Source organism: Pipistrellus hanaki, assembly GCF_964339955.1.
Source record: "Pipistrellus hanaki genome assembly, chromosome: 1".
In the NCBI taxonomy this organism is placed as follows: domain Eukaryota; kingdom Metazoa; phylum Chordata; class Mammalia; order Chiroptera; family Vespertilionidae; genus Pipistrellus; species Pipistrellus hanaki.
In genome coordinates this window covers 11,569,147-11,713,325 of record NC_140503.1, presented here as the reverse complement: position 1 = coordinate 11,713,325, position 144,179 = coordinate 11,569,147, and the positions used below count along the sequence as shown (strand labels likewise).

General features: G+C 41.9%; 2 protein-coding genes across 6 annotated transcripts; one reads left to right on the top strand and one right to left on the bottom strand.

The window, feature by feature from the left end:
* Positions 1 to 89,954: 89,954 nt before the first annotated feature.
* Positions 89,955 to 129,132, bottom strand: GALC (galactosylceramidase). Of its 2 annotated transcripts, none has more exons than XM_084884011.1 (17): positions 128,828 to 129,132; positions 122,504 to 122,572; positions 122,171 to 122,234; positions 120,842 to 120,955; positions 118,902 to 119,041; positions 116,474 to 116,512; positions 114,923 to 115,053; positions 112,256 to 112,411; positions 109,125 to 109,249; positions 108,366 to 108,493; positions 106,716 to 106,805; positions 105,083 to 105,169; positions 102,515 to 102,665; positions 100,060 to 100,240; positions 96,821 to 96,984; positions 95,306 to 95,382; positions 89,955 to 91,673 (listed from the first exon to the last, which is right to left on the bottom strand). In XM_084884011.1, the coding sequence occupies exons 1-17, from the start codon at positions 129,020 to 129,022 to the stop codon at positions 91,527 to 91,529; spliced, it is 2,058 nt and encodes a 685-aa protein (XP_084740137.1). In that variant the 5' UTR covers positions 129,023 to 129,132; the 3' UTR covers positions 89,955 to 91,526. The 2 variants fall into 2 exon arrangements, with proteins under 2 accessions (XP_084740137.1, XP_084740138.1); XM_084884012.1 differs by having other exon boundaries at positions 89,955 to 90,601.
* A 5,506-nt stretch (positions 129,133 to 134,638) lies between these two features.
* GPR65 (G protein-coupled receptor 65) lies at positions 134,639 to 142,813 on the top strand. Of its 4 annotated transcripts, none has more exons than XM_084901553.1 (3): positions 134,644 to 134,709; positions 139,737 to 139,800; positions 141,005 to 142,813. In XM_084901553.1, the coding sequence occupies exon 3, from the start codon at positions 141,428 to 141,430 to the stop codon at positions 142,430 to 142,432; it is 1,005 nt and encodes a 334-aa protein (XP_084757679.1). In that variant the 5' UTR covers positions 134,644 to 134,709; positions 139,737 to 139,800; positions 141,005 to 141,427; the 3' UTR covers positions 142,433 to 142,813. The 4 variants fall into 4 exon arrangements, with proteins under 4 accessions (XP_084757678.1, XP_084757679.1, XP_084757681.1 ...); XM_084901555.1 differs by having other exon boundaries at positions 134,676 to 134,709; positions 139,723 to 139,800; XM_084901554.1 differs by lacking the exon at positions 134,644 to 134,709 and adding an exon at positions 138,647 to 138,704.
* Positions 142,814 to 144,179: the final 1,366 nt, after the last annotated feature.

The following is a 144,179-nucleotide window of genomic DNA, read 5'->3' as shown; positions in this document are numbered from 1 at the left end:
TTCTAAGTGGGGACATTGAGACTAATAATTGGCAATGCTGAACATTTCTCCATCAGTCTGGCTTGAAATATATTGCCCATTCCAGTGGCTTGGAATACACTGTCTGCCTTCTGGCCAACTGGGATGGGTCAGTAAGAGAGCCCAGGAGCATAAGGAGAGGTCCAAAAGAGAGTTGGAATCTGTTTCACTTCTTCCTGGTATCAACCACTGTAATACCTTCTCAGAGAACAGGTTTGTTGTCTTTTGGTATATCAATCATTTCTAACCTAACACTAGGCCAAGACTTGTGTACTCTTGCAATGCAGCCAAATCTGGCAGTCCCAGCCTTAATATTTGCAGGGCCTGTGGCAGGGGTACACATAAAGGCCCATGCACCATATTTATAGACTTTTAGGTGTTATGAACTAAGTAAGCAAACTGTTCTATATAACACAGTCTGTTTTTCTGCCTTGACAAGCATGACATCATAATGACTGAGAAAGCCAGTTCAACTTGCCAGTCTCCAACTCTTTGGAGGTTCATGCAAGGACATGATGATAGTGTGGGGAAAGTTCTGGCCCTCAGACCAGAGCCCACCCACTTTTTCTACCCCCAGTTTGATTATACCATGAGGAGCCTCTTGAACACATGTGTGGATACCCCACCCATCATCTAAGCTGTGGCCACATCTCTACATCAGCCTCCCCTTGGCCACCCAGGGACCTGGGACTCCTACCTGTGATTGGTCTTCCCTGAGGAGGACAGACTCCAAGAGGAGATCATAGGAGTGGGGTTGGGCTATTTGGGCAGGGAATTCCAGACACCATGTAGGTTGTTGGAGCATGATGTAGAAGTGATGGATATGGATTCTGGGGAAGCATAGCCCCTTGCCTCTCAAACCCAGTGGAGAAGGCCCAGCAGGAAAAGATACAGAACAGGACCCTTGAAAGCAGGGGAACCTATGGCAGGGACCCCTTTCAGCCTAAAAACTCAAGATGATTTCCCGGAAAAACTGGCTGCAGCTCTCTTTCTCTCAGCTGCTACTGGATCTGGCACGCTTCGCCTGCCCTTCTTACTCACTGCCAATCCCCAGCCCATTAAGACAATGTATTGTTGCAATGTTCATTTTACAGGAGCATACACAGGCCTGAGTTCACAGTCACCACGTCTTAGTACACTTCCAAACAGCTATCGCCAGAGGAAATGGTCTGGTGGGATTTTGCACTGTAGTATTTATTGTGGCAATAAAATAGAGTGTCCCCAACAATTCACAGGCGCAAGTGCGTGTTCACACACACACACACACACACACACACGTTGCATCAGCTTTGTACCAGAATCCAATAAAAGGGAGCAACAAATAGAAAGAATATATTTGATTAAAGTTACTAAGTATAGGCTTTTCCTTTGAAAAAAGGAAAATAAATAAAAACCTAATTTGGTTACATGCTTTCATTTCTCTTCATCACAAGGCATAATTTTTCAATAAGATCTTAAAAGATTTAGGGGGGAAAAAAACAACATTGTAATTTTTCTAATTTCTCTGGGCTCCTTGAAATCTCAGGGGATTATTGATGATTCCTAATGTTCAAACTAGGCATTTTAGCCTTGAACATTATAACACCAGAATTTACATACCATTTTTAAGTTGGATGGATGAGTCTGATAGCTGTATTATGGGAAGTTGCTGGCCATCGCCCTGCAGACACTCATGATTCTCACACAGGGAGGTTGTGGGGCTCCTGACTCCTGTGTCTGTGTCCCATCAGGTAATTTTTCAACATTTTTTAATGATAAAAACTAGAGGCCTGGTGCATGAATTCGTGTACAGGTGGGGTCTGATCGATGGAGCCGATCAGACTGGGCTGGGCGGGTGGGGGTGGAGTGGGGGTAGTGAGGAGAGGGTAGGAGGGCAGAAGTAGAGGGGCCATGGGCAGTTGGTGGGCTGGCCTCACACCCTGGTCAAACTCTGGTGGAACTCCCGAAAAGGGGACAATTTGCATATTACCCTTTTATTGTATAGGATGTTATCTATTATATACTGATAGAGGAGCAACAAGACCCCTCCCAAAAAAAAATGGTACAAAAGCAGCCAAACCTAAGGTCAAAAATAAATCCTGTTTTGATTTCAAATGCATTATCTAGGTATTGCTATGTAGCTAACATTAAAAGAAGTAAGAATATATACATATATATTAAAAGTTTATTAAATTTTAATTAATACTACCAAATAATTCAAATTAATAGTGAACTTGTTCATAGTTCATAATTTTTGTGCATTTTTTAAATCTTTATTGTTAAAGTATTATATAGGTCCTATTTCCCCCCATTAACCTCTTATGGCCTGCTCCCATACTCCCTTACTACTCCCCCAGGCCCTCACTACTCCCTTGTCTGTATTTTCAATCTTTCACATCATCTTATCCGAATTATCTTTCGTTTTAACCCATGACAATTCTATCACATAGGGTAGTATCTTATTTTTTATTTTATAAGTTATGATACTTCTGTTGTAAATCATTTTCACTATTTTTTGTGGCATAAGATAAGCCACATATGGCATTTCAAGCCCTGCACATTAGGACATGCTCTGGGTGTGTTCTGGACACAGCAGACAACCTATCTCCTTACAAAAGTCACTCCCTTATTTTAAGTAAAACCAACTCGAATTAGAAGTATCCTAACTCATTCATGTCTGTAAATTATGCCTAGAAACACAAGGAGAAGAACCAATCATTCATTGGGTTAAATGAGTTGACCCCCATACCAGCCATATGTGGTTTTTCTTTGCTAACTCTCTAAGAATTAAAAACTAATTAATGCTTAATATGATTTCTGTAAATGAATTTTATTTCTTTGTGAAGTAGAATGGTGTAATGGAATACAATAGATCCCTTAAACATCAGGTGCACGTGTAACTTACACTATGACAGTGGGAGAAAAATCTACGCACCCAGAGAGCCTGCTTGGTCAGTAACTGGAGATAATTTCTACCTAACAAAGCTGTTTTAGGGGGAAAAAAAAAGTAATATGTACCCTGGTACAACAAGAGACATTTAATAAATGTTAGTTTCTTCCCTTCCCTGTGGATATAATTAGGTCAATGTACGGTAATCTCTCCTTTATCCATGGTTTCACTTTCTGAGGTTTCGATTATTTCCAAAAATATTATATGGAAAATTCCAGAAATAAACAATTCCTAAGTTTTAAATTATGTGCTGTTCTGAACAGTGTGATGGAACCTCATGCCATCCAGCTTTGTCCTACCCGGAGTCTATCTGTATACGAACCCACACGCTCGTCACTCAGTAGGCATCTCTGTTATCAGATCAACTGCGTGTGAGCTCAGGGCTTGTGTTCAAATAACTCTTATTTTACTTAATAATGCTGCATTCACATAGCTTTTATTGTAGTATACAATTATCACTGTATTACTTTATCAATTGTTAGAGTCTCTTACTTGCCTAATATATAAATTAAACTTCATAAAAGGTAGGTATATATAGGAAAAATCATAGTATCTATATGGTTCAGTACTATCCACAATTTCAGGCACCTTGGAACATATGTCCCATGGATAAGGGGGATTGCCTTCTACCAGTAACTATGATACAGGTGCTGCTGAAATTAGAAAGACCAAGGTTCAAATCCTGCCACTTTCCAGTCTTGGGCAAATGATTCACTGTCTCTGAGCCTGTCTCTCCATTTGTAAGAGGGCACCCACCTCAGAAGGCTAAGGTGAGAATACAGAGGCTCCCTTGGTACAGCTATGGACACAGAGTAAAGACTCAATAAATTGCAGTATAGCTGAGAACATAAAGTGAAGCAGATCACATTTCAGCTCTGACTCTATCACTTACCTACTGCATTACCTTGGGCAAATTAACCTCTTCAAGAGTCATTTTCTTGGTGGATATTCTTGAAATAATTATTCCTACCTCACTAGGTTTTTATGAGGTTTATATAAAATAATAAAAGAAAAGTGCCACCTTTAGAATATTCACATCTCAAGTGTTAATAAATAATAGCAGTCATTAATAAATGTATTTTAAAGGAGAGATTAAAAGCTACCAGGGGAAGAAAAGTATTAGATCACTATATTGCAGACATATGTGGCTAAATTGGGGGAAAATAGGCACAACTCAGAATCTAAAAATAGAGATGAGCTAGACAGCTGTTTCAGGAAACTTTCTCTGATAAAATATATACATACATATTTTATATCTATCAATATAAAAGGCTGTGTTCATCCCTCTGACAGGTAGCTATGGCACACATTGACCAGCAGGGGGAAGATGCTCAAAGCATGACGTGCACCGGCCATTTAAAAATAAATAGCACCACAGACCTGGCACCAACAAACCAACACTCAGCTTCTCCCAAGTGGGACACAGGCCCCATCACCACCCCATCAAATCTCAGCCAACACTGCCAAGACCCCATGGTGCAAAATGCAGCCCCAGCCCAGCCTGGAAATGGTCATTGTGGGCACCAGGTAATGTCGTCACATAGCAACACCTGGCTTCCTCTTCCTAGCAACTAGCCTCTTTAGAGTTTCTTCAGCCCAGGAATCCGACTCGCTTTATAGCCAGGACAGATTTTACATGTTTGTGAAGCATTTTCATGCATGTTGTTCATCTCATTTGATCCTCACAGAAGTCCTGGAGTAGGTAAATAGAAGACTCAGTAAAATCCTATTTTCTTTTCATTCGCAAGATGCAAATAGCGATATTAAAATATTAGTCCTAATTAATTTCCTTTCAATGTTCATGAATCTGTGCACTGGGACACTAGTGTGTGTGTGTGTGTGTGTGTGTGTGTGTGTGTGTATATAAATGTATACATAAACACATTATTTAATTATAAATTGTATATATAACTTTAACAATTATTCTCAGTCACTGATACTTTGCTATGCTACCTGTTACAGAACACTAAAGCCCTGGAATAATTGTTGATGTGCATTGAATGAATCCACTATTAAATTTCTCTATTAAGGTACCTATCACTCTGATAAAGTGAGAGCTGCTTAAGGTCAGACACTATATGCTTTATCCTTAGACTGGCACCCAAAACTACTCAGTAATTTTAAATAAAGCTTTCTGTCTCCATGGGCCTATATTCCCAGCAGAACATAAGCACTTGGAATGCATGGACTGTATATTTCATGTCTGTATCCCTTGCATCTGAAAGAGAACCAGGCACATAATGGGTGCTCCACGGGCTTGAACCATTAGTTAATTAATTAATTGACATCAATTAATTGGGCTGAATTAGTGAACCTGACAGAGAAGCATTTTGTGTGCCATTGGGCTCCTGGGAAGCCTGGGAATCTATCCACCATATATTCTTATCTGTACACCCATCAATCAAATGCTAAGCTGCTGGGCTGTAACACAGCCCTGTGATTGCTCTCTCCTCCTACTGTTCTAACAAGCATCTCCTAATGGGCCAGACCTTTCAGCAAGCTGCCCCATGCTGGGACCCCTCCAGATAAAGCAGAGGGGTAATGATGAGGCTGCTCTTGCAGAGACTGAGTCACAGGGACCCACCAAAGGAGGTGGGGATGTCAGAGGCAGGGATCTCCCAGGCAAGTCCTCAAAGGAGAAGCAGGAAGGAAGGCAGGTGCTGAATGAGGGGCCAGGAGAAACTGTCTGAAGTCAGAGAACGGCTTGTGGGTTAAGACTTGGGGTGAAGAAAGGCCAGGAACCAAGGGCAAGGCTTCTCCATTCAGCCTTGCAAATAACAAAGATAAAACTGTAATTTTTTAAAGTCAGCTTAATTTCTTTGAAAAGAAATATTCAATTTATGGTGCAGCCTTCCCTCTCTCACCCTCCCAAGACTGTGTGTGAGTTCTAGGGGACAAATGCAGGGTGAGATTATTGCTGTAAGTTCTAGAAGAGGCTCTCTGAACCTCGTTCAACTCCAACAAGTCTCCGGTCCTCGGTCCACGCCCGTCCTCAGTCCATCTCCTTGATGCATATTGCTCTTATTCCAGATTTCAAGGCCTCTCTGGGCCCTGCTCTCATTTTCCCTGCTTTTCTCTCAGAAGTGGGAGCCCTTGGCTGCCTCTAATCACCTTGGGGCCTAAGGGGTCTAGGTGAGGCCAGGAGCCTCTGCCTCTGATACCCTACTCTCGGGTGCTGGGGATGGCTCCATCAGTGCCTGCATGGTGGGCTTGGTGAGCTGGGTGAATGAGGGTGTGTCAAGAACACCTGCTGGACAGCCTGTGCAGCCATCTCTGCTCTAGAGCCTAACACCTCCCAAGTCTTTACCTGAGATGTGGACACCAACTAAGGGCTTTTTCTCTATCCTCAGCTCCTCGGGGGCTTATGTAACCCTTCCCTTCCCCCAGAGTGAGTCTCTTCCTCTCCTTCCACTTCCCCTCTACCCAGGACCCAGGACTGGGATGCTGGTCACTGATCTTTTGCTGCTGATTTTCCTCAAGCCCAAGATCTGAGACTCAGAGACAAAAACCCGGCTACTTTGTTCTGTCATTATCGTGCCATCCCTTCCAGAGGCCAGGAGTGCTGCTCCACAGGGCAGCTGCCCGCGGTGGGGATCACACAAGTAAAGGCAGAGACCTCTGCATCAGAGATCAGAATAGAAACCCTCCAGAGCGGCTCCAACGAGCCCTGGTGAGGGCACTGAACCCTCCCAAGCAACCTCCCCACCCCCACCCCCCACAGCTCTGCAGGCACACAGCTCTTCGGGCACATGCCTCATTTTCTTTGTTGCATGAAATTGCACATTACAGAGAGGGTCTAGCTGAAGAATGGCTCGAAATCAGGTCAGTGAAGCCCTGGCAGGTAGCTCAGTTGGTCAGAGTATCATCCTGATACACTAAGGTTGTGGGTTCCATCCTTGGTCCGGGCACCTACAAGAATCAACCAATGAATGCACAAATAAGTGGAACAACAAACTTTTTTTTTTTTTAATATCAGGTTAATAGAGGATGCAAGCAAGTAGGTGCCATGGAGGAGTTCTGAAGATGAGGCTGAGGCCAGACCGGAAGCTTAAATAAGGCACCAAGTCCCACCACTAGGTTGGGGGTCGGGGAAAGACTCCAGAAACCTGCTAAGCTGGGGAAAGCGGGTGGGGGAGAGAGGTCCGGTGGAGGCAGATTCCAAAAGCAAAGAGACTTAGAGCAGAGTTTAATATGGCGAAATGGAAATGATACAGAGTTCTGAGCCTGAATGATGCAGATGACCTGTAGGCTCTTTCTTTGTTCCGCTCTGGCCAGACACAACCTTGGCCTGAGCTGAGGCTTGGTAGCCTGGTAGCCATGGTTCAAGCCCCAGCTCTGCTCCAGCTAAACAGCTTGTTTCACCTCCTGCTGTGTTTCTGTTTCATCATTTCTAAAAGAAGGTGAACTCTCCCCCAAGCTTCAAGTTATTGGGGTGGTCACACATGGATTCACACACGCCCTATGCAAACAGGATAGGTCACGGCTTTGACTCTCCTCCTCCTCCCTGAGATCATCTCAACCCTTTCAAGGAAGATAAACTCTTTCTTTTACTCCCTGACAGGCTCAAGCCCACCGGAAAATTGAGTACTGAGGCTATAGATTTTACTTAGTGAGCTTTCCTAATTATCAGGGTGGTTGCAAACTCCACCTGGGCTCATGATCAATCTGGGGCCTGCACCAATCATCATAAAACACAACAGCCTGCAACCCAGATGCACAGCAATGCCCAGTGGAGGCCCGGGGGGGGGGGGGGGGTGATCAGTGCCTGATCATGCCCTTATCTTAGAAATTCAGGATGCTCTTTATTTATTTTCCTCTGCCCCCCTCCTATGAGGACCCAGGGCTAAGAAGCAGCATTAAGAATTGAACAAAGAGCGTGGAGTGGGGAAGGAGGAAGCAGGAGACCTGAGCATGGGGCCAGCTCTGCAGCCTTCAGCACTCATGCACTCTGTGCATGGATGGATTGGCTCAATGGTTCCAGTGACTAATCATCAGAATCATGACAACAAAGACTCCCGGGCTCTCCATCCATCTCAGACCTATCGTCAGAATTCCCAGGGCTGGTGCCCATGCATCTGCATTTTTTCAAAGCATTCCAGGAGATTCTTAAGATCTGTCAGGTCTGAGAACCACTGGGCTCAATAGATAAAGCCCAGGCCACTGCAGCTTTAATAACCACCTCCCAATACATTTACATTTGGGTCGCTGCCATGGTGAGATTCTGTTACAAGGGAACAGGGTCTGTCGGTATTTATAGCAGCAATCCCAGAGTCTGAAGGGTTCATCTTATAAGAAACAGCTTCACGTCACACTGGAGGAGTGCTGGGATGCTTCACAGAAACTTGGGGGTTTATTTGGAGCTCACATGTTCTCAAGAGGGATTCTATTGGCATTTTGAGCTTTGAACTTCACCTTTTAGGAAACTGCTCCATGCATTAGAGCATATAGCATATCTGGCTTCCATTCATTAAGTACCTATTACATCCTGGATTCACTGTGACTATCAAACACACTTCTCAGATGAGGAAACTGATGCCCAGCTTGTTTGTTTGTGTGTGTGTGTGTGTGTGTGTGTGTGTGACATAATTCCTTACTTACAGAAATATTTTGAAAATTCAATGAACAAATTCACATGAGGCACTTATTAGCACAATGCCTAGCACTAAGAAGTGTTAAATAAATATTAATTCATTATTATTATTATTATTATTATTATTATTATTAAGCCAGAAGCACAATGATTTTTCAAATAGATGAGTATGGCTCTATACATAAAATAGCAGTTGTAAACCAAGCAAACATTGATGTTGGCTCAATCTTCCAGGTTTGGTACAAAATAGGACCATAGTTACCCATTAATACAAAAGTCCTCTCTGCCTCACCCCACCCTCCTCATCTTTATGTTCTGCCATAATCTAATATAAAAGCATGTGTTTGTGTATGTATGGTAAATATGTTGCCCAGGCAACCACCTTAGTGATGTGGGTAGAAATGGAATTTCCAGTAAGCTCCCTCAGTATGTATTAATATCATATTTTAAACTAAATTGTCCTTACTACAATTTAGCCCCCCTCCTATTGCCTTTACCCTCCTTTATAATGAGGAAAATCTTCCTTCACCTTGTCCACTCCATCAGCACGCATATTTATAGTTATTTCTCCCCTAAGTCTTCTTGACACATGGCTGAACACGTTCAGTTCTCTTACCGCTTCCTCGGGGGTCTTATTTTGAAAACCCTGCATCATTTTTGTTGCTCCCCACTGAGCTTCCCTCGGTATGTCACTGTGAGGGAATTTATTCCAAATTGCATCCCTCATGGAAGAGAATTCCAGGAGAGAGAAAAAAATGTTAAGCCAACACTGAGTGCTCGCGTGGCTCTTCATACCTTCCGGGGTGTTGCTCTCATTAATGGATTGCTGTGGATGATTGTTTACAATTTTGCCTCCAAGGATCAAGAAGATAAAATTTAATAAGTAGTAAAATACTGTAAGAGGGAATCGGTGCATTTGGTTGCATTAGGCCAAGTATTTGATAGATCCATGCGGGATGAGGGAGAAATTGAAGGACATTATAGGAAGATTCCATTACAATCGTTGTAATCTGTTTTCCACATTTGCACGAGTGAAGGGTTGGCTCTCAAGTGCAAAATCAAAGGGAAAACAGTAAGAGATACTTGCTCAGAGCAAAAAGCAAATTTAATCATCAAAATCAAGGAGGTAACATAATGAATGAGGTTAATGGAAATACCTCAGGACTGAGGGTAAGGAGACTTTAACACTGTGTTTAACCTCCTAGAATGGCTTTATATTAGATATGTGGTTTTGGGTGGATTACTTAACCTTTCCGAGTATCAGTTACTTCATCTTTCAAAGAGGAGGTCAGAGGAGCAGCCTGAACTGGGTAGGGTTGTTTTAAGGATGGAATAACACAATAGATATAACATAATACTGCACACAGTAGGTATCAATAAATGGTCATTGTTATTATTGTTGTCATACTATTTTCTAGTCATGGGAAAGTGCATATCACAGTGTGAGGTATAGAGTAAGTGCTTGTATAAAGTCCTAAACTATGAAACCTCCATCTCTAGCCTTCACCAGTTTCATTTAACCTCTTTATCTATAATTGAAAAAGGCTAATAAATAAGAGAATATTTAAAAAGCAAGGTGTTTGAGAGGGGGTAGTCATAATGAATCTATACTAATCTTTTATATTCTCACTAGAGGCCTGCTGTATGAAATTCGAGCACGGAGGGCGGGGGAGGTGAGAGGAGAGCAGTGGTCCCTCAGCCCTGCCTGCACCCTCTCCAATCCAGGACTCCTCAGGGTATATCTGACTTCCAGTTTAGACCCAATCACTGTGCACCCTCTCACAATCTAGGACCACTAGCTCCTAACTGCTCACCTGCCTGCTAGCCTGATCACCATAACTGCTCTCCCTTGCTGGCCTGACCCCCTAACTGCTCTCCCCTGCTGGCCTAATCCCTAACTGCTCTTCTCTGCCAGCCTGATCCACCTAACTGCTCTTTCCTGCCAGCCTGATCCTCCTAGCTGATCTCCCCTGCCAACCTGATCCACCTAACTGCTCTCCACTTCTGGATGATCCCCCTAACTGCTCTCCTCTGCTGGTCTGATCACCCCTAACCACATCTGTCTCGGCCCCGCCATCTTGGCTTTGTCTGGAAGGATGTCCGGTCTAATTAGCATATTATCCTTTTATTAGTATAGATTTTGTCACCTTGACGTTCAATGACCACATGCTAAGAAAATGCTTCCAGCAGAAGAAACTGAACATCTCTCTTGTTTCATTTTGAGTCAGGACTTTATAGAGCTCTGTCCACAGTATCGGCCCTGCAGGATCTTATTATAAGATGACCTCATCTTTATCTTGCTTCCACAGACAACTCCTACCATGCTGTTTTCTGAAGCTCCAGAGTGTAATCTGTGCACTTCCTGCCTGCCAAGAAATTCAGCTCTTTCTTTCCTCCAGTTGCTCACTAACTAAATTGATTATTCTACTAAGTCAGGCAACACCTCCTCACTTTATTAGGGCCTGCTCTCTGATCACATGTCTTAACAGTATTGAAAAAGCCATTAGGCACTTACATTGGAAACCACACTGTCTCGTTTCATTCTACATTCTAAACACTCACACAAGCTTGAGCAGAAAGTAATGAGAAATGTAGGACTCAGGGGGTAAGCCTTTCCAAACATCTGAATCACTAGGACATTCTATTTAAAGCTCCTTCCTTTGTTTGCAATGAAAAACAAACATTTGATTTTTTTGTCATTTTACAAAAGCAATACTTGTTCTTAGTAGAAGAATAATTACAAATAAGCAAAAAGAAGGGGAAAAAGCACCCAATCTTACACAAATAGATTACCATGATCAACCCCTAGGTGGATTCATTGCTTATGTTTGCTGTATTTATCAAACGAGAGGGGGCGCTAAAGAGTAATGTTAGATAATGGCTATTTTTTCACTGGGGGAGGAGGCCAGGAGAGAGGTGAACTCTAAGGACCCCTGCCTAGGACAGATGCAAGTAAAGGGCAGTGCTACCGGACACGGCTCTGTCAGCTTTCCCTCTGTGATAGGTGTACTGAGGGTGAAAGTCTCCTGCACCCAGCAGCCTTGTATGGCTGGTGCCTGTGGGGGGCTGGGAGGGGGGAAGGAAAGTGGCCTTGGTCCCAACTGGCTCTCCCGCAAGGCAAGAAAGTGGTAAAGGCATCATAAACAACAAAGGTATTTGCCCCAGAGTTCCAGAGGTGACCAGCAAGGAGACACAGGCCCAGAGCAGCAAACAGCAGAAGATTCCTTCTCTAAAGGCCAGAAGAGAGCAGAGGTGCTGCATTGCTAAAGGAAACAAAACAAAAACATGGAAAGGAAGACACATTTGGAGGGTGTAAAGAGACTAAATCCTTCTTTGGCCTGAATAAGGCCCAGCCACAGACTATGGCCCCCGCCAGGTGGCCAATGCCAGAGTCCCACACACATTCTTAGAGTGAATTCAACAGCTCTCTGTGAAGTATGAGAGCACACGCTACAGTACTGCAGTAGGGTGCTCCGGAGATGGCCACGTTAGCCCCGCGTGTGCACCTGCTGCGTCACACCATCCAGAGGGAGTCCCCTCTCCCTGAATGTGGATGGCCTTGGGACTTGCCTCCACCAATTAACAGAATGCAGTGGAGGTGACACTGTGCCAGACAGCGATGCCAATGGCCTTTAAACAAATGCTATCTGGAGCACACCTGTGGTCGGGCAATGTTGGATTTATTGACCAGCTGCAATAAGGGGAGTGCCCAGGAGGGGGCAGCGTGGAGTGTCTCAATTAGCAGGTGTGAGAAAGGACTTACAGAGACTGCACTGTGGGAGGTGATTTTGGAGAGTTAGAGGTAGTGGGGCTTTTCTCAAGGTAGATGGTATCAGGAAAAGGGGTAACTCTATGCTTGGGTATCATAATAATTTTTATCTTGAAGCTAGAAGGCATGGATTAAGGCTGACATAATTAATAAGAAGCAGCACGCATTTGTATTAGCCACAATGTTTCTGCTTTTGTTTACATTTGAACGTGATTATGGCGTAGCCTTTGGGGGCAGGGGCAGGGGTGGGAGGGTCATGTAGAAGGGAACAGTCTTGCTTTATCTTGATCACAACATGAGCTTGTTTGATGTCAATCTTAAGTGAAATGATTGTTCAGTAGGAAAAACTACGGTCTAATGGTGAGTACAGGACAGCTCCTAGCAACACCAAGATTTAGCTGAGAGTTCCAGCCAGGCCCCTGATGTCAAGGATTGTTTCTCTCTTTCATGGGGACATAAACTTTAAGAGGACTGGCAGCTTCTGTCTTAGCTTAGAATAAGCCAGCTTCCATGTAAAGAAGTCCAACTTGCAAGGAGACCACCAGGCTATGGAAAAGCCCACCCTCATCACCTGGAGAAACCATGACACGGGCTGAAAACAAGAACTGCACCCCAACCATATGACTGCTCTCAAGCCACCCAGCCAGCCTGTTCTGAGGACTCTCCCCTGACCCAGGGGCAGAGATCAGATGAGCTTGCTATGATCTGATGGAATTCCTGGTCCATAGAATCCTGAGAAATAGAATGGCATTGTTTTAAGCAACTATGATTTGGGGGCAATTTGTTACCCAGCAATAAATAACTGAAACAAGTAGCAAGCAAGTTCATATTTCGCTGATAAGATAGCCCTGACTTTAGGCAACTGAAACTAAGGAGTTGGACACTGAGAAGATCATTATTAAAACTTTAAAACATTAATTACAAGTTGGTGCAAATAAGAATTCCTTCATCTTTATATGATAGGAGCAAATTTCAGTACATTGTATGTCCTTGATGTGTATAACTATCTAATAATAATCTTTTATACCTGTGAAAATGCTCGGTACACCATTGTGATAAAACCAAGCAAAAGAGAAAGCATCATCGCTGACATGTCAAAAATCGGCCACGCATATCCCAAACTGCAGAGACAAGGGTATATAGACAATCCCTGTAGGGAAGGGCAAGAGATTGGAGCCAATATTTAGACCCATTTCACACAGGCCTGTCACGATGGAGTCATTGCTAGGCTTAGCCCGACCTCCAGAGCCAATCTAGAAGTGGCAGCGTGAGCTGGGCCTGAGCCCCCTGGTCTTGACTCAGTCACCCAGAAAACATCCATCACATCAGAACCACAGCCCGCTACACAGTCCCTTTGGGGGACTGTGTGCTAAGCCCTCATTATTCTCAGCCCCAGGGCACCACGACAGCCAGCACAAAGTTAGGGGGTTTCCCGCTAACTATCAGCTGGTGTGTCAGCTGGATTGTGGTGGTGGCTGAGTTCTAAGTACAGCAGAAATGGAGGAGGAAAGCACAGGTATATTTTCCAAAACCGAGTTGTGTTTGCAACAGGGGAAGGTTGGGAGGGAGCGGTTACCTTTTGCCTATTAGACAAAGTAAGTGGTACCTGCAGGAAAAATGTGAAATACGAAAAATCTCTAGCACTTCTCTGTTGCCATCTCTTTGCTTCCCTTCTCGCTGGCTCGGTTCTATCACTGTTCCCTTCATAAGCATTGGCTCTTTAAGGACATGCTGCTCTCCATGCTTCAGTTCGCCATAGTCCCACAGGAACATAATCAAGCCATAAATGAGAACCACTATTGTAATTTTCAATATTATAAAATTAAAAGAGATAATATTGGTTTTAACTATATTTTTATTTAATTTAGTGTATCTTAAATTTTATCATTTCAACATGTAATCAATATAGAAACACTTAGATATATTCAATCTTTTTTGTTGTTGTTGCTGCTGCTATAAAAACCCAGCGCATCTCAGTTCAAACTAGCCATATTTCAAGTGCTCAACTGCCATATGTGGCTGTGGCTACCACTGGGACATTATATCTCTATTTAATTGAAACGTATCTACCTAGTATCCCATTCTCTAATGATTAGCTGATAACTTTGTCCAATAAATTAATCCAACTAAGAGACAGATGCACCTTCAATGCAATTACCTGGTATTTATAAAGGAATAGCCTGCCTTCAGAAACATTCCCAGGAAGATGGCAATCCATCCAATGGTCAACCTCTAAAATCCCTCATATCACGCAGGTGGGCTCCTGTATCTACACAGCACACAATCATAAGGAAAAATGAGAAGCCTCAGGAATATTTTTACCAAGCCCTGAACTGACCCCAATTTGGGCTAACTTTAAGATAATGTTTTTCTAGAAGAATTTGCAGAATAGGTAAATATATCCCTCAGAAATATCTTAGTCATGATGTACATTCTCACTTTTCTAAAATGTTATGTTGTCAGGGGGAAAAAATAGCAAGGCAGGGGGAAGAAAGCACAAAGCAGCAACATCAGTAGAAATTACACATTAAAAAAGACACATTTAGGTCAAGACCAAAATGGCATCATAGGCAAACACCTGTATTCACCATCTTCCACAAGCACATCAAAATTACAACTAAAATACAATCATCCTCCAAAACTGCCAGAAAGCTAGCTGAATGAAAGTCCTACAACCAGAGAAGTAAAGAAGAAAGCAAACTGAGACTGGTAGAAGGTGCAGAGTTTGGAACCGGCTGGTCTCACACCCACCTGTGCCGCTTTTTTAATGGGGAGAGAGATCATCTCTGCGGAGGCCGCCTGGAGGAGCAAGGAGAACTAGCCCCACACTAGACCCCCAGCCCAGGAACCCAGATCTGGGAAAAGAAGTCCCAGTAACTACAGGCTGTAAAGACCAGAGTGGATAGGTGCTCAGTGATAGGAGGCTGCTGGAGACCCAGCTGCTCGTCTTAAAAGGCCACACAAAAACTGAACTTACAAGGTCCTGCTTCCTCTAGCTTCCTCTGAGCTCCAGCGTCAGGGCCAGGCTTTGGGGGAAACAAACACATACAAGGAAGAATTGGGTTATCTGGCATCGGGGCTGGAGCACTCATGGGCTGCTTTCTCCCAGATGGAGGTGCTCCCAGGGATCATTGTTCTATGCTGGGATTTCCCAGGCCTCAGGTCTGACTGGCATCCATTTCTTTTTGCTCCACCCTGGTGATTCCCTAAAACCCCGCCTCATCCAATTTACAACCCCACCCAAGCTGTGTGTAGCAGCTTTTGCATATGAATGGCCTGTCCTTGTTCAAGGTAAAATCTGTCAAACAAGATGCAGCTGTGTCAGGGAGCCCCAAACCAATCAATAAAAGGCCCAAGATCTGGCACCAGCAGCAGCCTGCCTTGCTTCACAGCTGGGCCTCACCTGGGCACTTCTAAACCCAACACAAAGAGGAGGAATCTGCAAATCTCTTACCTGGATAACCAAGAGCCATTGTACCCAGTGGTCAGTGTCAGACCATACCAGATTACAACTCTACACATCCATAAGCAACACAATCAAGGGGCAGACACAGTGAGCATCAAAGCCCCAGTGAAATAAGTCCTGCTCCATAGGAGTGTTTCCTACAGAGCAGCTCTCCCACTATAGTCACAGCTGGTCCCCATAGCCAAAGAGCCTGGAGGTCAATTCCTCCCAGTGACACCAACAGCAATGAAGTCTCAACTACAAAAAGACTGTGCACAGAGCCCACAAAGGGATGCACCTAGAATGTCCACCTCAGGTGATTAGGGAGGCTGAATCACTGGGCTCTATATGACACCTACTACACAAGGCCACTCTATCAACTCAAGGAGACATAGCAGATCTACTGAATACATAGAAACAAACACAAGGAAACAGCCAAAATGTGGGGACAAAGAAAGATGCCACAAATGAAAGAAACAGAAGAAATCAAACTACTAGATATAGAGTTCAAAACCACAGTTATAAGGTTAATCAAGAATTTTCTAGAAACATCCAAGGGACTTAGTGAGACTTTCAAGGATCTTAGTGAGAATGCAAAAAAAAAAAAAAAAAAAAAAAAAAAAGGGAAAAGGACCAGTCAGAACTTAAGCATACATGGATTGAAATAAAGAATAATATACATGGATTCAACAGTTGACTCAGGATCCTGAGAATCAAATCAATGATTTGAAATATGAGAAAGCAAAAAACACCCAACCAAAAGAGCAAAAAGAAAAAAGAATCCAAAAATATGAAGATAGTTTAAGGAGCCTCTGGAACCCTTCAACATTCACTTTATGGAGGTGTCAGTAGACAGAGAGCAAGATATTGAAAACCTGTATGAAGAAATAATGACAGAAAACTTCCCTACCTGGTGAAAGAAATAGACTTACAAGTCCAGGAAGCACAGAGAGTCCCAAATAAAAGGAACTCAAAGAGGACCATACCAAGACACATTATAATTTAAAATGCCAAGGGCTAAAAACAAAGAGAAAATGTTTAAAGCAGCAAGAAAAAAGCAGTTAGTTACCTACAAGGGAGTGCCCATATGACTGTCAGCTACTTCTCAACAGAAACTATGCAGGCCAGAAGAGAGTGGCAAGAAATATTCAAAGTGATGAATAACAAGAACCTACAACCAAGATTACTCTACCCAGCAAAGCTATCATTTAGAATTGAAGATCAGATAAAGATCTTCACAGACAAGACAAAGCTAAAGGAGTTCATCACCACCAAATCAGTATTATGTGAAATGATGAAGGGTATGTTTTAAGAAGAGGAAGAAGAAGAAAACTATGAACAACAAAATTGCAATGAATACATATCTATTAACAATTGAATATAAAAATCAAAATAAATGAATAAGAAATCTAATGAACAGAATAAACTGGTGAATAAAATAGAATCAGATGCATGGAAATGGAACAGACTATGGATTCTCAGAGGGAAGGGGGGATGTGGAAGTGGGAAGAGATTAAATAAAGATCTTATATGCATATATGCATTACCTATGGACACAGACTGTACTGGTCTGTGTGGCAGAGGCTTGGAGCAGGGCAGGACCCAGGTAAAGGGGGGCTATGGGGAACAAAAGAGGAACAACTGTAATAATCTCAACAATAACGATTTTTTAAAAAGAATACTACCCACAAAATATTTAGAGAAAATGGAATTTACAGAAGAGTATCATATTATATATTTTTAATTTTTTGTTTTAAAATACATATGATTATGTGCATAGAAAAATATGGGGGGGAAATAGTAGAATAGTTAACAATTTTTATCCCAGAGGTTACATTTACAAAGAATGCATCTTCTACACCTGCTTCATACACTTCTGTATTATGAAAATTTCCAAAGACAAGTATGTATTATTCTTAAAATTAAAGATAGCAATATTCCATATAATAAATAAAAGTTTCACCATTTTGAAGACTCTGTAAATACAAATTTTAAAAAAATAAGACACATTGGAAAGCACAGAAGACCCCATATGGTTGTGAAAAGGCATGGGGCCCACATATGAAGGCTCTGGGAAAGCTGTGTTATGGAACTCAACAATGATCCTGGGTTAATTGCTTACCCATTGATTATAACAAATGATTTATACAAAACTGCCTTAAAATTTCTGCAAAGGTTATTTTCAGCAAATCTCTCTTCTCCCACAGCTGTGATGAAAATGCATTCATGACTTGTCCATGGGGGAGTTGGTACTGCTGAGCAATGGGAGCATAAATAATAACAGATCTGCCACTGCCACTTAATAGCTGTGAATTTGGGGATATTTCCTGAACTGCCTAGTGCCTCAGTCTCCTTATATGTAAATTAGGAGTAAAAAGGTTGCCTATATACTCCACATCACTGATTATCAAGAAGATATAAATCAAAATCACAATGAGATATTACCTCCCACTGTTAGTATGGCTATAGATCAGAGATAATAAGGCTATGGAGAAAGGGAACACCATTGGTGGGAATGTAAATTGGTACAGCCAAATGGGAAACACTATGAACATATAAAAATACAATACCAAATGAGCCAGCAACCCCACTTCAGGGTATATATCTGAAGGAAATGAAATCACTATCTTGAAGAGATATGTGCACTCCCATATTCATTTTAGCATTATTAACAATAGCGAAGACATAGAAATGATTTACGTGTCCACCAACATAAGAATGGATAAAGAAAATGTGAGATATACACATACACACACACACACACACACAACATATACATACACACACACACACACAAGTATGCAATTAGGGATTTATTCAGCATGAGAAGAAAATCCTGCCATTTGCAACCACATGGATGAACCTGAAGGACATTATGCTAAGTTAAATAAGTCAGACAGAGAAAGACTTTGATATATATACAATTTATATATATAAAAGCCCAGTGACCGGAATGGCGGAATGACCAAAATGACCAGTGGCTACTGTGAGGCTTGGGCAACCTACTTTACCTCTCTGCACCCTAGATTCTTCAAGTTCCAATGGAAATAATGATAGCACCTGCTACTTAAGATTTTTACAAATATAAATTACATGCAATGCACTTAGGACAGAAGCGACTAAAGGTAAGAATGCAACCAATGTTTATGATTGCTGTCACTCTCATTATTACGATATGTCTACCATGCACTGGGAATACAAAAGCAAAAAAAAAAAAAAAAAAAAAAAAAGAGCTTCAAGCGTAGCCCTGGTCAGAGCCAAAAAGAGATCACAATATAAAACCTTTGATTTAATGAGGTTTTACAATGTCCAGTCATCCTTGAAGAGAAAGTAGGAAAAAGAAAATTCTGTCAGTTGATATCTCCTATATCTCGAGTCATTCTCTTGGTTTACAGCAGTTATTTTTACTATTTGCTTTAGGCCTCTCGTTTGCTTAAAACTGATGGCTTGAAAGGGAAATTCACCCAGATTCCCACAGTCCATGGCCACCATTAATACAATGATTTATCACTATTCTTTCTCTGTTTTTGACAGGCACAGAAAGGGGGTTGCTGTCTTGTCTTGATTTTGATGGATGCATCCCCTCAGAAAAAACACTGATGATTTCCAATATCACATCATAAAAGCTGATTTCTCTCATCCAAACCTCCCAAATATATTCCACACACAGTATAGATTCCTACTTATCTAAGTCATTGCCAGATATGTTTTACAGAGAAAAAAAAAAAGTCATTTCATCATAGTTACCAAATAGTAATTACTAACATATATTAACATGTTTCTTAAGTACCAGACTATTTATTATAGAGATTTGGCCTCCAATTCCTGGGAATACCTGCTTTCCACACAACATACGAGGAATGTCCCTCCCTGGGGTTCAGCAGTGCTGAGAAAGTGACCCTAACAAATAGAGATTTATGTATGTGAAAATTACAAAATAGACACAGTTGTATTTGTTAAGCCATACATACATATACACTCACCTGTCTCTCCAGGGACCAGCCAATAGCCCCAAGTTGGGGGAGGAAGGAGTTTCCATTTAAAATAAAGATAAGAGTTTTTACTATTATCCTATATAATAAAGAGGTAATATGCAAATTAACCCTCATACCCTCAAAAGATGGCTGCCTATGACCAGGTTGGCAGGGGGTTAATGAGGAACGACCAAACGACTGAACAAGCAGACTGCATGAGGTGACCAGGCCGGCAGGGGGCTGTGATGGACAACCAGGCCAGCAGAAGGGGTAGTTGGGGCAACCAGGCCAGCAGGGGGAGGCAACTGGGGGCAATTAGGTTAGCAGAGGGGGGCAGTTGGGGACAACCAGGCCGGCAGGGGTGGATAATAAGGGGTTACCAGGCCAGCACCAGAGGTGGGGCAGTTAGGGGGGTGACCTGGTCAGCAGTGGGGGGCAGTTAGGGGCCACAAGGTCAGCAAGGGGGGGGGGGCAGTTAGGGGCAATCAGGCCAGCACACAGAGGCAGTGAGGGGCAATCAGTCTGGCAGTGGGGGCAGTTAAGGACAACCAGGCAGGTAGGCTGTTAAGTGATTAGGAGCCAGCTGTCCACGATTGTGAGAGGGATATCCGGATTGGAGAGGGTGCAGGCTGGCCTGAGGGGACCCTCCACCCTGTGCACAAATTTCATGCGCTGGGCCTCTAGAACTTAATAATCACAATAATTGATGTTGTTTCTGTGACTGAAAATAAAGGGAGGGGTTTTTTTGTGGGTTTTTTTTGTTGTTGTTTTTTTTGTGGTTTTTTTTTTTTTTTTTTTTTTTTTTTTGATTATGGTCTCACATAATTGTCCTTATTCCCCCATTCCCATCCCAAACCCCTCCCTAGATAAGGGAGGTATTTTTATTACCACAAAAAGACATGAGAGTTTTCCTGGATTTCATCCAACGTGAAATCCCACAGAATGGGTAGAGTGGGTGTTGGAAAAAAAGAATAAAGGTGTTTTCTGAATACATCCCCAAATTCATGTAAGGTCAATATACTAGTGATTAGTTGTTGTTGTTGTTGTTGTTACTGGTACCTCCTTCATTAGATTTGGAATGACAGGAGGTTAGAAAGTCCAGATTACTCACAGCACCATCAATCACAGTGCCTGAAATACCATGAGTAATAATACATTGAGTTACTATTCAGTGAGCATATGTATCAACACCCCACAGTAATTAGGGGCCAAGCATGATTCCTAATGGAAGCAGCCCTCATGAGAAGCTCCCAACCCCATCTGCCATCTCCCAGTTAGGAAAACCCTTTTGCCAAAACTCCAACCCTCATAAGTGTAGTCATCGCTTTCACCCTGACCTCCGAACTTGTATAATTATACCTTATACATTAACAGCATGCACACACAACTTCCCGGGAAAAGGGCCCCATCAAAATGTATACGGCAAAGAGCTTGCATCTCTGATTTTAAAAGGGCTTCACAGCACGAATTAGAGTGGTTTTTCTATTTCAGAGAGAAAGGAAAGTGTTCGGGAATTCAAGAACAATCAGGATGGCGATACCCTCCAGCCACTGTCAGATTCAATCCCTGCTCCAAGGGAACTGAAGGTGGGACTGAGGCATCTGTGGCTTTTGACAGAAGAGAGTGAACACAGCTGATCAGAGCTGACAGGATTTTTTTGCAGAAAAAGGAGAGTAGGGTAACATGAAATGTTGCAGTCAAATCTGGAGAAAAAATAAGGTGCTTTCTATAGGAAAAGAGAAAGCCACCTTCTCAGAGTGGGTGGGGTGAAGACCAGAGAGTGGTAATATCAGTAGTCCCACCCACACTGATCACCTGGCTGCAGGGGCTCAGGAATGCTCCAAAGTAATTCAGGCAGAAGAAAGTGGTAATGTAGGCAAGGGGAGCAAGAAGAATTATGCTAACTAGACAGTCTCTGTGTGTCTAGGAAGGAGACAGGGGTAACAAGCTGTAAAAGTTTAGCCAGCACTGCCCATGATGAAGAACAGTGTCCAGCAGGTGAGAGGTTCACGGATCTCCTGATGGCCTGGATGAATGGTCCCTCCAGATCATCTGTCCCATGCCCCCCAAATAGTTTTCTGATTGCCAGTTTGGTTTCACAGATTCAAGGAAGGATTTTGGAATAACCTAGGAATTAACAACTAATAATGTCCTCTGTAACTGTGATTTATAAAGCTGATCTTAGGACATTGTGAGTCACTAAGAGTTTTTCTGGGATTTCAGAAATCCTCCATATTGTGACCATCCATTGAATGCCATCCTGGGCAGCCCAGCACAGCTCTCTCTGATTCTAGTCTTGCTTCCTTGACCTTCGAGTCATAGATCATTTAAGAAAAAAATGATATCCTGGAGTAAACACACACACACAACCTCACAGAGAATTGCTACTCTTCCTTCAAAATCCAACTTAAATGCTATAACCTTTGAGAAGTTATGTTTTTTTGTTTGTTTGTTTTTGAGGGGAGAGGTTGGAGGTGGGGGAAGAGATTACACATCTATTGGGAGTAAGAGACATGGAGAAAGGGAAGCATAAAATAATTGCTGGGATTTGAGAGATCCTGTTTTACTAACCTTTTTAGCTGACAAACCCTTGTCCAACCAAAAGTTGATATGGAAGCCAATATGAAAAACATTAAAAAAAAAATGGATTTCTCTCACTAAAACGGAAGATAGAAACTACTTCCTGGATTTCCCCAATCCAGCCCCACCCTTGTGAAACCTCTCATACCACAGTTTGAAAACCACTTATCTAGTCAAACTCCCATTTTACAAATGAGGACACATACAGAATCTGATATCAAAAAAAATAGCTTGTACAATTGTTTTATGTGGTTCTCCCAAGCCATAGATGATAAATAACATGACATTAATGTTGTCCATTCCCAGCTTTGGCAAGCATAAGTAATCAATCCCAGATGTGGCCTTAGACTCCTTCTCAATACAGTGGTCTAGTAAGCTGCTAACAGTTGAGTAGAATTGACATGTAAGGTTATTTACCATTACTATGCTAAATATCATTTTTTCATAAATGTTAGCATGTTGTTTTATATCTGTTATATTATCAACTAAAGTCATTAATATATAAAAGTATATAAAAGGCTTTATTTTAATATGATGCATAAGGTAACATAAATCCCTTTTTAATATCAGCTCTCCTTTTAAGTAATGGCCTTAAATTATACATTTTGGTAGTTGACCTTCCAAGTTGAGTGGTACTAAGCAAACAATTACTATCTGATCACATTTCCTTTACTAGATTAGAATGCAAAAATAAAGGTGCTAGATCTATTCCTTGGTGGTGGTGGGCAAAGCCATCTCAAAAATAAAAGGTGGGAGGGCACTCGTGTGTTCTCTATCACTTCCACTATCGCCACCCAAACACTCCCCCAATACACAGTTTAATGGCTCTATACCAGGAACCATTTATTCCAAATCACAGGAGAATCGGGAAGATAATCCACCCTCACTCTGTCACTGCCATCACCACTTATCAGTTGTCTGTTCTCCAGTAGTAGCTCAGATCCAGCTTCCCGAATCTCTCATAAGGCTAGATTGTGAAAGTAAGACTAATGCTCTCCATCCACATCACCTCCATGCACTCTTCCAGGTGGATGTCTAATGGTTACTCAGAGTGACCGTTCAATACCTCAGCCCCTGAAGCTTACCAGTCAGAAAAGACAGGCTTTTCCCCCTCTCTGGAATTAGAGCTGATCAAACATTTATGCCACCTGACTCAAATTTTAGCAGCAAATCAGTATTATAGCTTAAAAGCATGAGCTTCAAAAGACTGATTTATTGGGAGGCTTTGGATTAGCTATGATATAGATACAGATAGATAGATGATATAGAGATAGAGATAGAGACAGAGACAGAGACAGAGACAGAGACAGAGATAGAGATAGAGATAGAGAGATAGAGATAGAGATAGAGAGATAGAGATAAAGATAGATATAGACACAGACAGACAGACAGACAGATAGACATAAATATCTTGGTGAGAAGGAGTGGGAGGAGTTTCAAATCCTCATGTTATCTCTGAAATCAGAACGCACCTTCTACTGCCGCTATTTCAGGGCTAAAGTAACCATGAGCTTATCATAAACTTCCTTCCCAAAACAGCTTGTTAAGTACATTGAATTTGAGCCCTATGAAAAATTCATAAATTCTTCTGGAATCTTGGAAACGTTTATGGAAAAGTTTTCATTTCTGTTTTTAATAAGTTAAACATAAATATTTTAAATATATAACCATATAGTGATACAAATTCAAGGAACACTAGATGACTCAAAAAATAAGTCTTCCCTCTCTGTGACCAGGTGTCCCACTCCTCAGAGAGGACCACTCATAAATGCTTCTTTTGTGTAACTTTTATGAGCTTACCTCCATAATACTAAATCGTATGCATTATATTTTCTTTTTTAGTTTGCTAAATTTAAGCATTATATATTGATTCCCTACAATGAAAAATGAAGAATTTAGTTCATTTAGACTGCCTTCCATACTATATCTTTTATATTTCTGCCAATCCCCCTTTTTTTAATTCTGTAGGTTATATTCGCAGGTCTAAATCATGCATTTTTAGTCTTTGAAACATTGACTTCACACACTGAGCCATTGACTTCACATATTTCTTGGAAGATAATGTGAAGGATTGATGCTAATTTTTCTTTAAACAGTTGGTATCATTCTCTAGTGAAATCTACTGGGCCTAGAGATTTATTTTTCAGATAGTAAATTATAATTAAGTTATAAGTTCAATTTTCTTAATGGTTATAAATCCATTCAGTTTACCTTTTTAATTAACTTGTGGTAGATTTGTTGTTGGGTTTTATTTTTATTTTTATGAATTGACCCATTTTATCTAAGTTGTCAAACTGAGGTGTTTAGAGTTGATCGTAATAACACTTAAATGGTAATTCTGATGAATTGCTGGAGGCTGGATGTACTAATCTGAGAATGAGAAATTCCTAGGGGCCACAGTGCTAGGGGCACCCCCACACGTTCTGGGGTTTAGCCTCTTGGAGCCCCATCAGGTTCTCATGATGAAGAGTAAAGAAAGATTCCCCAGTGAGTGTCAGGAGAGGGGGTGGAAATTAGCATTGTCAATGTTCTTCATAGTACAAGCCAGCGGGAAAGACTTCACCAGTGTTCCACTCCAGCCATCCTGTCTCACCGAAGCAGGGGGTGTGGGATGAAACTAGGAACACTTGTGAGTATCACAGCCCTGAAAGAGAAGCCTGCTAAGAGACTGAGATTTCATCTAGATTATAGAATGTTTCCATCCCACAAACCTTATCACTAGAGGAACAGGTTTCCAGTATAAAGAGCGCATCACAGCTGAAAGAGTTGCAAGACACAGACTCTCCCTGGGAAGGAGAATTTAGAAAAGAGCAAAGCCAACAGGGAGACAGAAACAAGGACATTAACGATGTGAAGTCTCTGGCACCTGCAGCGACAGCAAGCATTTAACATAACCTAATCCCTTGCCAAGTTAGGATAAAACATCACACTAAAGGCCTGTTTACCTCAGTTTCTATTACCCAACACCTTGGGCTTTCAACATAAAATTATACTGCATGCTAAAAGGAAAAGAAAAACAGTCTGAAGACACAGAGCAAAGATCAGAACCAGATTTCGTTGTGTTGTAGATGTTGGAATTATCATAGGGAGAATTTTTTTTTTTTTAATGATGACTAATATGTTAAGGGCTCTAATGAAAAACATGGACAACTTGCAGGAAAAGATGGGTAATGTAAGCAAATATGACTATACACCTTCTCATGTTCTCCTGCACAAGTAGTAATAATGCCTCCTTTTCCCTTTCAAACCTTCTCTGGAATTGGTATTAAAACATACGGTCATCTTGATGGTATGCTTATTACTAAACACATTGAATTCCATTTTGCTTTTTGAAAGCCCCTTGAAGAATTCTACTGCTTCTGGTTTGGATTCTTTTAGTTGATTTTTGAAAATTTAAAAAAAAATGTAGGTGTCTTGATTATCCAACATAACTATCCCAGAACATTCCTAAGTTGTAAAAAATCAAATGATTTATTATTTGACTTCTTCACCCAAAAGTATAATGGTTTCTAAGTGAAGCCATAGATCATCTAAAGGTCATTTTTTCTAAAAGGTATGGCAACTGCATATACTAACTACAGAGGATACCAATAGGACTGCACTTGTCCTCCCTTATCTTTCAACCTCCTCCCTGACACTCCCACTGCCAAAGCAGCCATTTGGTACAAGGTCCTGCCCACTTGCCATAGATGATTAGCTCAGGGACAGATACTTGACACAGTATGGACCAATCAGAGTCAACCAGAATCCCTCTGAGGAATGTATTAATTGAATCTGGAGGACAGTTCATGATTCTCTGGGTAGCTAAAGATCTAAGATGCTGGCAGCTTAGTGGAGAAAGACAGAGAGGAGAGGGAGAGACAAAGAGAGGGTGAGAGAGATAAATGAAGCCAGTGGTAGCAAGAAGCAAGAACTGGACAGATGCCCTGGCCGGTTTTTCTCTGTGGTTAGAGCCTTAATCCAAGGGGCACTGGTTTGACTCACGGTCAAGGTCATGAACCTTAAGTGCATACTTGATCCCCACCCAGGTTGGGGAGTGAATAGCAGGCAACCAAAAGATGTGTCTCTCTCACATTGAGAGTTCTCTCCCTGTGTGTCTCTCTCTGTCTCTCTCCACCCACCTCCTCCTTCTCTCTTAAAAAAAGAAAATCAGTGAAAAATTACCTTTGGGTGAGGATTTAAAAAAAGAGAGAGAGAACTGGAGAAAAAGAGAAACCCTGATGACATTTGAATACCTGTTTCTAGTCATTTTGGAGCCTAGCTGCCTCTTTATCTCTACTGTTACTTGGCTGTTCTGTCTCCCACAAAGTACCCAGACTCCTGCCAATAAATTCCCCTTTTCCTCCAGTAGAAAGAGTTTCCTCTCTGTCACCTTTGATCAAGGAGTCCTAACTAGTACAAGAGGTTAATGCATGTGTCCCATTTAAGAATAATCTTATGGCAGGAAGTTCACAGAGTAACTATGCAGTTAAAAGCCTTTAATATTTGGTTGAGATGCCCTCAAGCGATCTGGTGCAATTTCTCTACTAAAGGCAATTTTTTTATATCCTCTCCTCACTTTCTGTGTATCCCCAGAGTCATTCAACCACCCTTATCCTTTCAACTGTGTCCATTAAAGAAAATAGCAGATACTTTTAAAGAAAAGGGTCTTTGGCCTCAACATCCCTCTGATTAAAAATATATCTTTTTTTTCTATGTGGACCATTTCCAGCTTTTACTTTTAAAGCATCAAGACCTCACTTTGAAGTTCCTGACTCTGTACAAGGGGTCTTTGTTATGGGCTAAATTGTGCTCCCCAAATTCATACATTAAAGCCTTAACCCTCAGTGCATTCAAAGGTGACTATATTTGGAGATAGGGTCTTTAAAGAAGTAATTAAGTTAAATTAAGGTGACTGGGGTGAGCCCTAATCCAATATGCCTGGTGTCTTTATAAGAATTCTAAATTCTGAAAATTAGAACATGGTAATGTACAGAGGAATAGCTGATGGAAAGATACATGGAGAAGGTGGACATCTATACACCAAGGAGAGAGGCCTCGAGAGAAAGTAACCCTGTTCACCTCTTGATCTCAGACATTTTGTCTCTAGAATTTTGAGAAAATAGATCTCTGCTGTTTAAGCCACCCCATCGGTGGTACTTTGTTATGGCAGCCACAGCAAACCAACACTATCTATATTTGTCAGGGTTCCCCTGAGAACCAACCAATAGGAAGAATGGAGAGATGGATGGATAGATAGCAAGGAATTGGCTCATGATTATGGAGGCTGACAAGTCTCACTACCTGCAGATGAATATAGTCAGACTTATCTTCCTCCCTGTAGTTCCTGGCTAAGTGCTCACAGGCCCAAGACCCAGCAAGAACTGATGTTTCTTTTCTTTTCTTTTCTTTAATATATTTTATTGATTTTTTTACAGAGAGGAAGAGAGAGGGATAGAAAATTAGAAACATCGATGAGAGAGAATCATCAATCAGCTGCCTCTTGCACACCTCCTACTGGGGATGTGCCCACAACCAAAATACATGCCCTTGACTGGAATCGAACCCGGGACCTTTCAGTCTGCAGGCCGACGCTCTATCCACTGAGCCAAACCGGTTTTGGCAGAACTGATGTTTCAGTTCAAGACTGAAGGCAGAACAAAAGCCATTGTCCCAACTCAAAATCAGTCAGGCAGCAGGCTGTCTTACAGGTGAGTCACCCCTTTTATTCTATTCAGACTTTTAACTGATTAGATGAGGCCCACCCACATTAGGAAGGACAATCTGCTTTACTCAGTCTACCAGTTTAAATGTTAATATCTCCAGAAACACCCTCACAGACACATCCATGTTGTTGGACCAAATGTCTGGGCACTTCATGGCTCAGTCAAATTGACATATAAAAGTAACTATCACACTGACTTATTAAATGAGATCTACAACTTAGACATTAATATTGCAAATTATTGAATCAAAGTCCCATCTAAGTTTTCTCTATATACAAGATGTCATTTCAGTAGTAGAGTCACCCGGTACCACGATGATCCATAGATGAAGCCAGTAAGTTATATAAACTTCCCAGTGAAACTGTCCTTTCTGCCAGTAACTTAAATTTCTGATTCTGATCCCATCAGGAGGCATCAAAGGTAACAAACCTGTGGGAAGAGAGTTCTCATCAAAGAACAGAGCCTGGAGGCACTTCACTTCTTAAGGCCCCCTTCACTCTCTTTCCTCTAATCTAATGCAGTTTGCATGGAATACAGTAAAGGGAGCTTTTGTATTAAAGTCCTCATGGGCAACTTTGCATATGACTCACTGCTGAAGAGGGCCACGGGCAAAGTCTTTATCTGTTCCACTCACCTCTGTGTCTGTCAGCACTCTGTAGATGCAACTTATTGCACTTATTTTTAGCTATCAGCTCCCTTCAGTGTTGGCATGGGTAATGGCTAATTATGAATTGCAGCCTATGAAATGAGGCTAATTGGGTGTAATATGTGAATTATCAGAAACTAGAGGCCAGATGCACGAAATTCATGCAAGGAACTTGACCCTCACAGCCCCGGCTTCATCCAGAAGTTTCGTCTGGAAGGTTGTTCGGCTGTCCAACCTAATTAGCAAATTATGCTTTTATTATTACAAATGCTTCACAAGTTGAAAGTGCCAGAAAGTTCAGCAACAGGGGCAAAGAGAAAACCAACCTCCTCTCCTGAGCACTACCTTCTGAACTTCGTTCATTCCCACATCAAACTACTCATTATTTCACCCTCAAAATGCCAACTCTTTGAAACCCCTTTAGGAAATAAGAAAATGACAGATTATCAGAGATGTCCATGTTGTTTTCAGCTTCATCACCACAAGAATATTCAATGCATGGTCATCCTATATTATAAAGAGGTAATATGTAAATCGACCATCATGCCATCACAAGATGATGGCACCCACAGCAGGGGTGGGCCCAGCCACTCTGCATGCCTGCTGCTGGAGTCTTCTTAGCCCTGCCAGGGGCCTCAGGTCCTCCTGCATTCCCCACTGACTGAGGCTCAAGCAAGCAGGGATGGCAGAGGTGCAGGCAAGCTTCAGATGGCGGCTCTCCAGCCGCCCAGGGCAGCCTGAGGCTCAGGTAATCAGGGCTGGCCAAGGCTTGCACTGCCAGCAGTGGCAGCAGCAGAGGTGTGATGGGGGTGTCGCCTTCCCCTGATTGCCAGGTCGCCACTCACACCTGAGGGCTCCCAGATTGTGAGAAGGGGCAGGCCAGGCTGAGCCCCCACCCCCACTCCCACTACTCCAGTGCATGAATTTTCATGCACCGAGCCTCTAATTTAAAATATTTGCCAAACAAAAACAGGCAGGGATCAATATATGCAGAACTCTTTGAGAAAATGGAGGAAGAATGGTTAATGAGTACATTAGCTCATTCGAAGGATCTCGAAAGAAATGGCATGATTTGGGCAAAACTTTCTCCTGGCTTGGCAACTGTTGATGTGTAGGTTGACCACAGAATGTCCCTCCATTAGTTTGTCAAAAATTTTTCTCAAGATTACACTGAGGTTACGTGATTTTAGGAGAAAAAATCTGCATTCTTGCTTCTTGTTATGAGCATCACATCGCTGTTCACCTAGGTCTCCTGGATGAGGTAGTGTTTGTCAAGTTTCTTCACTGTGACATTACCCGTTTCGCTCTATTCTCAGAGTGTACTCTTTGGAAGGAAGTCACTATGCACAGCTCACACTTAAGTGGTGCTCCACCTTTTGGAGAAGAGTATCTACATAAATTATTTTGAATTCTTCTATATTTGTTTAATTATGTAGTCATTCATTTATGTTAGAATGAGTTCATGGATATTTATTTTATACTTTCTATTATAGTCTAATATTATTTCATTTATTTTATCATCCATATTGTTTCAGCTTTGGTTCTTTCAGTTGGCTATTGTGTCTGTTTGACATACTCCCATCATTGCTTTCTAGCAATGTAAGATGATTCAGGATCATCCTGCATATTTCTTCCCCAGAACTATAATCAGCCATCTTTCCAAACAACTCTGGATCCTTTTATTAGGGAATGATATTACAAACCAAGACGTTGGCGCTGGATCTGTGCCAACTAAGTTTGGATTTAAGTGAATTCAAATGAATTTTTATGGGGCCTTGGTATATATGCCTATTTCACACACATAAGTGATAATAAATAGGTAAAGTAATTTCCCCATTTTATTTACAGCTATGAATTATATTTGGCCTTTTTATTAGAATGCTTTCATTCTAGCTCTGATTGGATAACATTGGTGAGGTAAATAAAATTAAAATGAAAATAATAATGATAATGGTTATAGCGATAAGGAGGACATTAAGCTAAATACCATACAGACATTATCTTCTTATATCCTAATGATATCCTTGAGACATAGGCATTATTACCATGCCATTTAATAGGCAATAAAATTATATCTACCTTGATTTTCACTCTGAGAACTAAATGAAAAATCACTTGTAAGTCCCCTAGCACAGAGCACGTAGAAGTTGCTCAATAAATCACTATTTTCTCACTCCTTTGCCTCTAGATAAAAAGAAAATAGGCAAACTTCAGGAACACATTAGCTATAAAAGTTCAGCTCATAGTCTGTGAGATGAAAAATAAAGGGGTTATATTAGCTCATTTGTTTTCTTTGTTGCTGTACAAATGTGATCGGGTGCACAGGAGCTAAACATCAACCTGCTTCATGAAAGCCCTCAAACACAATGAAGACATTCTTACCTGACAGTCAAGTGCATTCACGGAATTGTGCCTTATAACCCAAATTCTCAGACACCAACAAAACCCATTCGACAACATTTTAGGAGATATTTAAGTAGTCCAAGGCACTTTTCCAAAACTTAAATGTTTGAATTAAGGTGGAGAAAACATTATAAAAATCCACAGCAGCACTCAAGCTTAGAAAACTATTGAAAGGGTACAAAGTTACCAAATACCTCAGTAATATGCAGAAAAGCTCTGGAAGCTTTGCCTCTCCAAGGAAGCAATTTCACTTTTGTTATAAATCTTGGGCAAAGAGGTTGAACCACATGCAAATGTGAAAGCTTGCTTAGAACAGATAGAATATTCCAGAAAGTAAAAGGCTTGCATTCATCCTCCATTGTCTTTTCCCAATCATGCCCTCCTCTCAATACTTTTTAGGAAGACAAAATTGAAAATTAAAGAAAAAACTGTGCTGCATCAGAACTTAGATCTGTGCTGAAAACCCTTTTATAACCTCTCTGCTGCCTTCACTTCGGCAGAAGTTTTATTCCATCCCAAACTTCAGGAAAGGCCATTCTCCACTTGAAGAGCCTTCTCCTTCCTTTCCCAAACTCCAGATCATTCTCTTACAACCAGGCATAAGTTCTGCCTCCTCCAAAAAGTTGCCTCATGGGCAGTGTCAACTCTCAGTCATGGAACTCGGCAATGATACACTTTGAACTAGTTTAGGGTTCTGACCGATGCACATCCAGAGTGTCCCTAGATGAGTGATAAGCTGCCACAGGCCTGTTACTGTCCTCTTTGCACATCTTACACATACATAAGAGCAAATCATTGAGCAAATCAACTAACCTCTTTGCACATCTTACACATACATAAGAGCAAATCATTCTTACACATACATAAGAGCAAATCAACTTCCCTCACCTGATAAGCCTAGCCCAGATGGTCTCAGCAAATATTTCTGAGTTCCTTTTATTGATTGATTATTCCTGGGTTGTAGCCTTGCTCCTTGGTGGGAAAGAGCTGGCAGGGGGCTCAGGAGGTACCTTCCCTCAGCAAAGCTTGTCTCTAGGCTGGCATTTGGGAAGCTCCAGAATGTTCCTTTGATCAGATCCTCTGCAAGGGATTAATGGAGTTTAAGACAATTCTTTAAAAAACGAAAGAGCATAAAAAGTGAATTTGAAAGCAAATGGGCCAAGGATTTTTCCCTAGGAAGTCTTCCAATTTCACACACAGCAAATTCCTACAATGTGGACCTATTAGAAATGCTTTTTTTGGTCTCTTCCTGCATATTTATTATGTTCTTCTACGGCTCCGTTACCACTTAATTTGACACCAAGCCTCCAAAGCCACATCTTCTTCCTGCTCACACCATGAAAAAGGGGCAAAATATTTTAATCATGAAGCGCTGTATAATTTAGAGATTATCTTCTGTCTGTGTGAGTTACAGCAATAATCAAAGGGAAGCTGGGGATTTATAAAACTAAGGCCCTAATTTTTTGACAGATGTTCTGTTTGGTATGGAACTAACCTCTTTGCACATCTTACACATACATAAGAGCAAATCATTCAATATATCCTCGGTACACATCGACAACAAAGAGGCAGAATCCACTAGGTGAGAACTACCCTGCCGCAGCCCTAAGCCAGGCTCAATTATTCACCGATGAGAGGAAAATAAATGATGGGGGATTCTGTCAGCTGCAAGGTCTGAATCTGATTAAACAGTCCATCTGGCAGTCCTGGGGAGACCAGGAGTCTTGATCCAGCTATTGGTTACATTCTCCACGGCAGCCAGAGAGAAAGTTGGGAATGGTTACTGGGACCTGTATGACTTCCCAATGTCTAACCAGTTCAGAGAGTGGTGATTGAGAGCATGGCCCCCGGCATTAGACAGAACTGGGTTTGAGTCCTGGAGCCACTGTCTGCTAGCTGTGTGCCCTCCATAACCTTCCAGAATTTCAGTCCTCTCATTTTTGTAAGTGGCATTCATCACTGTTACCTGTAGGGTGCTGTGAATGAGGTAATGCATAGAGAGCACTTAGAATAGTACCTGGAATGTAGTAATTGGATAATGAATGACACTTCTTCTCTGGCAACCTGATTGGAATCTTGTCACCCATTCATTGGTTTGTTCATTCATTCAACAAGTATTTTTTTTGGAGCCAGACATGAAGTACCAGGTAGTGACTCTGTAGTGGTGAATAAAATCAGCCTCCTCCCTATCTTCATGGAACTCACTATCAGGAGAGAATACATCCACCAGATAAATAAACAAATAAATTTTAAGACTACATATAAATGTGTATGAAAGAAAAAATAAGTGAGAATAGTGGATTCAGGAGACATATTTAGATGGAGTTCTGTGTCCATCAGGGTCTTGGCAGGAAGCATAAGGTGACCTCAAGCAGAGTAATTGAGGAGAATATAAGAAAGACTCTTTCCTAACAATGTGTGAGGAGGGTTGGGAGAAGCCAGCAAGGAGTGATGGGGAAGTTCCTTGTGGTGGAGTGGAAAGCTGACACTAGCCATTGCCTTCATGAACCAAAAGGACAAGGGAAGGAAGCTCTCACAATCTGGGACCACTGGCTCCTAACCGCTCGCCTGCCAGCCTCCTAACCCGCAACTGCCCCCCTTGCCAGCCTGACTGCCCCTCAGCTGTCCCTCCTGCCAGCCTGATTACCCCCAACTACTCCCCCTACTGGCCTGCTCACCCCCAACTATCCCCTCACTGGCTTGTTTGCTCCCAACTGTCTTCCTGCCAGCCTGCTCACCCCCAACTGCCCTCCACTGCCAGCTTACTTGCCCCCAACTGCCCCCCCCACCACCACCAGCCTGATCACCTCCAACTGCCTTCCCCTCCTGACCTGATCACCCCTAACTGCCTCTGCTACGGCCCTGCCACCATGGCTTTGTCTGGAAGGACATCCAGAAGGTCTCCTGGTCTAATTAACATATTACCTTTTATTAGTGTGTGTATGTGAGTGAGTGAGTGTGTGTGTGTGTGTGTGTGTGTGTGTGTGTGTGTGTGTTTATTGATTTCAGCAAGGAAGGGAGAGGGAGAGGGAGAGAGAGATAAAAACACCAATGATGAAAGAGAATTATTGATTAGCTGTCTCCTGCACACTCCCTACTGGGGATCAAGCCTGCAACCTGGCCATGTGCCCTTGTCCAGAATCAAACCCGGGACCCTTCAATCTAGAGGTCAATGCTCTATCCATTGAGGCAAACCAGCCAGGGCAAGACACGTTTGACTCATCTCAAAGTCTCCCAGTGATCAGGTGAAGGCCCACAGCTCTAAATCCTATGTTAGAGGAAAGCCAACCTCATTCAAAAAAGTATTGTGAGCAGCTGTGACCAGATGCCTGTTACAGCCTGGTCTTAGCAGTACATGGCTTATAGACTGGAAACTTTGCCCTTGGAGTCCACCAGGATGAGTCAGAAGCAAAGTGGCCATATAAGTACTTGGGAGATGTAACCTGGAATGGTTAAGAATGCTTATTGGAAATTGTTGAAGCCCTCCCATAACTCACTTGACTTTTGATGTAATTCATAGTAAACTGTTCCTTCCACATGAATATTTTACTAATCTCCCCTTCATGTTCAAACTTTCTCTTTTCTCACTTTGAGACAAAGGGACATTTGGATAGAAATTGTTAATATGCATACTCAGATCTTATTGTCTGTTAAATATCCGTATCAAGGACAGTGAAGGTAGAGAGGCATAGTGAGGGACAAATGAGAAAAACATACAAGGAAACATGATGCTCTATATACCAAAAATCATAGGGTTCAACTTTGGGATACATTCTGATTTTGAAACAGCAAATTTATGATCCTAATATTTTACTTTTTAATTTATGTGTCCTTTTAAAGCCTGCAGCATCTGGGTGCATTGGCTGGCAGTGGGGTACAATGACCCAGGTATATTTCCTTGTGTAGATTATTTGCACTCAAGGCTGAGCGAATGAAGAAATTCCGGAATGGATGCGCAGGTGGACCAAAAGGAGCCCCTGAAACCAGGATGTTTTTTCCCCATAAGCAGCAGCACATGCTCATTGCCCCAGCAGGTGACATCTAATGCCAACTTCCTGGGGCGACAGCTCAGAGCTAGTGGAGACATCTCACTACTTCATAAAAACTGCCAGATGAGGGGAAAAGGAATTGCTCTTTAAATGACTTGATATATTTGCAGAGATTATAGAAGTTCAGGCCAGCAACAAATGTGCTCACCTATCTTTTCAAAAGAGGAATGATCCTGAGATTACCTCCAGGAAGTTTAAGTGTCTGGAGAAAAATAGCCCAACACATCTAAGAAGTAATGGAATCAGGAGCGAATAAGCAGCGTGGTGTTGCCACAGATAAATCATCCAGGACGGATCGGAAAGCTGTTTAACATTCACAGTGGAGGGGAACAAAGTCACAGCAATACATCTTGATTTTGGTAATACATTTGATACCACGTCGCGAAATTTTACTTATGAAATTAATTGACACTGGCTTGGATATGAATACTGTCACCGCGATTGATAATTTTCCGGGGGTCTGTAAACAAGGCACAGTGATGAATAGTGTGACATCCAGCCAGAGGTAGTTGATTAGTAGGGGTGCCAGAGAGATTGGTGTTAAGCTTGATCATATGCAACAACGTTATTAATGGTTTCCAAGAGAAAGCAAAGAGAATGCTAATGAAATTTGCAAATTATACAAACTGGGGCGGGGGCTGGAATAAATTCACTAAGAATGATGGATAGAATTTATTCCAAGAGATATAGACAGGTTCAATATATGGGTAATAAACAGCAAAATGAGATTCATTTTCAAAAAATGCAAACTAGGGTAGATCAGAGGGGGGAAAGAAAAGAAGAAAAAAAAATGATTCCTATCAGGGCACTGAGAACTGACTTAATTTGGAAGATGCTTCAGGGTTCCTTTTAGTTGGGTACCAAACTGTCTTTCTACTTCTCTATCTGAATCACCCTGAAATATGTGTCGTCACCCCCTTGCACTTTCCCCTATAATCTTCTTGAATGATCTGTGGTCTTTTTGTACCTCTATGCTTTTGCAAAATTCTGTCCCAAGTGCCTTTTCTTTTTATTTCTATTTGTAAAATCTGATGCATTCTTCACTATCCTAATAATTGTTTGTCTTATTTGTGATATGATTCTCCCCCCCCCCAAGACAGTCACTTTCTCAGCTGTATCACATACTTGGTAAACGCTTTCACTGGGGCTCTAGTCCTATGGCATTCCTTGGTGGATGTGTGTGTGGAGAGAGGAGAGGGGAGGGGAGAAAAGAGGAGAGGAGAAGAGAGGTGACTTGTCTTCTTTTTTCCTAAGAGCATTAATACCACCATGAAGACTTTGCTCTCATGATCTAATCTATCCCTAATTACCTCCCACTTTCAAATACCATCACATTGGAAGCTAAGGTTTCAACATATGAATTTTGGAGGGACACAAATGTTCAGTTCATAGCAGGCAGGCATTTTGCAAGGATTCAATGGCATACTCTTTATTAAAAAAAGAGCTTGGCCAAGTTTGTGAACAAGTTTTACTATTGTTCTTATGAATAGCATTAGTTTAAGCCTTTTTGTTTTTCTAATCCATGATCTCTTTGAGGGCAGGGCAATTATTGTTACTGTTTATACCTCCTCCCGGAAGATGAAAAGCTCACAACTGGCTTTGGGAAATCTAGAAAGGTTCATGACGGGGGTTGGGATTTAAAGGAACACTTGGCAAGTTGAAACAGGTAGGAAGGCTTCATAGTGACATTGGCCCCTGTTGAACCTGGGTCCACTCAGAGAATAGTAAGCAGGCAGATGTGATGATCTGGACTTGAGTGAGTGCAAATGGGTGACATTACAAGGAAAAAAAACACACACACACACAAAAAAAAACCTTGAATGTCAGGCAGCATCTGGGTCTGAGTTTAATTCAACTGCAGAAATGCCTTCAAGGAGGTATAATGTAATCACACATCCTCTGCCGTTAGAGTAGATCTGATGACCGATGTTTCCCAATCCCGAGTAAAACTATGCTCTTTATGCCCTTTATGCATTCATTCATGAATACATAATTTATGGTACCCTGCTATGTGAAAGGTGCCACACGAAAGCCTATACAAAGGCAGATCATATAAATTCCACCTTCAGCCTTTCTCAGGGTCAACCAGTGAGGGCAGGTTCGATGACATGTGCCTAATGTAACCCACTGAAACTCATTGACGTTGCCTTGCCCCTTGCCTCCTTGGAGAATGCTCTGCCCTGGCTCTCTACCAGTATCCTTGAATCCCCTTCTCTTGTTCCTCTGCCTGCTCTTATGGTAGACTTTGCCTGATTCCCGAACTCAATCCTTTACCCTTCTCTCTGTTCAAATTTCATGGCCCCTTTGAAACAGCTCTTTTTTTTCCCATGACTTTGCCAACTATTTTTGTGCCAATAAAAATGGGGTGGCTAAAGTAAAAGATCTACAACTTGGAATTCTGATTGGGTGAATGGATTTGGGGGTCTTCCATGGAGATGGCAACCACAGAAACCAGTGGGAGCCACTGTTTTACCCCAGCTCAAAACACAACAAGAAACTACCTTTCCTATTTCATGTAAGGGGTAGCTAAGATCATGAGTGCAGGTGAGATTGCCAGAGGAAGCAAGGAGAGTGAGAGGACAAGGGACCCAAGAGCACTCTGAGAAACACTAGCATTAAGGATCCAGCACTCTTGAAAGGAATAATCACAGATAAATGAGTAGAAGTGATATTTCATAGGAAGGGAAAGGGATGACATTATAAATGAAATCTATTCCCCAGAGAAGTCACAGAAACCAAGGATAAAATGTGTCCATTGGATTTCCAATCATAAGAGTCTTGCTGAAATTGGCAAGAAGAGTATCAGCAAATTATCAGGAGTGGACATGGAAGGGTGTGGATTGAGAAGTGAGTATAAGGTGAAGAAATATAAATGATAGTTGAGGCTATTCTTTCATGAAAGAGAGACATAAGATAAGGGTTATTTGACATGAAAGAACACCAAGTTTTTCAAATAGAATAATTTTTTGGAAGGAAGGAAGGAAGGAAGGAAGGAAGGAAGGAAGGAAGGAAGGAAGGAAGGAAGGGAGGGAGGGAGGGAGGGAGGGAGGGAGGGAGGGAGGGAAGGAGGGAGGGAGGGAGGGAGGATCATTTCACTGAGATTCAGTTCCTGAAAGAATTTTGTTTCTGCAGTAAATTTACATCTTTTAAGCTAACAGAAGACTTAATACAACTCATCTCATTCTCATTCTTTATCTTGGTATAAAAACTATGCAGGAGTCCTTCTATTCCAATGTACTCAGTATTTTCAATTCGGGAGCCTACAAAGCATGCACTACTTAAGCTTCATTCATTCAGACTTTCTAAATGGTTTTATTCTTTATTGTGTTTCCAAGAGAGAATTTAAAGCACTTACACAGTAGGCAACAGAATTCAAGCCGGGGAGAGGACAGTGGTGCTTTTCTGCTCTCATCACCAATAAAGAAACAATTTCTCAACAAATTAAATGACTTCCTCTAAACCCAGGCCTCCTGGAGACACCTGTATTGTAAGAATATGATATAAACTTGCCTTCCTGACACACTCAGGTATAGATTCTTTTGATTGGAAAATTGTAAAGTCCTTTCCATCAAGAGTGATTACATAAATTCAATAAATGAACACTCCTTCAGGTTTAAAGAAGAGATTTTGCTTTGTTTTGGTTTTCCTTGTTTGTGGTATAAGAGTGGCAGAATGAAGAATTCACCCACGCGATGGTGAATGAATAATACTTATCCATGAACACAATAGAGGTTTTAGCTAGCGATTTTAATGGGAAAAAGCAGAAAAATACAGTATTAACAACCCCATTTAGAGTCATGATATATTTCACTGATTTGGATTTTCTGCCCTTTTCTGGGGGGAAAAATTATAAAAACAGTTGAAAGCGTTTATCACCTGAGATGCACCATTTCGAAAAGAAAAGAGGAAAAGGTATTTTTAAACCATAAATTTCTATCGCATTCACCCCTCACATAAATAAGCAGCCCCAGCCTTTGCAAGAAATATTAAAGTTCATTTAAATTGCAAATCTGACCTTATTAAAATGACTTTCTCAAAGAGCCATAAACAAACAGAGTGCCTTAGTAATACTGCCAAACAACAGAATACATTCTCAACCAGTTCTGTAATTAAAGTAGAAAAATAGTATTTTCACAGTTCTGAATGACTAAGAGATGAAAAAAGAAAACATGTTATGACAAGAACTTGAGGTAAAGAGAGCACACATCCATCTGGAGGCTCCCCTCAAAAACCATCTCAGCACAATTACTCTTTGAAAGTCAATCTAAGATTTTACAAACAGCTTGGAAACGTCATTATATTGTTGCTAATCTTATGTGTTTCAAACACTTTTTCCTACAACGAACACATTCCCTCTTAAAGTTGAAAGCACGGCCATTAAGATTTACTATGTTTGGGGTGAGAATAAAAACGAACAATTAAGAATGAGCTTACATCTGCAAGTGGCTAGGAAGAGCTAGTAAATTTCGGAATTAAAAGCCAAACAGGCTGGTCTGCTTACTGGGTTTTATGGGAAATCCATACCTAAAGGTATATTTAAAATAGTGGATGGTCAGCAAGCACACAGTTTCCTTTTGTTTAGAAAAGTAATCCAAGGTGCAGGAGGCCACGCAAATCAGATGGAGATGAGGTGAAACGTAACTTGGTTCTAGCTGAGGTTAGCAGCTGTGGGGTTACCGCTAAGTACATGCTTCCATGCATGTCCACAGAGAAGTGATAAGTTATAAAAAATAAATGTAAACAAAGATGTAGCTGGATCACCAAACACTCATAGGTCTTCACTAACTTGAAATGAGGTTACCACCAAAATATGCTAGCTTATTTAAGCTTCATTGTGTTCCATCTAGATGCACTTTTTGTTTGTTTGTTTTTGTTTTATTCATTGATTCATTCAACAAATGCTTACAGAATGCCTGCTCTGTGCTACCTACAGAGTTAGGTGCTAGGGATGTCACATAAACAAAAATACACATGATTCCTGCCCTCAAAATGTTTTGTATTATCTGTTTAAGAAGGTAGGGAAAGTTTTATCTCATTTTATAAACATTTCTATCAGAAATGGCTAAAAATAACTTTGGATGGTTAAGTAAGTTGTATGCTTTTTGTTGTGCCTTCAAGAGTTGATTTGGAGTGGGGCAAGGAGGAGCATTGTGTGTGTTTCAATGGCAGTTTCTTCTGCAGGTATTCTGTAAGATTTTAATGATTTCAAGTTCCTTTCACAGAAAGCAATCTGCACCTCACACAAGACACACATCTCTTCCATCCACCCCAAGACACACATCTCTTCACTGCTTTTGCTCACCACCTTTAGTAAGTAGACTGCTTTTTGAAGCTTGCCAGTTGCCAACTTTTAAAATGACTTTATTAAAATGTCTTTCTCAAAGATGCATTTTCCCAGAACTAGCTTGTGAGGCCAAATGTCCAGCAGCAAGTTCAAACTTTATAGCACACTGTCTTTGAATAGATTCAGATACATCCTTTAACCTCGCTACGCCTCAATTTCTTTATTGGAAATGAGAAAATTACTCCTAGCTCCTGTGGTTGTTCAGGAAACTAAATGAGATAATGCAGAAAAAAAGCTTGTATAACTCTAGTCTACAGATGCTGTGCTGCATCTATCATTTTTACCAACTATCACAGCTACTGCAACCACTACATTAACTCTGATACCAGAACTATGATACGAACCCTTGATAAAGCAATCTAAATTAGCCCAGAGAACCCTAACGTGAGCCTATTTGCATGAGCACCCAAATATCCTAGAGCCAGTGCAACAGGCAGCTACACAAATCCACTGGGAGACCTACTATCTCATTTAACCTGTCAGAACAAGAGAATGAATGGGGAGGAACTGTTTTCCCTCTACTGATCTTAGGTTCTCAGCAGGGGCTCTGTAATAAAAAATAGATTCACAAGAGGGGGGAAAAAACAAGTTTATTAACCAGTGTGTTGCATATGGAATACATGAGAGTACCCAAAGATAAGTAAGTCAAAAAAGTGGCTTGGAATTCAGGCTTACTAGCATGAAGTATTTATAACAAGGAACAATAAATCTATAGAGAAATTATAGAACAAAAAAAAAAGTGATTTTAGGCTTCTGAAAGGGGGCAGGGCAAATTGTAGGAAGGTAACTATAATGGAAACTAATGGTAGATCAAGGGTCATTCAAAAAATTTGTTATGCAGAGTCCTCTGGTTTCATCTTCAGCTGAGAGGGTCTAAAATTGTCTCTGGTGACTGACTTGTGTCCTCCCTGTTTTTAGGCAAATAAGGGGAAGACAAGAGCTCTTGCATCTGCTTCGTCTCAACTGCCATCGGCTCAAAATAACCCTGTGCCAAAGTGGTGTATTTTGAGGTGACTTATTCTGGTTTTCTTCAAGAACAATGGTTCTCCGCAGATCACCCAACTGTATATACTTGGCTACTGAAAGTAGCCTCAAATCAGGCAGAGTTTACAACCAGGCTACCTGGCATCACTAAAGATAAGCCAACATTTTGAAATTCCCTAGGATTTTCAGAATATCTACCTCCATTCATTCTTGTGGATTGAGGGTTCCAGGTTTGAGCCCTCTTATGTGCAATAATCAAATATGAACTGAGTACCTTTCTGGAAACATGGTAGGGAGATAGGTTTTATGATAGGTGCCACAGGAACTCACTAAAGAGTTCATGTATGTGCATATGTACCCAGCCCAATATGCATTCCATCATGCTCAGTTCCCACATAAGGAAAGATTTGAATACAACAAGGCCTCTAAGAGAGAAATAGAAAATATTAAAAGAAGCAATCCACCAGGTTAATAGAGTTACTCATCTTAAGCATTTTATTTTGTTCTACATCAGCAATTCCGAGAGAGGAATGTGTTTTAGTTCTTGTCATTTTTCTCCTCTTTGTAACACCAGCAGAGAAAGTTTCAAATGACTAATGACTAAAATGGCCCCAGATTTCTCATTCAGAAAGAACCATTTTCTATGTTTGAAATGTAATGAGAAAAATATCCATCAATACTTAGCGCTTGAGTGTGGCTATTCCCAACTAATAAATCACAAACCTTGGTCAATCTGTTGATCCTGAAGTTTATCCTGAGAGATTGTTATGCTCCTCCCTTTTCCACTGTGTCCTCACCTTTCCACATAGTCCTAGACCTCAGAGGCAATTAGATTGTGGAGAAGGTATGGGTATAAGTGACCCCCCAATGACTCATGCTCTCTGCTCTCTCTTTATGTGGTTCATATACATATACATAGGATTCATATGGACGCATGGTGCTGTTACTACATCAAAATACTACCAAATGATAACCACCACCCCAACTTAACAATGTATTTATTATCACCCAACACTCCATCTTTTCAACCCAATCCAGTAGCATCAAGACTCAAGGAAATGGAAAGACAAGTCACTATTAGAGAAGATTGGGAAAGCCCTTTGAGCAAAATTCCTAGTGATTTGAGAATTAGCTCTAAAGTTCAGAACTGCTTCTGCTGTAGTTTGCTGTTAAGTTGTGGAAGAATATGCTAATTTGGGAAAGGAAAGAGGGTGCGGGGAAGAAAGTAAGTCCTCCTTGGGCATCAGTTACCTGCTGCCTCCGCTCAGTCCGTGCATGTGCCCTTCCTCCTACAAATTCTGGCTCCGGAAATAAAATCAAGAGACTGGAACTGAGGGACAACAAGAGGCAAACTTGATTTAAGCTTCGATTTTCCTTGTAACACAGCTTGAAAATAGCAAGCTATATGACTCCTCCGAGGGATAATAAAGGACGTGATGCATTTCTCTGAAGGCTTAGGGAAAGGTTCCCCCAGCACAGTGTATGGTTTTATTTTCTAGAAGTTGTAAAGAAAACACTCTTTCCATCCAAACCACTATTTTTTATGACTTATGTAACTTCCTAGAAATGCCCACTAAGCAATAGCTCCAGGAGAAGGCTGTCTAGTCAGAAAGTCAGCTGGGCCAGCAGGATTTATCACCTACTGGATGCATTGTCAGGTGCCAGGCAAGTTGGACTTATGGAAGAGGCTCAAACATTCCTCTCCCTCAAGAACTTAAGTCAAGGTGGAGAGGCAGCCCCTTTACACATAAAAGCAGAGACCAAAAGAGCTGAGCACAGAATCTGGTCCTAGCAATCACCGTGTGATACAGAATAGAAATGAAGGGGGTGAGGTCAGAAGGAGGCAACAGGAAAGGCATTGTGGGCAGGGCAATGTGGGCACACCTAGAAGAATAGTCAGTGTTCTGCCGGTGAGGGTCCTGACACGATGCGGCAGCTTCCAAACCCTGCATTGTAGAGTGCGACCAACCCACCGTCACCTGTTATCCACTACCCGATTCCAGACACCTGTTAGCTGTCTTTCTCAGCATACCTGCAGGACCACAATATTCCTATCTATTACAGATCTCATGGTGAGCAGGAACTGGTACATCCTAACAATGTTTATATTGATGAATGTTAACCATAGGTTGGGGATGGGAGGGGGACCTAATTTGGCAGGATGGTTTCAAAACCTCAAAAAGGGGCCTTCAGACTCAATTCAACTTGGAAGAATTTATGGTAAGGAAAAGTTAAGTCTGTATGCAAAGATGTAGCTCTATTTTTTGTATATATCATGAAAATTTTGAAGCCACCTAAGTGACCAGAAGAGAAATCAGTTAAGATAAGTATTCTACAGTGGTATGAAGTGGGTACTATTTAGCTCTGAAAACTGAAACAGATAAATATGTACTGGCATGAAAAGATGTTCCTGCTACAAAAGATTAGTTATGATACGATTCTAATTTTTTTAAGATAAAGTGTGTATAACACAGGCACAAACATAGTTATGGGTCCTTGTATCTGCCTATAATTGTAGACATGATTACATACTAAAGTTATCTCTAGAAGGTGGGATTCAGGGTACAAATTTTTTACTATAGTAATAATAATTACTATACTCATTTTTATATGACACACATACTGCCTTGAATATTAGGGGGAAAAAGTTTACTTTTTATTTGTTTAAATAAACATTTGTCTAAATTTTCCAAACGTTGCAAAAACACACCCTCGGGAGATAATAAAAAACAAAACAAATAGGAGAGCCCCCTCGATTGGCCCCTTGTAGGGTCTGTGGGGGCCACAGGTTGATGTCTGACTGTAACCCAAGTCCAGGCCAAAATGCAGCAACAAAAAGAAAGGCATTTCGATTCTCAATGGGTTGGCTTGGCCACGTTATCAGAGGCACCCCAAAAATGGAAAATAAAGCTCACAGCGGCCGGAGCCAGCAGCCTCACTAGCTCCCAGTTATTACTTTGGAATCAGATAAAGGGGAGAACCGGGCACCGGCAGAGAGTCCAGTCATGTGTGAAAGCAGCTGAATTTTAAGAGCTCTAGCTTCACCACTTTCTCCCACCATGTAACAAAACGATTATGGGAGACCCTCTGTATCACTCTGCAATCCCCAGCCGAGCCTTCTGAGCGGACGAAGCAAGCATCCTCAGAGAAGTCACACTTACTACACAGCTTCACAGTGTTTGGGTGCATGACAGAAAGCATCAAAACCACGCTATCCACTGTATAGGGAAAAAAAATAAATAATGCAGACTTTACTAACAGTGGAGAAATTATTGCAGGCTAAATGAAAATGCCTCGGGGCAATGGAGATGAGGATATATTAAGAAAGAAAGGAGCCCAGCCGGGGCGGCTCAGTGGTTGAGCATTGACCTATGAACCAGGAGGTCACGGTTCAATTCTCACTCAGGGCACATGCCAGGGTTGTAGGCTCTATCTCCTGTGTGTGTGTGTGTTGGGGGGGGGGGGGGGGTAAAAGACAGCTGATCAATGATTATCTCTCATCGTTAATGTTCTTATCTCTTTCTCTCCCTCTCCCTTTCTCTCTGAAATCAATAAAAATGTACTTTTTAAGAAGCAGAAGAAAGGCTATTTCAGCCATAGAGGGTCTGTAGGGTGAGGTGGGAGAGTGAAGCAGAGAGGATGGGCCAGCTCCAAAGGCAAAGTGGGAACTCCTCCAGGGTTCTCTTAATGCAAAGGCGGCGAGGCAGGCAATGAAACGGAGCTCACTTGCACGTGTGAAGTGGTGAAGCCCTTCAGGGGTGAAGCCCTCCATTACTCCAGGGCTCCTTCATAAATGGAGTGCCTACATCAGTTCCTTCCACCAGAACCATGTGGCATTATCATTCCCTTTTTCAGGTTTGTTGGGAAATGCACAAATCAGAGTCCTGGTGTGGCCCAGAAGGGGGCCCCTGTGGGATGGGTGTCGCTGTGGAAGGGAGTCTATGTGAGGGATGGAAAAGGGCACAAAGCTAGAGAAATGGCATGGCTCCTTCCAGCAATTTCTTACCTACCTGCCTGTGTGGATCCGGGGAACGTAACCCACAATGGGCAGAGAAATAAACATCATAGAATCCAACTCTCTGTCGGTGTGGTGTGGGAGCTGAGGGCTTGCATGTTTCAGCGGGTCTGCCCAGAATTCCTCCTCCAGTTCTGGGAGAGACCCTGGAGATAACCCGAGTCTGTCTCTAAACATCACATCAAAGATGCAGCCTCCGCTCTGCCCAGCGCTTCACTAGTAGACATTTGGGCATGCACACTGGGACTCCACAGGATGTATCCCCGAGCTACACGTTGCTAAGATTATGTTAGTGAAAGTAGTAATATTTATGCTCCAGCTGCAGTCCCTGCAGCATTTATCTCCTTGGCTAGGGAGACAAATAGTTCTGTATTTCTGCTGACGCACAGCTTGGGAAAAATCCCCCAACCCCCTCAACAACCAGCCCCTCCAGCCTCTAGCCTTTGGGGTAATGCTCCCTGCTTCCTCTTCGCTGACTCAGGAGACTTCTGTGCCGGCCCTCCCTCCCTCCGGGCAGGGCCCCACCGCCAGCTGTCATGACCTCCCTCTGTGCCTGGACTGTCAGCTCCTTAAGGACATGGATGGAGCCTTCTTCCAAGATGACATCTGTGCACCAGGCCCAGAGCTGCTAAATGAGTGAACAATGGAGCATCCAAACAGTTTCCTCTCAGAGCCACCTCCTTCCTCCTTTGGTTCATGTTTTTTTTTGGGGGGAAAACAGATTTGGGAGACAAGAGGTGAGGTTCTTGAGCTGGTGGTCTCCTTCCCTTCCTGAGTTGCTAGGTTCAGTTCATCTCAACCTCCTTGCTGGTACCCAACCTTTCAGTATGTGTGATGGACATACTGAGCAATTCCTAATTGCCCTGCCCTCTAGGAGTGAATAGGGTAATTCTAACCCTATGGTCCATCATATTCCTAGCGCTTAAATATTAGCTCCCATGTATTTAACACCTGATGCTGACACCCAGCAAGTCCGGCTCCCTTGGGTGTCCCTCCGTCATCATCATTTGGTCTCCGGTATCCAGGGGTGAAGCCCTCCATTACTCTAGGGCTCCTTCATAAATGGAGCACCTACATCAGTTCCTTCTCCCAGAACCATGCGGGCGTTATCATTCCCATTTTCAGGTGAGAAAGCTAAGATGCATAAACACGATAAAAACCCACCAGAGGAATTATGGGTAGTGAATATCTGACTGGGATTAGAACCTATGTCTTCTCAAAAATACCAGAAGGCCGCTCTAACTCTATAAGTCCCCTCTCTCACAACCCTTTTCTTCGTGATTCCTTTTATACCGTTTAAAAAAAAACAACAAAAAAACACCCTACCAAGAAATAGTACATTAGTACGAAACAGAATATTTGGTGGAAAGCACCGAGCCAGTGGCCCAGGTAATAGCAGCTGTATTCTGAGAAATGGAGCGAGAGATGGAGTCCTTCTGTTTATAAACCCATTTATGAACTCTGCACCTGGAGTTACGTTGTCAGGAGGACAGAGAAGGATCGCAACTTGCTTGGGAAGGAAACAGATCAATGCTAAGTCCCCCGGAAAAGTGTTCGACCTGCTGCATCTTCACAGCAAGAAACATTCCGGTGAGGAGCTGACACTCCAAGATGTGGAGGGGTCTTCTTTGGCAAAAATGCACATAACAGAAAAGCGATCTGAATCTTTGGGTTAGTGGCCATCAAGAACACATCTTAGAGGGCAATGTGGCATTTTGTTCCCTGCTGAGGTGACCACAGCCCTGCCAGCAAGGAGACACGTTTCACTCCGTTGCTTTACATTAGCGGAAGGTTCGAGGGATCTGACCTACCTGCTGTTAAAGCAAGACTCCAACCGAACCACATGCTCAACCAGATGCATAAACAAGGCTCTGCCTGCAATGCCTATCCTGTGAGTTTGGGTTCTCCAAGGAGCAGATGTTAGAAGCGGGTTAGACATGCAAGAGATTGGTCAGTGAGGGATGATGGAGAGGGAAGTAAAGAAGGTGAGGGAGCCATCAGACCCCAGTGCATGTCGGGCCCTGGAAGGAGATAGGGGAAGACGGGGATGAACAGGAAGCATCAGACTGCCGTGCAGTTCTAAAGTTTCCACCGGACCGACAGGAAGTCCTCAAGCCAATGCACGCAATGCATCATTTATCTTCCATGGCCACTTTTATACAACAGCACTCTCAAGAGTCGCTGAGGCCGAAAACATAAGGCCCGTGAAGCCCAAGAATTTACTATCTGGCCTTTTACAGAAAGTTTGCAGACACCTGACCTGCAGCCTCTTAGCACACCGCTTCACTGAGGAGAAAAGATCCGCCACTGTGAACCCTTGTGGCTCCCAGCCTAATCTCTGAGGGAAGGAGGGGCAGAAGCCAAGCTTTCCCACCACCGAAGCTCACAGGCAGGCAGGAGGAGCTGAGGGCCTGGAAATAGTGGTTCTTGCTCTTTGCTGCATAGCAGGCTCACTAATGCTATTGTAATAGCTGTTACCATCTCTTCAGCCCTCCAGGGACGGTTAGGAGAGGGGAGAAGAGGAGCAGGGAGCTAGGGAAGAACATGCACTGGGGTAAGAGTGATCCCGGAACCCAGCGAGCAGGAATGCCTCCAGGAGTCATGTCTCACACTCTCACGGACTCAAAGAATGAAGGGGCTCACCACAGGAGTTCAAGCAAGGCAGGAATCAAACACACGCCCCCCACTCAGGGAAGGGACCCAAATGGGTTGCTGGCGAAGCATTCTGCTCTTCCCCCTATATCTGCTCAAGGCCCACTTTTTGTCTATCTGTGTTGCTCTCTGATTGGTTCCTGGCCTTTTTGCAACATTTTATTTTGCACTTGCACGAAAAACATCCTTGTCTCAAAACATCCTGTTTTTCTGCAAAACATTTTATGGTTTCAGCTCCAACGGTCACATCCACGCTTTCTCCTTCTTCCACCCTTTACCCCGTCTGCTTAATCCTGCTTCTAACGCCTCTCAAGAAGAGACACAGTCACACTTCAGAGATGGGGGCACATGAGGCAAACATACAAGCATAAAGAAGAAAGCGAAGAAACACAGCATTTTCAGCGGGTTCCTCGGAGCTTCTCTGAGCGATGATGTGCAGCAATGGCTTTGAAGGAACCACACAGGCAGCAAGGAATCCTGATTTCATTACTGTACTTACCAGTCAGCACAATCATGCTAACAACCCAACTTCCTCAGCTGCAGATCTTATCAGAGGAGGGGGTCCCTGTGGATTCTCACATCACCCTTTGCCTCCACAGCGTGGTGTCTATGCTCGTCACTAGCTCTCCCTGCTCACTTTGCAAACCCAGCACCTGACCTCACCTCGTGTCTGCCCAGTGGTAGGCAATCAATAACTATTCGCTGACTGAATAAAGGAATTCCGTGACAAACTAGATGTGTGTGAAGTTCTGTGTCAATTACCTGTCTGTTCAAGCCCCTAGCCCAGGACCCGGTACATGCAGAAGGCTCCATGCATGTTCGTTTCTTTCCCCCTTCTACTTCATATCCAAGAGAAGCCAAATCAACCTGCCCCTTTTCTTATCAGCTGCTGCAATTTCACAAGCTTGTCATGCTAAACACCAAATTGCCACCTGCTGAAGCTTCACCCACCCCTGGGAAAAGAATAGAGTCAAAAGCAGTTTCCTTGATAAATTACCCTAGGTGCTTCCTTCCAAAGCTGTTTGCTGATAGACCCACGGATAAGAACAGACTCCCATTCTCTGCTACCGTCTCAGATACAACTTATTTTCTAGAGAAAATTGGGAAGAGAAAACGCGTGTCTTCCATTTATGCAATTCCTCCTGGGGAACAGACATTTTCCTTTCTTGTTGGCTTAAATTTTTAACAAAAAAAAAAAAAATGATTTTGAACGCAATGATCGAAAATTGTATCTCAGGTGGCCTAGACTCAGAGCATCGAGGCTGAAAGAATTTGTGTAGCCACTGAAAGAGATTTCAATGCAACTCCCATTCTTTTGGTAAAATACTCCTTGTGAATCACATAGCAAACTGGTTAAAATTCTCCTTTTCACCTGGCTGGTGTGACTCAGGGGTTGAGTGTTGACCTATGAACCAGGCGGTCATGGTTCAATTGCCGTTCAAGCATATGCCCAGATTGCAGGCTTGATTCACAGTGGGGGCATGCACGAGACAGCTGATCAATTATTCTCTCTCAACAATCATGTTTCTATCTCTCTTCCTTCCTCTCTGAAATAATTTTTTTTAATCCCCTTTTTCTTCCTCCCTCCCACTTCCTTCTCCAGTTGCAGGTGCTCCCACCTCTGCCCAGGTGAGACCTAAGATACCTAGGCCTTGTTTGTTTTAAAGGCCACAGGAGATCCTGAACAAGAGATGGCTTGTCCTCTCACTCCCTCCCCCAGGAGACTTAGGGGAAGCTATGTAACACCCCCCGCCCCCAGCCTGTTTCCCATCCGCAGAATGAGCACGCAGTGCCTGCATGATCACATGTATTAATAAGACACCTATGTGAAGCATTTAATACATTGCACTCCCTAACTAGGGGCTTATTATGGTCTTTGCAGAGTGTATGAATGGTGTGCCTATAAGCAGTCTGGTGTCATCTACCAATGGCTATCATTGACGGAGAGCTCGTGGTGTCCTAGGCATCATTCTGAGTGTTTTCTCCATGTTTTTATGTTACCCTTGCAACAGTTATGAGAGGACGTTTTATATTCCCCTCTTAACAGACCAGGAAACATGCCCAGCCTTACTTCACTTCTTCCTAGGGTGTGCAGCCAGGCAGGAACTGGAACACGTGACCACTAGCCTGGGGGGTTCACCTTTCCAATACCCTGTATAGTCCGGAGAGACTCACAGAGACACCAGCAACCCGTGGGGCAGGCAAAAAAGGCTCTCACAGTAATAACAGGCCAATTGTTTTCCTTTATTTTTACAGTTTTTCTGCTCGGATTTCCAGAAAAATTAGATCCTCTCCTTGGGAAATTTGGCCATTCTTCAATATATTTTCAATAAATACTCATTTTACATAAAAAGAAAAGGGAATACAAATTCTTTTGTGTATTACAATGTCATACAACTACATAAAATCCAATCACTAAGAAAAGGCATAAGACAAAGAGAATCCTCTAAAATGTTGATAATAATCATCTTTTAAAAGTGATTCCCACCCTACTTTCTATCTTTCTATATTTTCCAAATTGTCTATTATATTTTCCTATGCATCACTTTTATGAAGGAAAAAGTATTTCATAAAATGAATATTATATACAACGTAGCAGTCCATTGCACAGAAACCTGCATTTCTCTTATTATCTGAACTACACAGTGAAGGCCAATTGTGCTTGTTTAAATACTTCAAAGTACCCTTAAACGTATAAAAAGTTAACATTTTTCCTATTTAAATTCAACAACCCATTCTCTCCCACTCTTCACATGTGCTAGTTAAAGCCTGACATTTAGAAAGTGCCTAAAACCATTTCGTGAGTGGAATCCTGCCAAAAACTAAAAATTTATTTTCCCTCTAGTTTTATGCCATTGGACTGCTTTGCCCTCTCTTGCCCAGGTGTTCTACAAAATTCTCGCATATGTTTACTAACCATGACCATTGTGCTAAAAACTACACAAACAGCCAATGGAAAACAGGGACAAATAAACTTTATTAAGTGTCATTCTGCCTCAAACCTAAAAGCAGGCCAACTTATTGCAGTTAGAAAGCTTTCTACAATGTGCCAAACATGGTGCTTGGGATGTTCTGGGACAGTTAATATTCTGGGAGGTCTGTTGTATTAGGGTTGTCCAGAGAAACAGACCCAACAGGAGATACATAGACATATTATTAGGTAGATAGACACACAGATAGATGATAGATACATACATAAATACATACATAATAAATACATACATACATACATACATAATGGATGGATAGGTAGATGATAGATAGATAGATAGATAGATAGATAGATAGATAGATAGATAGATAGATAGAGAGAATTTTAAAGAATTGGTTCATGTAATCATGGAGATACAAGTCCAGAATCTACAGGGTAGCGCATTAAGCTGGAGACTCAAGGAAGAGCTGTAATCCAGTCCAAAGGCCATTTGCTGGAAGAATTCTTTTTCAATCAGCACAGATTAGTCTTGGTTCTATGAAGGTCTTTAACTGATTGAATGAGGACCACCCACCCACATGAGGGAAGGTAATCTGTCTTACTCAAAACCCAGTGATTTAAATGGTAATCTCATTTAAAAAAAAAAAATACCTTCCTATAAACATCCAGAGTAATGTTTGATGAAATATCTAGGCACCACGGCCCAGCCAAGTTGACTCATAAAATCCACCATCACCAACCTGTGATGCCAGCTAAGGGTAAGAAATGAGCCTCGATGCATTTCCAACTCCCCTTTCTAAACACTTATATAGTTGCCGTTTATTAATATTTTCAAGACCCCTGTGTAATCTGTTTTTTATTTCGAGGAATAAAAAATTGTTCAATGTAAAATTTAAACATGAAAAGAAAGCTGTCAGCACTGAAACTCAGAAAAAAAAAAATCTCATTAATTAGATGGATTCTGCCCAAGATCAGTCAGAGGGTGGAAAAAAAGTCCTGAATTATTGGGTACTCCAAGATATGCAAGCTTATTAGGTAACCTATACATTTTAGCCAAAACAGAATCACTAGGAATTAGCAAGGCAATTTCCTTCCAGATCTGCTTTAATAATCAGATTTAAATGACCAGTATACAGCACATTGATTATTGATATGGAAATAGGTACCAAATGGACTTTCAAATAATATGTTCTCTGGGGAGATTCAAGCATATGTCATGCAGCCTAGTTTTTGTTATTAATGAATGCAATTTTTCAAGCATATGTGTGACTCAGAATAGGTTCTGCATTAGTGAGGTCCAGATTATTAATGTTCTTCTAAGGGCAGGAGAGGGAGGCTTGTCTAACAATTTCACCAGACATGTGGACTCTTTTCTTTTTTAAGACACAATATCCCCATTAGTGCAATTCCTGGAAAGAGGCCAGGAAATGTCCCTTTGTCTTCCCCGGTGAGGGATGCTCCTTTTAGTGTGGTCAATAGAATTCTTGAGGGCAGGAATATTTCAGGCGGACATATAAGCAAATGTTTAGTACAGGACCTGAATAAATGTTCACTCTCTCCCTGTCTGAGTCTCGAATAAGGCCAAGCTGAGAAATAATGTGTAGGTTGATTCACATGCAAGACTTTTGTGATAGGCTTGGGAGAAACAGAACAAATTAAGGTGGTTTATCAAATAGGGAGTGAAGAGTTATTTTAACAATAAAGCTAGATGGATGGATTCTTCTTCCAAAGATGTTTTTGTTTTTTTCCTAAAATTCCAAAGTTCTTGCACAAACAGGATTTTGTTCATGTATAGTTTGAGGTACCCCCATTTTATTCCCAGAGGGATAGTTAAACCCCCAAAAAAATATTATTTAAATTAGGGGTGTCGAACTCAATCAGAGAAGGGGCCAAAATCTAAAATCCAGCCTAAATCGCGGGCCGAATGGTTTACTGAACAGTCATAAACTGACAATGTCATAAACTGACAGCGGAGTGCAGTGATGACAGCGCGGTGCGGGCCACATTGCAAGGCCTGGCGGGCTGGATTTGGCCCGAGGGCCTTGTGTTTGACACATGTGATTTAAATCTTTAGTGCATTTTACATACAGGACATGTCCAGAATTCCTTCCCTGCATCATCATGCTTAATGATTTCCCCTGATAGCAATCATTGTCCATTCAAGACTATTTTTAAAAAAAATGCTTCATAAAAACAATATCCTATATAATAAAAGCCTAAAATGCAGAATGACTGGTTGCTATGATGCACACTGACCACCAGGGGCAGACGCTCAACACAGGAGCTGCCCCCAGCCTGCAGGCCCTAGGTCAGCCAAGGCTGGTGCCAGAAGGGTCCCACCCCTCTATTGCTCAACCCGTCAGCCCACAGATCAGTGCTGATCACCAGCCAGGCCTAGGGACCCTACCCGTACACAGATTTCATGCTCCAGGCCTCTAATATAAAATAATCACTATAGACACACTTTTCTCAATTTTTGCTATTCTAATCCTTTATCCTTTTTGTCTTGAATTGCATTGATTAATAAATAACCCAGAACATTTTGCAAAGAGGTTGAGATTCCATTTGTTATGAAAAAAATTCTGGGTGAAAAAGAGTTGTGGTTTGAAACCCTTTGCAATGATTCTGCTTCTGGATGGACTGTGGAGCTAAACAACTTTGAATATATTACACTGACACTTACTATTTGTTCAGAAAGGCTCCCCAAATTCAGAGGCAGGCAGGCATTTCTGTGGAACCCCCATTAAGGGATGAGCAGAAAGAGGGTGGGGTTTCAAACATTTGCTTTGACACTGAGCAGATTCAGTTACTTAGGCAACCGAAGCCTTAATTTCACCATTAGTAAAATGGGGATAATTCCACATGCCTTGCAGCCACTCTAGAGATAATCCTATATAATAAAAGCCTAATATGCAAATTTTCCCCAGGTGTTCATTTGACCAGGAGACCGGGACTTCGACTACTTGCTATGACCTGCACTGACCATCAGGGGACGATGCAGAACATGGCGGGCATTGGCTACAACCTCTCGACCTCTTCCGGCTACTTGGGAGTGGGGGTGATGGGAATGGAGGTGCAATGAGAATGCAGGGTGTCCGCTGAACTCGCTTTCAATCCCCCTGTTGCCTTCCCCTGAGATGCCAGGCCAGGGCTCACACACTGGGGAAGGCCCCACCTCCCATCCCTTGCTTAGGCCACCCCAGTGGCCTCTTCCAGGTGAGCCACTGGGACTGCAGGGCCAGTCCGACTCCCCCTGGGTTCTCACAGGAGCAGGTTTGCAAGGCCAGCTGGAGAGAGTGTATTGCCTGCCCATCTTTCTTGTGGCCCCACTGGGTGGCCCAGAGGCCCACACTGCATCCCAATGCATCTGGCTGCCCTCACTGCACCTCCACATGGGGATTCAGGCACCATGACTCAGGCAGAAGGAAGTGCAGGGGGGCTTAGAGGCCCAGGTGCAGCCCAGAGCGCAGAGCTCAGCTGGGATCTGCCCTTATGCCTAGGGACCCCACCGGTGCATAAACTTTATGCATCAGCCTCTACTGTAACATAAAGGGCTGAGCACAGTGCCTGTCACATGTAGGCGCTCCGTAAATGGTGCCTTTTCAATATTAGAGAAGGGAAAATCGGGGCTAAAGAATTCAGGGAGTTTGGGAGAATGGATAAAGGAAGCAATAGCAAAGGAAGATAAATCATTTATTGATGCAGCTTTTTTATAAGAAGTTGGACACATTTACTTTCGGTGTTAATAAAGAGAAGAGAGACATCAAACTAGCGGCTGATGAATTCAGCTCAGCTCAGCTCAGTCCTTGAAGGCCATGCTAACTCAAACAGGCCTGGGCTCCTCAGAGGTCTTTCTGCAGCAGAAGCAGAGAAGATGCACACATCCTCCTAGGCAGACAGGGACCGGAGCAGTCTGGGAGAGCCCTTGCTGATACCAGCTCCTGGTGCCAGAGCTCTTTTTTTTTTTTTTCTTAAAAATATATTTTATTGATTTTTTACAGAGAGGAAGAGAGAGGGACAGAGAGTCAGAAACATCAGTGAGAGAGAATCATCCATCAGCTGCCTTTTGCACACCCCCTACTGGGAAGGTGCCCGCAATCAAGGTGAATGCCCTTGACTGGAATCGAACCCGGGACCTTTCAGTCCGCAGGCCGACGCTCTATCCACTGAGCCAACCCGGTTTTGGCCTGGTGCCAGAGTTCTTTCCACTTTTCTTCCATGGCACCCACCTTCCTGCTTACCTTCCTGCACCCACCACCATGGCTGCTCAAAGCCCTGGGCACATGAAAAGGCTTCCACCAAAAGGGCTAGGAACACCAAAGACCACCCACCTGGTGGCCTTCGCTCTTTGGACACGTCTGCGCGCCCACTTTTCACGTCGGAGCTAAAAGAATCCTCTGGCAAAGCGAACCTGGGAGGGAAGTGCCGGGCATCCCTCCGGGCCTGGGCTGCTGCCTGGGCACAGGTGGGTCTGAGATCCGCCCGATCTATTTATGGCACCTACTCTGCGTGACGCCTTCGAGGAACGCGAGGACCAAATGCCACCACGTTTCCTCAGAAACGCACCAGAGACCCAATAAATCCGCACAGGAGTTGACATTTCGTTGACATTTATTGCTTCCTATAGCCATTCTCCCAAACTACAAGAGACTCGTGGTCTATGAAAGGCAGGCCACTTGAATTTTAAACAGTATCCCACTGTCATGGCTCGGGTTATTGTTTAAAAATACTTTGATCTAGGCACTCTCCCCACCCTCAACACCAGTGAAGTAAAAGAAACGGATATTGAGGAACTACACACACAGCCCATTGGCAGCCCAATCCTCCTGCAGGAGCCCAACCTCCCATCCTATATGAAGGAACCCACTGCACTAAAAGTTTAACGGCAGCCAGTTGGGCTGGAGGTGATTTGAAGAAACTGCGTTAGCCAGTATATAAAGGCTCTCGTTGGGTCCAGGGACGATTGTGATGTGAATGACTGACATCCACTGCAGGGCACAGAGTCAGGTTTTCCCATGGAGCCACCTGCTCCCACCGGTAACATCAACCCCCAAGGAGAAGCGCCAAGCTGATCATTCACGTGTTTCTTTAGACATCTTGAATGAATATGCTAAGACCCATTAAGGAAGCAGTATCTCAGCCTCAAAGGCTGAGCTTTCTAACTACAGCCCACAAGAAACGCTATTTCTAATTATAACCAGATTGTCCCCCTACCGCCCCCACACCACCACCCCACCACCACTACCACCCCACCGTGGAATCTGGTAATAAAGGTAATGGTCTTCTATAAAACAACGGTTTCATAACATGATCAGAGCCTGGCCCAGTGTCCTAAACACTTACCTACCCTCTTAAAGTGTTGGCTTCGATTAAAGTGCCAAGGGGACATAACTGATGTAATGTTTCAAAATCATAAATGCAAGGGGAGGAGGGATTTTAAAGCTGGATAATGGAGAGAACGGGATAATGCAATAAAAGCTTGGTGCGAACGCCGAGTCTGTGATACTTGATTTATTGTTTTAATATAATGCTGTAAAGGCCATGCTTGAATATAGAGCAGTGTTTTATTTATCTGATAGCCAAGATCCTAACGATGGGTGTTTAACAAGGGCTTTATCCTGGAGATGGTGACAGAGACAAATGCAGCTGGTTTCAGGATGCTCCCGAGAAAGGTGACAGAGCAGTGGGGAGAGGCAGAAAGGGGCTGTGTTTCACAGATACCCGAGGGCCCTTCTGGAAAGTACGATTCCTCACCCACCAGCAGGGCTCTGAGCTTTAACAACCTCCCCCAGCCCCGCAAAGCTCAGCAAATTGGTTGCAAGATGAAGACCCTGAGGAACCATAGCAGCCCACAGGCCTGACCCTGAACTCACAGGACTGGGTCCTCCCTGAAGCTAGTAGGGGCAGAGGGACACGTGAAGTTAGGGAGAAAGTAGCACCCCATGTTCCTCATCCCCCAGAGAGCCCAGCTCTACCCTATGGGAATATGCCGGAGAAAATGTCATGAGCCATGGGGTCAAGGTCTGGTTTGGTCTCAAGGAGCTTTTCAAGGTGTCCTCAGTTGGAAGAAGGAGAAGTAGGGTTGGTACATTGGCTGACATTCTTTTTTTTTTTTCTTAAAATAATTCAAAACCCTGGAGCTATTTCCAACAGTTCATTGTCCAACCGTCCAATGGCTGGTCCATCACTCTTTCCTAGGTTGCATGGCACAGTGGCTAACGGAGGCTCTGGACTCAACCCCTGTATGACTCCTGCTAGTTTTGTGACCTCATGCTGATTAGTGGAAACACTTCATCTTTACAGTGGGGATAAGATTACCCATCTCTGAGAGGGTTAAGGAAAATACCACATATAACCAGTAATGTTAGAACAAGAATGGTTTGGGGGTTATAATCAAAACAATACTTCCCTCGAACATGTATTCATGGGGGGATTTTCTCTTTGCCTTTGGTGGAAGCCTGTCTGGAGGAGGGCCCACAACATGTGGGTCTTAGATAATAAAATGACCTCCAGCTGCAACTCAAATACAGTCTCCATTCAGAAATTGGAAGGTCCAGTTTGTGACAATAATCACATTTGATTTGTCTTCCAATTTTCTCCCTCCCCAAGCCAGTGTCTACTCCACAGAGAACTCCGAAGTCTAGATGGTCCTCTTGGGCATTCTCCTTTTAAGTGACTCTAACCCAATACTCTGACCAGTCTACACCATCATGTGCCTTTGACCTACTTCCCTACTTCTTTCTCTCTCACCTCTCACTCTCCTCCCACCACCCTACTCACTCTCCATGTCAAAGCCAGTCTCGCCATGCCCACAAAATGCCAGCAAAACAACCCACTCTCCAAGTGGCCTTATGCAATCCTCTCTCCAACCCCCCTGTTGCAGGGGAGAAGAGGAAGGGACTTGGTATGGGCTGTCTTCAGAGAAATCCTCTTCACAAATGCACTCTGACTACCCTGTATATCCTGCAGGTGAGTTCGCCCACTCCTTTGAAAATCTGCATTTGCTCTTACATCTCACTTTGGATTTATATCTATAGCATCCTGGTGCCTCTCTTGAAATTTCCAGTTTACTTCCTATCACATGTGTGCAGAGTGGCTGGCACATAACTGGCACACGTAGATACTTAATAAATTCTTCTATCCTGAGTAGTAACCTGGATCACAGATTAGAGCACTTAGAAAACACATTGAGTATGAAACAATGAGCAGGGCACTCTCCACTTGGCTAAGATCCTCCAAGAGCTTGACACTTGAGATAAAACCCTTTCCTCCAGCCCTTGCCCATCTCCCAAACGTCATTCCTACCACTCGCCTCTTCCTGCATTTCCCCCGGCCACACTGGGATTTGATGCCACTGTCTCCCCAACACCCCAAGCTTTTCCCCATCTTAAGTCCATTGCCTTCCTGCTTCCGTTTACCTAAAAACTCTTCCCAGATCTCTGTTCTCACTCAGATCCCAGCACAAAGAGGCCCACCCTAACTAACCACCTAACTGAAGTAGATTTCTCTTATCTCACCCCAATCCCAAGCACAAAGGACCCCATTCTTACAAGATACGTTTTCTTCGTGACATTTACTACAATCTAAAATGATCTCCTTCAGTTTGCTGTTTGCTGATATTAAATGTTAGAGCTCCCCCAAAATGTATATGTTTAAGCCCCAGCCCCCAGTGTGATGGTATTTGAAGGTGGGGTATTTGGAGAGAAATCAGATTTAGATGAGCTATTGAGGATGGAGCCATTATAATGAGATTATTGACATTAAAAAAGAAAGGGGGGGGGGGGGCGGGTGCCTAGCTGGTTTGGCTCAGTGGATAGAGCGTCGGCTTTCAGACTAAAGGGTCCCAGATTTGATTCCAGTCAAGGGCACATGCCCAGCTTGTGGGTTCAACCCCACCCCCATAGGGGGTGTGCAGGAGACAGCCAATCAATGATTCTCTCTTATCAGTCATGTTCCTATCTCTCTCTGAAATCAATTTTTAAAAATTTTTAAAAAGAGGAGGGGACCAACTCTCTCTGCCTTGTGAGGACACAGTGAGAACGCAGCCATCTACAAACCAGCAATAGGGTCCTCCCAGAACTTGTCCAGGCTACTCCCTGACCTCAGACTTCCAGCCTCCAGGACTGGGAGAAAGCAATGTCTGCTGTGGAACCCGCCCATTATGGTATTTTGTTAGAACAGCCCCAGCTGACTAAGACAGCGTACTATCTGTCTGTCTCCTTTCCTCCCTCAAACCACGAGTGACCCCCTTACCATTTCCATCTAAAGGAAAGCATCTCCCTCTTTCCAAATGCATGGGGGTCTCCCAAGCCCATTAGAGATGATAAGGGGATAATAATAACAATTAGCATGTACTGAGCACTTATGTGAAAGACAAGTGGCTTTTAACAAAACCTTCTATGGGCCCTAACTGGTTTGACTTAGTGGATAGAGCGTCGGCCTGTGGACTGAGGGATCCCAGGTTCGATTCCAGTCAAGGGCATGTTGGTTGTGGGCACATCCCCAGAAGGGGGTTTGCAGGAGGCAGCTGATCGATTTTCTCTCTCATCAATGTTTCTAACTCTCTCTCTTCCTCTCCCTTCCTCTCTGTAAAAAATCAATAAAATATATTTAAAAACAAAAAACCTTCTATGGTAGGTATCATTTTCAAGTTCATTTTCTCCCGAGAAAACTAAGGTACAGAAGGGTTAAATAAACCTGATCCAGGTTACACAACTTGTAAATGGTGGAGTCCGAATTTGAACACACACCATCTGGCCTCGGAAACTGGGTGGCTACCTGCCATGCAGTGCACTCACTGTCTTCACTTCCCCGGTCTCTGTGAGACCAGCGGAGGTCTGCCAGAGGGAAACCGGCATGATCGCCTCTCCCCACCCCGCCCACTCTCTGCCTTCCCAAGTGCTGAGCACGGCTACAGAGTCAAGACCAAATTTTTACACACGTGCACAGAGTAGCCATAAATGTATACATTTAAGACCGAGTTTTTACCATTCAAATTCTTTTTAGCTTAATCATCATTTTATAATGTTTCTCTGAAATCTTTCTGTCAGTAATCTGCTTGGCACCGGCTTCAATGCCAGGCTACAAAATTACAAAATCTGTTCATGGCTCACGTGTGGTGTCACCCTCGGGCAGGAGGCTCACTCAGGTGTGACTTCTAGAGCAAGTCAATAAGAACCTCTCTCACTCTCTATTTTCTTTGCTTTATTTTTATTTTTTCCATCTTCTCTCTCTCTCTCACAAGAGAAAGCTGAGAACTACAGGAGTAAGGCTCCTAAACATGTATTTCTGGGCTCTATAAAACCAGTAATAGTGACCACTCCTTGCAGAGAGGCAATGGAGCATAGTGGTTAAAAGTGTGGGCTCTCTGTGGCCAGAGCTTTGAACACTCATTTGAGACTCTGAGCAAGTTACATCTCTCAGTGCCTCCGTCCTGGGAATACATTCAACCTCGAACGTTTTGAATATTAAGTCACAGATTTAAATGTCCACTGGTCCCTCGGAAGCAAGCTTCCCGACTGTATAAGAATCACTCTCTACCGTGCCCGCCCATCCCCATCCCCATCGCTAGATGTCTAAATCCTAATCCCCGGAACCTGTGAGTGTTACTTCACGTGGAGAAAAGGACTCTGCGGGTGTGAGTAAGGATTCTGAGAGAGGGGGTTACCCCAGATTATGCAGGTGGACTCCCCGTAATCACACACATCCTCTTACGAGGAAGATCTGACTACAGAATCAGAGATCTGATGAGGGAAGCAAGAGGTGAGAAAGTGAGGGGAGGAAGGAGTAAGTGCAGGTGGCCTCCAGAATGATAACAGGCAAGAAAATGGATTTCCCTTAGATTCTGCATAAGAAACTAATCCTGCCAATGTCTTGACTTTAAGATATTGAGACTGATTCCAGAATTCTGGCTTCCAGAACTTTAAGAGAATAAACCTGTGTTAATCCCCCAGATTTGTGGTAATTTGTTAGAGCAGCAAGAGAAAGCTAATACAGACCAGAACACCATGGTGATTACGACCGAAGGTGGTTCTCCAAGCTGCACCTGTGACATACCGAGACCTTTAACCCAGATACCCGACAGCGAAAACTGGGATGAATAAACTTATTCTGGGAAAAATACTAGTAATGGTGATAAGTATTTTTCAAAAACAGAGCACCACTGTCTTAGTCCATTTGGACTGCTATCACAAAATACCACAGACTGGGTGCTTATTAAAAACAAAACAAAACAACAACAACAAAAAAAAACCAGAAACTTATTTCTCATAGATCTGGAGGCTGGAAAGGTCAAGGTCAATGTCAAGGTGTCAGCAGGGTCACCTTCTGGTGAGGGCCCCCTTCCGGCTCCTGACTGGCTCCTTCTCACTGTGGAGGAAAACGGAGATCTCTCCCGAGCCTCTTCTAATAAGCACTAATCCCATTCACCAGGGCTCACCGTCGTGGCTTCAGCACCCTCCAAGGGCCACCTTCAAATAATGCTCTCACTTTGGGGGTTAGTATTTCAATATATGGATTTTGAGGGGACACATTTAGATCACAGAAACCATAAAGTTCTTCCCTATATAATTTCAATAAATGCAATCCTCACAACAACTCCCTTTTTATAGGTGAGCAAACAGGTTTAAAACAAATTAAGAAATTTGTCCCAAGTCATAAAGCTAATTAAGTAGCCACATGGGCATTCAAACCCAGTTTAAGTCCAAAAAGAAGCACATTGAATTTAACACATAAAACTATGTAGAGCTTTATGTTTGTCCCGGCCAGAGTGGCTCCATTGGTTAGGCCTTGTCTTGTGCAAAGGGTTGTTGGTTCGATTCCCGGTCAGGGCACATGCCTGGGTTATGGGGTCCATCCCCAGTTGGGGCACATTCGGAGGGCGGCTGACCAATGTTTCCCTCTCCTCTCTCTCTCTCTCTCTAGTCCTTGGGTGAGGATTGAAAAAATAAAAATGACCTTAAGTTTTCTGTCAGCGGAAGTCTTAGACTTCAATGAAGTCTCCCATGATGTGTCTGTTGGCAGGCGCTAGCAGAGGTCCATCCAGAAGAACTGGAGGAAAACAATGTCAACAGCAAAACTCAGATCCTCAGAGCTAAGATGAAATCGCGTACTTGAAAGCACCAGGTAGTTGGACGTGTAACTGTATGTAATCTTACGTTACAGACTGTACCACTGAGCTGCCGTCAATATTTCTCAGCGTTATAAACGGAAACCCAGTACTGAGCGGCGGCTGAGTTTGCCATCTGTGAGTCAGTGACTGTTGGTAATCAAAGGGGCCAGGCCCGGACTGCACTGCATCCTCATGGCCACGCTCTGATGCCGGTGATGTTCACTTCCCGTTTCACACAGGGACACCGAGGCTGGGAGCTTTAAATAACTTGCCTGACGCCACCCAACTCCTGAGCGGCAAGGCCACCTTTGGAACCAACAGCAATCTGATTCCAAAATCCCGCTCTTTTCTGTAACTCCACAGAGAGAGAAGAAAACCTCCAAGCCCACCCACCTTCCTCAAACAATGCCGCCAGAGGCACAGTCCACCCCATCCTCCCTGGGGAGAGACGAGGAGAGGAGGCCAGAGGGGAAGGGAGAGAGCTGCTCCATTCAAAGCGGGGGAGGGGGACAAAGATCATGGGGATTTGGGGGTTCATTGAGCTTGATCCCCAGTAGGGGGTGTGCAAGAGGCAGCCCTGATCAATGATTCTCTCTCATCACTGATGTTTCTCTCTCTCTCTCTCTTTCTCTCTCTCTCTCTCTCTCTCTCTCTCTCTCTCCCCCCCCCACCCCCTCAACTTTGAAGTCAATAAAAAATATTAAATTTTTAAAAAAGACCGTGTAAGGTAATATTTAGCTCTTCCAGCCACTGCTTCCAGCTCTGGGACATGGGAGCGACAATTGGGATAGCTCTGCTCCCTTACAAGGTGGTGGCCTACACCCCACAGCCAGCCTGTGGGCATGACAGGAAACTGCTTCAGTGTGTGGGGGTGGGGCTTTATTCCTCTCCCCCCCCCCCGTAGAAACACTACCACCTCATCTGAGCTGGTCAGAACTTGCGCTTTTTCACCTCCTTCTGCAAGTCTTGCTTGTGGTTTTGCATCTCATCTTGGACTGTAGCCTCTACTAACCTAATGCACAGCTGAAATCGGGGAGGGCAGACCTGCCTTTTGATGCATCTTCACGATAAAGTAGTAACAATGGTGACAGCAGCAGCCAATACGGACCGCTGACGGAGATGTGCCGGGCATTGCTTTGTGGGGGTTCTCTTATTGACTCCACAGCACAACCCTGTGAGGAACCTGCGGTGCTCCACTTATCTGACAAATGAAGAAACTGAGGCTCAGAGAGGGTCTGTGGCGTGGCAGGGATCACGGAGTTCGTAGGAGCAATGCTGGGAGTAAAAGGCACGTGGGACAAAAAAGCAGGTCTGTCTGGCCCTGGCTGGTGTGGCTCAATTGGTTGGGTGTCGTCCCATGCACCGAAAGGTTGCCAGTTGGATTACAGTCTCAAGCCCTGACAGGGGGCATGCCAGAGGCAACCCATCAACCAATATGTCACTCTCATCTCTCCCTCTCTCTCTCTCTCTCTCTCTCTCTCTCTCTCTCTCTCTCTCTCTCCCCCTCTCTCTTCCCCTCTGCTTTTCTCTTTCTCTAAAAACCAATAAAAAATATTGTTAAAAAGCAGGTCAGTCTGATTCAGAGGCCAGTGCTGCCACCTCTGTTCCCACTCTAGAATGCCATGCAACCATCACATCAGTCATTTATTTTACTGTCTGTGAGAAAGCCTTTTGTAAAACTCTCAAGTATTCTTCAATTATTTATAGTGTTATTGTAGTTGTAAAAAACAATAACTTTTATTATTCCATTCTATTGGTATGGCTTTAGGCTGCTTCCATAAGATACATTAAACACTCCAGAAAGATTTAAGCTGAGGCTGGGGATTGGGAGGTGATAGAGTGTTACAGTGGCCATTAAAATGTCTTAAACATTAAGGTACCTAAAAATGGAATATTTAACTGTGTTAAGATGGCCAAATTAAATTGGCTGTTTTCCCAAGCATGGTCCCTGGTAATTGCCACTCGATGGAATAGCGAACCAAAGGGACTGAAATGCAGGCATTAGAAATGATGGTCAAGCCCCCTCCCCCTTGCCCCCCCCACTACCCCCCCCCCTGCCCCCTGTTAGGTCCATGTAGCTTTACCGATTGCTCAGAAAACAGAATACCAGGAAGCTTTGTTTTGGATTTCTGCAAACATCAGAAACATTTGCAAAGGTTTCCCCGCTATTTAAAAAGAGTTCAAAGAAACCCTTTTCATTAAAACATTATGGATGAAAAAGGATAATAATATTAGTAGCTAGCAGGTGCCGAATGAGCTGCCGATCTGGGCCAGGCATGGGCCAGAGCGCTTCACCAGGACGCCTTCCTTCAACCATCTCAACAATCTCTGAAGTAAAAACATGGTTAGAGCATCAGCCCACACACCAAGGGTCTCAGGTTTGATTCTTGGTCAAGGGCAAGTACCTGGATTATAGGTTTGATTCCCCCATCCTGGTCAGAGCATGTGTAGGAGGAAACTGAACAACATGTCTCTCTCATATCAATGTCTCTCTCTCTCTCTCTCTCTCTCTCTCTCTCTCTCTCTCTCTCTCTCTCTCTCTCTCTTTCTTCTACTCTTTCTAAAAAAAATCAATGAGAAAAAAGTATCCTAAGGTGAGGATTAACAACGACAAAACCCACACAAGAATTCTCAAGATAGAGCAAAGGCTTAGGAGAGTCACTGTGGTAGGCAGAATACCCCTCCCCCGCAAAGCTGTCCAGATCCTAATCCCTGGAGCCTGTGAGTATGTTACTTCACATGGCCACAAGACTTTGCAGATGGGATGGAGTTCAGGATCTTGATGTGGGGAAACGATACTAAATTATCCAGCTGAAAATCCCAATGATCCTTAAAACCACAAAGGAACCACCAGGGCACTTGAAAAATGGGAAAGGGAGGCAGAAGTTCAAAGTCAAATTCAAAGTGAGATTTGAAGGTATTCCATTGCTGGCTTTGAAAACGAAAGAGGGAGCCACCAGCAGAGGAATGCAGGCAGTGTCAGTGCTGGAAAAGGGGACAAACATGATCTCCAGGAACACACACCCCCCCCCCCCCCCCCGGATCACAGTCCTGCTGACACCTTGATCTCAGCCCGGGAGGGCCCATTTTGAACTCTGGACCTCTAGAACTACCTAGAAAACAGTAAATTTGTATTGTTTTAATCCATTAAATGCACATGTTTTGTTAACAGCTACAATAGCTGTTAACCCTCTCATTTGTAAATGGCGGAGGCTGGATTTGAACTCAGGTGTGCCTGACTCCAAATTTTATCCCCATGCTTTCTCACTATCACTGGATGAGTTGTGCCCCCTTAGCCCCCAAAAATATAATGTTGAAGTCGTCATCCCCTGTGTCTGTAAATGTGACCTTCATTGGAAATAAGGGCTTCGCAGATGATCGAGTTAAGATGAAGTCATTGGGGTGGGCTCTAATCCAATGTAATCAGTGTCCTTATAAAAGGGGGAAATTCAGACACAGACATGTGCAGACAGGAGATGGTGTGAAGAGACACAGGGAGAAGACAGCCATCCACACGCCAAGGAAGGCGTGAGGCTACCAGGAGTGAGGAGAGATGCCTGGAGCAGATCCCCGGGGCCAGTCACGGTCTGGCCAATGACTTGATTTTGGACTTCTGGCCTACAGAACTGTGAGGCAGTAAAACTGGGCTGTGCTGAGCCTCCCCGTTCGTGGTGCTTGGTTTGGAAACCCCAGGAAACTAGTACACGGGAGGCATCCATATAATATAAAAACTTCTGTTTGAAATTTTAACCCTGCTATTTGGCTTCTGTAAATGGTTGCTTAAATAATAAGGAAAATAAGACAACTCCCATTTCATAGAGACCATTAAACCTTCCTAGACAAAGTTATCAGTGCTGGCACCAGGCCAAGCCTTTGGTTGCGATCTCAAAGCCCCAGCACATAGGGGTTCTTTAAGAACTTGCAAAGGGGGCCGAAAACACCCCATATTTGGGAGACTAAGAAGGTAAAAACATATAAATAGGGAAAATAACTGCATGTTGGGGCCCAGAATTTGAGAGACATTTTCCTCTGGACCCTCGCGTAATAACTAACTCCATTTCTCTAAGTATTGCTTGGTTCTTCTCCGGTTTTCTGTAACACACCCACAATGAGAGGCAGCGCATGGCACTGGAGTCTGCAGTCTTAGGTAGACTCGTTCCCCACATCTAACATTAAGAGAGCTATTAATAACATCATTACCTTACACACACATGTGAGCTTTTATTTTATAGGCCATTTTCACCATGAGTAAATATTAACTTATTTCAGCACCATGATCATGTAAGCTGCGAGGATTGGGTCTCCAAGTAGGCTCCACAGTAGGAGTGTGGACACAGAGCATGGACGCACAGCATGGACGCAGGGGTTTCTGACACCAGCCTTAGCCTGACTGTGGCCAAATCCCACACCTGCTACTGACTCAGGAAAGTTACCAAACTTCTGTGTGCCTCAGGTTCCTCATCTGCCTATCAGGTATAATAATAATAGTTCCTGCCTCATACAGTTCTTAAGATGGTTAAATGAGGTAATCCATGTGAAGTTCTTCACCCAGCCCATTGTAATTCCCCAAGAAAAGCCTGCAGAGAGGAAAACTGAAGCTCAGGGAGCTAGTGGCTTCCCCAAGCACATATGCTCCCAAGACACAAAACCAGGACTAGAATCCAAGTCTCCTAAGTACGAAAGCAGAACAATGTTCACCATCATATCCTGCTTTTCTGTTGCCTTTCGTTTTCATTATTCTTTGGGTTTAAATCAACCTGAACCTTTTTGTCCTTTAAACAGTTAAATGCCTCATCCCATGTCCACCCCACTCAGTCAATAAAGATCACAGTTTCGATGAAACACAAAGTCTTCTTATCTAAATTCTTTGAGGAGACCCTCTCACCCAAGAAGTTAAGTCATCTGGTTGCCCAACAGCAAAGGAGTTCTCTCAAGACAATGCCGTCACCAGGAAAATCACCCAAGACATAAAGAGATGGAAGACACAGCCGCTCCCAGCATGCCACCCAACTGCTGGCCCCTGAGCTGCCATGGTTTCTTCCTGGGTCCCCTTTGCTTAGTCATGTGGACCCTGGTACCTTATGAGTTCTCCCGGGGTTTGCCAATAAACTCAGGGCCCTGCAGGTTAAAGACCTGCCTTGGGCACCTCACTTCCTTCTCACTGTATTTTCTGCATTTATCTACCCAGCTCAGAAAGTGGTTCCCCTTCAGATTAGGGGATGCAGAATGAAAAGCCCATCAGGATTTAATGACCCTATTTCAGCATCTTACTGCTTAGAGGAACTTGGCTTTTTCAGCACGTTTGCAATTGTGCAAACTGGGAGCAGATCAAAAAGGTAGGGCCAGAGGTGTGTTTTGTTTTTTTAACTGCCACAAACCACACATCAGAGTTAAACTATTGGTAGGAGAAAGGAGAAAGGATCAGGAGCCATGAATGAGCAGAACTGGAGAATATTAAAAAAAAAAAAAAAAAAAAAAAGAATCTCTCAGTCCTAGAAAACACAATTAACTGAATTTCACCAGGCCTTCCATTAAAAAAAATGCACACAGACTCAATATTAGGCGTAAAACCCAAAAGTGGGTTGTGATCCCTAAACCAGAGAAAACGTTTCATTAGGCTGAAGGAGTTTACGTTCCCGGTGGGAAAATTGCTTCTTCCTCACACCACTCCGTGGTTTCGAGCAGAAACTCAATGGGAAAGTCAATCATCAAAATCACTTAGCAAATGTCAAAAGGTGCTGCCACTTTCTAAATATATTGGTTTCTTTATGAAAAATCCAACGTCCTGGAAACCCTGGCACCTTCCCTTGGTCCTAATGTGCGTCCTGCCTTCATTTTGCTGTTCTCACTTTTTGTCGTTTTGTTTCCCTGTCCACCTGCTTGTTTGTATTGTTGCTGGAAACAGAAAGCCCCTTAAGGAGGTTATGGGGAACAGCTTTTCCCGGGACCCTGCAATATTGTCCACCAGCCACTGCACAGGCAGGACCTCCCCGGCCCAGACTCCGACTCAGCGTCGCTCTCAAGTGCCACTCACCACAGCTGGGCAGGCCTTTTCCAGGCTCATCCATCACATGAGGTGTCAACTTTTCACATGGCATCTCTGAAAAGGGATGCTTACTTTAATTTCTTAAACTATATTTTTCTCTATTTCAGAGAGGAAGGGGGAGAGAGAGAGAGAAACATCAATGATGACAGAGAATCATTGATCGCCTGCCTCCTGCATGTCCCCTACTGGGGATCAAGCTCACACCCCGGGGTATATACCCTTGACCGGAATCAAACAGGGGACCCTTCAGTCCGCAGGCCAACGCTCTATTCACTGAGCCAAGCCAGCGAGGGCCTATTGCTTACTTCATACTCTGCCCAGTGACCCAGCTGGTTCAGTGCATGGTCCTGTCCACCACACACCGACAAAGCATGCGCTCCCCGTCCATCACTTACTAAACTTAGGTGAGGCAGAGGCTCACAGATGCAGAAGGACCGCAGGAGCAGAATTTGAAGGTCAGACACACACACACACACACACACACACACACACACACACAGTCGAAGCAGTTGCTTGTAGAATCATCAGAAACCTCAAGTCATAAATTATTGACCTGGGCTTCTAGTATCAGGGCTTCTAGTAAACAGCAGACATGGTAAAACAGCAAGTGACCCTGTACCTCTGATGTCGAGTTAACATGCTTTGTCGTCCTACTTCTGAATTCTCTCGTTGCTAGCTGGCTACCGCATTTTCGGGCATGGGGTTGTTAAATACACATATGAAATATTTTAATGCACCTTCTCAACCATGAAATGCTTTAAAAAGGAAAGGATTGTTTTGCCTAGCACAATGACATTCGATTCCTTGACCACTCTCTGTGTGTGTTCATTTATTCAGCTAACTGAACCTACCAGGCTGTCTTCCTACTTCTAGCTGACTTTGTGTTGGCCGTGTGGGTGTATGTGTCCTACAGGTGACAGATGGTGACAACAGCAGACAGCTGCAGCATGGCCCCGGTCCCCAAAGAACACGTCTGGCATGGCGCTGCTCCTAATAATCCTTCCATTTGGAAAGTCACCTCTGATACCTTCCTGATCACGCAGCTACTTCCAAAAGAACTTTCCATCATCCACAGAATAAATATCTAAGCCTTAAAAGAACCTGTGAGCAAGAATTCACTTTGTGCTAAGGTGTGTGCTTTATGCATGTGTCCTGGTACAGTCCACGAGCCTGGGACCCTCCAGGACAGTCTTGTCCTGCGTTGCCAACAGCTCACACACAGCCTGGCAGGCAGGATGGACGTAATGATTTAACATATTGCATCAGGATATATCAAGAATCAGGTTGCAGGCCATATTAAATCACGGTAGAAAAAGGAGCAGCCCTAGCCAGTTTGACTCAGTGGATAGAGTGTTGGCCTGTAGACTCAAGGGCCCTGGGTTTGATTCCATCAAAGGCATATGCCTGGGTTGCAGGCTCGATTCCCGGGGTGTGTGTGTATGTGTGTGTGTGTGGGGGGGGGGGGGGGGGGGAGAGATTGAGGTAATTCAGGAGGCAGCCAATCAATGATTCTCTTTTATTATTATGTTTCTATCTCCCTTTCCCTTCCTCTCTGAAATCAATAAAAATATTTTTTTTAAAGAAAAAGGAGAAAATGACTACATCATACAACTGAGTGAAAATACAACAGGCAATTAGCAGGATCGCAGCTGTGTGGCGAATGCTGCAGACTAGAATCATTTCATAAATAAACACCCCTGCCCTGTGAAGAATGTGGTTTTAGCCAGGCAAAGCGGAAATTAGCCAGGAAAGGTGGTGATTTCCAGCCAAGGACTTGTAGCCATAACATTAAACCTGATTAACTCACACGTGGTACAGGATAAGTAATGATGGTAAGAATTAGAGTAAGAATGCTGCTGTGATAGTTTACATAATGATAGTAGGAATTATATATTAGATATATATATTCTATGATTTAGAATGCTTTAAAAGCATATTCATATCCATAAAACCTTTTGAGTTCCAACTCGGTTCAGTGTTTTAAAAAATCCTGTTTTGTGCCAAACCAACCAAAATGATATCGATACTTTTACCGTGATCATGCTGCCATCTAGCGGATATCCGTGGGAACTGACGTTCTGCCTCCTGGAGATCGTCAAGAAAGGATTAGAAGTCTAAGGGTTGCATCAGACATGTATTATTCTTTCTTAGGAGAGTAATTTTTGAAATTCCTCTATGGGCTTTTCTGTGGGTGCAATGGAGTATTTTTGTTGTCCCTTTCCCCTGCCTTAGTAGAAAAATACTTTCACACGTGTCAGTCACGCAGTGAGCCAGAATAAAAAATCTCTATCCCTTTGTCTAAAAGTGAGAAAATTCGCACAAGAGAAAACGTGTCCCTCTGGAGAGGAGCCATCAGACTGGCAACTTCCTGCCTTCGTTCAGCTCCGTGGTGTGTCTCTGAGAAACTAGACCTCGGACAGAAACAATGACAGGTGCCTGTATTGCTGTTGCTGTCTTGACAGCCATTAACCCTGTTGTGTGACACACGGGCTATAGGGAAGGGGACAAGCCCTCTGACATGCATCACTGCAGAACTGAGGTCGCACCAAGGAAGAGAAAGGAAGTGAGTAATGGGGTGGAGTTGGGCTACTTTCTCCGCTCGGGGGCCTGAATGAGCCTGTTTCTCCCCCTCTAGTGAGCAGTGGCATGAGATGATGTTTAGAAACCTCCTCCCTTGCAAGCACATTCAGGTACATCTATGTTGTGAGTCTAACCACCCCATGAGCCAGGCCAGGACCAGGTCAAGATTACAGACATCAAGCAATCACAGGATTTTCCTGTCTCACCCCTCCTCAGAAACCTCCTGCCCTCACTGTGATCTGGAACGACTGTGGAGAGAAGATTTGCTTCTCTCCGCTCAGTGGATAGAACTGACACGTGGGATTCACAATTGTAACCGAGCCCTCATTCCCTACAGTGCCTGGGTCTCAATGGAGGGTGCATGTTGGAACATCTGGGGAGCCTTCGCCCAGGTTTAATTGGTACAGGGTGCTTCTAGGCTGCGGGGTGCTCTTAAAGCTCTCCAGTGGACTGTCATTTGTGAACCACTGCTCTAGAGGAAATAAAACATGGAGCCCCTGGATGAGAAAATGAGTCTTTCTGGGAAAGGGCAGGAGGCCAAGGCTCCCATACCAGTCACCTGGCACCTCCTGCCCTCTCACCTTGAGAACCATGGCCACTCTGGCTTCAGGATGATTCAAACCCCACTGCTGGGGTCCTTCATGCATACGCATGCCCCTCAGTAACTCATTCTCTGCCAAAGGAGGCTCAGTCAAAGCTGAGGGACTATTAAGTCCTCCTGGCTCCAGGCTTTTCGAGTGCTATGGGTGGTTTAAAGAGAAAGGGGTAGGGGGAGACCATCTATTCCAATTCCTTGATTTGACAGGCAAAGATGCGGACCAAGAAAGATCCAATGCCGGAGACAGGTTATCAGCCCTCAGCCCAGGCCAGACTCCTGGCTCCCACATTTAAGTACATGATTCCACAATTCCTCATACAACCCATCGTGGTCATCACTTTATACCTACGTTGAGATTTCAGGCGATTGTAGGTACATTGGACCTGGACTTGACCCTAGCTCAGCAAGTTCCTGTACCATGGAAAGTCCTCGAGTTCAGGGTTGGCCAAGTCACACCTCAAGCCACTCAGTCCTCCTTCCATGATGCCTTAGCTGCCCTCTGGGTTATTATTGGACCAATCTGGATTATTTTTTTTATATATAAAGCAACTCATTTGCCAGTTCTTCTTAGAAACCTACTTTAGAGAACCCTTCATTTTTGTCACCCCCGAATTCCTAAAGCATCTTATGTCCCAAGCCAAAATGAAATACACAGTCTGACAGCAGAGCAGATTTTGGAAAGTTGGGATAAATTGGGGAGATGCAGAAGCTTTGGTTTTCTCAAGTGACTTCACATGCATGATGGTTTATATGTGTCTTTGTCATGTTCATTGAAAAAAAATGTGTAAACTTCAAAGTACAAAGAAGAAAATAAAAACCCTCTTCTGACCTCTCAAAAAGAATTACCATTTTCATTTTTATATTTTTCCTTCCTTTATTTTCAGCTGCTTTTATGAGTGCTTTTTTAATTTTTTTTGCAAACCTGGAACATAATATAAATACTATTTTATACGTTGCCTTTTAAAAACTTAATATGAGTACTTTTCCCTGTCACTAATACTCCTGCAAGCATGGTTTGATTTTTTTTAAGGTTTTGATTCCACTGTACAGGTATGCGTAGTTTCTTTATCTATTCTACTATCATTGATCACTTAAATAATTTATAATCTTTCACTGTTATAAAGAGCCATGTAAGAAACATCCTCACATACATATTTACACCTATAGCTATATTTTTAAACATTATATAAAGATTATATAAGTATATAAGTATATATAATCTTTATAAATATATTACATAATATATTGTTTTACATATTACCTATTATACATGAAATAACATCTACACTAATAAAAGAGTAAGATTCAAATTGACTATACCTTTGTGACACCCACAGCCAATCAGGAGTGAGTATGAAAATTAACCTAGCAAAGATGGTGGGTTAATTTGCATATGCAGGTGTTCCACACTGCCCCAGCTGCTCCAGGCCTCTGGGCAGCATGGGAAGGTGGAAAGGCAGCTCTAGGCTGGAGCAAAAAGGCGGCTCTGGCCAGAGTGAAGGCCTGGGGAAGGAAGGCTCATTCTTGCATGAATCTTCATGCATAAGGCCTCTAGTAATATATAAAAATATACATACAGTAATATTATACTGCAATATATGCATATTTGCCAACATGGTAAGTCAAAAAGTGCTTTTTTTGTTATTTATTTTTTATAGTTTATTTCAGAGAGGAAGGGAGAGGGATAGATAGAAACATCAATAATGAGAGATTATCATTGATCAACTGCTTCCTGCATGCCCCCTACTGGGGATGGAGCCCAAAACAGGCATCAAACTGTGACCTCCTGGTTCATAGGTTGATGCTCAACCACTGAACCACACCCGCTGGGCCTGTTTATTATTTTAATTAATCTATACATTTTCACAATATTGCATGTGAGCTGGGTGATGCAAGTCCCTGACAGTAATCATGAAAACAGTGGTGGGCAAGGCCACTGCTTGGGAATGCACCTGGGACAGCTGCCCTTACCAGGAAGTGCTGACAAGTCTGTCCTCAATGGATCTGCAGGGTGTACACAGGTCTTCAGAAAACAGCTTTACCTGCACCAGGCACTGCTGTGTTCTTAGGTGACACACTCAAAGGGGTGCTGTGAGGACACAGTCACTGTGGCTGAGCCGTTGGCAGCCCCCTCACAGCCTGCCCCATGGTGTTCCAATTATTCAGCAGCAAGGCAAGCTGCTGCCCTAACTGTTATGCAGAACCCGCCAAAGGCTGTTAGAAGGACCCCCAGAGGCACCCAGGTGGGTGCCTTTTAGGGTTCCACTGCTCTCGGGTCGGGGACCTGGGCCACTTACGCCAGCTCTCTATGCCTCGGTTTTGCCATCTGTTTATCTGGGCCTGACAGACTTGATACGGTAAATAGTACTTTACATGATTGAATGAGTTCACAGTTAGAAAGCAGCAGACGCACAGGCTGACTCTGAGATGCTGACTCCCCATCTCCCCGCAGAAAGGGATTTCTCTGCCATCTCCAGTCCTTCCCTTCCCTATTGAATGGAGCAGGCCAATCAGAAGGCAGCCTCGAAGTCCCCCTGCTTTTCTCCAAGCCTGAGGCAGCCTTTGGTGTGTCCTCTCTTTTGAGATGCCCCAGCCTTACCCCCATGCTGCTGGTTGCATGTGGAGCCCTGCCCCTCCATGCTCAAATGCTTCAACTACAAAACCCCCTGCCAGCCCTGGGCAGAATGACCCACCTCTTCCAGCTCTCAAACTCTAGAATCCCTTAACTCCTTCTACAAAAGATATTTATCTCTGCAATGAATGAGAAGCAAGAAGAGGAGGCTGAGGATGAGGAGGAGGAGGAGGAGGAGGAGGTACATTGCTGCTAAAATGACAATGGTACATTGCTGCTAAAATGACAATCCTGGAAACCAGGTAAAAATATCTACAGTTCATTTTGGGATGATGTAGACTATGGCCTGTTCCATAAACCCAACTGCAGGATGTCAGATGGCGCCTGCACCTGGGCAAGGGAATCCATAGAGACGGAAACCATCCTTTTGTAGGATATAAAGATGATAAATAAACAATTTTTAAATTTTAAAAACTTCCTTTTCATTGTGATAATGTGTACTTGCCACAAATAAAATTTAGCCTAACTGGCAGGAGGAGCAGAACTTATTTTAAATTTCCCATCTCAAATGGCTAAGATAAATAGAACGTATGACTCTAAAAGTAATAATGTTGCATTAAGTGCTACAGGCATGTTGTAATAGCAGCAATCATTTATGTAGTACTTAGCACCTTCCAGGCTGGAGCTGAGTACTTCTGCCTGCACTAGCTCGTTTAACCTGAGTGACAGCACTCACACGGGCTTAACTAACCTAGGTTTACAGGTAAGGAGCCAGCAGCCCAAAGAAGGGAAGGGAAGTGGCGTGCCCAAGTTCAGAGAGCAAGGGCAGAGGTCTATTTGGTCCTCAGAACCCAGAGTGTGAGTTTTTCCCTCAGGTTTTAAAACTCATTGCTAACACACCTAAGCCCTGAGGAGCATTAGTAACATAAAAGTTTGGTAAAGTTTTCTGCCTCGTTCTGCAGTGCAAGCATGCCCAAATACTTCATTTGGGTAATTTATATGAGTAGAAAGTGCTTAAAAGCAGATTACGCTTTTCACTTGTCCTATCTCTAAAATGCATTTAATGGGCTACAGGTAAACTAGGCGATATTTATTAAAATGGACTTTTATAGCATCCTAAAAAGCTGTGATGGCTTCGCTGTGAATTTTAAATCTGCACTGCCTTTCCTTTCCCTCTGAAGATACAATTTATGGGACTCCTTGCTAATATATTTCTCTGATTAGCATTTGATGACCGGAGCTCAGCGGCTGAGACATCGGAACAGTGCTGTATGCTATCACAGAATAGGGAAGGGGAGGGGGGATCCCTCCAGAGGGGACAGTGAGTTTGCACATGAATCCTGCAGAGCCATTCAAGACTTCGGGGGAACACCGCACTCATGTTTTATCATCTGGATATGAAGTAGCCTGCACGAAAATCGAATTCATCTTATACATCTGGGGCCCTAAAGTTCCAGGTAAACCAAGTTACTTTTAGGGAATTATTCTTTTAAGGCCCCGAGTAAAAGTTGACAGAGCCTTACATCCCAAGCCACTGTTCGCCCCAACAGTGTCATCTTCTACAATTAGGTTTAAAGTGCCTTCTATGGAAGATTAAATGGGAAATTGTCGAAAGATGACAACTAGAGAGGGATAGAAAGCTAGAAGAGCAATCCAGAATATTGACTTGGTTGGGAATAGAGGGTAGTTATGGTCGGATTGTAAGTTAACCTCAGGAGTTATTTTACCAACAATCAATGAAACCCCACAGCACTCTAAGAACGAACATGTCACGAGCATCATCATACCCCTATAATCTAGACAAGATCAACTGCAGCTCCCGTTTCATATCAACCACCCACAGGATTTCTGGGAAACTATGCCTTTCTGCTACCTCTCACTCAGAGTCCTGCTTCTTCTGAATTTGCTTAATTTCTAGATTCTCCCCTCAACCAATCCCTGCTCTGCACTGTGGCAGCCCTTGTGGGGGATTGTCGGTTCCTCCCACCTGCACAAACCACTCTGTCTCTCTCACAAACACGTTTACCTACGTGATCCACATATACACACACATCCATGCACGTGCACACACACAAGCACACCACTTAGAAGAGGCGTACATTTGTGTGCTCAACACACTTGAGTAAAGATTTCGGCAATCTGGGAGAGTTGGCGTGATTACTTGACCAACTCTCAGCCACTTATACTGAGCCTTTGTCACCTCAGGGCATAAAATTCCTTTGAGCTCCTTAGCAACAGGGGCACTGTGATGCTTGCTTCCGTGTGTCAACCTGACAGGGTCATAGGTGCCCAGACATCAAGTTAAACATTATTTTGAGGTGTATCTGTGAGTGGATTTTCCAAAGAGGTTAGCATTTGAATTGGTGGACTCAGTAAAGCAGGCAGCATCACCCAGTCTGAGGGCCTGAATTGAAATAAAAGGGGAGGAAGGTTGAATTCACTCAACCTGGCTGTTTGAGCTGAGACAGTGACCTTTTGTTTGCTGCTTCTGGCCCTCAGGCCTTCGGGTCTGGACTGGAATACCCATCTTGCAGACAGCAGATCATGAGATTTCTCTGCTTCCGTAATTATGGGAGCCAACTCCTTATAATAAATCTCTTTCCACGTGTACATGTATATATGTACTAGAGGCCCAGTGCACAACATTCATGCACTGAGGGGAAGAGGGATGTCTCGCAGCTCAGACCCCTCAGGAAATGTCCACCTGCTGGTTTAGGCCCAATCCCTCAGGGAGTAGTCAGAAATCCCTCTCCTAATCCTGGGATCTTGCAGTTCAGGACCCCTCACTCCTTATCACCCACTTGCAGCGGAGGCGAGAGGGGCTCAGCCATGAGGCTTCTGTATGAGTGGCACTCCCTTTATGGGAGTGTACTGACCACCAGGGGACAGCTCCTACATTGAGTGTCTGCCCCCTGGTGGTCAGTGCACGTCATAGCAACTGTTCTGCTATTTGGTCGATTTGCATATTAGAGTTTTATTATATAGGATGTCCAGATTTTATTGATTCTGCTTCCCTGGAGCCCTAATTAGAGAATCAAGGCACACTTCACCCTGGGCCAGCTTCTGGCACCCTCCCCAGGCCCTTCTTCTCTTCTCCTTCCCCCCAAGTCATAAGTTCTGAACACAGTACTTTTGAAATTCCTTGGGTTGTCTTGACTCCCTAAATGACTCATCAGATACTTTCCTCAAATAGCTCCCTTTCTGGGAATATTTCTGGTAGCAGGTGTTAAAATAACATGCTTTCTACCACTGACTTGTTTTGTGACCTGCTGCCTAGTACCCAGCACATTACATAAATATGACATTATAGATTTGAGAAAGTCCCAGAACAAAAAGAATCATTACATAAGTCTAGAACCATTTCATCGTCTGGGTACACCATTAATCTAAAGGACATACTATCTGGCCTGACCTTTTTTGGCTTGGGACCCAAACTGTCCAGAGGTCCCCTCAGTTCCCTGGCCCCCAGTTTATTCAGAGACAGCTGGTCAACCATCAATCATAAGATTTTGAGCCTAGAATACAGATATTCAATAATCCAAGAAGAATATTGGAGGGAAGAGCCACACACATGATACTGTGTCAAAACAGTAACTTGACTAAGACTTTGCTCAGTAGGGACTGAAGAGAGCCATGCCAAGCAGGAGGGAGTTCGGGATAATTCAGTAGAGTGGGAGTGGAGGAGTGTCACTTAGCTGGAGTGTCACTTCTAAACCTCAGATATCCAAATTGAACCCAGTCGGGGGAAAACAGCACAAAAGCATGAACAGATGCGAGCTCAGAGTGCCAGGTGTCATCTTTGCTGTGACGGAAAAAGGGAAGAGGAAGGAGGGGACCGATTTCCTGGATCCATGGCCTTAAACATGGGGCCAAATCTGGGTCAAAGACACTCAAAAGGATACAACAAAAGCCTGCCACGTCCATGAGCACCATTTCTGCATTGGTCTTTCTCCTTCTGCCAGACTTCTCACACCCTCTGCCCCTTCTCTCACCTCTCTGTCCACCCTCCTCCTCACCCCAAATTTGCCCTGTACACACACCCTCACCCATTCATGAAAGATCATTCCTTTTGCCTCTGTGTGAAAGCCAGAAGGCTTCCCATTCCTCTCAGGGGGAGCTGCATTTTCACCCTGTGAGGAAAAAACTGTCTTGGCCAGGAAAGTTCATCCTGCCCCAGGGAACAGGGAGAAGGGGGTGGGGTGGTGGATGATGTGACTGTATTTTTGTCGGAAATCTTTCCTCTTTGTTCCCAGAAATCATTTTCTGACTCTGCTGGCTTCCTTTATTTCAGCACAAAGGGAGCTATTTAGCCACGGATTATGAGCAATTTGGGAGGTACAATTTCACCACCAAGTCACAAAGAAAATACAACTTGTCTGGTGATAACAGGATCAGGAAAGAGTGATGGCTTGGCAGCTCACCGAAAGCCGCAGCGGGGACCACGGAGGGAATGAAACGCGGGGTCCAGAGGAAAGGCAAAGCACTCTCCTGTGGAGCTCCAGCAACCAATCATAGGACAGTCTCAGCCCGCATCCCAGTGGCACCATCCCACTGGACATTGGGCTTGTCCATGCCCCTCTTCACCCCGAGTCACTTTCCCTTACCTCTCTCCTAAACACTGCACTCATTCTGTTTCTTCAGCTGAATTCTCTTCTCCCTGGTCTCTGCTCCTTATCTACAAACACCAGAACACCCCAGGGCTCCATCCGTGGGCCTCTCTTCTACATCAATTCTCACTCCCAAGCTGATCTCATCCCCACTGCAAGGACCACATGACGGTGACTCTCAAATTTGTAACACCAGGTACCTCCCCTCGATTTCAGACTCATACCCAAATGTCTGTTCGATAACTTTACCTGGATGTCTGATAAGCAGCTTAATCTAACGTGTCCAAATAGAACACTTGGACTTTTGTCCCAAACCTGCTCCTCTTCTCTTATTCACCTTAGTGGATGGGAAAGCCATTCTTCCAACCGCTCTAACTAAAATTTTATAGTCATCCTTGAACTTTTATATAGACCCTCACCAGAGCCTACTGGTTAGACCTTCCAAATCTACTTAGAATGCAACCACTTCTTACCTCATCACTGCCATCCTAATACTAGTCACCATTCTTGATGTCTGGACCAATACCCTCCCAACCAGTCTTCAAGTTTCCATCCAGTGTGCTCTTCTGGAACTGGGAGTCAGACCAGACTATTTCCCTATTCATACTGTCCAAGGATTTCCAATCTCACTCATCATAAGTTCCTACATGACTGATCCCCTGCTGTGCCTCCTGACTTGTTTTGATTCTTAGCACTTAGTCATACCTGCCATTTCAAATCTCTATTTTATTGTCCAGAACAGGAGTCATCAAACTACAACACCCAGGCCAGCCATCTGTTTTGTAAGTAAAGTTCTATGGGAGACAGCCATCTCCATTCACTTCTGTCTTGTCTGTGGCTGCTTTCGTGTGGAAATAGCAGGGTTGAGTAGTGTCCAAGAGACCTATGCACCACAAAGCCTAAAATATTGGCTATCTGACCATTTAAAGGGAAAAAAATGTGCTGATCCCTGCTCTAAGAATATAAATTCCATGGAAATAGGGGCCTTGTTAATCTTCGATCACTATTTGTTAAATAATAAAGTTAAGTGACTGGGTTTCTAACAAAGGTATCATGACATCCAAATGAGTGTTGTCCTGAAAAAGACAATAATTGTAATAATTAGATTACTGAGAATAGATCCAATTGTTTGTGTGTGTGTGTGTGTGTGTGTGTGTGTGTGTGTGTTTGCACACAAATGGCTTCTGCCTCCTAAGAGAGAAATCAGAGAAATCTTAAAATGACTCTCAGGGAAGACTATATTTTGGGTTAGGAAAACATTTTTTGGCAGATCCCTACCTGTCACTCCTGGGGAAGACCTATGTGCAGTGGAATTGCCCAAAAATGTTAGAGGTGTGTCTGCTCTACCTTTAAAGCCCTAGTACCCAAGAATTCCTGAAATTCCTTATCATCCTATATAATAAGAGGCTAATAAGCAAATTGACCAAATGGCAGAACAACTAACTGGTCACTATGATGCACATTGACCACCAGGGAGCTGATGCTCAATGCACGAGCTGCCCCCTGGTGGTCAGTTTGTTCCCACAGGAAGACCACCACTCAGCCAGGAGCTGGGCTCACTGATGGTGAGCGCAGTGGTGGTAGTGGGAGCATCTTCCACCTCCTCAGCAGCACTAAGGGTGTCCCACTGACAGCTTAGGCCTGCTCCCCTAAGCCATCAGACAGACATCCCCCAAAAGCTCCTGGACTGCAAGAGGATGCAGGCTAGGCTGAGGGATTTTCATGCACCAGGCCTCTAGCAGATGATAAAGCAATACCACTTCCTAAACAGTCCATGACAGTAACCTTTATCTACTTGAAGGGCTTTGTGTTATGGTAAGAGTTAGGACTTTCTCAAAATTGATTCTGATCTAAAATCAGAATAAACGAGTGGAAGTTCTAGAAAAGCAGATTTGGGGCTCAAAACAACTGAATTTTAATGATTGTAACTCTCCCACAATGAAGGGGATGAGAGGAACAGATGCCATTCGAGGGTTGGACAGAAGCTTAGCCATCACACATCGGAACAGCAGACATGGGGGCTCCCCTCCCCTCCAGCCTCTCAAGCACTTTCCGAAGGACTCAGAAATTGGCTAGCTCCATTTTGAAGAGGACACCACTCATTTAGATGCCTCATTTCCTGAGTGTTTATTAAACAGCATCTCCAGAGTCCGCAGGTCATCAGAACAGGAAACATCTGCTGTTTATGAAAAGTGTGTATGCACCACACGGTTCGTTCGTTGTCTGAACCTGTGGTCAGAGGGCTGGAATCCTTGCTCTGGGAATTTGGGGATGAAGGAAAGAGGGATGCTGTCAAAAACATTAAAATGATAAGCTTCTCATTTTTATGCTCCTGATGATAAAGAGAGACACTTTCTTCCCTTAAAAAAAAAAATTTTTCATGTGGTTGCCATGGAGATCTGAGCTGGTGCCTGACTCTTGCTGGGAGACCCCAACTCCCTGCTGTGATCCAGAGTCTTTCCAAGCATGGCTCACACTCCCAGCTTCTCCTTGGGGACTGTGGGACCCTGTCTGCAGCCAGGAGTTGTGTCTTATTTAAGTCAAAATCATAGGAGTGAGTTTACACTCTCCCCTTTTGTTTTTTAATAACTTTTTTTAAAATGCAACATGGCACATTGTAAGCACACATACATACACACAAATGTAAGACAGTGCCAATTACATAAAAGCACCTGAAATCCCAAAGGGTTTAAATGTAATAAAATTGAACAGACTTTCACTTTTAATGGCCTCTTCTAATATCTTAAACACACTCTGGAAAATTCCATTGTTGCCTCTGCTATTTACGTGTGTGCGCTCACATGTACACTGCTTTTTATACATAACAGATCATAATGTACTTGATCTTTTAAACCTTCTTTTATCACTTGAAATGTCATGTCACAGTCATGAATCTTGAGCAAACAACATAATAACATTGACTATTCACTGAGCTAAAAAAGAGGCATCCTATTAACTCAGATAATTCTCATAAGACCCCAGCCAATACATTATTATCTGTTATGATGCCTACATTACTGTTGTTATCTCTATTCTACAAATGTAAAAACAAATTATACTCAAAGATCTCATTGCCAGTAAGTGGTAGAATCAGGATTCAAACTCAGGCACTGTAGTTCCATAGCCTGTGCACAATGCCCTTACTGAGCAATGCCTCTCCTTTTCAAAGGTGGTGGGGTATTTTGTGGTGTAAATGTACCATCACTTATTTTCTCAGTCCCTGTTTGATGGGCATTTTGATGTTTTGCCGTACTTTGCCAGGAAGAGTGATACCCTAATGCTTGGACAAGCCTCTGGTTAACTTTATGAGCTCCTCTCCTTTCTCAGCAGGCACTCCCAGCAGCAGGGTCCCTGAGTCAGGGACTCTGCTCTGTCATTTACAAAGGCTTTTTGACTTTGTAGTGAAATGAGGGTGCCTCCTCCCCTCACCTCAGTGCTCTCTGCTCCTGCACAAATTCACTACTTCCTCTGAAAAAGATTTAGCATCATGGAAACAAATTCTGGAGTAAGATTCCAATGTCTCTCATTCATGCCTCCTGAACATCCCCTATTGGGTATAGAGCCCATAACCCCGGCATGTGCCCTGACTGGGATTCAAACCATGATCTCCTGGTTCATAGGTTGACGCTCAACCACTGAGCCATGCCAGCCAGGCAACCCTATCTTGTTTGAGATGACCAGACACTTTCTTCTGAGCCATAAATGGTGTTATGGCATCGAGAGCATGAATGACAGACATTGGAATCTTACTCCAAAATTTGTTTTCATGATGCTAAATCTTTTTCAGAGGATGCTAAATCTTGTGAATTTGTGCAGGAGCGGAGGAGAGCACTGAGCTCAAGGAACTGACTGGTTTCTATGCCTCAGGCCCTGCTTTTCCACCTCCAGGGGAGAGGGGAAAAAAAAAAAAGGAAAAAATATATTTTTCCCCTGGAGGCATTTCTAATGCCTGAGACCTGTGTTTAGTGGTGAGGATGTGATCCTGTTTCTCATACTCTTACAGAGAGGCAGCCAATCGATGTATCTTTCTCATCATGAATGTTTCTATCTCTTTCCCTCTCCTTTCCTCTCTGAGATCAATAAAAATGTGTTTTAAAAAAAAAAAAAGATAGGGTAGAAACTTTATGAAATAACTACTCTCCACTCAACCTCACCCCACTCTCCACAATACCCAATTATCTTTGGCCAACCCAGCAGGTCAGTTTTTTCCTATTTTATTCTTCCTTTTTTTTTTTTTTTTTTTTTTTTGTAATGCTAAATAACTTATCTTTTGTGCTGGATGATATGTCAGCTAGTTAGACTTTAAAATTCACCATATTGAACTTAAGGGTAGTCTTTCAGGTTCCATATGCTAATCAGCAGCAACCCCAAACCTCCAGCTTCCCTAGTAATTCAGGATGGAGTCAGACAGACTAATCCATGAGCCAACACTCACTGTGTCTGTATCCCTGGGCACATTTTCAAGGTTCAGTTTCAAGTATGACCTACCTCATGGGGTTGTTATGAAGATGGAATGAGATAACTCATGAAAAGCGATTAACGCAGTGTCTGCCACCTCGTAAACACTACATCCATTCATCCAACAGCTATTTATCTGTTCTATTATATGTTATGCATCAAGGATCACCCTACGCACAATGGGCACAGTGGGGCGTCATCAGCCTTGATCCCGGCTTCCATGGAGGCTTACAAACTAATTCTCCGTAGAGGCCGGCTGTTATTTCAAGATGCTAGAAATGGGAATGTCATTTTTGCTGCTTAAGAAGAAACAGTGTGAGTGGCTCAGCAAGCGTTTGGGCTCGCTGATTCCCAAATGGCAGGGACCTGCACAGTTAAGGAAACAACACAACACTGCAGGGAAACTTGAAATGGCAGAGAGGGGTGTGTGTAGACAGGATGAGATGCTGGCTCCCTGCTCCCAAGAAGCCTTCCCAATGCATTTAACGTCTCCTGAAGTCACCTCACTTCTGAGGTTTCAGGCTCTTCCTCTGCCAGACAAAGTCTAAGACCCTGCTGGCTCTCACATGTTACAGTCATCTTCAGTGTGTGGGTCTTTCATTGTGGTTCCCCCCCCCCCCTAAAAAGCCATGAGGATCGGATCTACCAGCTTGAATAAAGCAACACTGAAAGTAACTAAGCAACATGCCTTTCCACAGGTTGAGACTTTAGTGCAGATCACTGGCGTCAACCTGCACAGTCCCCTTCGCCCTTAATAACTTAGCCCCAGTTTTATTTAAAGTATCCAGGAGCCCAGCTACAAGACTGTAGTTCCCAGCCTCTCTGGTGACTCTGGCCAGAATTTTACTAAATTTACCCAGTTAATGAAACATATGTTGGTCTTTCTATCATATCTTCTTAAAGGGGAAGGAAGGGTCAGGCCCTTTCCCCCTCATGAACAGCAATAAAAAAATTTTAAAAAAAGGACTATGTGGGAAGTAAAATGCTACTGAACCATGCAAAAGAGGGATTTTCAAGAGCCAATTGTTTAAACAAACTTTTGGCTTAAGCATCACCGTGACCCAGGAAGCCATGTGCACTCCCGTTAGAAGATTAAATTAATGATCCCTATATCACTTACACTACTAGGGGGAAAGTCTTCCCAGTTAGGCTAATTGTAAGTTTTTCACTCACCAGTCACTCACCAATGTTTATGGTCATTAAAGATTTCCCATGCACTCTTCTATGCTCTCTGAAAAACAGCTCAAAATCCCCATGCTGTAAGTTACATTTTTATTGGAAAATGTAATGCAATGCTCCAAACAGAAGAGTTTATCTGCTTTCACTCGGATAAGGCATCTGTATCAGACAGGGTTCTCCAGAGAAACAGGACCACCAGGATACATACACACAGAGAGAGATTTATTTCAAGGAATTGGCTCGTACAATTGTGGAGGCTTAGCAAGTTCAAATCTGTAGGGCAGGCCGACAGCTGGAGACCCGTTTAAGTCCAAAGTCAACTTGATGAAGACTCCCCCTTCTTCCAGGAAAGTCAGATTTTCAGTTTGGGGTGGTTTTATTGTTGTTTGTTTGTGTGTGTGTTTAATCATTTAACTGATTGGATGAGACCCACCCAAATTTTGAAGGGTAATCTGCTTTTCTCAAAGTCTGCTGATTTAAATGTTAACCTCACAAACAAGCAAACAACCTTCACGGAAACATCTAGAATAATGTTTAACCAAATAGCTGGGTACCATAGTCACACTGACACATAAAACTATTCATCACAGTGTCTTAGTTTTATGTGCAAACCTTAATTACTTGCAAAAATAACCAGTGTCTGTGTGAATCGGTCATAGAGGATGTGTGGGAAGAGAGCTCTGGAGGTGTGTGCTTGCCTGAGAAACCGAATTTCAACTCACCCAGCCCTGCAAAATATTCTCAAATCATTTGGGATTGATACCCGTTACACCGAGGAATGAGCCAAGTAGACATCTAGTCTCCACAGCAATTGGAACAAGGCAAGAGGGTAAAGACACCCCAAATCCTCCCATGTGTAAACAGCCTGACCCTATATTCACACAGCATCACTAAGGAACCCTGTGAACCTCCAGGGCCAGAAACTGTGCAGGCCCACCTGGGAAGGATGCCACTGTGTCCCTCACACTGCAGAGCTATCCATCAACACACAGGTAGGTTCTTAGTACCATGTACTTACAGGAAATTGTATCCTCTGCCTGTGTCTATCAGGGCCATCCAGTTGAGTGGCTGACAGTCTGTTTGTTACCAGACACAGCAGTGAATCCATTGCAGCAAAAATCACAGATCCAAAGTCCAGGTGCTGCCCAAAGCACACGGTACCCCTTGCATATAAAATATTCCAGATGGGCTTAAAAACACTCCCCACATTCTATTAAATACATACCATACAACTGAAAAACATTCATCAGTGCAATCTGTTGAACAGATGCAGAAAGCAGTAAACTGTCTTTTCAGTGTAATCTTCAAATCACTTAATTCTATAGTGTTCCCCTCTCCCCATGAAAGTAAAAGCTATAAATATCCTGTAGGAACAAAATCACTTCAAATGTCTTGCTCAACAGTCCCCTATCAACCCTCAAAGTGTTTGCATTTTTCTTAGTTGAGTAATAATTACCAATTCTATGGAGCATCAAGTTCAATTTCATTGGAGAAGGAAGGAGAGGAGGAGGAAGGAAGAAGTTGGAAAAGGAAGGGTGAGAGAAGGAGAAGGAAAGGAGGAGGGAAAGAGTAGGAGAGGGGGGAGCAATGAGGAGGAGGGGACGGAGAAAGATGAGATGAAGGGAGAGGAGGGAAAGGAGGAAGAGAAGGAGATAGAGGAAGGAGAAGAATGCGTTTTAGAACAGCTTCAACTTATCCATGAGCTTTAATTTAGCAAAAACACTATGTTCAGAATATAATGAAATTAGAATGCTTCTGACATACAAGGAAAACCAGGCTTTCTTTCAAGTGAAAGTAACATATTAACAAGACAAAAGGAAACTGTTAGGAAGAATCCACCTCTGAGCAAACACTATAGAACACTGGTTTCTAAATCTTACCTCCTGATTCCAGTCTAACTTATCGCAATGTTTTGACATGATACTTTAAAATATTACTAGCAGTGCTGTGTGATAGACAGTCCTTTCTAAGCAGGTCACAAATAATGGAAGAATGTAATCTAGGCGTGTCTCTGTTACTTAAGATGAAGTAAAATACCACTTGCAAAGTGATTTCACTTGATGAAGCCATATTTCACTAGAGTTAAAATGTACAAGGCATCGTATGATCCTTTCTGGTATGGGAAACAAGGGCGGGGGCAAACCACATTGACTTAGAAAGCAATTACCCCTTCACTAAGCAAGATTTGAATTAAATAAGGAAACATGGGTTTACAAGTCACGGAATTCCAGTGAGAGCTAGGAGGTACCTTGGTGACCAGCCTGGCTACTTGGCTTTACAGAGGCAGCAGCTTCAGTGCAGAGGGCTCAAGGGATTCAGCCAAAGTCAGACAGATAAGCAGCAGAGTGGGCATTCAACCCAGACACAAGGACTCAAATGCAATACCCTTGCCAGGGAGCCTCTCCAGGTGTTACTATTCGGTGTGTGCTGCAGCCTGAATGTCTGTGTCCCTCCAAATTCTCACGAGGAAATCCTAATGCTCAATGAGATGTGTTAAGATGTGGGACCTGAGGAAGGGTGGGGCCCTCATGAATGGGATTTGTGCCTTTATAAAAGAGGCTCCAGAGAGCTCCCTAGCACCTTCCTCCAGGTGAGGACACAGTGAGGAGTTCCTGATGTTTATAAGCTGCCCAGGCTATGGCATTGTGTTACAGTATACTGAACGGACAAAGACAGTGTGTAAAGTAACACTGGCAATTTACAGTGTTTTTTTATCTAGAAGTTTGGTTTGACAGCTTCAATAAGAACAATTCATGGTTACCTGTAGCCATATACCTCTAATGCTAACATCACACTTAATGGTAATAGACATTTTGTCCCTAAGATCAGGAATAGGTTGAGGACTCTATTCTAATCACTTCGTCCCTATATTGTACTAGAAGTCCCAATTAGTGCAAGAAAGCAGCACCAGAAATAAAGCAGGCATACAGGAAAGGAAAGTAAAACTATCTGAATCCACAGATGACATTATTTGGTATGTAGCAATCTTAAAAGAATTTATCTCCCCCAAAGGCTAGTAAAACTATCAATAATAAGTGAATTTAGCAAGGCAGTAGGATTGTGGGTTAACATAAGAAAAGCAAATATATTTTGATTTATGAACAACAAATAATTGAAAATGAAATTTAAAACAGCATTTACAATAGCATTAAACTGTATACTAAAAGCTACATAAATTGCTGAAATTATGGAAAGCCAAAAATTGTGGAAATGTAATAAGCTCATAGATTGAAGGGTCAATATTATTAAGGTAACCACTCTCCTTAAAATGATCTGTAATTTCATTGTAATCCAATCAAAATTCCAGAAAGCTCTTTGCAGAAACATATAAGGTGAGTCTAAGATTTATATGAAAATGTGAAAGGACCTACGTTAGCCAAAACAATTGTGAAGAACAGAGTTAGATAATTTAAACTGACTCTAGAACTACAGAAATGAGACAGAGTGGTATTTGCCTAAGGATATACAGATCAACAGAACTGAATGAGAGTTTATTTCTGGATATATACATTTATAGTCAATAGGCTTTTAAAAAATATATATTTTATTGATTTTTATAGAGAGTAAGGGAGAAGGATAGAGAGTTAGAAACATAGTTGAGAGAGAAATATCCATCAGCTGCCTCCTGCATACCCCCTACTGAAGATGTGTCCTCAACCTAGATACATGCCCTTGACTAGAATCGAACTTGGGACCCTTCAGTCTGCAGGCCAATGTTCTATCCACTGAGCCAAACCATTTAGGGCAGTCAATGGACTTTTGACAAAGAATGGTCTTTTCAATAAACAATGCCAGAAAAATTGAATATCCATAAAGGAAAACATGAACTTCAAACTTCTCATTATATATAAAATTAAAGCAAAATGGATCACAGACCTGAATGTAAAAGCTAAAAAATATAACACTTCTAAAAGAAATAAAAAGGAAAAAAATCCCTGTACATTTAGGATATACAAAGATTTCTTAGGACACAAAAAGCACCTATCATAAAAGTAAAAGTGCTAAATTGGACTTTTAAATTAAAATTTTGCATTCTTGAAAAGATATGGACTTAGAATAAAACAATTCACAAATTATATACCTGATATATTTTTTTAAAAGAAAAGAAACTCGCATCTAGAATATATAAAAAGCTCTTATGACTCAACTAGAGGCCCCGTGCATAAGATTCATGCACAGACAGGTTGACTGGGCCTGGCTGGCAATCAGGGCCAATCGGGGCCTGCTGGCTCTGGGCCCTCCCTTCCCCGGCTGCCTACTGCTAGCCAGAGCCTTCCTTCATTCTGCACCACCCTCTGGTGGTCAGCGCACATCATAGCAAGCGATCAGTCTCCCAGTCGAACTCCTGCAGTGACAATTTGCATATTAGGCTTTTATATACATAGACTAGAGGCCTGGTGCATGAAATTCATGCACAGGAGGGGGGTGTCCCCTCAGCCCAACCTGTACCCTCTCCAATCTGGGATCTCTCAGAGGATGTCTGTCTACCTCTCACAATCTGAGACCACTGGCTCCTAGCCACTCACCTGCCTGCTTGCCTGATCACCCCTAACTGCTCCCCTACCAGCCTGATTGCCCTTAACCACCTCTGTCTCACCCTACACCCGGGACCCCGGATTCCCTCCCTCCGGCCAGCCGCAGGCACCCAGGATCCAGGCTGGCTTAATCCAGGCCAACCGCAGACATAGGGGACCGTAGGCGGGCAGCTTCACCCAGGCTGCAGCCACAAGTGCCCGGGACCATGGGGTGGGTGACTTGTTCCTCTCCCAGGCTGCAGGTGCAGGCGCTGGCAACCAGGACTATGGGGTGGGCGGCTTGTCCCTCTCCTGGGCCGCAGCCTGGCTGGTCCCCATTCCTCTCTTATGAGCTTATTTGTGCCTGGCTGTTCCCTATTCTTCTCTCGAAAGCTCATTTGTGCCTGGCTGGTCTCCATTCCTCTCTCCCCAGGGTTGAGTGTCTGAGCCGTTATGGTATGATGGTGTGAGGGCATGATGGCCACTTGCATATTAGCTCTTTATTATATAGGATAAGACATACAACTCATTTTTTTTAAGTGAGCAAAAGATTTGAATTGAGATTTCACAAAATAAAATATATAAATGTAAAATAAGCCCTTGAAAAGATGTTCAACATCAAATGTACCTACTACATACTCACAAGAGAGGGTTAAAATTATAAAGAACAACAATATGAAGCACTGACAAGAATGTAGAGCAACTGAATCTCTCAAAATTGCACTTGGGAGTGTGAAATTATGCCATCATTTTGGAAAACAACTTGCCTATTTGTTATAAAATTAAAAGTATACTTCCCAAAAGACCCAGCAATTTCACTCCTTGTTATTTACCCAGAAGAAATGAAAACACAAGTCCACACAAAGACTTGTCCACAAATGCTCATAACAGCTTCATTTGTAATACCAAAAACTGGGAGGACAATCTGTCGTCTAGCCATACAATGGCATTTTCTTTCAAATAAGAAGCAAACCACTGATATACCCAGCAACATAATCAAATCTCAAAGCATTATGCTGAATGAAATAAATCCTTCACAAAGTAGTACACAGCATCTGGTGCCACTTTCTAATGTGTTTAGGAACAAAGTAAATGTATCAGTAGTGGCAGACGTCAGATCGATGGGTTCCTGAGATGGGGCGTGAGAGGAAATACAGATGTACAAGGAAGCTTTCTGGAGTGATGGAAATGTTTGATATTTTGTTTGGGGTGTTGATTACATGAATGTATCCTTTAATCAAGACTCGTTGAACTGTATACTTAAAATAATAACATTTTATTGTATGTAAGTTATACTTAAGTAAAGTTAATTTTTTAAAAATATGTAGGGACTGAACTGGAAATCACTTAGACATGGTTTAAATTTAAACTTTTTCTCTGTAATCTGATTTATTCTAATATTTTGTTTCCTGAGTTTAATAGTAATACAAAATTTAATATCAGTGTAGCCTATATTAAACGATTATAAATTTCAAAATTGAAGAATCAGTTCATTGAAGCTTTAAACTTTCCAAAGAATTGCAGAATTTACTTTATCCACATAAAATGACTGAGTTGTTTCTAGGACGTACACTAATTCTTAAATATAAACTATACTGCATGACAAATATGCTCACCCATACTTAACTCTAAATGCACTGGTAGTATAATAACATAAATGCATCTAACCACACAAAATATTAGATCCAATTCAATGCATTAGCAATTAGTTAAGAGCCCCCCTTCTGTATACAAGCAGAAAAAAAATTCATTCATTGACTCTTTCAATCTCTTCCCAGTGACTCATGAGAAGACAGACCAGGAAAAGCACATGAAATGATTCAAGAAAATTTCCTTCAATTTCATCTTTAGACCCATGTACAGCATTGGCTGTAGGGTATTTTCTTCCTCCTTCCAGCCCACCTGGGAAATGTTATAATGGAGAGTTATAAGATTATATGACTAAAAGTGGATCTGAAAGAATTTTTTTTAATATATTTTTATTCATTTTTTACAGAGAGGAAGAGAGATGGATAGAGAGTTAGAAACATCGATGAGAGAGAATCATCAATCAGCTGCCTCTTGCACACCCCCTACTGGGGATGTGCCTGCAACCAAGGTACATGCCCTTGATCAAAATCAAACCTGGGACCTTTCAGTCTGCAGGCCGATACTCTATCCACTGAGCCAAACTGGTTTTGGCTGAAAGAATTTTTTTAAATACAGATAACCCAATTAATCTATTACTTGTTATTGCAGAAATGGCTTTAGAGGTAGTTTATTAGTGAGACAATTTTCAAATCATTCCATTCATCATATCTATAATTTAAAACCATCATCATAAAAAAAGGAAAATAAAAAGTATTTTTCAGAATAGCACATTGAAGTGGTCTTTAAAAAGCAGCATTTCTAGTTTTCTTTAGTTTAAGACAAAGACATCAGCTCACTTAGACACACATCAGCATTAATAAATACATTTCTGTGTTAGTCAAGTTATTATCACCTGCATGAGGACTTCCAAATAAGATGACGAGGGCGTTCTCAGCATTGACACCAAGTGTCAAGGTCTGGGCCACCCAAAGCCCTCCTAGGGGTGGAACCAATGTACCATCTGAAGAGTAAGGTACACACCAGGTGATGTTAAAGATTCACCTGTTTTTCCCCTTGGAACCGGTTCAAAAAAAATCTTCCACATGATCCAATAAAAACATAGTTCTTCCTCATTTACTCTTCATTATTTTTAGCCTCCAAAGGCTTATATATAAATCCATTAAAAAAAAATTGGCTCTGAACCAAACCAAAAAGAAAGAAAAAAAAAAATCCAGTGTTCTACAGTGCTCTGTGAATATCAGGGTGTGGCGTCCACGTGAAAGTTGTCAAACTGCGCAAAATCAAAGGAGTGAGTTCCAATCGCAGCCCAGCCATTCTTGGGGAAATTCACTGGGACCTCTGACCACAGAGGCTTGCCATTCAAAGTGCCGGAGGAGACATGACCCTGGGGACAAGAAAGGTGACCCTTGAAGACATATGAAAATGACTGTCCGAAGTCCGTTTCTTAATACCCTGTGGCCCACCCACTTAGTGGCGCAAACACCCTCCTCACTTAAGACTAACTGCGGGAAAACAATTCCATGGGTTGGAACAAAAGTTTGAAATATAGGAACAACGTTCTCTGAGGAAATTCTTATCTACCTATGTAAATAGTTTCCAAGGCACAAGAAATATCACAATATTTCTTTGGACTCCACCAAAATGTTGTAAAACCCACAGAGTGAAGTGGGTGAAGCTTTTCATAACATTATAAAATCTTAGACAAGAGCCCACTGATATAAAAGAAAACAATTTGTTTTTTACAAGTGGTTGTAGGTGCATGGATCATGGGCATACATGACTGATGGAACCAAAATGTCCATATATGTAAGTCCTTTCTGTCCCAGGGTACGGAATATAACTTCAAAGTCATAGGAAGAGCCCACCCTTAGTTATAAAACTAGCCACCATCCGTGATGACTGCCAGGGGCAGTAAGAAGGGAAGTCCCATAGAAATGACTTACTGGTCACTGACAGAGAAAGATAAAGTAACATCCTCTTCAAGTGGCTGCCATTCCTACTTAGCTAAGGGCCTAGCACACAGTGAGTAAATGCTAGCCGGTGCTCATTATCATTATTATAGTACATTTATGAGCATATATTCACAGCGTGCAATTACAGCTAAACATTTCAAACTAGCTAATTTCAAAGGATGAAGAGCTAAAGACCCAAAGCATGAGGCCGAGAACTAAAATTAAATCTGTTTTTAAGTCTATAATGCAATAGACTTCAATTTAGCTTTTTCGTTTTACAGATGGAGACACTCACACTGAAGATTAAAAACCGAAGTCAAGATTTACCAGCAGAGCTAGGAATTGAATCCTAGTTGTTCACACGCATCCCTGTTACTACACACATGCACAGTCACCTCAGCTCTAGAAGTACTCATTAAACATCTCCTGCCACTTAGGGAATGGTGAATATTAACACAGACCCAAAGGATTCACATACACAAGTCATATTAAGCACAAAACCTATCTAACAGTACCTCCTCTCCTCGCCTCCCTCTCCCCCTGCCCTACTCCCCAGGCATCAGCCAACCTGGCTGAGCTGCTCCTCATACAGGCCCTCCCAGTGGCACCCTTAGATCAAACATTGCCCACTCTAAGAGGTCTTGCCTGACCTCTCTGTTGAGAAAATCCAATCAGGTAAGCTATTGTATCTCGTTATTCCATTTTGTTATTCATAATTTTATTTATTGATTTATCTACAAGTTCACTGCCTTAAGAACAAGAGTCAGCCAACTATGGCCCAGAGGCTAGCCACCTGTTTTTATAAATAAAACGAGTGGCCCAGTGCATGAGATTCATGCACTCGGTAGAGGTGGTGCCTCAGCGCCCTCTCAAAGTCTGGGAGCTCTTGGGGAATGTCCAACTGCCATGGAGGACAGACTCCCACCACCGTCACTGCACTTGCCACCATGAGCCCGGCTTCTGGCTGAGTGATGTTCTCCCTGTGAGAGCGCACTGACCACCAGGGTGCAGCTCCTGCATTGAGCATCTGCCCTCTGGTGGTTAGTGCACATCATAGTGACTGGTTGTTCCACCATTCAGCCAATTTGCATATTAGCATTTTAATATATATATATTAAAAGGCTAATTAAAAGGCTAATATGCAAAGTGTTTCCTCGGGAGTTCGACTAGAGGTTCAATCGCTTGCTAAGCTAGGTCTAGGGAACCTACTCAAGCACGAATTTCATGCACTGGGTCTCTAGTATAGGATAATAGGCAAACAGAGTAATATAAAGAACAGAGAAATGTTCAGAAACAAGCCTACATGCACATGATGATTTATTACATCAAAAAATGCAGCCTTCAATTCATGGGCAAAAGGACAGTCTATATAATAAATGATGATAGCTATCCATTTGCTTAAAAAGATGATATCAGGCTCTTTACCTTATAATTCACAAATAAATTCCAGATGGATTAAAGACTTAAACATAGAACACACCCAAACTTTATTTAGTTTGGGCGCAGGGAGAAAACCTCCTAAGCTAAAGGGACACCTTCTTAAACAAAATAAAGAAAACAAAATAAAGAAAGAAAACATGAAATATTTGATAATACCAAAATTTTACATTTCTATTCATGATATATACCATAAGCAAAATTAAAATACAAATCATGAGAACAAGAAAACAGGAGAAAATATCTTTAACATATATAATAGACAATAGGTTACTATCCAGAATATATAATAACCTCATATAGGTACATCAGGAAAAGACAACACAGTAGGAAAAACAGGAAAGTATTCAGTGGATAACTTCAGAGAAAATAAAATACAAATGACCAATAAATATAAAATGTACAACTGCCCTAATTATCAATGAAATACAAATTATATTTATTAGTTTGAAAAAAAATCTTTAAAACTTGATAATATCAAATATTATAAATGCTATAAAATTGATACAGTTTGGCTAGCAAGAGGGTAGTATCTGTTGAAATTTAAAATGCAATTCCACCTCTAAATATCTGCCTAACCAAATAAAAGAACATGTGTACCCTAAGAGGCATGTAAAAGATTTCTCCCCCTATCTGCAAAAAAGGCATCCTTTACTGACTCAGTTCCCCGAACAAGAAAAGAACTGGGAACAAAGTTATGCCCATCAAGTGTGTATAGTTAAGTAAAGTATGATGGTCCATACATAGTGATACTTCCTGAAAATTTAGTATTGTAATTTTGGTGATTGGGTAAGGGAAGAGAACAAGTCCAAAAGGTTCTCTCAATTCCATTTTCTAATCTCTATTATAACGTGAGCAAAGTTATGCCAGGACTATCTTGGCAGAGAGAAGCACGTTTTTACAGAAGAATTTCTCCATAGAACATCCCTTAGAAGCATGTCAATCAACAATTCATGATTAATCAGTGATTCTGACAAATATTCTTAGAGGCCCATGGTACTGCAATGAACCTGGTATCTTCTCTGACAAATATATTCATGGAAACCAACTTCGAAAATATTGTGCTTACAGTCAAAAACCAAATTATAGCTGAAACCTGTTTGGCTCAGTGGATAGAGCATCGGCCTGCGGACTGAAAGGTCCCGAGTTCGATTCTGGTCAAAGGCATGTACCTTGGTTGCAGGCATATCCCCGGTAGGGGGTGTGCAAGAGGCAGCTGATCGATGTTTCTCTCATCGATGTTTCTGACTTTCTATCCCTCTCCCTTCCTCTCTGTAAAAAAGTCAATAAAATATATTAAAAAATTATATTCAACATCAAAAATAAAGTTATGGGACTTTGCTTAAACCTATAAGCTCCAATTATAATCTTCATTCAAACAAACTTGAAAAAACAGTTCAATTATTGGGGTGATATAGTCAATAGCTGATGGCTCTCCTCTGGGTTTACCCCAACACATAAAATTATTCCAGGGAGTTGTGGTTTGCTGATAACATGCCAGACTTTCTGCCTATTTCCATTATTTATCAACACCACCCTCCCCCTCCCCCATCTATTCACAGAAAATGCTAGAAAGGGACTAGAGAAGAGCATCTTACCTCTAGGCATGCTGATCAGCAATACTTACCTTAATAGTTAAAGTGAGTGTATACCATTCTTGTGCTGTAACCTCAACTTGCCCTACAGCATATATGAGCCATCCAGCTGCAACACAAAAAGGTTATCTAAATCACAGAACCACATAACTCAGTGGGGACTCACAGGTGGCTTTAGTATGTAATAGAGTTGACCTTAATAAACATCTACATTTCCAGATCTACAAATAACTTAAAACAAAACATCTTTCATTTGAGCATGCATTCAACAAGCACATATTGAGATCCTACTCTGGACCACATACTATCTGCAAAATCACCAGAGAACCAGAGAAATAAACTCACAAACCAACTATCATATAACACATTAGCTTCTATAGTTCCAGAGTACACTTTTACCCGATTGGACTAAATATGAAGGACAGGAGGAGGATTAAAAGACTACCATAAGATGTCTAGCTGGTGTAACTGATTACATGGTAACAGCATTCACTGAGAATCAGAGAGAGAAAATAATGAGTTAATTTGGGCTGTTATTACACTATGTTTGAGTGCCTGAGAAAAAACCCAGGATGAGACCAGGGGGATAGTTTAAAACACAGAGCAGTAGGGACTAAAGACTCAGATTTAAATTCTTAGTTCCTATTCTGCCGCTAACTAGTTGTGAGACCTGGGGCAAATCAATTAACCTCTCTGGCTCTTGGATTGAAAAATGTAAGGTACCTTCTAGATCAGTCACGCTATGCTTATGCAATTTCTACTCTCATGTCCTTATTACCCACTTCCTTTTTCATTTTTATTTTACTTATGGAGACCTTAGAAAGAGATGGAGAGCAGCAAACTATAGAATTTTTTATTAATGCAAGAGAAAAAGCAGGAGACTAAGAACCAAGCAGAGCTACCACCACAAAGTCTAGTTTCAACAGAGAAGTATCCAAAATCAAAGGGAACTGGATGGAGTTCAACTTGAACCTGGTCTAAGCACCTATCTAATAAAAGGGTAATATGCAAATTAACCATCACTCTGTCACAAAGATGGCAGCGCCCATAGCCACAAGATGGTGGCACCCAGTCCTCTCAGCCCCACTGGAGTCTCCCAGTTGCCACGGTGACAAGGCAAGGGTACCGTAACTGGCCAAAGATGGACCTCTGGGCTGTGGAGAGCCTCTGGACAGCGGGTGCGGAGCGGCCAGGCCCCACAGAGAGTTACTGGCACACAGATTTGTGTGCAGGGCTACTAGTTCTGGACAAAACACTATTCTACATAAAGCAAGGGCTGCTAAGATGAATGAGAAAAGTCACACTGTTTTCAATTTATTAACTAGATTAGGAAATAGGATTACTCTATTTTAAGCATACCAATTCCTCTCCTTGTATTTCCACAGGCACAGTGGCCACTCCTGCTTTTACTTACATGTTTCCTGAGCACTCTCTACCCTCACCCCCATCTACGCAAATCCCACCCTTACTGCCAGCTCAACTCTGTAATATACGAGAAAGCTTCGTACAAGTTGCCTCTCTCTCATGCTATAGAATAAGACACTTACCCAGATCACCTGTAACTCTGTAGGTTCCATTTGCGAAAATCCAGAAGAAAATCCCTCTGGCACTTCTAATCAAGATGCCACCTTTATTTACTCTTCCGGCAATGAACACACCTCCCTTCCTAGGGGTCTCTATGTAAACATCACACATGATGGTCATGTTGGACCTGCAGAAGGAAACTGTTGGTTAGGCTTTCCATTGTGCCATCCGAGCACAGCAGGATGATGGGTCACTGCACAGCCACATGCTTCCAAACTTCTAATAGAGGTGAGTACGTGATCAGCTGTGGCTGTGCTTGTAGGAAGAATGGGCTTCGAGAGTCTTCATTGATGATGGTTTTAAATTTTATAAGACTAAAGTTAACTCATTTCATTGCCTCTTTTAAATAATTACCGGATGACAATATTTACTGTTTTTATGTTTCTTAAGACTATATTTCTTCTCTCTATATAACTGTGTCTCATCCATCCTAAGAATAAGTAACATTAAAAGAAGCAATTTTTCTAGAAATTCATAAAAGGCAATCTGCCAACAATTGTTTATTACATTCCCATCGGCAAAGATAAGCAGTGAAAGCAATGGCAGGGGCTTCTGAGAAAACATCAATGACTTGAGGGATAAGTTTTATACTTAACACTAACAAGACCTAAAAACTCCAGACAAAAGATGTAAAATTATTTCTCTGCAAAGACAGAGCCAACTCAATGTGGACTGTAGTTGGGGTTTTCAACCTGAGTAACACTGAGACCAGCAGGAGGGCCTGTTATCCTGAGCAGGTGGAGGGTGGGCCCCTTGGATTCTAACAGATTCCCAGGTAATGCTGATGCTGCTGGTCTGGGGATTCCAGATTGAGAACCCTTTTCTCCTGCAGAGCTTCTCTGTTTATACAGAAGCAGTAAAGCTCTGACTCTGAGATGAATAATGGACAGTAGATCCAGCCAACTAGGAGCCATCAGAGCTAGGACTTGACTCTCCTCCAGTCAATGCTACTAGATACCTTAGGCAGCGACCGAGCTACCTCAAACCAACATGATCTCTGAAAACAATTCACCTTGCACTTGAAATATAACTGCAAACAAGAAAGAAAGCCTGGCCATAGCCAAGTAAAAAAGCAAGCAATCTACCTAAAATAAAAATTAAGAATGCCCCAAAATACATTGGAAATGGGGTAAACTGGATCTAGAATTATGTGGCTTTTACACAACTTTTTTTATCAGTAGAATTTGCACAGTAGAATTTTACTATGTAAATGAAAATATAAAAAAGAAGCATCTACAACAGGTATCCAACAATAAGGAAATCACATTTACTCCTCTAATCAGAGCTGGGCTACTTTAGGGGAAAATTAAATGCTAAGTAAGTAACGCCAGTCTCTCAGGTATGTCCTCCCATAGTAATCAATACATCCCTACCTCTTTTCTGGTTTCTTAGAGTTTGAATGTGCTACAAATACTGTCTGCATCATAAATTATTTGACTTATAGTGAAAGAAGATTGAAATTTTTTTCTTTCTTTTATGTCCTGTCCCATTGCAGAATAAGTGATTCCTGCATCAGAACTTACAGGCAATGTTACAGATAATGAATGAAGTAGAGTAACGGTGTGGTGCGCTCTTCCATAGCCATAGTCTCTCCGTGGTGCTGAGAGAACAAAACCCAGCCCACATATGAAGCAAATTTGATCAAAGGGATGTAGAGTTTGGATGTGTGCAGCCAAAAGGTAACTTTGGGAGGTTCTTTTGTGTGTGTTTCTAAAGAATTTTCTAAATTAATTTTTAGAGAGAGGAAAAGAGCGAAAGAGAGTAAAAGATGGACTGGCTGTCTCCTGCACACCCCATATGGGGATAGAGTTCACAACCAGGCATGTGCCCTGACCAGGAATCCCAACAGGACAATGCCCAACCAACTGAGCCACTCCAGATAGAGGGCAAAGGTAACTTTGTGATTGTCTTCAGATCCCAAACAAACCTTACTAAGAACATGGAAAATCATAAGTTGCTCTGGGGAAGTCTACCTAAATTACTGTGCTGGTACTTAACTACTTGTAAGTATGACAGAGGAAATTCTACTGAAAACACAGATCTAAGAACTGGCAGCACACATTGAGAGCTAATTCACACACACACACACACACACACACACACAAAAAAAAAAAAAAAATACAGAGAAAGCTCACTAATGAGGCTGTGAGGTGTGGTCCAAAGAGCATGGGCTACAGAACCAGAGAGATCTGGTCTCTTACGTGGTTCTGCAATTTACCAGGGTAGGATCATGGGCAAATCTCAACCGGAAGCCTGATTCCCAATCTATAAGCTGGGAGGATGAGGCCTCTGCCATAGGTGGTTGCAGAGACTTACACCAGTGTTTAGTATTTCCTCTGTAAGGGTCCCAGAAACTATGGATAGCTGACAGAGCTGGGGACTAGAATTGTGATTTTTAACAGAAAAGAGGCAATACAGAAGGGATAAGGTTTTCTGCAGCATTCCACAGATAAACAATTCAAGATTCTTTTCTGAACTATATTCCCCACCTTGTCTGATTTCCAAACTGCAGATAGGCTATTTGATAGGCGTAGCATTAATAGCTTGTATCACTAAACTTGGAACAGTTTCACAGTGGAATTATACCAGCTAAAAAGAAAAATAGAAGAAAAAAACACACACCGAAAACTGATATAATAACCAGTACATTGGAATTCCCTAACTGACTTAACGGGGAAGAGGAATTTTGGTTTTGTCATTATATTTTAAGTGAAAAACAAATACAACTTGTCTCTTTAACAAATGCCTAAAGAATTGAATTTGCTATTCAACTAAAAGCTATTGTAATTTTCACTAGTGCCATCTACAGTCACAGGCTAGAATATTGTAATTCTAGTATAAACCCAGCAGGTGGCACCACCAGATCAAAAAAAAAACAAACAAACCAAAAATAGCCACTCAAATTATATTGTGTAAATAAATGCTAAATTACGATTGGTCCAAAAGTCCTCAATTTTTATATGAAAATCTTCTGTTACTGGAATAATTACTATTAAACTGAGCAAATTAGAGGGAAGGAAACTGACACCGCAAAACAATTTGCTACTTTGGGGTCACCATAATATTCAGTAACTATCACACACCTATTAGGTGCCTGGACAGGACAGGAGGATGGTGGACAAGTCTCTGTTTCAGAATGTACTCAATGGCACGACAGGGTTACTGCAGTCAGATCTACGTCAAGAACGCCAGTATCACATACCACTTGTAATCCCCGATGATGCTGATGGTGCTGGCGGCGTCCGCAGCCCACGTAATGGGCCGCTGATTGAGAACCTGGCGCAGCGTGAAGCGGTGCTCTCCGGGGTCTTCCATGTTCATAAAGTATTCGAACACGCCCGTCTGGTCAGCAAAATTCGGGGCTTCACTGAAAAACGGGTATTCTGTTCAGAATATAATAAATTCTCGGTTTAATATCAAATCCTCGCGGAACATTTTTCTCTCGGAGATCTTACGGCGCATTTTAAAACACTGCTGAAAAGTTCTAAACAAGGAAATGAAACCTACAACCAGTCAAGAGGTTAGGATTTAGGTTAATAATGAGATTTTGATGTTACGCTGTCATTCGTTAATGTCAATAAGATCGGTGTGACATACAGACTTTACATATTTAACCCGTGCACCTGCTGAAGGGGAAAGACCATGAATCCTGGAGGAAGGCAGACCTGGGTTCAAGTTCTAGTCTGGCCCTGGGCAAAGTGCTCCGCTTCCCTGTCTCCCAGTTCCCTCATTTCGAAGTGGGAGGAGGACAGAGAACAAAGACATGAAAGAATGTATATAAAGTGCAGACATAAGCCAGCCCTGACCAGGACGCAACAAGCGACAGTTTTGTTATTTCTAATATCTGTCAGACAAAGTTCTAAGTCACTGCTCACTGTCATCAGCTGAGAGACATTAGAAAAGGCTCCAAACACAGGATTTAGAAATCACAAATTTTCTATTTCTAAAATGGAAAGAAAAAAAAAAAAATCCGTGTTGAGCCTAAGCTATCAATCTCTTCTTAGTTTTATTAAATTATAATCTTACCATGTTGAAGGCACTAGATAAGCAATTTTAGTCATAATATCTTACGGCAATTTCTCACTTCCTGATTTTCCAAGTGTTTTCACATTTGCCACATCATTTGAGACATTAAGAACCCTATTAAGTAGTTCTGAGGCCTGGCCTCTGGTGTTTAATTTCCTTTTCAGTGTATTTTAGATTGGAAGGGTGAGGATTGCCTTCTATCTGCAGGTCACAGAATAAACGGTCGGAGTGCCCACAGGCCATGTCCCATGCTGACCCCTCCTGACCGAACGCAAGGAGGGTTAGTTACTGCTGCAGACAGAGGACTGCGCCCGACGCTAAGATACTGGAGGCCATTTCAGGGACTTGAAAACAGCACCACGCTCTGCTGTGGAGGGAGGGTCACTGTTGCCTGATTTATCCTAATGATTGAGAGGACTCAGTACACAGTGCAAATGGCCTTGTACTCCTGTCAACCAGGGATTGCTTCCTGGGAAGAAGCTGAGACCCTGGCAGGGACCACTGGGCAGGGGTGGAGGAGTCTGGGAGTCAGATCCGAGGTGGTAGCGGCAGGCCCGCAGCAAGAGGAATCTGGGTCTCTCTCCCAAAGCCAATCTTCCTCCCTATTTCCCCCCTCCAGCTGTGGATCCTAGGAGCAGAGAATCTGACCCTGCCTGTGAGATCCATGATGCTATGCCCACACACCTACTAGTCACCAAGTCTTGTCAATTACTGAGGGCTCTAGGAATACAATGACTAAATTACCAACAGTTTTCCTACATTTGCAAGATTTCCTAAATTTCCTAATAATCAAAAGCTTTCTAAACAGTAGCAGGACAAATCTTCCCAGGAACCCAGGAGAGGACACACATAAAGATCCTGGGCACACGAGAGGGTGGACAAAGAGTTGGATTACCCAAGGATAGAGTAACTGCCCACAAACACTATGGGAGGAGAGATGTGAATGTGCCTTAAATTCTACACAAAGGACGATGGCTTTCACGAAATCTAGGCAAGGGGCAGTAGCAGTGCAACAAATCTTAAGTTTCACCAAAAACTAGTTATAACTCTTTCATCCTGACAATGACCTCAAGGCTTTTGCTGGCATTGAAAAATAAAGGGTCTTCAAATAGAGATTTACCCTGAAGTAACATCCTATATAATAAAGAGGTAATGTGCAAATTAAACCTCATGCCCTCACAAGATGGCTTCCTATGACCAGGCCAGCAGAGTGGTTTGTGAGGGACAACCAAAGGACTGAACAAGCAGGCTGCATGGGGAGACCAGGCCAGCAGGGGGGTTAGTGAGGGATGACCAAACAACTGAACAGCAGACTGCATGGGGTGACCACGCTGACGGGGGGCAGGGAGGGGGACCCGTTAGGGGCAATCAGGCAGGCAGACAGGTGAGCTATTAAGATATTAAGAGCAAGCGGTCCAGGATTATGAGAGGGATGTCCCAAGGGGTCCCAGATTGGAGAAGGTGCAGGCTGGGCTGAGGGGATGTGCGCGGACCTCTAGTAAAAGATTAGAGACTTGGAGCTAAGTGAATGCACTTTTACAGTGCTCCATCACACACTGGTTTCACAGGTAAAATCTCTCCATGCCTGGTAAAAATGGGAACCAAGCTAAAGTTGTAGTGAAGGAACTCACCAACGTTGAAGTCATCCTTGTAGATGGGTGGGAAGGGCTGGGACTTGGGAGGTGGCGGGTAGCTGCCTTTGCTGCCGGTGGTGAGAGTGGTGAGTGTGAACAGTTCATCCTCTTGCAGCTCCACTGTGAAGCTGCCGCTGCTGTCAAGGAGCTAAAAAGAAAACGTGGTGTCAAGGCCAGGGCTTTGGCTTGTCTTATTTGGGCAAAATGGCTTTTTAAAACAAAGGCTCAAAGATAAGCCAAACTCATCTCTGTTAGAACTTCCTAACCACTTATAAAGGGTACAGCCTAGATCAAGGCCTTCCAAAAAAAATTATAAGTTATTTTGAAGAGTTTGTAAGATTATTCTTCATAGAAAGCACTTTTTAAAGACTTTCACTACATCGAAGGAAGGAGGACTAGATGATCCCAAAATCTACTTCTATTAGCGCATTATTTTCCATTAGATTGTAAGTTCCTTAAAGCTGTACAGGTGTAGGCAAAAGTAGGCTCACAGTTACTTATATGGGAAATAATATAAAAACTTAAAATAATATAAGAACAAATTTTTGCAAACTAACAACTGTAAACTGATTTTTGCCCACCCTTGTACATGTGTGTGTTTTAAATATTACATCATTGTCTATAATAAAAATAGTATATGTAACACTTTATACGTGTTTATGTCTATATATATTTATGTTCAGGGTGGGGCAAAAGTGGGTTTACAGTTGGGTGTATGGAAAATAATATAGTAATTAATAAATAAAATACAAGAAAAAGTTGTTTCACATATTGCCAACCGTAAGCCTACTTTTGTCCAACCCTGTACATATTCAAAACACATAACTAAGAGATCTGCTTATTTACTATTTAATTCTGCTTATTACTTTACTAATTTTTTACTAAGGTAAAAAAAATCCATAAAATCTCACTGGTGACTCAGGTGTTAGTCACAGAAAACCTTTTACTGTATAGAAGAAAAAAAATTCAACTCATTCTATGTTCAATATATATTTCAATTAGCAAGTTAGATTTATAACACATTTATGATCTTAGCAAAATCTCTTTAAGTCACAATATCCTCATCTATAAAATGAGACAAAACTATGCATACTTCCTAGGGCTTCTGTGAGGGCTGAAAGGGATAATATTTCCACAGTGCTCCTAGCCCAGAGTGTGACCTATGAAAACACTTCCTCTGTCTTACCTGTTGTGTGCCAAAAGCAGTCTAGTGTACAATTAATGTAAGCACTTGATGTATGCCTATTCTATGATATTTGAGCAGTTTTCTTCCTACTTTGAACTAAAGGGGGTACTATTCTATCTTTGTTTTAATAATAAATTGTTGGTCAGATCTAAAAAATATCTAACACCATATTCTGACTCGGAAATAGCCCCAAGTGATATTATTTTTCCTATGGGGAAAATCAATTTTATTATGCTAGTTCTAGCAATTGTTGTACAAATAAAACAGACTGTTCTTTTTTTTCTTTCCAGATTTAATATTAATGCATGTTCAATCATTGAGAGTGGCTAGTGGGTTCACAGGATATAAATAATTACCAGATTTGCGTCAATTAGGGGCAATAATGTGCCTGCTTAGGCCAATCCATTCTCTGAAATATTTTCTGAGAAACCACCATGCACTCCGCACTGCAGCAGGCTCTTGGATAAAAAGCTAAAGAAGGCAGGGCCTCAGTTCTCAAGGCGGCCAGTGCGGTGGGAAAGTGTTTAACTGGACAAGCACATATTCCCTGGTGGAGAAGAGCTAAGGCTGGTGGGAAAGGCCCTGAGGAAGTGACCTTGAGCTGAGTCTTGAAGGATGACAAAAACATGCGGTGAGACATTCTAGGAGGCAGAAAAGGCATGTGCCAAGTCACAAAAGTAGTTAAACTGGCATGTTATGCTCTGGAAAATGCAAGCACTTTAATCTGCGAGGCCAGTGTCATAGGACACGCATCTCGAGGTCATATGGAGTGTCAGGGGCTACACTAAGAGATGTGATCTTACAGGAAAAAAATCACTGAGGCACTTTGAGCAAGAGATGAAAAAAATCCGATCTGCATTTTAGACACATCACTCTGGTAGCAGTGTGATGGGGATCTGAAGAGAGTCAGATTAGCGGCAGGGGAAACAGGAGGTGGTTTCCAAAATCTGGGAGTAAGATGAGGAATGGAATCAAGCAGTAGCAGTAGGAATGAGGAATGGGTTAGAGAGGCGTGTGGATGGTAGAATCCACCATGCTCGATCGCTGGTGGTATATAAAGTGTGAGTACATAAAGAGTAGGAAAGACAGTTTCAAATGAGACTCAACTTTCTGACTGGGGCAACCCAAGAAAAAGATGGTGGTATCATTCTCTAAGACAAACCGAACACCTACAGAAACGAGCAGATCTATAAAACACAAACTGCTTTGAAGACGATCTCTATTTTATTTAAAAACAAAACAAAAACTGTTGGAACAACTTTCTATTATGCTTCAGCCATAAAGTCAATTATAAAATTAAAAGTTCTTAATTCATTAATCAAATTTGTTCCCTTAAACTGTTGCAATGCTCAATACATAGGAATTTGTTTTAATACTACCCAGAGAGAATCCAGTTGTTTAAAGAGAAACCTCTCCGATGACTTCCCAAGCTTGCTGTACCACACCTGCAGCTCTGGTATTTCACTCTGAGGAGAGAGCACACAGGAAGCACAGCTGAGCGGCTCGTCGTACCCTTCTGAGGACTTCCGAAATCAGTGCCAGCAAGAGCGAACCTGTGGCCATGTGCACTTTTCTTCTATCCACCAAAAGGCCCGCCTCTCAGGTTTAAATTTTGAAAGTATCGATAGAAAAGCATTATTCAAGCAAATATTTTATTTCCTATAAAATATTTCCCTATAAACTTTTGGCAAATGTTCAATTATTTTAGTGCCTTGGCTTCAAAAATACTCATTATTGTACTTGTGTGGAAAGCTTTTTAAGGATATTCTGGTATTGCCAGGCTCGTGTGGCTCAATGGTTGAACCTTGACCTATGAATCAGGAGGTCACGGTTTGATTACCAGTCAGAGTACATGCCCAGGTTGCAGACTTGGTTTCCAGCAGGGGGCGTGCAGGAGGCAGCTGATCGATGATTCACTCTCATCATTGCTGCTTCTGTCTCCCTCTCCCTCTCTCTTCCTCCCTGAAATCAATTTTTTAAAATATTTTTTTAAAGAATGTCCTAGTATTAAAAAACCACCTTTATGGGATTAGTAGTTAGAAAGGGTGCTGCATTTTCTGTATTCAAATATAACAATAGGTAGAAATAGCTAGAGTCTGGTCTCTCTTGCTTTTATGTACAGAGTACTATATAGATCAGTGCTTGAAAGGTCCCCTAACTGATGCTCCTACTAATAAGAATGACTTTCCTGCAGGTCACTTTTGTTAAATGCTCTTCAAGGCCACAGAGCTCTCTCTTCTAGCAGCTCCTGGAGTGATAGACTAAAACCAGTCAGCAGCTAGAAGACATGGCATTCATCCACACACATAAAAACTTTTTTTTTTTTTAACTTTTAGTAAACTTTATGGTAAACAATAATAACAAAAAAACATTATTTTATAATAATTTTTCTTACCCATAAGAACATGGGAGCCGAAACCAGTGTGGCTCAATGGATAGAGCGTTGGCCTGCAGACTGAAAGGTCAATTCCGGTCAAGGGCATGTATCTTGGTTGTGGGCACATCCCCGGTGGAGGGTGTGCAGGAGGCAGCTGATCGATGATTCTCTCTCATCAATGTTTCTAGCTCTCTATGCCTCTCTCTTCTTCTCTGTGTAAAATCAATAAAATATATATTTTAAAAAAAAAACAAACATGGGAGGCAACCAGTGACTTTAAAAAAAAATGTATTTTATTGATTTTTTTACAGAGAGGAAGGGAGAGGGATAGAGAGTTAGAAATATCGATCAGCTGCCTTCTGCACACCCCCCACTAGGGATGTGCCCGCAACCAAGGTACATGCCCTTAACCGGAATCAAACCTGGGACCTTTTAGTCCACAGGCAGATGCTCTACCCACTGAGCCAAACCTGTTTCGGCAAGTGACTTTTTTATAAAAATTGTTTCTTTAAGACTCTAAAAAGACAACATCTTGTTTTCTAACTATAACATATGATTTCATTTAAAAACTGATAGACTATGATAAAATATATACATTCTCAAAACCAAAATAAAAGCCCCGCATCTTTACTTACAAAAGAACCCTGAAGAAAGAAGGTAGCAACTTGGTGTGACACGTTGAAATAAGGAAGCAGTGGCCGTATACACTTAGAATGTTTATGGCTCTGAGGAGAAAGAAAATCACATAAATTATCCAAATTATGCACAAGTCATTAGGAAAAAATATTAAACATTTAATTCCCCAATAGTAAGAGAAACTGTACATATTAGGTGACAACTATGAGTTTCTTTTAAAATTTTAAAGACTTTTTCTAATATAACCTTTATTATGTGTCCATTGCGTATCACTAGGCAAAGTAAAACTCGCTGGCATTTTGACTGAACCAAACTTTGAATTCATAGATAAATTCCAGTCATATTATAGCACCCACATTAAATTTTTTATGGTGCAAATATTTTCCAAGTAAAATACATCAAGAAAACAAATTCTTGAGATGTTTTTATGTTTTATTCTGAGTGAAAGCAGCAAGACAAAAAAACAGTAAATACTGAATGATTCCACTGAGACAAAACTTCAGAAAATGCAAACTATTCTTCAGTGTTATAAAGCAATGAAGTCACAATGTATGGGGAGTAACAGGACAGAGGTACTACTTATACAAGGACATGAATCCTCTTGGGTGGATGATGGATACACATTCACCACCTTGGTTGTAATGATGGTTTACATGTTATACAAGTTAAACCTTGTGATCCCGCTCAAACACATACACAATTTCTCAAGGTTTAACATGTATAAGCCCAATAAATCACAAAATATGCCACTTTGTTATAAAGATTACACTAAGTTGAAGATAGTTGAGGCTCTACAAATGAAGGAAAACAAAAGGAAGATTAAAAGTAGCACATTTTGGGAAATAAGGCTGCCATAAAACCTCTTCAGGGTGCATCTACCCCAGAACGGAGGAATGGGAATAAAAACCCACCCCAAATCTCTAGGGGAGTTTTATGACCCTGAAGGAGATGGAAAGACTGCTCATATCAGTCTAGTTAAACACTATCCCAACTTTCTCATCTGCTGTTAGCTCTCCTAAAAACCCACCTTTTCCAAAAGTCATTTATTTCCCCAAATGTTCCCTTTCTCCTTTCTCCATTACTCACTGAGCTAGGTGTATAAACTCAAATCCTAACCACCTGTTGAGTGGTTCACATTGAGTTCCTCCCACGTGTATGTGCATTGCATGCACAAATAAATTCTGTTTTCTTTTCTCGGGCTGTTCTGTCTTTTGTCGGTTTAATTTGTGGAGCCTCAGCTATTGAACCTGAAAGGGGCGATCAGGCAGGCAAGTGAGCAGATAGGGGTGATAAGGCAAACAGGCGAGTGGTTAGGGGTGATCAGGAGGCACACAAGTGGTTAGGTGCGATCACTCAGGCAGGCAGAGTGGTTAGGGGCGGTCAGGTGAGCAGCAGGTGAGCAGTTAGAAGCCAGCAGTCCAGGATTGCGACAGGGACGTCTGACTTCTGGATCAGGCCTAAACCGGCAGTCGAACATCTCCCGAGGGGTCCCAGATTGCAAGATGGTGCAGGTAAGGCTGAGGGACACTCCCACCCACATGAATTTTGTGAAACGGGACTCTATTTGTATATACAATATAATCTTCAAAAGCTGATTTAAAAAAAAAGTGATTTAATCCGAACCCCCCTTTGAAAAAACAAAGAATTACCATTGTTTCAATGATGATGGTGAGGTTACCTAAGCCATCAGTCAGAGCTACATAGCTTCCTCCTTTCTCTAAATGGCCAACTGACTTCAGGTAATACCAACCTGGTCGAGTAAACTGAGTAGTATGTGCTACAGAAAAGGATAGAAAGAGCCAAATAAGATAAAAATGGTAATAATGGGGTTGTTTTTTTAAAAAGCTGTCTACTAATTTAGTCTGATTAATTCTAACAAGCTATTTTTTTTTATTTTGAAAGAAAATACTTGCCAATTCCATGTTCCAACTTTGAAATAATTAGTCTAGTTAAATGGTACAATTGTGGGAGGATTCTTGGAATGACTAGTGAAAATAAATGAACCACACTCTGTCAGTTCAAGAATACTGATTGTCTTTTTCCAATAGAAAAATAAGGTTATCCCCTCTCAATCTTTGTTCATCTCTTTTTAACCCACCCTAGTATTACTATAAAAATAAGGTTTAAAAATTTAATAATGCATTACAAAGACTAAGCTTTACGGTTTCAAACAAGTTTATTTCCACACTATATATTTATTGGGCATCTCCAATGCTGGCCCTGAAAATGTACTGAGCAATACTCTACAGCCTGACCCCACATGCAAAAAAATCAAGTTCAACATTTAAGGAGTTAAAAGAGCCAGGAGAATTAGGGGGCAGTTCCCGCCTCCCGTGACAACCCCCTCTAAGAACGTTCTGCTTTGCCCTTAGCGAGGACTTGAGGGAGTGAGAGGTAGGGAACCATACCTGATATCCAAATAGGAGCTTCCACCATGTAGTGCCCACTCCAGGGCTCCTGGGCAGTCATCAGCCCGCTGCGCCCATAGGGCAACTGCTCATAGTAACTGGACACCACATTCCAAGCGATTGTTCTAGAAGATTTGTTTGATAAAAGAGAAACACCAAAACAGCTTGTGATAAAAATGTAAATGACTAGAATCCAGCATAGTAAAAAGGCGTACACATAATTTAAATAAATACTAGAGGCCCAGTGCACGAAATGCGTGCACAGGTAGGGTTCCTAGGCCTGGCCAGTGATCAGGGCCAATCTGGGTCTTCCGGCTGCTGGCCAGGGCCTCCCTTCACAGCTGCCAGCTGTCAACCAGGGCCTTCCTTCATTCTTCGCCACCCCCTGGTGGTCAGCACATGTCATAGCGAGCGACAGAACTCCTGGTCTCCCGGTCGAACTACCAAGAGGACACTTTGCACATTAGCCTTTTATATATATATGCAGATATTAAATACTGAAAAATGGCCACCCAAAGCAAGAAAATATATGTTTACTAACTTCCTTCAAATTCTGAAAAATCCAATATTGGGTGTATCTAAATAATATTAATAGTGACTCACACAATTTAAAAAAATTTAGATTAATCCAACATGTACAGTTTTACTAAGCTAGGGTGTAATCAGAACATGGACCATGCCCTACCAGTACCATAAATAAAGGCTTTATTCATACTTGCTTTCCTTGTGACAAGCAGCCTTCCCAGTGCCCTAGTTTCATGATATAATTTTATAAACTGCAAAGTTTTAAAATTGAGAACTCTGACAGTCTACCTACCTCGGTTCAAATCACGGTTTCACCACTTAACCTCTCTGGCCCTCAGTTTCCTTGTCTGTAAAATGGGGATAAGAACTACACCTCACTCATGTGATTGCTATGGGAATTGAATGTGTGAAGAGGACAGAACAAGGCCTGAGCTGTAGCACTGCTATGATTCTGCTTCATCTACATCTACAAGAACTAATTGGGTCAGTTTGCTGGTCTGCATTGTGGTGCATTCTTTCAGAGAGGGTGCTGACCCCTAATATTGTGGTTATCAGGAAAATCCAAGGACAAAAGGGAAGCTCTGAACCTTGTTACTGCTGGGTTCCGGAAAGAAAGAAAGGAAGGAAGGGAAGGAGGGAGGGAGGGAGGGAGGGAGGGAGGGAGGAAGGGAGGGAGGGAGGGAGGGAGCTTACCAACAAAATTGTATTTTTCTTAACAAGTCCTCACCTATAATAAAATGATAGACTGACATTCTTAGAAAGTCAAAGACTTCTAATTCTGCCAACGCAAAGTAGAAATAATAGTCCCAATTTTCAAAAAGTGCTTACTACCAGAGAAAATGTTAAGAGCTCTCAAGACTTTACCTGTGGATTGCAAGATGCATGATATCTCCTCTGGATAGTGCCAGAAATACAAATTAATTAAAACTACTTGGAGAGAACTTTGTAATATACACAAATGTCTTGACAATCCATAAACCTCTGACGCAAGACACTGACTCCATTTCCAAGAACACACCCCGAGGAAATAATCACCGCATTCTATGAAGACATCCACATACAATTAATCATTTCAGTGTGTACTCAGCTGTTAACGAAAACAGAAACAACTTCCATTTCTAGGAAGAGGAGAATATTCATGAGGTATAGTATGTTTTCTGCTTCAGTGTTTCCCAAAGCTGCATGCCATCAGAATCACCCGGGGACGCTGACTAGACCACCAGAATCCTGGAGATTAAGGTACAGGAGGTCTGGGCAGCTGCCAAAGAATCAGGTGCTTCCTGAGACAAGGCAAGTTGGTAGATTCCACTTTATGTCAAAGAACATATATAAACATTTAAAGTGCTGAAGTCAAATTTGAGGGAAAGTTCATAATGCTTTATTCAGTGAAAAGTAGCTTATTTCCTGAACATTATGTAGTATAAATGTATTAAAATTTTGTATTAAGCTTTTACATATATAATGTAATTGGGAAGACACATTCCAAAATTTTTAAGAACAGTTACCTCTGGATGGCAAAAAGATGAGTGATTTTTGTTTCCTACTTTGTATTTATATGCAGTCACTCAATTCTCTGCCTTGAGCATGCCTGACTCCTAATACCAACTTAAGTCCTTAGAACCAAACTCTCCATGAGAAGCATCTTTTCTTTCAAAAATAGAAGAAAAAGAACAAAGAAGGCTATCAGAATGTCAGCTCTCATTAACATCACAAAAGCATGTATTGGCAGCTTTTGCTCTATTTATTTCTGTTTTAGAAAGTTAATTTGAACCTAATTACAATTAAAGCTTCTCAAAACATTTAAGAAATGCTTCCCCAAGAAATAAAAAAGAGGGTTCTCTCTTTGGAACCTCTGTTTTGTAAACAGACAGTTACACAAATTAATGAATCTATACGGAATCAATGGCACAGACTGGGAGGTGGATAGTCAACAAGCCTAGTCTTGACATAAGAAAAGAGGAAGGAAGAAAACAATTCTAGATTAAAAGAGATTTTAGGGCTTTCTAAGTGCAATGCATGGTGCTTGATTGGCTCTTACGTTTTAAAAAAGCTATAAACGACACTTTTTGAGATAATTAGAAAAATCTGGATATAGACTGGGTATTAGAAATACTTTTTTAAATGTTCTTATGCTCTATGTATCAAAATGATATTGTGATCATGTAAGAAAGGGTCCTTTTTCTATAGCCACGATAAAATGTTTATAAAGTGCCATGACATTTGTAATTTTACTTTACAATCATTCTTTAAAAAAAAAAAAATATATATATATATATATATATATATATGTGTGTGTGTGTGTGTGTGTGTGTGTGTGTGTTTAACAATACACATATTGTTGAAAATCATAGAAATGCATGAATTTTACTTTATATAAATTATATCTCAATAAGCCTGACTTAATTCAATAAAGACTATAATTAAATACAGAAAAGTAAGTGGATGTAGCTTACGTACAGACATAGGTATAGATGAAGCTAATAAGGCAAAATGTTTATAATCATCGAATCTAGGTTGTGAGACTATGGAAACCCATCGTACATTTTTCTACTTGTGTGTTAGAACATTTTCAAGGTAAAAAACTTTTAAAATTCTTTATAACTTACGAAGTCATGTAGCCATTGACATAATTCTGATTCAATATGCGACCCCAGCAGCCGGCGCCCATGGCATTGTTCGAAGTGCTAAAATCTTCAGAAGACCAGAGCTTCTTCTTAGTCAACCGTGCATCCTTGGCTGTGTAGGTCCCAGGATAATGAGCTCTAGGAAAGAAAGGGTGGGAGGGGATGGGAAAAGGTCACTGGCACTTATATCCATTCGTTAAGCAAATAAAAACGCATGCCTTCTTCAGCATGTTCTATTTTAAAACAACGGGCAGCTTCCAGGTGGATGCTGATTGTCATCAATATCTGCTTCTCATTCTTGTGCCTCGAGATGTCCTTAGGATAAGATAAATCTATAACTACACACAAAATGGGAAGATCAAAAATGAGGTTCCACCAATGTTCTGCTGAGTCTTGATTAATGAATGAGACATTTCTGTTTCTGGAAACTATAACATGTATGGAAGCATGTTGCTAGGTGGAGGTAGCAGAGGAGGCCAGAGTCTAGAACAGTGGTCGACAAACTGCGGCTCGCAAGCCACATGCGGCTCTTTGGCCCCTTGAGTGTTCTAATGCCACTTCGTCAAAATAAACTTGCCCAGGCCAAAAACCAACTTCTGCACATGGGTCACGAAGTTTCAATTGCATTGTATGTGCATGCCCGCACGTGGTATTTTGTGGAAGAGCCCACACTCAAGGGACCAAAGAGCCACATGTGGCTCGAGAGCCTCGGTTTGCCCACCACTGGTCTAAGACACTCCAAGAGATGAATGAGGTGGAGACAGGATTCAGACTTCTCAGGGAAGTACAGAGTATGGGACACTGGAAAGGAAGGAGTAAGAAGGAAGTCAAAAATAAAAGACTGCCGAATCTATTATATAAAGTAGTACTTCCTCCCTTGTTCCCATTCCTAGCAGACAGAGAAAGACAACTTGGCATTTACTCCCAGACACAGACAGGAAAACAATAAAAACCTGCACAGAGTTCCTTGAATGTTTATAACCCCAGAGCAGTGGTGGTCTTCAACCCGGCTTTTGCCTGGCACAGCAGGCAGGGTTTGCTGCAGGTATCTGGGGAGTAGAGGCCAAAATGCTGCTAAACATCCTACAAGGCACAGCCCCACCACAAAGAATCACCCAATGAAAATATCAAACATGTAGCCAAAACCGGTTTGGCTCAGTGGATAGAGCGTCGGACTGTGGACTGAGGGGTTCCAGGTTCAATTCTAGTCACGGGCATGTACATTGGTTGCGGGCACATCCCCGGTAGGGAGTGTGCAGGAGGCAGCTGGTCGATGTTTCTCTCTCATCAACGTTTCTATCTCTCTATTCGTCTCCCTTCCTCTCTGTGAAAAATCAATAAAATATGTTTTTTAAAAAAAGAAATAAAATATCAAACATGTAGAGGCTGAGCAACCCAGAGTAATGAACCTCTCCCCCATTCTAATATCTCAGAGGAATCAGTCAGTTGAAGTATAAATGTATATTCATTATTCCAAGAGTAAACTATTGTCATAATGATGATGGTGGAAACTAGTGATTACTGACTAAAAACAACTAAGAAATTTCAAATGTAAAATAGAAATCAGACTGACGGTTAATACAATAATAAGAGAGCGTATGAGCTAAATAACTTTAGGGGCATAATTGTATACTTTTTTAGGCCAACAATTGCTTACAAAAAATATAATAACACAAGCAGATAATAAAGATTGGATTATCTCTTTGTAGTTTGGTGTAGCAGAATCCATTACATTAAAAAAATGACTGAAGTTGTGTTTTAGTTTGTAGTTATTTATTACCATTTAAGTTATGAATCTTTTAAGAGAAAGTCCTTTTAGGGAATTCATTATACCTAATAAAGATGGATTAGGGCACATTTTCAATCTGAAACTTCATTAGGAAAAAGTATTATCTATAACTAGAGGCCCAGCATATAATTAAATCATGCACATGTAGGGTCCCCTAGGCCTAGCCTGCCCTCAGAGCCATGTCCGCTAACCTGCGACACATCGCATGCTCCATGGACACTGCCAGTATCCTGCCCTGCCTGCCACAAGAGCCACTGCTCTTTTGGTCATGATGCCATTATGGTGTCACTACCACAGGCCTTTTATGATATAGATAATAAAAGTGTAATATGCTAATTAGACTGGACAGCCAAATAACCTTCCAAACGACCTTCCAGACAAAGCAGGGGCTGCAAGGGCCCGAGGTAGCCACCACAGCTGCGAGGGCCAACTCCTGTGTACGAATTTTGTACATTGGGCCTCCAGTCTATATATATAAAAAACATTATTTTTATAATCTGAGAAAGTATCTCTTTTAAAATTATAGAAACAGGTGTTATATCCCTCATTCAGAAAACAATAGAACTGTTACATTACATTTAAAACCTGCTCATATTAAATGATCTGAGCAAAGAAGGGCAGAACTAATATGATATCTGGGTCTCTTCCAATATCCAGAACCACTGCTAATTCAACAAAATGTAAAGGTTCTCTAGAAATATAATTGTTTAAATGTATGTAATCAGACAAAATGTCTATCATTTCACAGTTTGATATGGCCATGGGTTCATATTTATGGAGGCTGAATACCAATAGGAACATGGATATTCATTATATTATTCTGCCTACATTTGTGTACATCAAAGTAAGGCATTTCTTACCCTATAACATCAATCACTTCCATGAGCTCCTGGTCGTGCAGCATAGAAGCAGAAATGGGCTCCCAGAGGTTGTCACTCGCTATGATTTTCACTCGCTCGAGACCTTGATAGTTCAGCATTTTTCTTAAAACCTTATGGAGGATAAACAGGACATAGGAAAGGTTACAAAAGAGACTGAAGCTCTTGCATTACCACCAAGGTAGCTAAAGTATCTTCCAAAATCAGAGTCCTGGACCATAGTGCCAATATTATTTCTCAGTAGAAACGTGACACTCCTATGGAAAATAAAAGCATCATTACCCAGATGTATTTGGGAATATAAAAAAAAATACACCTATGTTAAAATGTTTTAGGGGGATTTCCCTATACCTTCAAAATTATGTTTAACCATAAAAAAAAAAAAATTTGGGTGGGAGGGTGGAAATTTTTTTAAAAATCATAATAGTACTCCCCAGAAATAACCACTATTGTTTTGGCATGCATTCTTAGGACATTTCTTAGGCAGACACAAAATCAAATTGGGATCGCATTAAACATACCATTGGTAAAATGCTTTAAATTGTCATTTTATTTTTAGTATTTCCCGGTGTCCCTAAATATTCTTCCATTACTGAAAATATTACAGCTCTTAAGATTTAGTAGCATACTAGAAATAACCATAAGAAATACTCCCTTGCTGCCCACAAGTCTTTCACATGCACAGAGAGAACAGGCAATAAAACCTACCTGTAGGACTTATCCACCCAGGAAAATTAAATATAATAAGCCAAGTGTTAACAGGAAATAAGTCAGCAAAGCACCCAGACCAATCTGGTGCTCAGAGTGTCCCGAGACTCGCCTGTCCCTTTCGCCCACCACCCTCAAATCCCAGATGGGATTTTCCAGACACAACTTAAAACCACATCACTGAAAACCCAAGGTCAATCTCAAATACAATGGAAATGGCAAAAAGAAAAGAAACAATAGCCCTGTCGTTTTTACATAAATGGCTTATTTGTATTCTATTAATTTCTACTCTTAAATTAAAACAAACCCAGACTATTTCCAGGGGCCATCTTACCACATTAGATGGAACATATGTTCACAACCCGAACACCTATATTCATCTGCCTTTAAAAGGGGCATTTTAACAAACAGGACACCAATTCCAATAACATCTTGCTACAAAATAGCAATCAAAAACTAAGTTCTTATATCCTGAGATGTTTTACTACAGATAAACTAAAGATGGAGAGAAACAGAAATGAATTCTAAATTGTTTACAATAGCAGTTTTTCACACCAAGGTAAGTTTGAATTAGAATGCAATGGAATCAAAACAGGCTCATAATAATAAAAAGTATATATAAAGTAAAATTTGGGACTTATAGGAAATTATTTATGCTTTCATCAGGAATACAAATATTAAGATTTTGCTTAAATTTTGTGTCACAAATAGCAAAACAAGTAACTGTGCTGTGCTTACATAGTTTTTACTACTAATTTCTATAAAAACATAAAGGAATTATTCTCTGATAATTTAAAAATTAAAAGATGTTTAATATGTACAGACCTTGATATAATTGATGTCATATGACCTCTCATTCCAAATCTGCAAAACAAAAGTCAAAAAGTTTGAATTAAAAGTTTTTAAATATCAGAAAATATACATCATCATTAAATGCCATTTCTCTCATCACCTTTCAGATCACCTGAAAAGCCATTTTTTTCTTACATTATGGAATGCCCTTGTATAGAATTTATAGATATTTTAAGACAATATAATTTTAAAATTAAAATACTATTTTCAAAAATCTTAAAATCAATGTGGGTATTTTCAAAAATGGTTTATACCAGAGATTTCCAAAAACAGAATATGCATTCAATCTTTCAACATATATTGACAATGCAATGTGTGCCAGGAACTACGCTGGCACTGAGAAGCACAGCCATGTGCTACATCACAAAAGCAAACTCCTACTAAGGATGAAAGGAACATACACATATCCCTTAGGTTTCAGATCAGGAAGCACGGGAATTCAGAGCTAAAAGAGAACCTCACGACTTTCATTTTGTGGCTGAGAAAACCATTAGTAACGGAGATGAGCCTATATCCAGGTGCTTTAACTCTTTTTATTCCAGGGATACAAAGAAGAGTTTCTCATCAAAGAAGCTCCTCATCATATCATGGGATTATCAAGAGTCTAAAAAAAAGATGTGAATCACCCATTATTTACCAAAAAGAGCTTCTAAGTGTGACTTTATCATAACAGAATACTATTTGACCCAAACCTACATTTAGTCTCAATATAGGGTAACACTGTAAAATTTAAGGAAGTTTTCATATACAAACTAACTTTCAGTTATAACGTAGAGAAGGATAATAAAAACAAGTTATATCTTTGCTTTTGGCTGACGGCCCCCATGGCTCATCCTCATGTCCCATACCATCCCTCTGGTGACACTCCAGTTTGTCTGTTTCTGAGACTCCTCCTCCCACTGAACCCAAGAGCTTATTACGCCTGTTATCCCTGGAACATAATAGTCACATGTACCTGCACCATAGTAGGAGCTCAAAAATTGCTTGCTGATTACATGAAAACTTTCAAGTCAGTTTGGCAGATGGCATATTAATAAACAAAAGTGTGTGGAGACACACTGTGTGTGTGTGAGACTCTGTAGGGTACAAGGCAGTCTGAGGTATGCATCCAGCCTGACAAGAGAGTTAACTGGGAAGACAAGATATTGTGTGTTACATTTTTATATCCTATATAATAAAAGGATAATATGCAAATTGACCCTTACAGTGGAATAACCGGTTGCTATGATGTGCACTGACCACCAGGGGGCAGATGCTCAAAGCAGGAGCTGGCCCTGATGGTCAGTGCGCTCCCACAGGGGGAGCTCTGCTCAGCCACAAGCCAGACTGATGGCTGTGAGCACAGTGGTGGTGGCGGGAGCCTCTCCCGCCTCCTCAGCAGAGCTAAGGATGTCTGACTGCGACTCAGGCAGGTGGACATGCCTGGAGGGCTCCTGGGCTGCCAGAGGGATGTCCAACTGCCAGCTTAGGCCCGATCCCCTGGGAAGCGGACCTAAGTCAGCCTGTGGACATCCCCTAGGGGTCCCAGACTGCAAGAGAGCACACACCAGGCTGAGGACACCCCCCCTCCCCCAGCCCGAGTACAGGAATTTTCATGTACTTGGCCTCTAGTTATTAAATAACAGTTCAGAACAAGGGTATGCATATTTTGGCCAGATTGCCAAATCTGGCACACCACTTGTCTTTGCATAGCCTCAGAGCTAAAAATGGTTTTTATAGTTTTAAATGGATCCATTTTAAGTTGTTATATAATTACCTACATTATCCTTAATAATACCTTTGACCCACAAAACCTAAAATATTTATTCTTTGGTCCTTCAAGGAAGTTTGCCATCCCCTGGTTTAGACTCACAGAGCAAAATGAGATTAATCATTAAACAGCACAGTAAACACAGTATTGTTATAAGAACTAGAGAACTAGGAAAAGCTTTGAAGAAGAATTTGAGCTGGAGTGGTACCAAAAACAAACATTAAAAAAATATTTTAGCCCATCTGGTGTGGCTGAGTGGTTGAGTGTCAACTGATGAACCAGGAGGTCATGGTTTGATTCCTGATGAGGGCACATGCCCGAATTGTGGGCTCAGTCCCCAGTAGGTGGCGTGCAGGAAGCAGACAATCAATGATTGATGTTTCTATCTCTCACCCTCTCCCTTCTTCTCTGAAATCAATAAAAATGTAGTTTAAAAAAATATTTCAGAAAAGGCAAACTCTTAATACATTTTTCAAAAGTGGAAAGAATATGGATGGGCAAAGAAGAAGAATTAAGGGGTTACAGGGAGTTAATTTATGTTATTATCAGACACCAATAAAACAAATAAGTCTCATCAGACAAAATAGTTAACAAAGTACCGCTTTAAAAAATTACAAATAAATGTAAGCATGTTATAAATCTGTTACTAACCCCAATATAATCAATGTCCAAATCATGATAACGCTTGGCACCCATAATCCAGGACACAATATAGTAGGCAGTTAGATGACGGTTTACGTAAGGCCAGTCGAAACGTTTCCCCAGCCATCCAGGGAATGACCACGGCAAGCCTGCAGAGAGGGAGAGTGGGTACAGCAAAGCCAGCGCTATTAGAACCAGAGCAAAGGAAACCAAAAGGAACCCTGTAATTCCTTACTGATCCCCAGAGTCAGATTCAATAACTCCAAATGCTCTTTCAAGAAAAACAAATAAAACAGCAACAAAAACAAACACCTCTCTCAAAGATACCCACAGAAGGAAATATAATGTATAATTTAACTTAACATCCCTAGCACCTACTATAGGGAATGTTTAGTAACCCATTTCTGTTCTCTCAGGTCAAATCAAAGCGTTCTGAAAGGCTTATGTTTAACTACTCCTATGAGGTAAGTACACAATACAAATGCCTCATTCACGGCTAAGGTTACTTAAAATATAAATTACGTAATTAAATTCAGCAAAACTAGTTTGCCCTGATAAATGCCAATGACTCAATAGGGAAGATATAGCTTTGTTAAATGGTGTAGATTAAATAATTCACATTGTTCCTATATGCTAATGGCTGTTTTATGTTTAAAAAAAAAAATGGGAAGAGTAGAATTTACAATTCTAAATCTTAACTATGTTACTGATGTATTAAAATAAATTCAACACTTAAGTGCCCTAGCTGTTTATATGTTACCAATCTAGTCCACCACTGAGAAGTTCAAAATCAAAATGACAAAATGTTTATTTTTCTAAACTCAGGAGGAACGCCTAAGTGTCTTTACGTAAGAAATGTGACATTAAAATAACGCAGCATTTTAAAACAATGAAATGCCACATACATTCTACAGGCCCACTGTGTGTCTCTGCTGGGACATGTTCAACTGCCAGATTTCCTGCATGTAAATGAGCAGTGACCTTGAAAGCAGCCCAATGGCAAATACCACTGAAGTCAATGGTGCTTTGACTGCCCCAAACATTCCTGGAATCTCTTACAAAAGCCCATTTACAAAGCACTCACTCACCCTTCCACTTTTTAATTTAGAAAAACTTATATTTGTCCTTTATATGTTTAAAGTGGTTTTTAAAATCAATAACATAGATCTCATTAATCTCCCTGATGTGCAAGCCTGCTTCAAAAATCACGTTCATTTCAGATGATGAAAGTATGCCATCACGGTGTGTACTTGAAATATTTCACAAGTGTGGACACTGCTACGGAAAACAGTGAAATGAATACAGTCCCATGGGAATCATCCAATTTTCCTGCCACTAGAACCTAAGCTTCATGGGGCAGGAGGTGGGGGCTGGATTGCTAGCTATCCCAGTGCCTGGTACAATGACCACCACCCACGGAGGTTCAAAGCAAACAATGAGCCTTTTGTATGCACCCCTTCTGGAAATGGGGTCCACCACAACATGTAACACACAATTCTGCAGAGAGCTGGAAAATACTACTGCATGTAATATACAATCTTATAACAGCATTGCCCTTTGACAAATTTTGATGAGACATTTTGTTGTGGAAAGTAGCTTAGCATAAAAAAACAAAAACAAAACAGAATGGAATAGTTCCTGTATCTAATTTTGCCATTTACTAATTACCTGACCTTAAATCAGTGGCATAACCTCTCTGTGCCTCTACTGCTTCTTCTGTAAGATGGGGAAAATAATGTCTTACTCCAGGATTATTATAAAGATCAGAGGTAATATATAAGGGCAAAGAAAAAATCATGCCTGGCACATGCTTTGCTATGGGTAGCATGCTGGTAGTATTAATGACATTATTAGTACTTCAGTATTGATAGGGTCTTTACATACACGATGCCGGTTTTAAAAGTTAAGGGAAAACATTTTGCAAAAGCATGGCAAACTCCACTTCTTACCCATGAGTGTGATATTAGAGTTCCGCTTCTTAGCCTCCTTCATTAACCACCACTCATACCCTCGGAAGTAATTTTCATCCAATGCGTAGTGCATGTGGGAGGGCTCAGTGCCATCTGAGTGGGAGAGAGTAAAGAGAGGCAATTCCATTAATAGTGCATCCTAGGGCCACTCGCCCCGACACACATGCACATTTCACAGAGTATTCCAGCTCCAATCCTGAAATGGGGCAAATAAGAATAATCTTTTATAACTTATGGCTGGATGATGAAAGCATATTGTTTCATCTTTTGTCATTTTCCTAAGCATCGTAAGCATCTTCAAAAATAAAACCACAACCTTCTATTATAAGGAGTTTAAGAGAAGTGTTATTACCTCATATAAATTGCAAATTCCTACAACTACATTCTGCTGGGCTTTTGGTGTCTTTGGGGTTTTCAAATTCCAACTTCAAGTTCACATCTCCTGAGCTTCCAGCTTCTCAATCCTGGTTGTGAATCCCAGGGCTCCTAAGGGCCAATTCTCACACTCCATTCCTTTCAACATAAATTAAACACTAATACCACATAGATATACCTGGTTAACAAAAATTACTTCTAAATCACTAACAGGAACTCGAGTGTACAAACAAATCTAAAGTTCATTATAATGAAATTTGACCTAAATATATACAATAATTGTGTGTGTGTGAGTGTGTGTGTGTGTGTGTGTATATGTGTGTGTATATATATATATGTGTGTGTGTACTGTATATATACATATGTATGTATATAATAATTGAGATAATTGATAATTAAATTCCTTTTTTTCCCCATTTTCTTCTTCCTGGAAATTATTGGCCCATAAATTTTTAACTGACTGCAGGTACTACACAAAGCCATCAAAACAGTCATAATGAAGTTTGAAGATTTGTTGGTTACAAAAAATTTTGTTTTGAAAAGAAAAAAAAAGAGCTATGTATCTGATTACTTATATTTGTACCACCTATTTTATTTAAATCTAATAACACTTTGCATCTTATATAATGTTCAAAGCTTTTTTTTAACTTTTTTTTAAGGACCCTATGCTCTGTTTAGTCAAGTAAATATAGCTCTTAAAAAACTGAGGATTCATGACTAAATACTTCAACTAAATAAACAATCTAAAGTCTAAATGCTGTTTTTGATGGGAAAAAATGCACATTTGATATAATTTTTTAAAAAAATAAGTAGAGGAAAAAATGAACATTAAAGAGCAATCTACTAAGCAATAATCAATATCAACAAATGTTGGTATTATTTATATTCTAAGTTTAAGCATAGATTCAAATGTTGGGCAGGGGATACTCTTACCTGTTGTCTGCCCATCGCCACCTATTTCCACTTTTAGAATATGCAAAGAGGCACCAAAGTTTGGCTGGAGGAAAAAGTAACAGTATTAATCTGTGATTCATGGTATGAAGGACAAAACACCACTTCAAGACAATGACTAATTGCTGCGTTTGATTTGACAGATGAGAAAACCAAAACAAAACATCAAAAAAATAGCAACTTATCCCAAAAGGAATTTGCCATTAAAAAAAAAAAAACAACACTAGAATTACGAAGGTGATAAAATCTATGGGTGAATTTCAGCACTGTTTCTAAAATATCATAGCTACCATTAAATAATGACTTTTTCATTACCTTGAAGAGATAATCCAATATTTGAGAACGATAGGGCTCTGGGTAATTTATTAGAAGCCGGGAGGTTGCCTAAAAAAAAAAAAAAAAAAGTTTCAAAAGTATGAATAAAGCAAATCTAATCGTGAATACTTTTTCATGATGCTTTATGCACTGGTATAGGCAACCTAACTGCATCTAGATTCCACATTTACAAACTACATGACCAAGGGCTAATGTTTGTAAAGTGGGTTATCTTATTCATTCAGCTGTTCTTAAATTAAAATAAGATGTAAAGGACTTAGCACAATAGCTGGGATGTAGTACACTCTCAGTAAATGATAGGCATTATGCACACAATTGTTTTTAATAATACAGTCGCTGTTCTCAAATAGCTTACAGACTAGCAGAAGCTCCGATATTTAATTAACCCTTTGCACTCCGAACCATTCTGGACATTGGCTACCAGCTACTCGACGCTACTTTGCGGCGGAAACTCAATTCCCCGTAATCACTAATAAACTGCAATCTCCCCTGAAAGGGGACATCCGAATGATATGCTAGAATTCCGATGTCCCCTGAGAGGGGACAGCAGAATGCAAATTAAGGAGGCACTCTGTGAGTGAGTGAACACTATATATGCTCACTAACTTTGCTCTGACCCGAGGTAAAGGATGCTTCCTGCCCTGCATTGTGCCATTAGAATGGTGTGTTTTTGTTGTTTGGGGGATCATTTTGTCCCCTCTGCGCTCCTATCTTTAAGACCGAAAGTGCTCACATAAAACAAATACTACATCATTATACAATTGCAAGGCCATAGTCACACCCAATGCAAAAGCATTAGTCAAAGACAATAAATAGGCAGTCAGGTCCTCTGCCCAATTTTTAATCTGATTGTTTGTTTGCTTGGTGCGAGTTTTAAGAGGGAGGAGGATAAAGGGGTAAAGGAGGCCAAATATATGGTGAAGGAAGGTGATTTGACTTTGTGTGGTGGATACACAGATCTTGTATCATTGAAATGTACACTTGAACCCTACCTGATCCTATTAACCAATGTCACACCAACACATTTCATTTTAAACCAAAGACGATAGTCAGTTAAGAGTAGTATAGCCAAATGTGGAAATGCCCCATTAAGCAATAACAAATCATTGAGCCTGGAGCCTGTTTCCAACCAGCACAGGAAGCAGCTGTGGCACAGCAGCTGGCACATAGTAAGCTCTCAATAAATGGCAGGCATTGTATGCCAAACTGGACCACCTTTCTCACTCACAGTCCTTGGCATAACTTCCTTCTCCCTCATCTATGAAGTCGGATATTAACCAAAATTAGTCATGTACCTGAGGCCATCATCCTAAGTACTTTACATATAGCCCATAATGCTCCTACCCATGTAGGTATCACTGTGTCCCCAGAAAAGAAACTGAGGCACAGAGAGGTGAAATGACCTTCCCAAGTGAGTAGCAGGGCCCAGAGTGGACCCCTGACAATCTGCTCTGACTCCACATTCTTAACTGCCACACTGCCTTCCCTATCGGGTATGAAGATAAATGAGAACATTCCAGACACTTGCTGCCACAGACTGTGCTAGGTACCCGGGACTCCACCAAGAAGTTTAGAATGGTGTACAAATATTTGTGTTGCAACCATTTTCATTTCATCAGCTTCTAAGATGAGTAAAGTGCTATCCACAAAGACACTATCCAAACAAAACAGATAAAATCTACCCACTCTGAGTTATGAAACAATTCCACTCCTTTTAATAATTTTAAAATGAGTTAAACATAATCAAAGACTTCCATTTTCAGCAAGTGTAAACACTGGATTTAATATCAAAAGTACAGATATCAGGACATATGGGTCCTCCTTTTATGATATGCTAGCTATTCTAGGTTTAAAGCACAAAATAAGGAGAAGGGTAGTAGTAAAGAACAAATCAATTAGTCCATTAGCCCAGTTACCTTGAAATATGAGCCAGTACCTATGAGAGACTTTGCAACATAAGGAAATAGTGTAAAAATCAAGAAAAAAAATGGTTGGGTTAGAGCAGTGGTCGGCAAACTCATTAGTCAACAGAGCCAAATATCAACAGTACAACAATACAACGATTAAAATTTCTTTTGAGAGCCAAATTTTTTAAACTTAAACTATATAGGTAGATACATTGTTATTAGCTTAATTAGGGTACTCCTTTTTTAATTTTATTGATTATGGTATCACATAATTGTCCTCATCCCCCCCATTCCCATCCCAAACCCCTCCCCACATATGCCCCCACCCCCTTGTTGTCCATGGCCACTGGCTAGGCCCATATGCATGCACACAAGTCCTTTGGTTGATCTCTCCCCCTTACCCCTACCCTCCCCTTTGAGATTTTCTACCTGTACACCAGTGTACTTACTGAATTCTCATTTCCTCCAATATCTGACTACAACACTTCAAACTAATGTTTCCAACTTTTCACCCAGCCTTCTGACTTGAATCATGGAGAACTAAAACTGCCCTTTTCCTGAAGCCAGGCAAGCTAAAGTGGGACAACGTGATGTAGACTTCAGAGAAATCACCTCTACTGCATGTTGTGCCTGTTATATTTTGTAGGCCATTAAGAACCGTCACCAGAGACGTTCAAACTTCGAACTAGGAAATCCGTCCGATTGCCACTGCCTGCCCTTCCTCCGTGTGAAGACGTATCTCGAGCCTGATGTCTAGAAAACATCTCAACCACCCTCAGGACTCAGGCTGGGTTTATAGTAGGGTCCAACCAGGAACCATTGTTTTTCTTTTGTTTCCATAGAAATGCCTCTTAATAACCGGATGCAAATACTTAGACCAGGCGGGCGTCCCTTTGGGAGCCCACCTGCATCGCCACTTCCTGAAATGAGACACAGCCCTTACACTGAACTGACCTATTCTCGGGACTAAGGGACTGGTTTGGTGAGATATGGAGCAATCTACCGTATTGCAGGAAAGCCCCATACCCACTTACACCAGATGGCCCCAGATGTTAAAATATTTCACATTATGACCAAAACCACTGAACGGATTTCCAGGGCCTCTAGATCACTGGCCTGGTCTCATGGCAGGACCCTTTCAGCTTGGGACAATGGCCATGGACTGGATTTCACACTACCGCCTGTGTAATTATTATAGGAGTGCTGCTATACCCTATTGAGACATGTACTTTCTGGGTTACAACATGCCCTCCCTCTGACTTTCAGCATATCAAGCTACCCAGGCAGTTAATGTCCTCAGCATGGACGCTGACGCCTCAGCAGCAACGTTGGATTATCTAGTGAGCCTCTGTTTTTGGTGATGCAAGAGCCTGGCTTAAGCTTTGATTACGTAGGCATTCATTTTAAAGATGGTTGTCTCAAATAAGCACATTGCCAGCCACACAACTAGATCAAGAGCCAGGATAGGATGGGACTTTTAAGTTTAAATTCACCATTAGAGTGAGTCTGCAAAACCCTAGGCCCCCACCTTCCACCCCAATAAAAGCAGACACTCCATGCCCACACCCCCGCTCTCTCTTCCTCACCTGCCAGCTCTCTGTGTGGTCCCAGGTATTCGATGAGACGTGGAGCAATCACCCTGTGCTTTCCAGGACGTGTGAGTGCATTGCAATCATAAGAACCAGTCCAGCCACAACGCTGGTTATCGTCAGGTGAAACATAGAACATCCACCCCGCAAGCAAGCATTCAAGGCAAGCCCTGAATTGCATTTGAGGGTGCAAGTGCCATCTGATTCAACCTGACAAGCAATCCATACAAGAACTCAGCCTTAATGTTTTCAAATAAAATTGGCTTCAGCTGTGATCTGGGTTATACAAAAGAAAATCCCACTCCCCCCGAAGGTCCACCACCATAAACCCCACAGACTCAAAGCTCACCAAGGATCCAATCAAGACGAGACAAAGGTTACAAAGAACATAGGACAAAATCAAGTACATTTGGTCTGGAGCCAAGAACAAGGATGCTACTGAAGCAAATTCCCACACCTGGAGGTCACCTGAGAGCATGACCAGGGAGTTGAAGGAAATTATCGGCTGTGCCCACACAATTCTGCACAAGGCCGGAGTGGCCCTCAAGTCTCCCTCACATAAATCTTCCAGCATGCCCAGACAATGCCAATTCATGCCAACTGTTCCAGCCAAAAGAGGACTAAGGAGACATGCCATTAAATGCAACTGGCATCCTGAATAGGATCCCGGAAGAGAAAAAAAAAAAACATTAGGTGACAACTACAGAAACATGAAGGGAAATATGGACTTTCGTTACTATTGGTCGCAATAAATGAACCATACTAATGTGGGATGCTGATAACAGGAGAGACTGCTGCAGGTTTATGAAAATTCTGTATTGTCTTGGCAACTTTTCTGCCTACCTAAAACTATTTTTAAAAGTTTTTTTGTTGCTGAAACCAATTTGGCTCAGTGGATAGAGCTTCAGTCTGCGGACTCAACGGTCCCGGGTTTGATTCCGGTCAAGGGCATGTACATTGGTTGCGGGCACATTTCTGGAGGGGGATATGCAGGAGGCAGATGATCGATGTTTCTCTCTCATCGATGTTTCTAACTCTCTATCCCTCTCCCTTCCTCTCTGTGAAAAATCAATAAAATATATATTTTTTTAAAGTTTTTTGTTTGTTTTTTAAATCCATACCCTACTCCGGAGATCCTTGAATCTAAAGAAAAAAAAAAAGGGAAGGAGGAAGGGAGGAAAGAGAGAAGGAGGGAGGGAGGGAGGGAGGGAGGGAGGGAAGGAGGGAGGGAGGGAGGGAGGGAGAGAGGGAGGGAGGAGGGGAGGGAGGGAGGAGGGGTGGGAGGAAGGAAGGAAGGAAGGAAGGAAGGAAGGAAGGAAGGAAGGAAGTCTTTCAATACTCATTTCTTAGCATGAGACCTAGCTAGTTTGACTCAGTGGATATAGGTCTCAGGTTCAATTCCAGCCAAGGGCACATACCCGGGTTGTGGCCTCCATCCCCAGTAGGGGGCGTGCAGGAGGCAGCCTATCAATGATTCTCTTTCATCATTTATGTTTCTATCTCTCCCTCTACATTCCTATCTGAAATAAATAAAAAATATATTTTAAAAAAAAAACACACTTAGCATGAGAATCAACTGGTGTGTTGTTGAAATGCAGATTCTTAGCCCTATTCCAAACTACAGTCAGAACAGGGGGTGGGAGAGGCCAGCATCTGCAGTTCGACAAGCACCAGGTGATACTATGCACCCCAAGGATGGCCAGCCATTGTCTTGGCTGTTGACCCAATGTTTCCCTCTCCTCACATACAAAAATGAGATCCAGAGGCACTGACCCTTCTAGTGGGCAACTCACCCCTGTGGGCCTTGACCATCTGTAGGCAACACAGTCCCCCACCAATAAGCAATTCTAGACTATCTGTTGATACTAGCATAGCCTGCCATTTTATTTAACTTGTTAAATGATATTGGACTTTTATTGTTGACATTACAGATGCCCTCTATCCCACCCCAGCCCCCATCTTTGCTCCCATTTAAAAAAATAAAAAAATAAAATCCCCCAGATAGTTTCAGGCCTCCTAACTTACGAAAGAGGCCTTGAGGCAGCTGTCCTGCCTCCAACAAAAACCTATTTGGACTCAGAGATAGATTGTTGGCTGCCAGAGGGGAAGGGTGTTGCAGAGCTGGTGATGAAAAAAGGTGATGGGGTTAATAAGTACTGATTGGTAATTTTAAAACGGGCACGGAATGCAAGGTCAGGCATGGGGAATACAGCCGACACTACTGCAATAACTATCTAAGGTGCGGGGTGGGCGCTTGAATTATCAGAGGGAACACTTTGTAACCCATATGAAGGTCTACCCCGTGTGCCCTACCCCTGAAACTAACACAAAATAGTGTTTAATGCGAACTGTACTAGAAAAGTAATTCAAAATGAAATAAAAACACCTGCTGGGCACTGGCCCCTCTGAAAGAATCCAGCTGCGCCAGCCGCCCAGCGCTTCGGGCTCGCGACCCTCTCCCCAGCCAGAGGCCGCGGCTCCCGGCCTTTCTGCAGGGGAGCGCCAGGCTGGTGCCCACGGGGAGGGTTCGAGTCCCAACCCTGGCACTACCTACACCTGTCACACTTGCTCGGTGGACCTGGACGCCCATCCATTACACCTAACTGCCTCTATGGGCTCATTCTAGACCAGCTAGCTCGGCACCGCAGCAGAGGCTCCCACTCCGCAAAGCATCCAAACGCAGGACGGCGCCGCGGGGGCTTGTGGGGCGCCGCGGGGGCTTGTGGGGAGGCGGGGCCCGGCGCCCCCTCCCATCCCCGACCTCGCGCACCGCCACCCACGCAGCCCCCTGCTCGCCGGCCACTCACCCCGCCGCCGCTGATCGCGCCGATGCCATCGAACTCCCGGCCCAGCCCGTCGGAGTCGTCGAGCACGTACGCGCGGCCGAACGCCAGGAGGGCGCCGAGCAGCAGGGGCAGGGCGGCCCGGCTCGCCGAACCCGCGGCGGCCGTCATGCCTTTGGCTCGGCGTTGCCGGGAAGCCTGCAGTAGCCGCTCAGCCATTGTGTGGGTCACAAGACGCCGGCGCTGGGGAGGCGGGTCCGGCCGCCGTCATGATGGGAAAGGGCAGGAGGCCCCTGACGCCCGTGCCGCCATTTTGGATGAGGGCAACCGCCGCCTTCGCGGCCGCCGTACTGTGGCGGGATAGTTGAGCCGCCTTTTATGCTGGCGCCCTTGCAGAGTCGGGCTCTGGCCTGCAGGGTTGCGCTCCCTCCAATGCTTCTCCATCCCTGCTTGAGCACTTTGGCCAAGGCAACCAGTTGGAAAGGCTCTACCACGGCCCCCCCCCCCCCCCATCTCAGGGCGCACCCACCACGTGCCAGTCAGTGACAGCCCCTAAGATAGCCCCAGTTCAGCTGTCCCCTTCGTGGAGTCCCTTAGCTCTCAGAGCCTGTTTCTTCTCACGAAAGATGAAACAGAAAGAGCAGCCGCACGGGGCATTACATGCAATACAAGTAAGGTAATGGGCACCCAGTCCATCTTAGTCGAATGGGTTACACACTTGGCAAACAGGTGGCAAGGTTCTCCATGCCGGTAACTGTGACTTTTTAGCTTTTAGCTTCGTAGAGGACCTCCCACTGCCAGTTGAAATGGTCCCAGATAGATAACCCTCAATTGGAAGGGGAGTTGTGAATTGTCCTGGGATGTCTGCCACATCCAACATTGGTCTGAGAGTTCTGATTTCCTTGGCATGGGAGCAAATGGAAGAGTCCCTGAGAGGCTGCAGGGGAGGTGAGGAGGGGGGCGGATATAGCTGTGCTGTGCTTGCTCTGTCTCTCTTCTTAAATTACTGTAGGTCTAATCTGGATTCCCAAGAACAGCCCCAACATAATGATAATGGTGCCCTTTCACCCTCAAAAATGTTCTGGTTTGGATGATTAGTTATTTAGTCCCCTTTATAGGGATCACTTCTATTTCTTGTTTTCCTAGTACTGCACATATGTGAACTCTACCTTCCCTCCTGCCACCATTCTAGGACACAAGTCAGTAACTATCCAACTCCCATAGATTTACCTTTCCAAAACTCACTTTCATCCATCTGTTCTAACTGTATTAAGCGTGAGCTGGAGCAACAGTAAATGAAAAGCCAAGGATGACAGATCAAGTCAATGCTAAGTATTCTATCAACCCAGTGATTTTATATTCATGATATGCATATAACATGTAATAATGTCACTAGAAGGAAAGTACCAACGTGGTAATAGAGGAAAATACCATGTATGTGAAATCAGGAAGTGGAGACTGCAGCATGAGTCATCCTGTAGCGCATCGTTGTACCTGGCATTTGGGAGGCACACCACAAATATTTGTGTAATGTGTGAAATCTGCAGAAGAAGAAACACAAAATATTTAACAGGAAAAGTAGCTTTGCCTCCAGGACAAATTACTGGTTCCTATTAGTTCATACACCAGAGTGATTCCTTACTCAAGAAAAGATTTCTTGTTTCAAATTTATTTTCTGTGCTTTATTATACAAGGAAGTTTCTAATAATAATAAAAAAAAGCAAGAATACAAGCTGATAAAGGGAAATCCTTGGACCACTGGGCACAGCATTCAAATTTGCTCAAGACGTGAGAAAATGGAAATAGCAGTTAGACATGTAGGTCTTTTCTCATGATTTGGTAGCTGGCTTCCCTCAGACCAAGCAATCAGAGAGAGGGGGTAGGGGGAAGTCACGAATTTTTCTGACTAAACCATTGCTTCTGCTTTATTCTATTAACTAGGGTGGCACACGAAGTCTAGCCACATCACAGTGACAAATTAGGCTTCACCTTTTGAAAGGAAGAGGGTCAAAGAATTTATGAACATAATTCAAAATCACACACATACCCATGATGAATTTTAGAAAACCACTTATAAGATGTAGCATTAAATATTGCAGTAACTAATATTGAACTTCTGGAAAGAAATGGGTTTTATAAAATACCATAAAGAGACACTGATGCCGCCACCTTGCTATACTAGCAGTCAGCAGCTGTGCGTAGCTGCAGGTTGCCTAGGACCAAGCCAGAGAGGGTCAGACCTGCATTACCACCATTTGTCCACCATCCAGAACTAAAATATCATTGCTGACATGTACACATAAGGAACTGTTTGACATTGAAATTGGGACTCAAAAAACTGTTGGCACAGAAAGAAACTCACTACAGACTGATTCATTTGCCTCTCAGCATAACCATTATTGCTTGTCTCATTTCCAGTTTTTATAAGTGTATTTCCAGTGTCGCATAATCTCACTCATCTAGGGGAAATGATGAACAACCTAAACTGATGAACAAAAACAGACCCAGAGAAAGGGAAGCATCGATCAGACTATCAGACCTCAGAGAGAAGGTAGAGGAGGGTGGGAGTAAGGGGAAGAGGTCAACCAAAGGACTTGTATGCATGCATATAAGCCTAACCAGTGGTCACGGACAACAGGGGGGGTGGGAACATGTGTGGGGAGGGGTTTGGGATGGGAATGGGAGGATGAGGACAAATATGTGATATCTTAATAAAGAATTTTTTTTTTAAGTTTACTCAATTACTGTGTATTTGCAAAGATACTTTAGCATCCTCTTAAAAAGCATGTGGAGAATGAAGATGCATTATTTTTTATAAAGTTGCAAGTATTCCTGTCACTCTTGGATCTTTTATGACAATTTCTACTATGCTCATTCTATGGATTTTAATATTACCCACGCTCTCAATAACAGAACCTTTACCAGCCCTGATGCCACAGAATCCATACCAATCAATCTGTCCCCAGTTATTCAGCCCCAGCTAACTCAATTTTTGCCAAACATCTGTATTTCTTCTCTGTCCCATCCTTTAGGTTGAACCTCCTTCAATATTAAAGCATGCTTTAGTTAAACCTAAATTCATGAACCACTTTTTGTCTTTTTTTATTATTATTGATTTCAGAGAGGAAGGAAGAGGGAGAGAGAAGTAGAAACATCAATGAAGAGAGGGAATTGATCTGTTGCCTGCACGCCCCACACTGGGGACCGAGCCCGCAATCTGGACATATGCCCTGACCGGGAATTGAACCATAACCACCTGGTTCATAGGTTGATGCTCAACCACTGAGCCACGCTGGCCAGACACTTTGGGGATCTTAAATCTTAAACTATCAGCTGGCTATCCCCACCATAAGCAAACTTGACAGAACAGATGACTTCAAAAATTAAGCTAAATAGCAGTCTGCACACCCACAATACACCAGAGGAAACCATTTGGAATAGTCTTCTTAACATTTGGTTGTTAAGGGAAATAATAAAGGCACTAACATTATTTATATAATTTAATAAATGGAATGATAAAGACATTAACATTATATAATTTAATAAATGGAATAATGCGGACATTAACATTATTTATATAATTTACAAACACAAAGAAATACATATATTCTAAAAAGGTGTTTAGGATATGAAAGATTCCAGCCTTTAGTTTGGTAACACATCTCCATTTTAACTATTACTATATTTAAGCATGTTTTGACTTAACCTTGAAATCAAAAACGTTTACAAGTCTGAAATGAGAAGCTGTATTAACTCAAAACGTGAAGCCAAATGAGCAAGGGGTACAATGATGCAATAAAGTATCCCAAACAGACAAGAATTTGAACACAAATCATTTCCACCCTTTTCCCTTTGCAGAGGAAGGAAGAGGGAGAGAAACATCAATGATGAGAATTATTGATTGGCTGCCTCCTGAACACCCCCTTCTGGGGATTGAGCCTGCAACCTGGGCATGTGCCCTGACTGGGAATCAAACCATGACCTCCTAGTTCATAGGTCAGTGCTCAACCACTGAGCCATACCAGCTGGGAAATACCTCTCAATAAGAGGCTGCAGGCCAGGCACTAGAACAGCCTTCCTTGCTTCACAGCTTGCCTTCTCTTGGCATCTCCAACCCCCACATAAATAGCAGCCATCTGCCCATCATTTTGTAGCTCATGCTGGGTGACTCTAGGCATAGCATGGTCAGTAGTTGACTTTGCACCTTCCAGAGCTAGTGCACAAAGGAAAGATCAGAAGAAATCTCCAGAAAAAGAACTAGATGAAATGGAAACAAGAAAACTACCAGATACAGTGTTCAAAACAATTGTTATAAGGATGCTCAAGGAACTTAAAAGAACTTCAAGAAACTTAGTGAAAACATTAATGACATAAAAAAAAAAGACCAGTCAAAAATGAAGGATACACTAACTGAAATTGAAATTGAAAGCCTATTTGAAAAAAAAAAAAAAAATGACAGAAAACTTCCCTTACGTGGTGAAAGAAATAGACACACAAGTCCAGGAAGCACAGAAAGTCTCAAATATCAATAAGAGGAACCCAAAGAGGCCCACACTAAGACACATCATAATCAAAATGCCACAGGTTAAAGACAAAGAGTGAATCTTAAAAGCAGCAAAAGAAAAACAGTTTCCTACAAGGGAGTTCCCATAAGACTGTCAGCTGATTTCTCAATAGAAACTTTGTAGGCCAGAAGGGAGTGGCAAGAAATATTCAAAGTGATGAAAAGCAAGCACCCACAATCAAAATTACTCTACCCAGCATAGCTACCATTTAGGACTGAAGGTCAGATAAGAACTATACAGATAAGAAAAAGCCAAAGGAGTTCACCACCAAACCAGAATTACATGAAATGTTAAAGGGTCTTCTTGAAGGAGAAGGAGGAGAAGAATGAGAAGGAGAAGGAGGAGGAGGGGAAAGGAAAAGGGAGAGGAAAAGAAGAAATCAAGAATATGAACAATAAAATGGCAATAAATACATATCTAGCAACAATTGCAACTAAAAATCAAAATAAGCAAACAAGAAACTAATGAGCAAAATAAACTGATGAATAAATAGAACCAGAGGCATGGAAACATGGAACAGACTGAAGGATCTCCGAGGGAAGGGAGGTGGGAGGAATGGGAAGAGATTAACCAAAGGACTTATATATGCACATATGAATAACCCATGGACACAGACAATAGGGTGATGGAGGGCCTAGGGTGGGGAAGGAACTGGGTAGAGGCTGGCAATGGGGAGAAATAAAGGGGGGAGGGGAATCTGTAATACTTTCAACAATAAAGATTTTTTTTAAAACCCTAGGAATGTCTTCTCCCCACACTCCACCACCCTCTTTTCACACAAGAATTCCTCCTAAGAAGCAATAAGTGCTGCTTTAACTAGTGAAGTTTTCATCACTGTATTATGGTTATTATTGCATGTACCTTTCTCCTTCTCTGGGTGATAAGCTCCTACAGGCTATAACCAGGTCCTACATAGCTCTCAGCACTGTGTGCTAAGAGTATTATAGAGGTATTTGTTGGCAGAGCAAATGAATGACTGAATCAATGAATAAATGAATTCTAGTACATATTCTATTAAATTACCCCCATGTAATTTTGGTGTGCATGTATACATTGTAATTAAAATGCTGAGAGAATTTTAATTTTTTGTAATTTTTATAAAAAATTATACTCCACTAAATAATAGATAAAACATCTTTTAAAGTATTTAGGAGTCTTTTGTTGTTGTTGTTCAGATTTGGATAAAATACCTCCCTCTTATTGAGATGCTGCTTCCTCATTGGTTTATGATGAAATATAACTGCAACTTCCTGTCCACTCAACAGTGTGGGTTTCTCTTCTTGATGCAGGCAGATTTTTCTGGATCCTCAGTTGACAAACACGTCACCCCAAGAAACACGGGTAAGTGTTAAATTTTTCAATGAAATAAGATTTCTAAGTTAACATACTTTTGCATGATTGTCAGTGATGTTTGCAACATTTTGTCTAGTGTAGGTTGTATAAATGTGGCGCTGGGGAGCATCGTAAGAGGGAAAAGAGGATGACACGTGGTTTCCTCTACTTTGAGAAATGATAAAAGGATGAAAAAATTTGCATTTACGAAGAAGTAAAATTTTATGCAAAGGGGGGATGTTTATACTCTGTTTCCTTTTTGTTTGGCAAACTGAATTAAGTGGTTAGTAAGAAAGTCTATATCCAAGAAAACTCATGGCTGTAGAGTTAGTTAGCATCATTTCCTCATCCGCACAATGGTCTAGTGATACTTTTTATACCACCAGAACTAAAGTGAAATTGGGAAATAATATTTCCATTATTAAGAAGTATCGAGTAATAATTCTTAATAAGTATCACACTGTCTGGCACATAGTAGAGTCTTAATAAGTAGTTATTAAAAATGATAAATGAAGGCAAATGTGACCTATAACACTATAGGAAAACATTTTGTCTTTTGATCATTGCCATCAACGATTTATACTACTTTAGGAGCTGGTTAAGAACAGTTATATTTTAATATGCTATGGATTATCTCCTTTTGGCAATTGGTAACAATGACAACAAAAGTCAAAAATGTACATACATTTTTTTCAGAACTGGTTCTAAAAATAATTCTTCTGAAAGTTTGATTAGTCAAAATAATAACTGAAAAGATGTATGAATAATAAAATCATCTATCCGTTAAAATATCAGATTCACATCAAACCACTGGGGCTCCTGGTTGTTTTAGTCAAGATAGGAAATGCTTTTACACAGAAGGAAATGCGTTCCCTTGATAACTTTTAAGTCATCATAAAAACCATTCTTTCCATTTTACTCATCTTTTTTTAAAATATATATATATATTATTGATTTTTTTTACAAAGAGAAAGGGAGAGAGAGCTAGAAACATCAATAAGAGAGAACCATCAATCAGCTGCCTCCTGCACACACCCCACCAGGAATGTGCCCACAACCAAGGTACATGCCCTTGACCGAAATTGAACCTGAGACCTTTCAGTCTACAGGCCGACACTCTATCCACTGAGCCAAAACAGTCAGGTATCATTTTACTCATCTTATCTTTTTTTTTTGGAGAGAAATGGTGCATATTTTTGAGTAACAAGAGTAAAGGAGGGCCCCTCCCTGACCAGCTCTCTCGGTCCTGGGCCTGAGGAAGGATAGTTCATGGTTCAGGTGCTCTCCCAGACACATGAGCCCAGTAATGGACGTGATGCTGTGCAGCCATCAGAGTTGTGTCCTCAGTAGCTTATTCAATCTTTCATGCATCTCGGATGCCAAACCAGTCAGGCATCATTTTCCTTCTCACTTATATGCTTTCTTGTATAAGGATTTTAGGGGTCAATTTTTTCAGTGGTGGTTTATCTGAAAATGTCTATATTTTTGCTTTTGAAATTTAGTTCTTTGGGGTATGCAATTGTGGGGTTACATTTTCTTAGTCATTTGGAACTATCAATCCACTGTTTTCTGGCGTCTGTTATTATTGCTATTGAGAACTCCTTTGTCAGTGTAATGTCACCCTCTGTAGTGAGTCCATCTTTTCTCTCCGGCTCTTTTTTCTTCATTTTTGTTGATCTACAGTTTGATGACAATGTGTCTAGTGTAGATTTCCATCTTTATTTGTTTGTTTCAATCCCAGTGGGATTCACTGGGCTTCAGGCATTTGAGGATTCCGTGTCCTTCATGAGTTATAGACTGCTGTTGGTCACACTTGTTTTGTGTTACTAGTATATATCTATGTTTCTATTCATTTTCTCTCTAAAGTTCTTGGGGATCTGGTATGCTTCTTCCTTATTTTTCCTGAATTTCTCACATAGTAGCTAATATCTCTCTCTCTCTCTCTCTCTCTCTCTCTCTCTCTCTCTCTCTCTCTCTCTCTCTCAGTGAGTCCATGTTTGCTGGAAGTCTATCTGTGAGAATTCTTTGAAGCCTGCATTGGGGACCTTCCTCCAGGGTGGACTTGTATTTACTTCTTCCTCATGCTTAGGATATTTATTTTTGTTTTGTTTATATGAATTGTTTTTATATGTGAGGAAAGAAGTTAAGCCATGTCCTTTTTAGGGAGGCAAAATGGTCCATCTGCGGGTGAAACAGATATTAATTGTCAAGATTCTTTACATCCCATCTCACATAGCCTTTTGATTCCACATTTTGGCTTTTTAATTGCAATCAACTTTCATATGGAAGAATTCACATATCCCCAGTGTACAGCTTGCTAAGTTTTACAAACAGAACTTGTTCACGGGATAAACACTTTTATAGAGAAATGAAACCTTACAAATTCTCAGAAGTCCCGAAGTGCCCTCTTCCAGTCATTGCCCAACCCCTCCCTAAGTTAAGAACTTAACCACTACCTGGCCTCCTTCCTCTCTCTCTCTCCCTTTCTCTCCCTTTCTCTCTCTCTCTCTCTCTCTCTCTCTCTCTCTCTCTCTCTCTCTCTCTCTCTCTCTCACACACACACACACACACACACACACACGCACAAACACACACACAAAAATGTTTACTATGACACTTCATATGGTTTCCTACATTAATGCAGATCAGCTTTGTTGAGAAGGAAGAGAAATACACAATGGTTCTTACTTGTAAGAGATGATTAGATAGATAGATAGATAGATAGATAGATAGATAGATAGATAGATAGATAATGAATAGATAGATCTCACAGTAGGTCTTTATATGTTCTTCTTTATCATATTATAAATAGTGAAAAAATAATTTCAACTTTAAAACAATTCACAGAGGATTCCTAAGCTAAACTAAAAAATAGGTTATAAAATTCAGCCTCATAACTCTGAGAACTGGGAGGTTGTTTTTTCTTGGAGTGGTAGCAAGATATTTGCTCCTTTTAAGCATCTATTTCCAAAATCAAGTGCAGGAAGAAAATACAATAAAAGCCCGTTTAAGTAAAATTCTTACATTATCCATTATAACTTGTTGAAAAGAAACACTTTTTATTTTAACCTTTTAAAGAAAACATGGTTATAGTTATAAGGAAACAACAACACATTGTCGCAGAATTTGAGGACATGATGTGAGATTATTTTTATAAGTTTATTTGAAGGCCGTGTTTTATAGAGAACATAAAAGTGATTATTTCTAGAAAATGTGGTTTTATCTATGTAATTTGCATAAATGATTATTGATAAGCCATGTTCTTTAATTAAAACTGTTCTAACTACAAGACTTGTGCTAATCTATTGGTGCTACTACTTAGATGGAAAATAGAAAATATCTTCCTTCTCAACAAAAGCAGTCTGAATTGTTGCAAAAACACAATTTTGTATAAAAGGCAAAAAAACAAAATAAGAGTTTCTAGCATTACAATCTAGAATTGTGAGTGAATTCTACCAAAGATTAAATACATCATTTGGGGTTAATTGCTTAATAGGTAGCTCAATTCTGTATTTGACATGTTAGGGTTATAATAAATAGCACAGAGTTGTAGTGAAACATAAATTACAACAAGTATGCATGCCATTTAATACAGTGCCTAAAACATCTAGCCCTCACTACATGGACAACTACACTGATTTCTGACAGCATAGATTAATTTTATCTGCTTCTTAATCAGATTGTGTACACTCTCTGTCACTCTGCATTATGTTTCTGAACTTTAACCATGCTATTGCATGAATATAGTAATCATTTGTTCATTTTCATTGGTTCATGGATTTCAATTGTGTTGCTTTACAATGATTTACTTACCTATTGTACTGCTAATAAGTATTCCAGTTAGGGTATATTAGAAATAGTATACTGTGAACATGCTAATTCTACATCTTTTTGTAATCACATGCATCTATTTCTGTTGTGCATGCACCTAGAAGTGGAGTTTCTGAACCATATTATATACACAAGTGCCAGTTTTTCAACCATTTACACCTATTGATATAAAGGTATGGATTTCACATTCTATTCCTATTTTTAGGTGTGGTAAAACTAGAGCATTTCAGTTCTCCATTCTGTTTTAAGAGTGACATATATATACCACACACTCTGAATATGGGTTACGCTGTCAGAATCCTTGTGCCTTGTGAAGACAGGTCTCTTTTGTGCCTAGGACTCAATGACATTTGGAAGTGGGTGGTTTTGATGTTATCTGCACACAGATAGAAGGCAAATCTTCCTTCTCTTGCCTAGTGCCTCTACAAAGCTTTCTGTAAATGCACCCATCAGATAAATCATCTAAAGCACCAATGGGCCTCACTAGCAAAGGAAGATAGAAATATTTCTCCATCCCTGTATGGCAAAAAGAGTGGATTCTCTGTTCCTATATGGTCATGTAACATCAAACCTGTACATCTATAGGTAGGTAGGTAGGTAGATAGATAGATGATAGATAGATGATAGATAGATAGATAGATAGATAGATAGATAGATAGATATACAGGATGCCACCAAAAATGTACACATATTTTGCAAAATTATAAAGGCAGTGTTTATTAAAATGTATTTCATTTTCAAAATGTAATAGAATCAGTTGTAAAATGTGTACACATTTTGCGGGGACACCCTGAATATACACACATATATACATTCACCTAATTAAGAAGGAAACTGATTACCACAAGATTTTAATCAGAACTGAGAACATTCTGACCTCTGTTTCACAGGAGTATCAGAAAGATAACGTGTTAGCCACAAAGGAAGCAAAAGAAGAACAGAAGAGATAGTGTTATCTTGATGAAGGTTTAGTAAGCTCTGCTACTTTAAAATACTTTATCAAATTTCTTGCGACAATATTATAATAAGTTGACTTTAAAAGTGCCTTATCTCTAGAATGCCTATGATATTAACATTTTGAGACCATAAACCATAGAGCTTATTATACATTCAAATGCCTTTATTATTACAAACACATCAATGAATTTGACATCTTTTTTGTTAGCTCTTAAGATGACTTTTCAACTTTAGTTTTGTATTCTTAGGTCATGTCCAGTGAGAAATAGAATTCCCTGGAATCTAGCATCTCTTGGATAATTCTTATTTGAAGTAGGTAAAATATCTCAGCTTGATTTCCTTTATTGAAGTCAATTAGGTCATTTTCCTGTTATAAACACTTTTATTATAGTTTAATGCATGTTTTAAATCTCTAATAAGTGAAATCCTACCTAATAAAAGAGTAATATGCAAATTAACAATCATTCCACTACACCCACCAGTTACACCCACCAGCCAATCAGAGCGAGTATGCAAATAAACCCAACCAAGATGGCTACCAGGAAGGAGGCTTGGGTTTCCCCTGCAACGGAGGAAGCCAAGCTTTCCATACATCCTGGCAGGCCCAGGCCTCCACTCAAGGCTATAAAGTTTCAATTATAGAAGGTAAATAAATCCAAACAGAAATGGCAGCAGCCAAGGAGCGAGCAGAAGGCTTGGCTCCACTCCAGGCTACAAAGTTTCAATTGTAGAAGGTAAATAAATTCCAGATACCAGGGCCTCTGCTTGAGTCACCAGGGGGCATGGCTGGCCTGCAAACCACCACAGGCCCCTCACCCAGGCCGCCCCACACCCCAAGGGAACCCCCACCCTGATCCAGGACACCCTTCAGGGCAAACTAGCTGGCCGCCACCCGTGCATCAAGCCTTTATCCTATTTAATAAAAGAGTAATATGCAGATTGACCATAACTCTGACACACAATATTGTTGCCCCCATGTGGACACAAGATGGTCACCACAAGGGGAAGGCAGTTAGGAAGGACCAGGTCTTCAAGGGAGGGCAGTTGAGAGGGACCAGGCCTGCAAGGGAGGGCAGTTGGAGGCGATCATCCCTGCAGTGGAGGGCAGTTAGGGGTGACCAGGCCGGCAGAAGAGGGAAGTTGGGGCCAAAGAGGCTGGCAGGGGAGCAGTTAGACATCAATCAGTCTGGCATGGGAGTGGTTAGGGGGTGATCAGGCTGGCAAGCAGAAGCAGTTAGGGGCAATCAGAAAGGCAGGCAGGCGAGCAGTTGGGAGCCAGAAGTACTGGGTGTGAGAGGGTTGTCCAACTGCCTGTTTAGGTGGGATCGGGCCTAAATGGGCAGTCAGACATCCCTTGAAGGGTCCCAGATTTGAGAGGGTGCAAGCTGAGCTGAGGGACATCCTCCTCTCCCATGCATAAATTTTGTGCACCAGCCCTCTAGTACAAGAATATTGATTCAAAATCCTAATGTATCTTTTAAACATCTAAATTATTCTACTTCATCTTTTATTACAGAAACAAAGGCATTTTAAAAAGAGATGTCAATCTCTGTGAAATTTATCTGTGTTTGCACCAAATTTATCTGAGTTTCACGCCAAACAAATTGGGGACAACAAGCTCTGAAAGATTGATCCTTGAAAGTTTCTTCACCAGCATTCTCTGACGATAAACACATGGACATCTGCCCACCAGAATCAACTGGCCAAACTAGCTCACTGCCAGGTGCCTGCATCCTCACTTCACACCATTGATATCTGTGTGAAAAGGGATCTATGCCCATTCTTTAAAAGCATTCATGAATTAACCAGCATGCTTAGAAGCAAAGATAATTAAAAAGTGAAAGAGAATTCGATGTTGAGGACAAACTAAATGAGGCAAGACTGGCTTTGCAGTTTAGCTCCTAAGTACTAATGTCATTGCCACGTTTAAAAGAAGAAAATGAACCACAGCATATGTACTGATGAGCAGCACACCCTGGAACATTATTTGTTTCCAATTGTTTACGTCTTCGTGGTAATAGTCAGCATTCCAGCCAATATTGGATCTCTCTGTGTGTCTTTTCTGCAAGCAAAGAAAGGAAATGAGTTGGGAATTTATCTCTTCAGTTTGTCACTGTCCGATCTGCTGTATGCTCTCACCCTCCCTCTATGGATTCATTACACTTGGAATCGAGACAACTGGACTTTCTCTGCTGCCTTGTGCAAGGGATGTGCTTTCTTCACGAACATGAACTTTTATAGCAGCACAGCCTTCCTCACCTGCATTGCTGTGGACCGGTACTTAGCAGTTGTCCACCCTATGAAGTTCTTTTTCCTAAGAACAGGAAGATTTGCATTCGTGGTCAGCCTATCCATCTGGGTAGTAGAAACCATCTTCAACGCTGCCATTTTGTGGGAAGAGGAGATATTTACAGAATATTGCGACACCAATAAATCTAATTTTACTCTATGCTATGACACATACCCTTTGTTGGAGTGGCAAATTAAGTACAACTTATTTAGGACGTGTACGGGCTATGCTATACCTTTGGTCATCATAATGGTTTGCAACCAGAAAGTTTATCAAGCGGTGCAACATAATCAAGCCACGGAAAACAGTGAAAAGAAAAGAATCATAAAACTACTTGTTACTATCACGTTGACTTTTGTCTTGTGCTTCACTCCCTTTCATGTGATGCTGCTGCTTCGCAGCATTTTAGAGCCTATAGTTAACCAAAGCTATGGGAAGCAGACCTATAAAATGTATAGAATCACGGTTGCATTAACAAGTTTAAATTGTGTTGCTGATCCAATTCTGTACTGTTTTATAACTGAAACAGGAAGATCCGATATGTGGAATATATTAAAATTCTGTACTGGGAAACTTAATAAATCACAAAGACAAAGAAAAAGCATATTTTCTATGTCCACAAAAGATACTATGGAGTTAGACACCCTGGAATAGAACCAAGGAATTGTTTTAAGGTGCGCAATATTATATCATCAAGATTACATTCTGAAAAGGAAACTTAGCATGGGATGGGACTAAGTTTTCCAACTGAGGGAATACTTTAATATCCTCTTCAGTGGGGAAATATTTTGAAAGTGCACTGTGCAGCTCCTTGGCTTTTATTAAATGAATATTAAACAAAAACCTAATATCTCCTAATTACTCGGAATTGCTATGGTTGATGGCAGTTGTTTTTGTACCTATGCTATAATCCCTCAGAGGTTAGCAAGATATGTAGGACTGTGTGTCTTTAATTTGGTAACCTCTATGTCTGGTTTTTATTATTTTCTCATTCTTTCTATAGATTTTAGGCCATCAGCTATAACTTCTCCCAACCTTATGTCCTTGTCTCCAACAACCCCAACTACAAAATACCTCTTCTAATCCTCTTACTCCTTACTAAATATTTATTGAGCCCACCATAAATACTGTTTTGTGTTTATTGTTGGGGTTACAAAACATATGGTCTCATGAAGCCTAGGGAAGCTCACGTCAGTTCAGACACCTAGTCACTTCTATAAAAAGGAAAAGGAAATGGGTTAGAGTGACAATCTGAAGGCTCTTTCGGCTGCTCAAAGACTTTCTTTACTTTCTTTCCAATCACATTTTTGTTTTATTTTGATTTTTAAATATTCACAGTTAAGTACATAGTAGTTGAATTTACCAGAAGTTTAATGTTAAGACAAAAAGATATTATGGATTAAAAAAAACAACATTTATTACATTAAATCTTTTTTAGGGGACTTTTAGGACTTACAATATTTAGAGAGTCTTGATATAATATGTTCTTTTGGGTTGTCATTATAGAAATTACTCTGCTAGTTTTAAGTAGGTATTGGGTGAACATTTTTCCCAACCAATATATTTTTATTTTATTTTATTTTTATTGATTTCAGAGAGGAAAGGAGCGTGAAAGAGAGATAGAAAAATCAATGATGAGAGAGAATCATCAGTCGGCTGCCTCCTGCATGCTCCCCCCTGGGGATTAAGCCCACAACCCAAGCATGTGCCCTGATTGGGAATATGTGCCCTCTTGGTTCATAAGTTGGTGCTCAACCATTGAACCATGCTGTGCTGGCCTAACCAATGTATTTTTAAAGATTTTTATCCTACTCTTCTCCTTTTGTGCTTCCTTCTTTGTCTTATCTGTTTCCTCTACTTCCCCAAACCCCCTGCAAATGATCAGATAATAAATGTTTAGTATCCATTTGCTGGTCTCACAAAAAGCTAGATAACAAGAAAGTCTATCTCCCTTCAATAATGAATTTCTAGACACACACTAAGAAACTAACTCATTTTTCAGGAAAATTTTCTGCTGGTGTGTACAAAGAGAAAAACCTTGCTTGAAAGCCATATGTACATTTTCTGTTCTTTGCATTTTTCTGTTCGTAAAGTTTGAAGAAAATTACCCTTTGCACTCCGCTGTCCCCTCTCAGGGGACATCGGAATTCTAGCATATCACTCGGATGTCCCCTCTCAGGGGACATTGCAGTTTATTAGTGATTACGGGGAATTGAGTTATTTCAACGCACGTTTCCACCGCAAAGTAGCGTCGAGTAGCTGGTAGCCAATGTCCAGAATGGTTTGGAGTGCAAAGGGTGTCTGGGCACTCAGAGAAACACATATGCTGAAAAATTGAAGGTATTCTGTTAAAAATGAAGAGCAACTAAAATGGGCCCTGGCCAGGTAGCTCAGTTCATTA

Excerpts from the sequence above, each read along its gene's own strand:
- GALC (XM_084884011.1), bottom strand. The coding sequence starts at position 129,022 with ATGGCTGAGCGGCTACTGCAGGCTTCCCGGCAACGCCGAGCCAAAGGC. Across the intron at positions 115,054-116,473 it reads ATGACATCAATTATATCAAG|GTTTTAAGAAAAATGCTGAA; the intron begins GTCTGTACATAT and ends ATCCTCCATAAG. Across the intron at positions 100,241-102,514 it reads CAAGGATGACTTCAACGTTG|AATACCCGTTTTTCAGTGAA; the intron begins GTGAGTTCCTTC and ends TATTCTGAACAG.
- GPR65 (XM_084901552.1), top strand. The coding sequence starts at position 141,428 with ATGAACCACAGCATATGTACTGATGAGCAGCACACCCTGGAACATTAT.